The sequence below is a fragment of the Furipterus horrens genome, unplaced genomic scaffold, assembly GCF_987537825.1.
Source record: "Furipterus horrens unplaced genomic scaffold, mFurHor1.1.pri manual_scaffold_1, whole genome shotgun sequence".
Lineage (NCBI taxonomy): Eukaryota > Metazoa > Chordata > Mammalia > Chiroptera > Furipteridae > Furipterus > Furipterus horrens.
The window spans coordinates 75865972-76010150 of record NW_028327171.1 but is presented as its reverse complement, the minus strand read 5'-3'; the positions used below and the strand labels follow the sequence as shown (position 1 = coordinate 76010150).

Genomic DNA, 144179 nt, shown 5'->3' with positions numbered 1-144179 from the left:
TGAGCCTGGCTAAAGGCTTGTCGATTTTGTTTATTTTTTCAAAGAACCAGCTCCTAGTTTTGTTGATTTTTTGAATTGTTTGTTTAGACTCTATGTCGTTTAATTCTGCTTTGATCTTGATGATTTCCTTTCTTCTTCTTGAGCTAGGCTTTGTTTGTTGTTGTTCTAGTTCTTGTAGCTTTAGGATTAGATTTTTTATTTGAGCTTCTTCTGTCCTTTTCAGATATGCCTGTATTGCTATGAACTTCCCTCTTAGGACTGCTTTTGCTGTGTCCCATAGGTTTTGGACTGTTGTGTGTTCATTGTCATTAGTTTCTAGAAATTTCTTGATTTCCTCTTTGATGTCATTGTTAACCCATTCATTATTTAATAGCGTGTCATTCATTCTCCATGAGTTTGGGTGTCTTTGATTTTTTTCCCTGAGGTTGATTTTTAGTTTCAAGGCATTGTGGTCTGAAAAGATGCTTGATATAATTTCAATTTTCTTGAATTTGTTGAGGCTTGTTTTGTGTCCGATTATGTGGTCTATCTTTGAAAATGTCCCATGTGCCTTTGAAAAATATGTATATTTTGCTTCTTTGGGGTGAAAAGTTCTATATATATCAGTTAAGTCCATGTGGTTTAGTGTGTTGTTCAATGCCTGTATATCCTTGGTGTTTCTTTGCTTTGATGATCTGTCTATTGTTGATAATGGAGTGTTGAAGTCCCCTACTATGAGTGTGTTGTTGTTAATATCCTTCTTGTGGTCTTCTAGCATTTGCTTTATGTATTTCGGTGCTCCTATGTTGGGTGCATATATGTTTATCAGTGTTATATCTTCTTGATGGATTGTTCCTTTAAGTATTATGAAATGTTCATCTTTGTCTCTTTTTATTGCCCTTGCCTTGAAATCCATCTTGTCTGATATGAGGACTGCTACCACAGCTTTCTTTTCAGGTCCGTTTGCTTGGAATATTTTTTTATATCCTTTTACTTTCAGTCTATGTAAATCTTTTGTTTTGAGGTGTGTTTCTTGTAGACAGCAAATATGTGGGTCCTGTTTCCTTATCCATTCCGTTACCCTACGTCTTTTAATTGGAGCACTTAATCCATTTACATTTAAGGTTATTATTGACATGTATTTATTCATTTCCCTTTGTACCTCTGTTCTTCTACTCTTTTTTTTGTTTTCTCTCTCTCTCTCTTTTTTTTTTTCTTAGAATATTCCCTTTAGCATCTCTTGCAATGCTGGTTTGGTGGAGATGTATTCTTTTAGTCTTCCTTTGTCTGAGAAACTCCTTATTTCACCTTCTATTTTGAATGAGAGCCTTGCTTGGTAGAGTATTCTTGGTTGTAGGCCTTTGTTTTTCATTGCTTGAAATATTTTTGACCATTCCCTTCTGGCTTGTAGTGTTTCTGTTGAGAAATTGGTCGATAGCCTTATTGGAGCTCCCTTGTATGTTATTTGCTGTTTTTCTCTTGCTGCTTTTAGGATTCTCTCTTTGTCTTGGAATGTTGCCATTTTAACTATGATGTGCCTTGGAGTGGGTTTTGGGGGGTTCCTCTTCATTGGAACTCTCTGTGCTTCTTGGACCTGCATAACTTTTTCTCTCATCAGGTTGGGAAATTTTTCTTTCACTATTTCTCCTATCAGTTTATCTATTCCTTGTTCTTCTGATCCCTCTTTAACTCCAATTACTCTTATATTGTTCTTCCTTATGCTATCCTGGAATTCCCTTACCTCTTCTTCATACTTTTTCAATCTTTTTTCATTTTGTTGTATCATCTGAGAATCTTTTTCTACATTATCTTCTAACTCACTAATCTGATCCTCTGCTTCATTTAGTCTGCTTTTGACTGATTCTACTGTGTTGTTCAGTTCAGAGATTGCATTCTTCATTTCTTCCTGGTTTTTGTTGATAGTTTCTATGTCTCTTTTTATGCTGGTGTAGTTCTCTACAAGTTCCCTGTAATTTTCTTGGAGCTGTTGGTAGCTTCCTTGTAGGTTGTCATAGTTGTTTTTAAGGTTGTCAAGTATATTGAGCTTCGTCACCACCATTGTTTTGAATTCCATGTCTGACACTTGGGCTATGTCTATTCTATCTACCTCTCTTTCTGGGGATTCCTCTTTTCTTTTCATTGAGAGGTTATTTCTGCATCTTACCATGTTGGATTCTTCTTGTTTGTTTTTGTTATTTGGATTTATCTGCTCTGCCTTCCCACCTTTGTGGTATGAGATTCTATATTGGAGATCTGGGGGTTTCAGTGGTGCAGTCTCTTTGATCTCCTGAGCCTGATGTTCTTGGGGTACCCTTTATGTCATTTGTTTATGCTGTCTGGTTATGTTTCATATGCTCTTTGTTAGGATCTCCCTTCTGGCTAGTTGATTGAGAGCCACTCTATCCACTTTGTCTTGAGTTCTTTTGTGGAGAAGCTGTTAAAAACATAAACACACAGCCCTGGCAGGAGACCCGCACCCTCAAAAATATCCCCCACCCTCTATCCTGCTATCATCAGCCAATGAGCCAGTATAAATATAAATGTAGAGAGATTAGAGCTTTTACACTATGGGGAGAATAGATAAGAGTTGTTTTAGGGGAGGAAAAATATGATTTTTGAAAGAGGGGATAATAGATTAATAATAGTTGAGACTGTGCAAGACAGTAGGTAATATTTACATTGTATGTTAATAACTATAGAAGAAAAAAAAGGGAAGAGTGCAGAATATAGTAAGAAAGTGTAATTGTATAGTATTGGGTTCATATAGTAGTTACATTCTATTGATTTAGAGTTAAAAGGAGGCTAAACTAGACCCACAAACAAATAAACAACAATTAAAGAAGAAGGATAAGAAGAAAAGATTATATAAAACAAATTAAAAGACATAGTTTTTTTTTGTTGTTGTTTTTTTCCCCTTCCTTCCCCTCCTCGCTCCTCCTCTCCTCTTTCAGGAAGAAAAGAAAGAGGAAAAAGAGAAAAAAAAAAAAAAAGGAATGTTTTTACTCAGTTCAGCCTTTGTGTGTTGTCTTCTTTTTCTGCATCCACAGCTGGTCTAATGTGGTGGGTCAGAGGTTCCTATTCCTTGCAGCAGCGGTGTGCGCGAGGTGGCCGGCATGGCACAATGCAAGGCGCCCAAGAGCCCACCTCAGGCCTGCCGTGCCGCGCTCAGGGAAAGCAGGCCACGCAGTGCTCTGGGAAAGCAGGCTGTGCCGCGCTCTGGGGAAACCGGCGAGGTGTTTTTTTGCTTGAGCGCTAGTGCATGCCCAAGGCGGCTGGGGAGCTAAGCTCAGGCCTGCAGCACCACGTTCCAGGAGTTGGTCTCTTACCTCTTAGGGCAGGGCCCCAGACACTTGCGCTCAGTAGAAGTGTGTGTCTATGAGTCTCTGCTGCCCACTATTCCCACACCGCAGCCGCCCACCATTCCTGCACTGCCTGGGCGGGCACATGCAGAGCCTGAGAAGTGCTCTGCGTTCCAGCCTGGTACTTTGTCCTGGCGCCCACTGGGCTGGCCAGGGGCGATTGTGCACAGTCTTCTGCGTGTCCAGTGGGCCCTCCCTGCGCCTGTTGGGTCACTGATTTTATGTCTGTTGGTGTGTGTCCAAGGAACACCTGGACGCACAGCCCTGCGCACCTGGGCCAGTGAATGAGGGCACTTCCCTATGCGTGCTGGCGTGACCCAAGGGGAGGGTTGGGGAGTGGGCAAGTGCACTTCTGCGCCTGCACTCCTCAAGAATGTCCTATCACCCCCAAACTTTTCCCCCCTCTCCACAGTTCACAAGAGAAAAATACAAAGGAAAAATTACGTTTTCACTTGTACAGCAGTACGCTGTCTCCCGTCTTCCAGCGTCAATGCCACGTGGTCGAGTCCCATCTCTGCCCACGGGCAGAGATCCACTTTCCTCCTGACTTCCCTCTGGGGAAGCCTGTGGTCACCAAAAAGCCTTTGTGTCCTTCTAGCTGCAGCTCAGTCAGGAATCTCGTTTCGTCCCTTTTTCTTCTGCTATCCTCACTAAACAGGTTGTTCCCAGATGGTTTTTCTCTAATCCAGTAATGCAAAGGCTCCTGCCAGTGTCCAGCTGCTCACTGAGATGATCTGTCTGCAATTAGTCGAAACTACAGATGGGTCTCGGGAGCCTGAGAGCGCAGCCTCCCCTCACTCCTCTGCCATCTTCCTTCTTAGATTTATCTTTACTATACACTACAAGTTGTCCCTTGGCAAGGCCCTTATCATGTTCATTACTTTATTGTTAACATTTATAACCATCTCTGTTGTATTGGTAATTACCCAGGAAATGTTGTGAATGAATGAACTGGATTATGAACATCCTTCATGACATTATGTGGTTCTATACCTTCCACAGATTTTCCCTGACTACTCTAAGTCATAACCACTTCTTTCTTTTGTGAAATCTTATTAGTCTGAATCACATATGTACTCATGAATATAGAATTTGCTTTCATATTTTGTTCTAATTATTTTGTTATGTTTCTCTTTTCTACCAACTAAATTGTTAGATCCTTATGGAACGGGACTATGTCATAATTGTATTGGCTGTTAGTTGGTTGAAACTCTAATTGGGAAAATACAGTAAATTTTATCTCTTTTGTTTAACCTTTCCTAATTTCCCCATGCTAAGCAGGATAAAATGATTGCCTACTAGTCACCAAAATCCCTTAGTCTACAGTTATGTTTCTGTCTTTTTTGGCTGGCTTTTCACTTCTTTGAGGGTGGATATTTTTAAGAGCACCTCATTGGTTATCAGAGGCAAAAACAAACTAGAAGTTGTTTCAGAAAAAGAGAGAGAGAGAGAGAGAGAGAGAGAGAATACATTATAAGAATGTTTAAATATCTCACATGGTCCAAGGGCAGAAATGAGGCTGGGCTTTAAGAATAACTGGAATTAAAGCTGCTAAATGCCTACAGAAAAACAAACAAACAAACCCCGCCCCCCCCCCCCCAAAAAAACCCAAAGAAAAACCTCTTCAAATGTCAATTACCTTATCCCGGATGCCCTCTGAAAGTCTTTCTCTCATTAAATTGCCTTTGTCCAGTACTCTAATCTACATGGTAGAAATCTGGCTCTGGGTCTTTATTTGTATTTAAAGGATTTTATTTATTTATTTTTGGCTCTGCAGCTTTAAATTCTCTTACACTAATAACAATAACTTTCATTTTAGTAACAAAATGTTTCATTTGGTAGAAATTTGTCTCTGGAGCTTTAACTTCTCTGATTCTGGTAACAAAAACTTTCATTTTCATTTCATTCAAAAAGTACCTAATCTCCAACCCAAAATTCCCAAGGAAAGGATTTGACTAGAGACAGGATCAGACTGTGACTCTGGAAGTTTTCTCCTGAAGCAGGGAGCATTGCTGAGCTTAAGAGAGAATAAAAGATTAAGCTACATTTTTTTCCTTAACTGAATTTGCTATAGAGTCCAAAACATTGTCTCACTGGCACTCATAAAAGTCAGTAGCCTAAGAGAGGTATCTTAGTTCTTTCTGGTTCATTTTAGTTTATCCGACTCCTTCTATTTTTTAATGTTTTAAATTACTCAGTTTCTTAACAGTGTAAGAAATATGTACTACTGATTAAATTCCTTTATTTACATTTCTATTAATGATTTCTAAATGTGTAGTAAATCTTACAGTAAAAATATTTGTAGATCAGTGCATAGAAATTACTCAACAACAGTTGTACCAATGTCTAAATTTGAAAAATTAACACGTTAATTTTTAAAACTAAGAAGAATTCCCCCAATTTTTTCACAAAACTTTCAGCAATTAATATACTCAATGTAATTCCATCTATTGATAAGGACATATTTCCTATTGAATTTCTGTATAATGAAAATTCTCTGATTGTTCAAATGGATTCAACCTAATATAACCCCAAAAACAAAAAAACTAGAATTTGACATCTTAATTGTCTCTTTTCTATTTACATATGTATTTTGAATAATTGAACTGATATTTGCATTCAATCTGAATTCTAGAAAGAATAAATGATAAGCCAAAATAAAGCAACATGGGAGGGGGAAGAAAAAAACAAAACAGAGGCTTTTATGAAAAAGGAAGTACATTATAAAAATAACCAGCAGCTGAACAGCTGAAGGAAGTGAGACATGCTGAGGTGGCAAAATCAATCCCTGGCACAATTCACTCATCTTTATTTTGTCCTTGCCTTTTCACATATTAATTGGTTCTGACTCACCTACCAGCTGAGACTGCAAGGAAGCAAGGAGAAATCTCTTATTCTTTTCACAAACCAAAATGTCATTATTTGGGTGGAGGAGGAAATACATTTTGACCTACTGATAAACTTTAATTATGAAGCATAATAATCACAGTGATATAAACATGAAGAAAAGTATCTAACACTTCCCCCTGCTTTGGCTTTGGTTGCTAGTTAATTATCAAAAGAAGGAAGCAAATGGAATCAGACATTAAGCCTGATTAACTAGTTCCATCTTCCACCAGAAGGACTTAATCCTGCTGGGATGAAGAACCAGCTTTCCAATCTCCTGTTGAGGACAACAGGTCCCTTCCCACAGATAATGGAGGGAGTGGGGTAGGAGAACCAGTAAAGGGGAAATTCCTCTGCTAAGGCATTCATAGTAGAAGCCAAGATGGCAGGCGGGTGTTTCGGGGTGGGGGATGCTCACGGATAGGGGGTGGGGGTGGGCATGCACAATACCTGCCAAAATAAATCCCAAAGATCTAGGAAAAGAATTGGTTAGGGGTAGCACCTAACACAAGCCCTTAAAGAATTAGAAAGAAGGTTGATTAGTTTGAGAGGAAGCTTACTCATTCCCAAATCCAAGGAGATATAATCAAAGCTTAACAAAGGCCCAGGGCTCATTGGGGCACCCCCTCTCTTTGTCACAGCCAAGTAGGCTGGCAGTAGCACAGGCCCAAGCAAAGGCTGGTCATGGCCAGGGCCCCATCCAGACTTGGCAGTGGAGGCGCAGATTGGGAAATGAGACACACAGCAATTGTGCATCTCTGGGTGTTGGCCCTTCTGGGCCTGACAGGCACTGGTGTAGGTCTAAGGCTCCAGAGGGGGCACTTGGCAGGGAGAAGGAGCTGAGCCACCTGATTGTGGATGAGACACTGGACACCTGGGGGCAGTCCTTTGTTTTTGCTCCAATAAATCTTGCCCCTATACTTCACATCCTCCTGTGGGTGGGTCCCCAAAATGCATTTCTCTCCATTCAGTGGAAAAGTCCTGTTTCTGCTGACATTCCCACACACAGGTAATGACTTTTCATTTTATTTCACTGAGAAAATAGAAGCAATTCAGAGGAAGGAACCCAAAAGCTCCTACCATTCCAATATTCAACCAACAGCTAGTGACGCCATGTACTCTACCTCTACTCCTGGTGCAATGGATTGAATGAAATCTCTACATTTTAAATAAACCAAACTCTACTTAAGTATTAACTGCTGTCCCCTCTAGCTCTCTCAAGGACATTGCTCTGGTAACTATTTTATCTCTCCTACATCATCAGTTTTTCTTGCTATGTAGCCATTCCTCTTGGCATTCAAATGCATATTTAAATACCTTTTCCTGTAACTCACATCTTCCTTTAGCTCCTGCTTTCTTTTTCTGCTTCTATTAAATAATAGTAATTCACAATATTAACTGTGTCAGACACAGCTATAAAAGTTTTATGTATTGTAACTTATTTAATTCATTTGATTCCTCAATAATCTTATAAAAATGGTTATTTTACAGATGAGAAAACCAAGGTGCAGATAAACGAATAACTTATACATCATATAGCTAGCAGGTGGTGGAGGCGGGATTTAAATCCAGGCATCCTGACTCCAAGCCCACTCATTTTTATTTTACTCTACTTTCAAGGAAACCTTCCAGAAAAAGCCTATACAGGTGATGTTCAACTTCTCTCCTCAGCTCTCTTGAGCCACTCCAATCAAGCTTTGTCCCTGTCACGCCAATTAATGTTTTTTGTCATCAATGATCTAAATGTTCTAAAATCCACTCATAAATTCTCAATTTGTATCTTCCATGATGCCTCGACAGTATTTTTCAAACCTTTTAACTCCATTCTTAGGAAATTCCTTTCCACTTGTTTTCTAGAACTTCTCATTCACCCAATCTTATTTCTGTCACTGGCTGCTCCCCCTACCCTTTGTGAGCTGCAACTCTTCTCTCACCTCTGAAGCTCTGTAACAGAACCCTTGGGCTGCTCCGATTGAAACAGAACCCACGGGCTGTTTAGTTAGGGGCCCAATTGCCCGCCGTCAGAATTATAACTCTTAATACCAGAGTTTGGTGAAAAGAAAAAGAATTGTTTATTTGCACATAGTCCTGCCTCCCCCTCCCAGACCTGGCCAGTCTTAGGAAAGTCAGAAACACCGTTTCCCTACTTCTTAGACACAGTTCAGCTTTACCAGTAGCTGCCAATCACTCAGTTCTGATTGGGGAGGTCCTTTCTGTGCTGTGGTGCCCTCCAGCTCTCAATGCAGGACCGTCTTGATTCTCAGCCTCCTTGCAAATTGTCTTCTTCCTGTAAACCGCGTGGATCTCCTCTCCTTCTCAAAACTGCCTGGCGAGAGCTTCTTCTTAAAGTAACCTGGAGACCCCTTCTCCAAGCCACATGGAGGGAGCACCCGAGAGCCAAAGAGTGAGGGTGTGAGGGCCAGAGAGAGCCTGAGAGAGAGAGCCTCCTAGAGCCAGAGCCAGCCCAAAATGTCTGCAGCTGCTTCTCTCTTCCTCCCTGCCTCCTCTCTCTCCCCCTGCGTCCTCTGACTCAGTGGGTGTTGCAAACCGTCCTGACCATTCATGGAACCCTACGTAGGCTCTGTCTGCTTCTTCTGTACCAGCCCACAGTCCAAGATCCCTCCCATCTTCCTGAGTCTTGGAAGTAAAGTGGATCTTTGCAACAATGTTTCCAGCCACTAGCTCCAGGCATGCAAGGGCATCCTGAAAGCTGCTTCCTGCTCCCTAGCTCCCAGCCACAAACTCTGGGGTTTGTTTTTGGACTCCCCTGTTTCTGTAACAGCTCCAGTGCCCAATGGCTTTCTCCTTTCATCTCCTCTTTATCTCAGTGCATCCTCAGGGACCACATTCTGTGCCTTGGCTTCAAATACTTTCTATTTGTAAACTGATGACTCCCAAATTTACATCCTTGTCTCAGGTCTTTTTCACCAAGATTATTTAGTAGTATGTATGTTAGGTTCTATGGTTCATGTTTTCAAAGATTTTACAAAATAATGATTTCTGAAAGTTACTTTATAATTGAATATTATTTATTTTTGTTTCATCTAGAAAATATATACTAGTGTAATATAGAGATAGACCTAGACATGTAATCCTTTAATGAGTGGTCAGGCCTACTTTGATCTTATATACTCAAATTTATAAAGAAATATTCATATTCTTTATTAAAACAGATCAGAAATTGGGATTAATCAAAAACACTATTTTGTATCACATACAAGGTCTGTTCAGAAAGTATCCAGCCACAAATATGAAAAATAGATATTTATTGAAGAAGATTCAGATATAAGAACATTGTATATAGGACAACGGGACCTCAGTCCCCTTCAGCGTAGGCACGTTGGGATCTCACACAGTTCTGCCAGTCACCATCAATTGCCCCATTGTATTTTCCTGAATCTCATTGATGGTCTGAAATCTTTTCCCTTTTGTTACAGAAACAGGGGAGTCCAAAAACAAACCCCAGAGTTTGCGGCTGGGAGATAGAGAAAAGGAAGCAGCTTTCAGGATGCCTTTGCATGCCTGGAGCTAGTGGCTGGAAACATAGTTGCACAAAGATCCACTTTACTTCCAAGGCTCAGGAAGATGGGAGGGATCTTGGACTCTGAGATGGTACGGAAGAAGCCTAGAGAGCCTGTGTAAGGCTCTGTGAATAGTCAGAACTGTTTGCAACACCCACTGAGTCAGAGGACGCAGTCAGGGAGAGATAAGAAGCTGTGGACATTTTAGCTGGCTCTCTGGTTCTCTGGGGCTCGCTCTCTTTCTGGCTCTGGCTCTGGTGTGCTCCCTCCATGTGGCTTGGAGGAGAAGGGGTCTCCAGGCTGCTTTAAGAAGAAGCTCTCGCCATGCGGTTTTGAGAAAGAGAGGAGATCCAAGCGGTTTGCAGGAAGAAGGCAGTTTACAAGGAGGCTGAGAATCCAGGCGGTCCTGCATTGAGAGCTGGAGGGCACCACAGCACAGAGAGGACCTCCCCAATCAGAATTGAGTGATTGGCAGCTACTGGTAAAGCTGAACTGTGTCTAGGAAGTAGGGAAACGATGTTTCTGACTTTCCTAAGACGGGCCAGGTCTGGGAGGGTAGGCAGGACTATGTGCAAATAAACAATTCTTTTTCTTTTCACCAAACTCTGATATTGAGAGTTATAATTCTGGCGGCGGGCAATTGGGCCCCTAACTAAACAGCCCGTGGGTTCTGTTTCAATCGGAGTAGCCCAGGGGGTCTGTTACACTCTCACAGGTGATTTTAGTTTCAGGAAAAGTCAAAAGTTGCAGGGTGTCAAATCTGGGTTGTAAGGGGGCTGAGTTAACTGAGTGATTTGATGTTTTGCCAAAAAACACTGTGCTAGATGTGATGCATGAGTGGGCATATTATTGTGATGAAGCTACCAATCACCAGTTGCCCAGAGCTGTAGCCTTCTAAATCATCTGAACAGTTTCTGTGAAGGAGTGTTCAAGCTTAATGCAAAGTTTGATGCAGATTTGTTGCTCTACTCACTCACTCATTTTCAATGTGATGGCCACACAGTATATATGTTCACTCAGTGGCATCTATAGCCCCCACTGACTAGTACAATGGAGCCATCATTGTTCACACATGCGCATTCCAATCCACTCTCCTTGACTGCCAGGTTACATCCATGTCACACATATAGCTCTCTCTATATTAACAATGGCTGGACTTTTTCTGGACACAGGGTAAGATATACAAATAAGTAATCATTAGTTATATATCATAATGTCAATGTTATTAAAATCCAAAAACCCAAAAGAATAAATCAAGCAACTATAACTAAAAGATCGCAGAACAAAAGACAAACTTTTGCAAATAGAAATCATACTTCCACACCTGCATAGAATAACTAAAGATAAGAAAGTAAAGATAACATTGAATATATCAATGTACAATATAAATTACCCTAATAAAAAATTCTTAAGGCATTTTTGGAAAAATGTAAAACTTTTTAATACATTAGTTAAAACTGGAAGAGCATTATCTGAGTGTCAAGACCATTTTTAAAAACAGAAGAAAGATGCTTAGATATATTGCATATACATAATATTTAAGACATTTTAGGATAGTCACAGAATAAAAAAATTTAAAAATGAATATAGAGCCTAGAAACAAAGCAATGGATAAAAGTGATAAATTTCATTATCAATCAATGGACAAAGAGTATGTTGCTTAGTAAATGATGTTAGGAAATTTTACTCACTATGTGAAGGAAAATAAAGTTGGATCCAAAACTCACATCAAAAATAAATTAACAAAAATTAAGTGGATTAAAAATCGAAATTTTAAAGTTAAACTTACATAAATAGAAAAAAATAAATATACAAATATTTTGTGGCTTGTGATATAGTTGATTTCTTAATACTGATAAAGCCCAAATATAAGATAAAGTATTGCTATATGGGGTGGGGCAAACGTAGGTTTACAGTTGTAAGTACATGAAGCACAAAGGTTATTCTTGTATTATTATTTATTAATTATTGTATCATTTTACATATGAACAGTTGTAAACCTATTTTTTCCCACCCCTATATATGTTACATTAGAATTGATTATTTATGTTCAGTGGAAGACAACATGGAAAAAGGTGACAGATATCTATATTTTTTATCTTTTTTATAGGTAATGCATTTTTTCACAAGTTGTTTTTAAGATTTAGTTCTTTATTTCTGGATTTCAGCAGTTGGACTTAAGGGCCTACTTATGGTTTCATTTGTATTTACTCTTTCTATAATTAGCTGAGTTTTCTGCATGTATATCTTTCAGGTACTCCTTTCTTTCTCATTGTGTCCCTTTTCTTCTAAGCTTCCAATTATGTGTGTTAGATTTCTTGGCAAGCTTTCTCAGGTCATTGAGGTTCTCTATACATTTTTTTGTCAACCTTTTTTGCTCTCAGTGCTTCAATATGGTAATTGATTGACATGTCTTCAGGACCACTGGTCCTTTTTTTCTATTGAATCCAATATGTTATAAAAATGATTTCCATTTAGTCCTTTTTTATAGTTTCCAAAAATCCTGAAATCACCCATCTTGTCACCCATTATATCTATTTTGTCTTTTTGAAATCTTTAAATATTTTTATAGTTATTTTGGTGACTATAGATTTTTGAGGTAATTATCAGATCTTTGGCTTCAGGAAGATTGATTGATGGCTCTGCCTACTGTATGCTAAATCCTATTGCCTTGTTCACATTAAAGGCACAGTTCCCATGGGATATGCCCTGTAAGAGAAAGCTAAAGAGGAGAAAAAAAATACCAAACTTGATTTATAGATGTTAGATTGTACAAGGTTCCAAGGCTAAAACAGACATGTGTATCATAGCCACATTCAGGAGCATCTGTAAAATATGGTAGTTAAGGAAAACCTTCCTAAAGAGTAGGGTTCTAAGTGTACACCTAGTTATACACTTCAGGTAAAGGAGAAGTGGCCCAATGCAGACTACATACAGGTTCCTGGTTAGGGTCTTTAAAGGAAAAGAACTGGAACATTGTAGATAACATCTAAAGTCATTTGAATGAACACACGCAGTGGTCATGAAAAGTGAAGATTTTTGGCATCACATGTTAATATCTGCCAAAATGCATCTACCACTGAAGAAGCACTGAACAATGATATAAATCAGCTGATGTAAGCCAGCCTTTATCATTGGTCCAAACTGGAATGATGGGTACAAAAATGTAGTGCCATGGTAGCAGACACAGAAGCTATTATAAGCCCAACATCATACATTCTCCTTAAGGGCTTCTAACTACTTCTGCCTATAAATGTCCAATATGTCAGCAACAGAGACTGACACTGTACCCCAAATATGGCATAATTTCTCAAGGACACCAAGTGGCCACTGAGTGGCAATTCAAATGCATCAATCCTCTTCATTCCTGAAAGGACCAGCAGTTAATCCTCAAAGGAATAGGTACCTGTATTCCAGATACAAGTTGTCCTTTTCTTCCCCTGGGAGTTCATCCAGTCTCTAGAGGGACTTTTCATAATTCACACAGCATAACATATGACCTGGGGACCCACTTCAAAGTGAAAGAGATACAGAGTGGATCCACAACCATGAGATCCACTGATTAAAACACATCTAAGTTCATCTTGGTGTTTGATTCTTAGAGGACCTAGACAAACATGAATTTATAGCCAAATACACATTTTATATCAAATACACATTTGCTAATTCTCAAATGTGTATTTGGGCATTTTAAAAATTTACTGACTTTTCCTTTAATTATGGGTCATACTTATTTTTACACATAAGTAAGTTTTACTGTATACTAAGCATTGTTGATGAGTTGTGAACACTCTAGATTCTGATACTTTGCCTCTGGAGAAAGCTGAATTTTATTCAGCTGACTGTGAAATAACTGGTGAATTGCCTTGAACTTATGAAGGTGTGATTTTATTTTATTGCAAGGGAAAGTCAAGTTTGGTTTTATTCTTAGGGTGAATATTTTCATCCTGAGAAATAATCTTAAAGTGTATCTTTTTTGGAGTATTATTGGGAAATGAGGTATTGACTGGGTCTCTCTAATTTGGAAGGGCTTGAACTCCAAACTCTGTCACTCTTGTGGTGGGAAGTAACTAAAATTCTCTCCTCATCTCTGTCAGTGTTAGAGCTATAGTTTCCTACTGGGTTCCCTGGAGTCCTCTGTGCACAAGCAGGAAAGTTCTAAGGTTTGCAACGAATTTGAACAACTTTTATATGCAGATTTTGGGACTCTTCCTATATGATTCTCCCTCCCCCCACTCTTTAGGATGTTAGTCATTTTGTCACTAGATTCTATACTCCATATAATTAGATCAATAAAAGTGAAGGTTGTCTGCTTAGGCTTTATCATCTGATACTGGTGAGAATAATTGGATAAATTGTGTTTCCCTCATTTCAAATATTATATTCTCTCCAGTTGCTGCCTAATTTTTATTGCTCTTTAGTGTTTTAAGTTCTTCTTTATATAATTTCCATAGTTAAATATTGTTATTTGTGGGAGGGTTAGTGCAATAACAGGAATTCCACAATTATTGGAAACCAAAATTCCCAAACAGCTTTTGAACATCATAATCCTATGGTAGCACTTAAAAAAAAAAAATCACTATCTTGTAGAAGTAGAATAGAATGGCTTGGCACATAGTAAGTACTAAATAAATATTTGTTGAATTAGTAAATACTTTTGGATATTCAAAGATCATGACACTTTTTTTTTAAATCTCAAACATGCAAAATATAAAAACAAAGACAAAAAGAACCAGCAGAAACAATACAGGATCCCAAATTATATGAAGACATATTGTATATATGAAATGAGAAAAGCTATAAACATGGAATTAACAGATAATAAAATAGAACTCTTGGAAATTTCAAATAGTACAGATAAAATATTTCATCATTATTGTTAAAAATAAACTAAAAATTTTTTTTAAAGAATAAAAGAAAGATTTTTTAAAAAGAAAATAAAGATGAATTATTTAAGTGATTATTTCAGGACATCAAACAGCTCACTAAGTGGCAGGTAAAGAACAAATGTAAAGTCAAATAAGGACAGAGAACATGGAGGAGAAATAATTAAAAATAAGAATGCTGCCTAGTACTAAATGACACAAGACTATATTTATTGAGTTAGCTGATGCTTAAAATGAAAAAAAGGGATAAAATATACATAAACCAAGGAAAGTCATGTAATAGTTTAGAATACAAGGATTTAAAAAGTAATCTTACATCTTCTAATGAAAAAAAAATAGGTCATACATGACATCAATAGTCCAAATAACAATGGATGTCTCAGGCCAAAGTGAAAGCTAGAATACAATAGAGAAGTTATTTCAAAGTCTGAGTGAAATTATTTTCAACTTAGAATTCTATACCTGTCAAACAATCAAGTATAAAGATAGAGTAAAGCTAATTACAGGCATTTGATGACTCAAAAATTCTTATTTTTTTTAATGTTTCCTTTATTAAGAGTCTATTGAACAGTGTGGAATATAAAATGAGGGTATAAAATTTGGCAGGACTTTTGAGACTTGAAAAATTAATAATGGGTATATAAAAATTGTCAAATAAAAAAAAATGAAACAATCATTAACTCCAGGAAAAAAACAAAGAAATTCACAAAAAGGAAGCATAGACATATTTATGCCTTGCCTCCAGAATAGGAAAACTACATTGGGGAAGAAAGGAGAGTGAAGTTAGTCACCTACCAAGATGGGAAATTGGAAGATAATGCCTAAAATAATTTTGCTGGAGGGGTATCAATATAAACATTTAAAAAGTGTTTGTAAATGAAAGAGAAAGTAGCCATATGAGTTCAGGAGGGTTGATGCCGATAAGTAATAGTTGGGATAGTGTAGAAAAGTGCAAGATATTGTTATTTTTGCATACGTTATTAGCAATATTTTATTTTAATATTATTACCTTAATAATCTTTTATTTTCAACTAAAATTTGAAGAGTTGAAGGAAAGAGTAAATGCTATGCATTTAAATATGGGAAAGAGACCATTTTGAAAGGTGGTGAGCAAACAAGCCTGGTAGGAGCTGTGGATTTTTACTGTGAAATAGTGGATTGCATTGTTGCATGAGCTATAAGGGCTTTCCTTGCCCTGATGAACTTCATCCTGTAATGTTTGGGTACAGTAACCATTTCTGATTGGGAAAGTTGTTTAGTGAATTTCATTGGGCATCACTGTGAAACAAGAATGAACTGTTGGCAATTAAGTAAAAGGTCCTGAATGTAAGGATGAAATCTGGGTGTGGAAAGGAAGAAATAAGTCTCAGAAGGTCTGGAGTAATAACCATCAGGTAGATTTGGACCATTGGTTGATGAGCCAAAGAAGATTCAGAAATCTAAGTCTGAAACAAAAATACATATATGAATGCACATATCACACATAAAAAGTAGGTTTAGTTTTTCATTTTCAGAGTTTGAGGTAAGTTGACAGAGAAACATTCAAAGAGGCATTTGTTTAAATAGCTATGCATATACTTAAAGCGATGAGGTGATTTTTAATATAACAACTTCATTGGAAATTATATTTTAAAATAACTAAAAAGTAGCAAGTGGATCTAATTTTCACAGCTTACAACTTCCCTTGTCTTCATATTTACTGATGTAAAGTATTTTTTATTTTCTTATTAAAAACATGGAGAAGAGCTGTACACAAATATAAAAGAATCCCCTTGGAAAAAAAAGATTATCCTAAAGTCATTTCATTGCTAAGAAAATAGTTTACTTCTAAAGAAATAAGAAATGAGCTAAATTCACCCACTAAGAGAATTTGTAAATATGAGATCTTCAAAAACAGAGCAACTAATGCTCCATGACTGTGGTAGGCCCATCAAGCCCTATTATGGCAGATAAACCCTGTGCTATCAGAGCACAGAAATGATCCATTTCTTTCTTTCTTTTTTTTTAATGAGTTAAGAGAATATTTGATTGTTTAAGAGGAGATCAGGAGCACTGTGTAATCTGATATGCTTTTAAAAAATTTAGACAGATTAATCTACTTAAATTCCAAAAGGGTATTCTAAAATAAAATGGCAAAGCATGGAGTTAGGCAACTCTAGTTGTTTGTCCTCTAAAGGGAAGGCATATCTGAAAAGTGAACAATGCATGACAAATAGCAAATGAAAGTATTTTAAAAAGATGTAGAGCAAATTGAAATTGGGGTTTTCAATAATTCCCTGGGAAAACACTGAAAGTGGAAATAACATGTAACATTGAAGTCAGACTTGCTGAAGGGCCAGGATAAAATTATCCTGCATTCCTGAGTTACTTGAAGATATGCAATGATTTTCAGGAAGAAAACAAAAGCAATAGCTCTGTAAGAGACCTCAGTACTATTAGTAGTCTTTACACAAGCTAATGAAAATAATTTTTTGAAAAAGAGGAGAAGGCTATAAACAAAATATAAAGAAGAATTTTCCTTTGGCTGCTGAACCATTTCACAGAGTAGTCATTCCACCATTTTCATTAAATGACTACTCTCTGCCGAGTCCTACGTCATTTTTAAGGGCACAGTCATTGCTAAGGTCTTTTTTTTTTCTGGTCACAATAACAGATGTTACCATCTGTGAGTGTATGCAGCTTAAAGGAGCCTTATGTTAAAGAATTAAACTTAAATCTCTGATTAAGTTTTGTAGAATTTCATACTAGCCTTATATCTGAAATCCAAGAAAATATTGTTTGACATTTTTCAAACTGTAACTGAGACAATATATTTAAAAAGACTAGTGAAATAGTTAACATAAATTCCTCAAAAAAAATAAAGCACATATATACTTTTTTTATATTGACTTTATTATCTGTAACAGAGCTAATTATCTAAGTGTTAATACCCAAGGCAATAAATAATGCTGTGAAAAAAAATTTTAATTACAAAGTACTATTCAAATAGAAGATGCTAATAATCTACAAACCTATAAGTAACATGATTTCAAAAATTATCCAGCAATTTTCTGTACTATTTTATCTATTTTAACTGCTATGACATAGAAGGAGAAAACTGGGCCAATTTTGAAAGGGTCTCTTCTACTGATCATCACACAAAAGTGTGATCACTGCCAAGGAGGTTTATTAAAAAAACTCAATTCTATCAGTTGAAAAACTCAGTTCCTTTTGTTGACCTGCATACATTTAAAACAACTGTCAGCTATAATGCTTGTGTTCAGAATATAGAGATGAGAATCATGCAATATAAAGGGCAAGGGAGCAGAAAGTCTGACTCCAGCAAATCATTTAATGTCAGGAGCATGAAAGATCAGAATCAAGAGGGCCAAAGAAAATCACTCAGGCTTGGTTTAGTTTATTGATTCTCAATACCATTGAATACTTTGGCAATACAAGACCAAGGCTTGTAAGTATTTTTTTTTTTTAAAGCCACTGAAGGATTTAAGGCAAGGAAGGGTGATTTATAGGGTGACTTACAAAGAAACTCACTCTTGCTGCTTTGAGGAATATTGATTGGAAGAGAAGAGAGTTTGGAAATGTGAAAAAAAAATGCCATCCAGATGAAATAGATAATGGTGTTCCCCCTCCAATGGCTGTTCCTTCTCATTCACTTTTCCTGGTGACTGCATTTTGTTGTCCCTCTTAATTTTAGAGGCTTTCATAGCTTAGCCCTTCTCTTTTCTATCTATGCTCTTTTGATGATTGCATCAAGCCTCAAGGCTTTATCAAATGTTTTCCAATAATTTCCAAATGTATACCTCTAACTCAGACCTTTCACCCAAACTTCAGGCTTGTATATCCAAATCTGTACTTGACATTTTTTCTTAGAGATCTAATGGATGTCTCATATCCAAATGTTTAAAAGTCAACTTCTGAACTATTTTTCATGTGTGTTCTACTGGCATCTCAATAAATGGCAATTCTATGTGTTCAATTGCTCAAGTGAAACTGTGAAATCATCTTTTTTTCAACCCATACTGAGTCTGTTTGAAAATCCTATTGACTTTACTTTTAAATATATCCTAAATCGTAACATTTCTCATAACATTCACTGTTAATACCCTAGTCCAAGCCACTACCATCTACATTGGGATTATTGCAATGATTTCCTATTATGTCTCCATTTTAGTGCCCTATACCCTATTCTTGTCCTAGTAACCAGAGTAGTAGTTTTAAACGTAGATCAGATCATGTCACTATTCTGACTATTCTGCTCTAAACTTCATAATAGCTTTTATTTCACTCCAAGTAAAAGTGGAAGTACTTTCAGTGACTCATAAGATCATGCTATGCAATCTAACCTTCCACCTACCTGTACAAGCCAGAGAAGGAATGCAACAAAGTTCCAACCCCTGGTGAATGTAAATTGAGTTAATTTTAATATTGGTTAGCATTAGTTGTCTGTTTCTACATAATAAAGTAACCAAATTAGAAGATTTAAACAACAAACATTAATATCTCACAGTTTCAGTTTTTCAGGGATCTGGAGACAGCTTAGCTCAGACATCCTGGCTAAAAGTCTCTCTTGGGATTTGTTGTGGAACTATTCCAGTCAATTCAAATTCAACCTCGATTTGGGCAATCTAGAAAAATAGACATGGTAACAAGGGGATGTCTGACACTCCTTTATTGCGGGTACTGGAACATTCAGCATTTACGTTTGTTCACTCACTCCCGACCATGCCACATGCATGCACTCCCATGGAGATTCCACCCCTCCTATATACTATGCATAGGCAAAGCCAGCTGCTTGCCAAAATATGACATCAATGCTTATATAACTGTGAGTGCACTGCACATGCGAATCTAATCATTATATCTAAGTGGCCCACACCTGGGGAGTCCAGGCGAGGGAGGCTGACAGACTCTATTGTCCCCACAGGGTTGCAGAATTGTTGTTAAGCTATCAGCACTGGCTGCAGTCTCATCTGAAGAGCCAACCAAAGAGGGGCCTATTTTCAAGATCACACAAGTCTTGGTTGGGAGGACTCAATTCTTTGGGAGCCATTGGCCAGATTCTTCAGTTCCTCTCCACATGGGCTTCCAATAAGTGTCCTGGTAAGATGGCACCTGGTTTCCTAAGAGCAAGTGATCACAGAGAGAAGAAATATATAAGAGTTTGTAAGACTGAAACTTCAGTCTTTCTATAACCTATTTTTAGCAGTGACATAATATTATTTCTGTTGTGATATATACTAGAAGCAAGTCTCTAAATCCAGCTCACATCAAAGCAGAAGAGAATTAAGCTCAATTTTTTTAAGGGAGGAGTACCAAATTGGTCAGATGGCAGTCTCAAACACAATGGAATCATTGTGGTATTCACTGGTGGAAGCATTTCTCAGCCTGAAGTGGCAAGGACAGAAAACAAATTGTTACTAGTGAATCACCAAGGGTAACAGTGAGAAGAATCAGTTCCATTGCCACATTTTGAATATTTGCTATGAAGACAGGTCGTAACAGACAGCTTCCCACCATGAACTTGGTATTAATCTTTGCCAATAATCCAACCAGTAAATTGCATGAGAAAGTAGCTCAAATACCGTTAGCCCCTTATCCAGGTACACACATTAACCTATCTCTCTCAATTTGATCCTATCACCTCATAAAGATTTCTTGGTAACAAACGACTGAGAAAGGAATAGCAAGCTCAGTTTACAGAGGCTTTATACAATGTGCCAAAACCATCTAGAAATGGACAACTATAGCACTACAGTCCCTCTCTGAGTTGGCCTTGAAGAATAAAAGGAAAATCCTCACTGGGAAAAGTTTTGAGAAAAGCATCAGGTTGTTTATTATGCTGGGAAGGAGATATGACCAGAGATATAAATCTACATTGAATAATGAACGGTGGTTAATCTTCCTGGGAAGTCAGGGACTTGGATGAAGGTAGAGGAAAAATATATGTGAATAAACCTCTCAGAATGACAGTGAGCATGAAGATTTTGTGTTTCTTATGACTTTTCACCACAGGGTACTTCAACAAAGGAGGATTTTACTTAGGTGGATAGGATGGTTCAATCTGCACACATTAATCATCATTGATCCCAGCTACTGCTGTCACTGACCAGTAGACTCATGAACAAAAGAGCCACCATGGCAGAGCTAAAGGACATGTATGAGATCAGCAACCTGGACTTTCACTCCACAAGTCAGTTCTGATTACAGAGATATAATCTGCATTGAATTATGTACTGTGGTTAATAATCTTTTTGGAAAGTCAAGGGCTTGGAAGAAGGCATAGGAAAAATACATGTGAATAAATGTATCAGAATACCTATTACTGCTGCATACCTAATCTACTAACATCAGAGACTAACACTGAATTTCTAGTAAGGCACCATTTACCAGACGCATGAGCATTCATGGGTTCAGGAGTCAAGGCATTGAAATGGGAATCTCTCCTTTTACTATTACTGTTAGTAATCCCCTAGCAACAGTTTTGCTTTCCATCATACATATTATATAATAATTATATGTAATGATTATATATGATTATAAACCTGTATATATATGTATAAAATTACTAAATACTATATATATCCTGTAAAAAATTCAATAACCCCAAAGACTTCAGAGTCTCTTGATTCCTGGAAAGGGGTGGAAGTGATTTCTAGCCCCTGTGAGTATATTGAATATAGAATATTTTTCATGTACTTTGGCCAATGTATTTACAGGGATTGACCAGGTTGGTTTGAGTCTTACATTTTCCTCAGGTTAATTTCCAGTCAAAACTATGAAGATGGTCACTACTATATCCAGGCTCTACTGCACTTCCTTTTATTAGGTAAGATATCATCAGTGTCACAATATACTGCGGCTGATCAGAGTCTTGTGTCTCCCTTCAAGACAACACAGAAATATTACGGCAGTTACAAAGAATAAGTTAATATACCTTTGAGATCATAACATGAATGTGTATTTAATCTTTTTTTCATTGTCATTTTGTTCTTGGCTCATTGCATTCCTATTTACCAGCATAGGAAGAAGCACTGGCTCACTCAGTTACTCTGTAGCCTGCCTTCTTGGGACTGATAATGTCAAGAACTGTGAGCCCAACAAGGGCAACCTTGGTTAATGCTCTGTTTGCTATGTTTTTCACATTGAGGGATTCTGCCTACAGCCCTTCACTTGGACCATAATCAAGTGCATAAATTGTTCATTCTCTTTGTTCATATGTTTACAAAATTAGGATTCCAAGTACAGCCTCTCAACTTCTCTCATTAGCTGTATCTTTTCCTCCTTGCCTTGTCCAACACTCTTGGGGTAATATTGGCTCTGGGGGATGGTTACTTTTCTGCCTTTATTATTTCCTCTGGCTTTAGGCTTAGACTACCTGAAAGGGCTCTGTGTTTGTTGTTATCCGTGGATAACTGGTATTAGGCCACTCTGACATTCAAGATCTCATACTTATGCTTTTTTTAAAAGATTTTATTTATTTATTTTCAGAAAGAGAGGAAGGGAGGGATAAAGAGAAAGAGGTAAATATCAGTGTGTGGTTTCCTCTCACATTCCCCCAACTGGGAACCTGGCCCACAACCCAGGCATGTGATCTGACTGGGAATTGAACTGGTGACCCTTTGGTTTGCAGGCTGGAGCTCAATCCACTGAACCACACCAGCCAAGGCTTATACTTACACTTTTTAATTTGAGACCTCTTATGTCAATTTTTATAACCCATTTTTGCTAATATCTTTTTTGTGACACCATGTAAATGAGACCCACAGATGACCGTGTGGAGACCAAACATAATAAGCATTCCAATTCACAGAGGTTATTTAAGTTGCATCCTTATATGAGCAATACTTTTAAAGGAGTCATATTTCAAAAAAGGATAAAAATAATATTGGCTAATAAATGCTTAGTGAGTGAAATTCTAGCAGCTCAAAGAAAAGCCCTTATAATCTACCCATACCATTCAGAAATTCCACCATGATCAATCACTTTGTATGGCCTGCAAACACTGTTTTGTTGAGTCATATTACCCAGCTCTAACTTCTTGATTCTAAGCATTTTTCTTATTTCATCACCAGTGTCATATTGCTGGTTATCTGTTAGTCGTATAGCAATTTTCATCACAAATAGTTGCTAGATTGAAACCGTAGATTATCTCTCCTTGTACAGTTATCTATCTACTGAGCTTAGCACAAGGCACAGGTGTTGTAGCTTTGACCCACCACAGCATGTATACACTCAGATTTGATTTTCTGCTACCTAAAGGCAGATATCACCAAAATGTTAATAGAAGTTATTTTTTCAGTATTAGATAAAGTCACTTCCTTCCTTAAAAAAAAAGATGCTTGTGGCACTTTTTTTTTTTCATTCAACAAACATGTGATGAGTGCTTTCCAAGTACCAGGCACTGTGTTAGACGCAGGAGTAGAGGAGTGAGGGGGCAGTTAAGTCATGGGTAAGATAGCCAGTCTCAACCTCCATAAACTTTGGTTTCACTGAGAAGAAAAGAAGCAAATATGTAAACTACAGTGATAAATGATGATTACAAAATCTTGGCTTCCTGCCACCAACCAGGAGCACATTTGTAGCCACAACTCCTTGTCTCCCTTGAAAATAATAACCGCATATAAATGTAGCTCGTTTTTTCAAGATATATGAAGATAGAACATATTTGAGGTAATAATGAAGGAAAATACAAGTGGCATAATGACTTAGACATCAGGAGAGTGTATTCCACACACACACAAAAATTCTCTTAATCTCATTTAGTCTTATTTTTATTTCTAAAATGTTAAAACATGATTTTAACTTTTTGAAATTTCCTTTCTGATGAAATGTTGTATCTATGACAGTATGGAGAAATAAATTAGTAATAAACCAGATTCATAAATTATATTTGTATTCTAGTGGTGCCATTTAAATTACCACAGTAATTTGGACTTTACACAGTACAAATATATTGTATTATCTTACATGTCTATAAGTCTAACACAGGTATTACAGGGCTAAAATCAGACTATTAGCACAGCTGCATTCTCTTCTACAGGCTTTTTAAGGGAGAATCTCTTTCCCTGCCTTTCCCAGCCTTAAAGGCCTCTCTCTGGTCCTTGCACATAACCTTCTCCCTTTCAGAACCAGCAATGAGATAGCAAATTCTTTGATTACAGCTGGGAAGGTCCCTCACTTTTAAGAATTCATGTGATTAGACTGAGTCCACTCAGATATTCTATGACCATCTCTTCATTTCAAGATCTTTAACTTTAATCATATCTGTGAAGTCTCTTTTACCTATTTACAATTTCCAAGAATTAGAGTCTGGACATCTTTGTGGAAATTATTTCCTCTCATAAATATATTTTTTAAATCAAATTTTGGATCAATTCATCAATGTGTAAAGAAATATGGCACATTTAAAATCAGTTCTTTCCAGAATGTATAGTACCTATGATAGGCTAATAACAGACTCCAAAATATGTCCACATCCTAATGTCAATTCCAATTTGGACACAGACTCCAAATTTGGCCTGATGTCTATTCCTAATAGGATTCTAATACCATAGTGTGCAAATAGAAACAATATTAATATTTAATACTTATTAATATTAATATTTTAGACATTAGAAGTATTGTTTGAATTGGATTGGTCTGTAATACTCTATTCCATGAAGTTGACACATCTGCCACTTCATTCTGTGAGACTATTAAATACCTTTAGAACTCTAAGATATCTAGACCATAGATGTGTGTTAAGATAGGAGTACATTTAAATACTCAGGCCATCTGACCACATGAAATAGATCAAATTTCAGTGATGGTAATTGATGTAAGTATGATATATCAAAACTTCAATATGAGGGAAGTGATAAAATGTATCAATCTATTCCCTTATAAACCTTAACACAAGTTGGTGAGATGCCACTAATTGGGAAAAAGTGATATTTCATCCTCAAAAGCACTGATATATTTATAGTCTAAAGAGTTAATAAATGGAAGAAAATCAGTCTGACTCATTAAAAAATTTTTTTGAAAATATGTTTTATTGATTATGCTGTTACAGTTGTCCCAATTTCTTTTCTCTATATATAGCGGTTCACTTATCATGGCCTCAATGTATTATGGGATTTTAAAAAATATCATATTTAACTATCACGGATTTTTTTGTAATATCACGGGATTTTGCGGTACTGTATATGGATGTTGTTAAAGTTACGTAGGTTTAAGAATGTAGAATATGTTTAAGAACATAAGTAGTATTTATAAAAGTGTGGGAAAGGTTGATAAGGGAGTGGGAAAGGTTAATAAAGGACTGGGAATGGTTTATAAGTGTGTGGGAAGGGTTTATACAGCCTTAAAATATATATAAATACGAAAATAAATGTAAGGTTCCTACTTCATGGATTTTCATCTATTGCGGGGGAGTCTAGAATGTAATACCCACAACAAGTGAGGGAATATTGTACATCAAACTAAAAAGTTTCTTCTCAGTGAAAGAAAACATCAGCAAGATGAAAAGAGATCCAACCATATAGGAAAACATATTTGCCAATGATACCTTGGACAAGGGTTTGATCTCCAAAATATATAAAGAACTTATAAGACTCAACACCAAGAAGACAGATAACCAATTAAAAAATGGGCAAAGGACCTGAACAGACACTTCACCGAGGAGGACATACAGAGGGCCCGTAGGCACATGAAAGAATGCTCAACATCACTAGCCATCAGAGATGCAAATAAAAATCACAATGAGACACCACTTCACACCACTCGGGATGGCCATCATTAACAAATCAACAAACAACAAGTGCTGGTGAGGATGTGGAGAAATGGGAACCCTACTGCAGTGTTGGTGGGAATGCAGGTTGGTGCAGCCACTATGGAAAACAGTATGGAATTTCCTCAAAAAGCTAAAAATGGAACTGCCTTTTGATCCATCAATTCCACTTCTAGGATTGTACACAAAGAATCCTAAAACACCAAATCAAAAGAACCTATGCCCTCCTATGTTCATAGCAGCGCTGTTCACAATAGCTAAGTGCTGGAAACAGCCTAAGTGCCCATCAGTAAAAGAGTGGCTCAAAAAACTTTGATACATTTGCACAATGGAGTACTATGCAGCAGAAAGGAAGAAGAAACTCCGACCTTTCACAACAATATGGATGGAACTAGAGAGAATTATGCTTAGTGAAATAGGCCAGGTGGCAAAAGACAAATACCATGCGATCTTGCCTAATATAAGAACCTAATGAACAAAACAAACAAACCAGCCAAATAGAACCAGAGGCACATAAACAAGGAACAGGCAGACAGTGAACAGATGGGCAGGCAGAGGGGGGGGAAAGGGGGGAAAGGAGGGGAAGGGTCTAGCCGAGAAACTAGTACAAATGACCCATGGACATGGACAACAGTGTGGAGATTGACTGTGGGAAATGGGGGAGGTGGGCAAGGCAGGGGAGAACAATGGGAAAAAAATGGGACATCTGTAATAGAACAACAAAAACAACAATTTGGTTGTACTTGATACATAGTTGTCTGTAATTCTGAGTAAAGTGGGTGCTATCTGTGAGGTTAATTTGAGTAAGAAAACCATGGATGAATGACCTGAGTTTCCTTTGTTTCTAGATCCTAATGACTTGCAGGATGATGTCATCATGAGGCCCTGTTTTTTACATAGAATGGGAAAAATGCAGAAGAGCACATTTCTTTCATCTTCTTCCACTCACCTAGACCCACTTTTTAGTATAGCTCCACATCTTATATATATTTTGGTCAGAACAAAATGTCAATGCGAAATAAAATCTACCTTTCCGTAAGCAGTATGGCCATGAAATAATCTTCCATGTGCTTTCTAGTTTCATGGTAAGTCTTCTCTGTCATGAAAAAGGTAAAATTCAGGTGCAAGGCCACTGTACCCCGGAGGCTTACAAGGCTGTGGCCACTGTAACTTTTAGTCTCTTAAGGTCTCTGCTTTAGAAATAATCCTTAAATGTTTTCAATTCAATGCTTATAAGATTTTCAACTAAGAAATGGATATTTTGCAGTGGATGATAAAATTGGAGCTGATTTTTCTTAATATTCAAACTGCTCTAATATGTTGTTCCAGGAAATGAAAAGAAATAGGAATATTAAATTGTGAAGCGTTGCTTGTTTGGGGCTTAATTTTTTCTATCTGGCAGCAAGTCAATTGTCCTGAGGTAGAAATTTAATTCTAAATATAAAAGTTCTTCAGAGAACTATCTTGAAGATAATTGTTGAGGTCTATGTTTAAGTAAGATAAACCTTATCCTTTCTTGTGAAGCTGATTTCTGGCACACTCTGTCCTTTCTAAAGAAAGACTTTTAAAATACAAAGTATACTTTAAGAAGAACTTAAAAATCCAGTTTCAAACTGCCTAATTAATTATTTTTAGAATTATTTTAAAATAAATATTAAAAAAATTTTATTCAACATTTATATCGTCGTCGGCAGCCGTTCGTCTCGAGAGACGATGGTGTAGCTTCTTAAGAGTCCATCTGCACCGCCGAGAATGGCTGTGCAGTCCGACTCGGGAGTGACATGGTATCTGTCTCCTCCCGTGTTGAATCGACATCTTGCGATGACGCTGAAGCTACAGAGCCTGGGCAGGGTAATATGGAGGGTCTGCTGTTGCCCATGCATTTATATATCACCTTTGGAATTTAACTTTTCATTGCTATTTTTAAAGACAGTTTAGGAGAATCTTTAAGCAGAAAATAAATGAATTATTTAGGCTTGACAAAAATACTGTATTAGGAAAAGTGTTTTGACATGTGACAAACTGCAAAAGCTAAGAAGACTAGCAAACAAAAGAGACATGAAAAAATAGTTAAATGACATAATTATAATTAAGAAATGAACTTTAGTAAACTATTCACAACTTGAACTGACTTGATATTTTGGAACCCAAGCTTTTAAAACTTCAGTAAAAAAGCAGTCAATTTGTAATCTAAAAAACACTCTTTTTTATTAAATATATTCAAGTTTCTAACTCTCGACTTTCCATTTTATATATATATATATATAATATATATAAAAGTATATATATAAAAACTTTTCTGTGATTTTTTTGATATTCTAGTGCAGTTCTTTAGTATGGGACATATGAATCATGTTAGACTACATACTAAAATATGTAAATAATTCTGTGTTGCTTATGGGTTTCTACACTAAATGTATTCAAACAGGGAAGGTGGGATGTATGTGGCTTAGTTCTACACTGGTGCTGGACCTTTGTCCCTGGAATCATTCCCCACACTTCTGTTCTGCTGGTTTCTACATCCTTCCCCACTGCCACTGCATAGAAAGCATTTCCTAGACTCCTAAAGTCTGCTGCTTTCTGGCAGTGGTTATTCTATAGAAAGCATTGGTGGGATCTCCTGGCAAGGGTAGATTCTATTGCAAAGGCTTCATCATTTTTTAGTTTCACATCCCACAGAACAGGTTTATCTAGGTGTAAATTCTCCTTGGAGTGTTGGTAACTTGGCACCAGTAATATTACCTTCTCCCTTTTTCCTTCATCCCATTGTCCAAGAGGTGGTCATAGCTTCCAGAAAATTCACCTTTCCTGGTTAGGCTTTGATGGACCCAAGATTCCTACATGTTCTGTAACTAGAACTGCCCCTTGTTTATACATTGAAATGCTGGATTTTGAAGAACTCTTTTGGATGATATAAGGGGTTCTGAATCAATATAAAATATTTGACACTCCCAATCTAGGTGCAAAATCCAAATTCCTGTAGAATTTAACACCTAGTCTCTACCCATGACCTGAGTTGTCACTCTACTTCCTAGTTTTTGCCCAAAGTGAACTCCAGGAACTCTAGTCATATACTTTCCCATGATCATATCTTTGCTGATACCATTGGCTCTTACTGAATACCTTTCTTTCTTAATTATTCACTTTAAAATCCCCACTCAAAGTTCATGGCCCTGAACAAATACAGGAGCTTCTCATTATCTGTGGATTTCATATTTGCAAATTTGCCTACCTGCTGATATCTATTTGTAATATCCAAATCAATACTTATGGCTGCTGCTTAACAACCTCCCTGGGTGACTCCCCTGATGAGATATGAAACCAGTCCCCATAGACAGAGGGCAGGGAAAGACCAAATTAAAAAAGCAAACCAGATTGGTAGATGGCAGTTTTAATAAGCAAGGGAACTCTAAGTGGTTTGTCTTGGGCAACCATGAATAGATTTCCATGCCTGCCTACCAAATCTTACAAGTTTATATAGAAGCTCGCATTGAGTTCAATTGCTCACACAAAAACTTCACCTGGGTTCAGTCACCCTTCCTAGTATAGATGGTCTCATCACCACATTACTGTCTCAAGGCTGTGTCCTTGGGCTAGCTCAGGGAAGAGCCAAGAAGAGTACATATTTCAAGGACAGGGGAGGGAATGGGGAGCTTCCAATTGCCTGGGTCTAGCTTAAGGGTCAAACCAGAAGTCACATCTTCTTGATGAGCTTTTCCAGGAATGGCATTCAGTCATTTATAGACAATGGAGAAATGCTGAAAGATTTCCTCTCGAGTCTCCCAATACCAGTGTACCTAGCTGAGGTAGAACAAAGGTGGTGTTCTGCCTTCTTATTTCAGCCTTCTTACTGTAAACAAATGTCCTTTCCACAGTCTACTTAGTGCTACTTTTCCCCCCACATTTTTTATGCTTTTTGTTGGTGATTTCATTGTTTAAATGGTTAAGTGTAGTGCTGAAGTGCTGTTCCGTGTTTCTGCAAGTAAGAAGGCTGGGATGTGACTTTGGTAGAAAATTTGTGTGTTAGATAAGGTTTGTTTAGACATGAATTATATGCAGTTGGCCATGAGTTTAATGTTGATGAGTCAACAGTATGTATTAAATAAGGTGCCTTTAAACAGAAATACACATAACATAAGGTTATGCATTGAACGAATGATGAAAATGTGACCAGATGCTGGAACTCAGTATTATCCTAGAAACAGTGGTTTATTTAGTATTTGCAAATGTAATGTTCACAAACAACTTTATAGTAATAATTAAATGACGAATAAAGAGATTCTACTGTACTCCCTTTTCTAGGAAACTTCCTCTGATATTTTTTTGCTTTCAATTACCCCTGTTTTTATTTCCCAAAACCCTTTACCTGAAACTCCTTCCCTTCTTTGGAGCCATGCTTAAATATTCAGGGTAAGCAACAGAAATATCTTAAGAGAATTTTCACAGAGAGCAAATTCAAAGATGCAAAGTAAGTCAAGAATAGTGGGTTGCTACAGTCAGTAAGCCAGAAAAGGAAGGATAAGTAGTGAGTCAAACCATGGAGCCACAATGGAATATTGACAACCTGTATGTGCAACCAGAAAAAGAGGAAACCTCATAGCTAAATCCAAACAGGTAGATTCTAGGAAAGGTCTCTATTGGTATTGTTGTGTGTGATCAACTTTTATGAGCTCACTATAAGATAGTATTGACGGAGACTGGACGCATTGCAAATGTCATGAATTAGGCAGACACCTGCCATCATTCTGTGCCTTCTATGAAGGTCCTTTATATCGATAGCATATCCTATATTCTAGAATATAAGCTCAGAATCTGAATATGACTCATTTATGTTAATGTCTAACAATTTCCAACACATAATCACTACAAATATTTCTTGAATAAATATTGAATACATGCAAGAACAAATCCTATTTTATACTGCATTACTGCAAAAACTGCAACTTTTACTAATTCACAATCTGAATCTCAAGGAAAGCTTTTTATTGCTTAAGTTTCAGTTATATGGCTTATAATATTTTTCTTTTAATTTTTGAGGAACTACACAAACTGTAATTTAATATAAATCAAGTGTAATACCAGTGTAATACCATTAGTATGGTTATCAAATAATTTGTGGTTACTATGTTATCAGTGTTTGCATTATTGTTTTGCAAAAAGTTTAGTAAATATAATCTTATTAAATTAGTTATTTTAGTAAGTCATGTTTTTCATAGAAATTATGACTTTAACATTTATGAAATGGACTTCAACTAACATGTTTATAAGAAAATGATACCTTTCTGTAGATCAGTGCCATTACTTTATGACGTTTCTTCAAAAGTCTTTTTGGTTTTAGAGAATGTGAAATAATAGATATAGATTGAATTTTAATCCAAAGGCAATCATTACTAAAAAGGTTATTGCCTTGGTTTTAGATATTATGTATGTCCCATGTAATATAATGGTAAGGTATAATTAATCAAAGTCTACTTTTGGTAAATTTTTTTCAAAAATTTTAAATAACTTGTCCTGGAAGTTTGGACCAATAAATCATTGATTATCTCTTAGACATTTTCTGAGGGAAATAAAGATGCAAAATTGATCTGAAAACAGAAATTCTCATAGAGCGATATGGCATTGACAGAGCCAAATGCTGTTTTCTCATTCATTCTTTACTTTGGATAATTAACTCCTAATAAAAACTGGTTATGTAACTCCATCTGCTCATTTTAGTTCTAATTGTATTGCTAGAAACTAAATGTTGGAAATTGACCATCTTACAAATCAATATCTTTATATCTATCTAGTTACCATTTTCTTGGTCTAAATGAAAAGGGTCTCCAAAATAAAAATGTATAAGCAATTCTCAAAAGGCTTATTCTAGCATCGTTCTGGTTTCAGAAATTATGATTGGACCTTTTTTTTCCCCCAATTCCAATGTCAATAGGCCTTTTTCATGAAATTTCTGTGCTTAACAGCCTAGAAAGAAAAAGCTTGATCAAGGGGATCTTTTGATGTTCAATCACTGAAAAGCTACATTGTGTCTTATTGCTACTTAAATTTGCTGAGGAATGAAGTGGATTGTGAGGTAATGATCTGGAGAAATGATGGAACTTAAAATAGTTCTTTCCTTTTATAGACTAGCAGGACATGAATTTATTTGGCATTTCTACAAAGACAAACTATATGCAATTTTACTTCTAGCACCCATACTTGTTTTAGCAATTTTAACCATATTCTGCTCCACTGTAAATTATTGTCGAATATTTTCTTGAATCATAACCCTTAATTCTGGATATGTGTCAAAATGGTCTAAAGAAATGCTTGTGTTTATTGCATAGCACAGATAATATCGTCGTCGTCATCGTCGTCGGCAGCCGTCCGTCTCGAGAGACGATGGTGTAGCTTCTTAAGAGTCTATCTGCACCGCCGAGAATGGCTGTGCAGTCCGACTCGGGAGTGACACGGTATCTGTCTCCTCCCGTGTTGAATCGACATCTTGCAATGACGCTGGAGTGTCCTCTCCAGTGAAGCTGAAGCTACAAAGCCTGGGCAGGGTGATATGGAGGGTCTGCTGTTGCCCATGCAGCAGACCCACAGATAATATAAGTTGGATTTTAGAGATCCAAAATTCATTTTATAACAGATTCAACTACAATTGCTCATAACTCTCTTTCTCTCTCTGTCTCTGTCTGTCTGTCTCTCTCTCTCTCTCACACACACACACACACACAAAATCTTGGGCTCTTTGTTCTCTCTCTCTCTCTCACACACACACAATCTTGGGCTCTCTGTTCTTAATCTCTCTCTCTAAAGATCCTAGTGAATAGTAACTTTTTGTGGAACAGGAAGCTAACAATGACTTGCATGCCTTTTTCCCCACATCCCACCTAAGAACTTAGAAACAAGAGGATCATAGGTGATCTTTGAGGAGTGAAGAACAAAATCTTCAACTCATAACATCAGACTCAAACCATGGAACTATAACATCACTCTAACCCTAGATCAGCCAGTGATGTATAGGAAACCAGAAAGAAACAGCAGGTTTAGCATGATAAACTATGATGATATAGATCAAACAATGGCCACAGGGGCACTGAACCTTTGAGGACACAACAACTAGATCAGAAAGGACATCCATGTTGATGAAAAAGGATATTTCATCAGATCCTTGATACATAGCCCACAGGTCAATTCATTTACTTTTACTTTCATTTTATGCTTATTATGACTGAGCGAACTTCTGATCAGTGAAGCAGATTCTCAGGCATCTTGGAGAAGAAAAGAAGAAATGTGTCTAGACAATACATGTGAGCAGTCCAGTGCCTGGAAATCTGTAGCCTCCATTATAAATCAATGAAGACATAAGTAGGTGTTAATTCTACACTGGTATCAGGTGAATATAATTATTATTAACTTTTCTCCTTAATAATCACATTATTTCTAGCCATAGTGATAAAATTTATATTTATTACCAAAAAAAGATAATTACCATAAACTAATCCTTGTTAAATTTAGCATCATAATGCCATTGTTTGAGTCCTACCAACTTCAATAAATTGTAGTGTAACTGCATGACTCTCTGTCAGAATTAATGACAAAAATATTATCTAAGAGTAAATTATAGAAATTAGTTCTTAATATGTGCACTGATTTTGTAGTTATTTTCTTAAATTAAAATGAGAAAACTGTTCTTAGTTTTAACTCTATGGCTTCCAATATTAGATATTTCTGACCTAAAAATTTGATAATTTCATATGATTTAACTTAGCCTCATCATGTTTCTCTTTATTAAACTCACTCCACTAATTTCACAATGACCACATTATATCTTTTCCTGGCTCCTAAACATCCCACTTCTCCTCATTTCTCCTTCTACTCAGTACATACAACTAAGACCATTTTACATTTGTGGGTGCCTGAACCTTTTTTACTTTCACCTGTATCGTCTTCATAATTCCACTATAGTGGAAAATAAATTAATTTTTGAAGCCTAATTTTCCTCAGCCCCCTTCTCACCTGGTTTACTGCTGGGTTTGCCAGTGGGGAGGGGCTGGTGGAAGTGTGTAAAAGCAAGAAGGAGGAAGTCAATGCTATCCTTCTCTTCCCGTCTCTGTTTTTTTGGGTGTCTCTGGCAGTAGTTTCATCCCCTCCTACTCCCATTGCACAGGCCTCCTCTGTTTCCTGCTTCTGTGGTGTGACGTTCCAACATGGGGGTAATAGTGAGACCCTACCTTTCCTAATCTCTGTGTTACCTGAGAATCCTTATGTGGATGTTCTGCTATGTGTAACCAATTCCCATCCTAGTGTTATTTCTTGTAAACCTTTGAAGTGACTTCTCTTTTCTTCAGTAAATCCTGACTGACACAATACCTAAAGAAGTACAAACTGCTAAATTTGAGTCCCATTTTATTCCCATCTCCAAATCTAAAAACTAGTTATGTCAATTCATCTACCGCTCTCTCATTATAATAAAGGAATTGTTCACCTGTCAATGGCAGACTCCTCCACATACCTTTTGTATCGTATCTCCTCTGCTTTTGACAATTACTTATTCTTCAGTCTTAGCTTTTTAATTATGTAAACAGATCATAAATACAATCAGACTCTACAAGTATTATCCTTCAAAAACTACTACTATATCTTGGTGACTGTAAATAACACTGTAATAAATATAGGAGTACTGTGCTCTTTTGAATTAGTGTTTTGGTTTTCTTCAGATATATTCCCGGAAGTGGGATTACTGGGTCAAAAGGCATATCGATTTTTAATTTTTTGAGTATCTCCATACTGCTTTTCATAGTGGCAACACCAATCTGCATTCCCATCAACAGGGCAAACGGGTTCTCCTTTCTCTACATCCTTGCCAACATTTGTTTGTTGATTTATTGATGATAGCCATTTCTTGACACCATTTATTGAATAAACTATCTTTAGCCCATTGTATGTGCTTGCTTCCTCTGATGAATATTAATTGACTATTTAGGTGTGGGTTTATTTCTGGGCTCTCTATTCTGTTCCATTGACCTATGTGTCTTTTTATGCCAGTACCATGCTGTTTTGATTACTGTTCTTCTTTCTCAGGATCACTGTTGTTATGTGGGGCCTTTTGTAATTCCATATTAATTTTCTAAGTGTCTATCAGTCAATGAGTGGATGAAACAACTCTGGGACATTTACTCAATGTAATACTACTTGGCTGTAAAAAAAAAAAAAAAGTTTACCCTTTGCGACAGTGTGGATGGACCTGGAGAACATTATGCTAAGTGAAATAAGTCAGAGAAAGACAAATACTGTATGATGTCACTCATATGTGGAATCTAATGAATAAACTGAACTGACTAGCAAAGTAAAGACAGACTCATAGATAGAGAATAGGATGAGTGCTAAGTGGGGAGGAGGGATTGAGCAAAAAGGAAAAAGGACTCACAGACATCGACAACAGTGTAGTGATTGCTGGGGTGGTGTGGAGGGAAGAGCGGGTATAAGGGGACTAAATGGTAATGAAAAAATACAATTAAAAAAAAAGAAGTGTTTCCTTGGCTCTGAATTCCTATACAGCGACTGCTTCAATCTCTTTGCCTTCTTTCTTAGCAAATCTAATCAAAATGCTGTCTAAACTGATTGCCCATTTCCTTGCCTTCTAGTCAATTTCAAACTAAGTTGCATCCTCATCCCTCCCTCTTCCTGAAATCTGTTGTCATTTTGGATCAACCTTTAAATTATGAAACCCAGTGAACATTTTTATGTCCTCATTTCTGTGTCTGCATAGTAGCTTTTGACAAATAGCTAGTTTCTTCCTAAAAGGTCTGGTCTCTCCCAGACTTAATATTCCATGCAATTATGGTTTTCTTGTTTATTTCTTTATTTACTCTTTTTATTTTCTCTGTCTAATTTACTGGCTGTTTCTCCTCAACCTAACCTCAAACTTCATGATTTATTAAGGGTCTATAATAGGTTCCCCAAACCTCACTGACCTCGTTAACTCACTAGGTGATTTCACCTTCTTTTTTTTGGTTATGGCTTAAGAATCGTCTCTACAGCGATGGCGCCAAAATTTTAAATTTAGTTAAGTCCACTTTCCTGACATTCGTACCTAATTCCTATGTCTCAAGGACAGCTTATATTTGACCTGTAACAATTTACAAGAGAAGACCAAAAAAAAAACCCCGAAATTTATTTATTAAAAATTGTGTATTTATTCTTACACGTTGAAACTCCAGTCACCTTCAAAGTACTCTCCATTTGATGCAATATATCTATTGAGATCTTTTTTCCCCTGCTCAAAACAAATTTTGAACTCATCAATTTTGATGCCTTTTAGTGCTTCTGCCATTTTTTGTTTTACCTCTTCCACATCAGCAAAACTTTTCACTTTGAGGACTTTTTTCATCTGGTGGAACAAACAAACAAAAAAATCACTCAGGGTGAGATCGCATGAATAGGGAGGTTGGGGCATTGGGGGGAGGGGTCCTCAGCATGGTGTGGGCAGATGCACTACTAAGTCACCCATCATGAAATGGGCAAATGCATTGAAAGAACCTTCAAAAAAATTCACTGACGCTGAAAACAGCCTCTCACAGCAACACCATCTGGCACACTGATACAGATGGGTTCCTAGAGCACTCACCTAACGGAGAAAGCCTGTACTACTAGGGGCCTGTCCTCCAAACGGTAATTCTGGTAAATCTGCATTTCCCCAGTCTTATCCTGTCTTACTTACCTCATGAAATGAGATAAATTATAAACCTGGTAGCCCTTGTCAAAATGATATCAGACATGTTTAAGAGCCTTTTAATCCCAACCCATTAGCACTATTAAGTAACTTTTATTAAATGCATATTATGTTCTATTTACCATGCTATACTCATCACAAACATTATTTAATCCTTATAATGCACGTATGGAGTATATACTATTATTTACTCCTTTTTTATGGATGAGGAAATTTCAGGAGTGAAAGCGTAAGTGACGTACTGAAGGAAAGAGAAATTTATGTAGCCAGGATTCAGGACAGACTGCTCCGTTTCAGAGTTCATGCTTATAGCTATTACACTATGTCTCAAATTAAAACAACACCATAGTTAATACATTTATAGCAGTTATTATGGGCCAGGCATAGTTGTAAGTGCTTTAAACATATTAAATCATTTATGAGGAATGCATTGGTATTATAATGACTATTGTGTAGATTAGTAAATGCACAGAGAGGTTAAATAGTTGCCCAAAGCCAGTAAAGTATAGAGATAGAATTTAAATCTGGATACTCTGGCTCCAGAGGCTGTGCTCTTAATAATCATGATACTTTCCCTCAGGTGTCTCACTGCTCCTACCTGCAAAACATTTTAAAGTTTTTTTCCCCCCTTAATGATTAGAGAACAAAAAAAAAAACGCTAAAATTCTTAGTGAGGAAGAAACCAACATGTATGTTATTAGGGAGCTGGGATAGCAATCAGAATATCCTGAGCTGGATGAGCCCAGGCTACAGAGTTCAGGGCATGTTTAGGGTTGTTATTAAGATGTTTGGGTCCAGGCAGTTGAGAAATGCAGGCCTCACAGGAGGAAAAACTACCACTAATTCCTCCAGCAAGATAGCTAACACTTAGGCAGGAAGCAAGCAGAATGCTTCTTTTAGTCATTTAGCGTGATATTGACATGCAGGCAGAAATACCCATAATTTGTAGCCTCATTTTAAAGGAGAGTTTAAAGGAGGCATCTATATTGTCAAATTAATTTGCAAATGATATAGAATTTAGACATAGGTTACTGATTCATAATCAGGTGATCTTATTATTATATCATGTAGACTTCCCCCTGGTTCCTATTTAGGTTTTCATAACAAGCCAAAAAATAAAGCATTAGGTTTGAGAACAACAGAAGATACATGAGAAAGCAATGCCAGGTGTCAGGAAACAAGGGAATTAATATCTGGTGGCCATCTTACCAGAGAGGAATTTTAAAAACTTCAGTACTGATACATTTTTTTGTGAAATACTCTTTCAGAGTAAGTTTATATAATTTGGGTGGGAAGAGGAAAGAAGTAGTGACAGGTTTATCTGATACTTTTAAAATTCTATCTTTATGTCCTATTTAGCTGATATATTTTCAACTAGGTACTGATGAGCTACCAAAGATATTTCTACAATTATACAAATATGTAATATGTGGGAACAGCTTATTTATATATAATTTAAATATGTCATGAGAGATGAGCAGAGAACTTCAAATAGGAGTATCACTCACTTGGGAACCTAATTACAAAATTAAGATTTAAACAGAAAACTTAAGATGTATTCTTTTACATACAACGCATTTTGTAACCAGTTAAATTTTAGCAAAAGGTACATAAATTCTCAAAGTTTAATTTTTACATTGCCATTTATTGTGAATGTTAAAAGAATACAGTTCATGGCACCAGAATTAGATGTAGAGGTCATGTGCAAAAGTGAGGGGATTGGAGCTATTATAGATGTATAGAGTACAATTTAATGAATGCTTTTATTATCATTATCATTATCATTATCATTATCATTACTATACTTCCTGAAAAATAACAAGGAGCATGCTGATACTGGACAAGAGTCATTTATCAAAAACTCTTGGACCAAGACAGAGAAAGACAGATACTGTATGGTATCACTTATATGAGTATATGGAATCTAAAAAAAATTTCTGATTTCATAGAATTGAAGAATAGCATGGTGGTTGCCAGGGACTGAGGGGAGGAAAAAATGGGGAGATGTAGGTCAAAAAGTACGAACTTTAAATTATAAATAAGTTCTGAAGACCAAATGTACAGCATGATGACTATAGTTAATCATACAGTATTGTTTACTTGACATTTTCTCAGAGTAAAACTTAGTGTTCTCACCAAACACAGAAAAAAAAGAATTAATTATATAAGATAATGGGTGTGATATATATGTATGTATGGTGTGTGTGTGTGTGTATATATATATATATATATATATATATATCCAATTATTCCTCAATAAGCTGGGGAAAAATAAGATGATATTAAAAACAAATTCTTGGGCCAAAAGTATTTCAAACATTTCATAACCTTCTCCAAGGGTTTGGGTAGCATCTTGTAGTCAACCATATTAATATTTACACCAACCGGGAAAAGAAGACTATGGTAGTCTGTCAGAGAAAGTCAGATTTTTGCTGAAAAGTAAGTTAAGGTCAGGTCAGGTCTTATTTTGCCCTTCCAGAATATGTTATGATAACTTATTGTTTTCTGAGCTTTGGATTTCAAAATTTTATACATATAAGGCTTTGTAGATTTATCCAAATCAACATGGCGATTAAGAGTGACATCTAGTGGTGAATATATTGATCTGCATAGACATAAAATTTGTTAATGATTGTAAACCTGGTAAAACTTAAATTTAATTAAGCAACGACTCAAGTATTTTGTGTCTGGAGATATAAAAAATAGATAAGAAAAAATCCTCTATGTATAGATGAATTTTATTCTACTGTGGGTGGAGTCAAGACATAGTCTGCAATACAATATAATCAGTATTATAAAGAGAGTAGTGAAGCATAGGGATAAGATTGTTTCTACTAAGAAAACGCAGAGGAAATTGCTAGCAAGAAATCAAAATTTATACAGGTATGGTATTAATATAAAATAATGTTAAGTAAGGCAAAAGGATGACTCATGCTTCATATATAATAATATCCTGAATGCCAAATAGTAAACATGTTTGCTTATTTCTGTTTGTGAAATTCTATTTAGCTTAATTCTATTGCCCTTTATTATCAATCTTTAATAGGAAATAAAGTTAAAGCCACATATTAGGTCCTATATCTATAAAACAACATCAGACTTTTTGAAAATATAAAGCTATTTAGAAAAAATAAAAATGACAGAAAGCAATATTTTCATATTTAATTATTTGCAACCAATAAGTTAAACTTTAAAATATGGTCAATAATTCAGGCATGAGAGTAAAATCAGAATTGATAAAACAGGTAACCATATTATTGCATCATAACAATTTATCATGAAGACATTCACTCTACTGCTGAAGTATTATAAATTCTTATTTCATAATTTGTCTTATAGCTGCACCTTTCTTTCATTATATTGGCTGCCACTCTTACTGAAATTTATTTTACTCACAAGTATAGTATATTGAAACGTTGTTATCATGTTTATACATTCCGGCCTATGTTTCCCTAATTATAGTTTCATTTTGTATTTCTAAATGTAATATATTTTTATTTTCTTATTTGATTTAGAATCTCTCAGGTCATCAATCACAGAATTCTGGTTTCTTTAATTAGGTCTTTGTTGGGATCAACCCAGAATGACTCAGAGCTACTGCAATTCAATGGGTTATTATTTTTTAAATGTATTTTATTGATTATGCTATTACAGTTGTCTCAATTTTCCCCCCTCCACCCAGTACCTCCATCCCCTCCAGTAATCTCCCCCCTAGTTCATGTCCATGGGTCATGCATATTTGGCTTTTCCATTTCCTATACTATTCTTAACAACTCCTGTCTATTTTGTGCCTATCAATTATGCTTCTTAATCCCTGCACCTTTCCCCCATTCTCCCCCTTCCCCCTTCCAGATGATAACTCTCCAAATAATCTCCATATCCATGATTCTGTTCCTCTTCTGGTTGTTTGCTTAGTTGGTGTTTTAGATTCAGTTTTTAGTAGTTGTGAATTTGTTCCCATTTTAATGTTCATAGTTTTGATCTTTTTCTTAAAGAAGTTCCTTTAATATTTCATGTAATAGTGACTTGGTGATAATGAACTCCTTTAGCTTTACTTTGCCTGGGAAGCTCTTTATCTGCCCTTCCATTCTAAATGATAGCTTTGCTGGATAGAGCATTCTAGGTTGTAGGTTCTTGCTTTTCATCACTCTGAATGCTTCTTGCCAGTCCCTTCTTGACTACAAAGTCTCTTTTGAGAAATCAGTTGATAGTCTTATGGGAACGCCTTTGTAGGTAATTCTCTGTTTTTCTCATGCTGCTTTTAAGATGATCTCTTTATATTTAACCTTTGGCATTTCAATTATGATGTGTTTTGGTGTGGTTCTCTTTGGATCCAACTTGTTTTGGACTCTCAGTACTTCCTGGACTTGTATGTCTATTTCCTTCATCAAATTAAGGAATTTTCTTTCATTATTTTTTCAAATAAGTTTTCAATTTCTTGCTCTTTCTCTTCTACATTTGGTATTCCTATGATTTGGATGTTGGTATGTTTGGGGGTGTACCAGAGACTCCTTATACTACCTTCATTTAAAAAATGTTTGTTTCTTCATTCTGTTCTGGTTGAATGTTTATTTCTCCCTTATGTTCTAAATCACTGATGAGTTCTGGCTTCACCCTCCCAGCTCTTAGTTCCCTTTAGATTTTTCTTTATTTCACATAGTGTAACTGAAACCAGAAAAGTTGGTATTCATGCTGCCAGTCATCTACCAGAGAAAGGAATTGAATAAGCAGAGAAAAGGATTGAATCTTTATGGGTGCTTTATTCAGATTGTCTGCAATCTGAGAAGACAGCAGGCTTGTACCCTAGCAGACTGTCTTAAATTCCATTATAAACCAACCCTTTTTATAAGAAGAAAAAAATTATAGGTAAAGGATTTGGAATTCAGGGGGAAAGTTAATCAGATAAAAGCTGCATCATTCTTTCATCTATATCCTGGGTGGTAGTCTTTGTGTCCTGGGTGTGATCATCACAACTTGGAGTACAATGGCTCAGATACCATCTTCATTGCTTGCAATCCTCCTAAGTCACAAAGGTAGAACTACTTATGGTTTTCTAGAGTTAAGTGGGGTCATACCTTCAATTCCTGAAACAATAGCTTTTTACATATGTTGATTAAAAAGCTTATTAGCTGTTACCTGAAACTAAAATTTTGTAACATTTGAGTCCCCTGTCATAACCTTCATTTCTTCCTGGGTCTTTTTTATCTTGTTGCTTTACTCAATTAGTTCTTTGAGCATCCTGATCATCAGTATTTTGAACTTTGCATTTGATAGGTTGTTTAGTTCTTTTTCTGGGGTTTTGTTCTGTTCCTTCATTTGGGCCATATTTCTTCATCTGCTCAATTTGACAGCCTCCCTGTGTTTGTTTCTGTGTATTAAGTAGAGGTGCTTTGACTCCCTGTCTTAGTAGCATGGCCTATTGTAGAAAAGGCACCTGTAAATTGTGTGGGTGCAGAGCCTTAAGTAATCACCAGCATGGGGCAACCCACTTCACTACTTTGTGGCTCTGTGGGGGGAGAAGTCTGGGAGAGGGAACAATGCTGCTGCCTGGCTTCAGAAGATTTTCCCAGCCCCTTCCTTGTTTCTAATCATTTCACTTAGTCCTCTTTGTGACTGGTGCTCTTCCAGCTGTTGCCCTGGTACTGAATTCCTGAGGCGCTGGGTTTCTGTACATTCTAAGTCCATATGGGACCTTTAAGTGGAGTTTCTTGAAAATCTGATAGTTTCTTCCACCACCCGAACTCTCACTGGGTTTTACAGCTAGAGGTTATGGGGATTTATCTTCCTTGCACTGGCATTGTGGGCTGTGCAGTCTGGCCTGGGTCTGGGATTGCTCACTCCCAAGGTATCCACCCCAATTTTTATCTACCACACAGCTGCCTCTCTGTGCCATACCACATCCCCATGCTGTTCTGCCCATCTCTGTATCTCTGCTGCTCCTACCCATGTGGATGAATGTGGCTTCTTTAAATCCTTGCTTGTTGGGCTTCCATACAGCCTCATTTTCTGATTGTTCTGGGTGTTGTTTTGAGGTCTAGTTGTAATTCTTTCTATGGTTGCACAAGGAGATGAGTGTGTTTACCTACACCTCTATCTTAACTGAAAATCCCTCAATGGGTTGGGTTCTTATTACAATAGAAAAGACAGGCCTAAGCTGCTGCCACCAGGGAGCTCATCCCCAGGACATGCCTTAGAGCAAAAGCCTGCCATGTGATATCCTGGTGCCCATCCCTTTGGGCTTCATCATTGTGATTTTGTTTATTTTTCTAGTAAACACAAAAGTCACACATTTATAAAACAATTTGCCATGTTCCATTCTCTACTGGTCACACTACCTATATGTGTGTACACACACACACACACACCACAAACAAAGGCAACTTTAATTTGATCAAACAATATTCACACTTACTAGACGCACTAAAGTCTGATATTTTCTAGTTGTGCCTTTTTCTTTTTGGTTTTTCTTTCTTTTGCTTTTAATTTTACTTGGTTGCCTAAGCTAGTCACAGCCCTCTCCGTTGATTTCATGATCCACTAATAGACCTTGATATGTAAAATATTGGTCTAGAAAAAATATTAATTTTCTTGGAAAAATCATACATACAAATAACATATTTGAATAATAGAACAAAACTATGTATGCCATATAGATAGTTACTCTTTGGGGTTAAAAATGGACAGGTCAAAAAGAGTATACTCCAAAAGAGGGGGAAGAAGTCAATTGCATTTCACTCTATTTACTGACAGACCATTAAAATTTTATGAATTATTTCCAATGGCCTTGAGGAAAAAATTCTTTTCAAATATGGATATTTTTATCTCTTGGCATAAGAATTTTTTGGATCCCTAAAATTTTGGCTAAAAAATGCAGCTTTGATCCCTAGTTTTCACTGCCCTTACCAATAATGAATTCAAGATGACAATGAGATTTAAAATTTGATTGATTTTGATGTCCACTATGGAAACAGAACCTTATTTTTTTCTGGTCACAGCAGTATATCAAATTGAAAATGACTGATAATTTCTCAAAATTCCGGCCTAGATCTCTTGCTTCTGCTTCTGCCATATTCAAGTTAAATAATTGTTCTTTGAATTGAAACATTCCATTCGTTTTGTGAACATATTTCCCCCACTTCTTTGCCTATTGAAATTTTAATATAATTGTGCCTCATGAACATAATAAAAGGTGTTTATGAAGGTATTTTTGGATGTCATCAACAGCTTTCAAACTTATCTTCTTTCCAAATTCTTCTTCCACTCAAATATGTTCTCCTCAAAGTCATTATCATGTGTTATCTAGAGAGTAAGAGTTTGAAAAAGAACCTTGAGGAATATTCAGTTAAAAGTCAGAAAGAGAAGAGGGGAAGCCAGGGTCATGAGATAAGCAGCCATCTGAAAGGAAACCAAGGATTGATAAATAATCCAGAAAGGAAGGCATTTCTATAGCATGTGATACCCAAATTTCATGCATCTTGGATGAGCAAAGAGCATTAAATTCAATAGAAAAGTGGGGATTAGAGCCAGACTGCAAAGAAACAGGAAATGTCTCTTCATTCCCACCATACATCCTTAGTACTGGTCTTCTTACCCTTCTATGTTTTATTACAATGATCTTTTCACAAGTTTCTTTGCATGAGTCTATGAAAACTTTATGAAAATTTCACCTGTTATTTATTTTCACATACCTGGTGTGTCACATAATACCTATGCATTTCATTTATTGGGATTTATATAAATTTCAGATTATTTCTTTTTTACTTTTCTCAGACTCGTATTCACTTTGTCCCAATAAATGACCCTCACAACAAGGACATAGGGGCTTCAGCACAGCTCAGAGGCTGCAGCAACTCTAACAGAGGTCTCATTCTTATTTCTTTTTTCCCTGTCCTGATATATTTTTTTCCCCACTGAGATCACGTGCCTCATTGTAAATTCAGTGAAATATAAAGAAATATTTTTATTACATCTTCTAGTGCTCATTGGTTTTGATTAAAAATTACTTCATTTGTGTAACTGCCAAAACTATAAAGTTAGCCAACATTTTTAAACGTTATTAATGTTTTTATTTTTTAATTTCAATGAAGCAGTGAAATAATACAATGTTATTCAACAGTTCTGTAACTAAGATAATTCTTTATAATAATTTTAATTGGTAAAACTAAATATAAATTGGCTAAAATCATAATGAGGAAGGCAGTGAAATATTCTACAAAGTGTCCATTTTGGAGTCAAAGTAATAAAGCATAATTATCCAAAGTCATGAGTTCAAAAGAAGAAAAAAGAAGGGAAGGAAATTAAAGTTAAGCCAGACTGAGAGAGAAATAATTTTAGATGAAAGAATCTTTTCCAATAACTTTGGTGTATAATTTTGTAAAGTGTGATGCAGGCTTCACACGTTTTCCTTCTCAACTTATCATGACTTAGAAAAATTCTTAAAATATTTTTCTTTTAGATACTTAGATTTTCTTCTTTTTCTTTCACAAATGAGCTTCTTTGGAAATGCTTATTAATAGAACAGATATGCAATTTTATTAGACTTTTGACTTCTGTTTGTTTCTCTTCTTGATGAAAAGTGGGATGTGATTCACTCCCTGATCAGCTTCTCTTACATCCACTAATTATCAGCATCGTGTCATTCCTTTGGCTCTTGGGTCTTGGGATCCTGATGCCTTTTACTTCTCAGCTTGCCACTTGTAGTTTATATTCTTTGCCAAGTGGAAATCATAAGGCTTGCATTTATCCTTCTCATTTTCTTTGGATTGGCACCCTTTCATCCTACTTTATATTGATTTACAGTATCTTTCATTTTTGTTGTCCTTATAGCTTTCATTTTTTATTTTAAACATGTAATATATAACTGAACTCACCTTTATTATGTTGTGGCAGTTCATTCAATAATTCAGCAAATCATCTTATGACTTCTTGAACATGGCCTTTATAATTCAACAAATCTTGTATCTTCTAAGTGTGTTTCTTCATCATTTCATTTTAGATTCTATTAATTGTGTTTCTATTCCTTTTTTTACATTTTAAGATTTTAAAGAAAGAGCTATTTTTTTTACCAGTATTAGAATCTATGTGTATTCAATAATCTTGTTCTTTCTTAGTACGTTCTTATTAAATTCTAAAACACACAAATTATATATTCATGTAAAAATCATGGTCTTCCTTCCTCCAGTGGAAAATATATTAGATATGTTTATTTCATAACATCATAAAAATCTCTAAAATTATAAAATCTTTCAGTGGATATTAGATAGCTAATATACAGATGGATATATGACCGCAAGTCAATTTTTGAGAATAGAAAAATATAGAAATTCATAAAAATAAATATTTATCCATACTCTCTTTTAAAAATTATGTAAGGAAATGAAACCCTTCTTTTATTTTTTCAGTTACATTTTCCAAGATAACAACTAATAAAAGTTGTACATCCTTCTTCACTTTCTCTTCTTACACAGATATAGCAATATGTATATCAGTATGCATATCTATGTTTACGAATCTCTCTACTTATATGTATACATATGTATATGTTTTATTATGTATCAGTGTGTAATCTGCTTTTTCACTTAAAAGAGTTTATTAAAAAGATGAATAACATTATGATACTTTAGATTGTTTCAAGTTTTGCACATATAAACAAAGCTGCAATAAAATCCAGATGTATACCAATTCTGTCTGGAAAAAGTCCAGCTATTATTAATATAATGAGAACAGTTTGTATGACATCAATGTAACCTGGCAGCCAAGGAGAGTAGACTGGAATGCGCATGTATGAACACTGATGATTTTTACTTCACTATACTAGTCAGTGGGGTGGTAGACACTGCTTAGTGAGGATATGTACTGTGTGGCCATTGCATTCAAAATGACTGAGTGAGTAGAGAAATGAATTTGAATCAAATTTTGTGTTAAGCTTGAATATTTTTCCACAGGAACTATTCAGATGATTCAGAAGCCATAGCAACTGGTGATTGGCAGCTTCATCATGGCAACATGCCCACTCATGCATCACATCTTGTGCAATTTTTTTTTTTTTTTTTTGGAAAACATCAGATCACCCAGATTTGGTACCCTGCAACTTCTGGCTTTTCCCAAAACTAAAATCACCTTTAAAGGAAGGGATTTCAGACCATTGATGAGATTCAGGAAAATACTATGACTGGGCAGCTGATGGTGTTTGGAAAAATTGTGTGAAGTCCAAAGATGCCTACTTTGAAGGGAACTGAGGCATCATTGTCCTATGCAGAATGTTTCTTGTATCTTCAATAAATATCTCCATTTTTCACATGTATCTATTCATATTCTATTTTTATGTGGGATAGATTATTACAAGGGGAATTGTTGGACCATGGGATATGCGTTTTCTACTTTTTAGTTCCAATATTTTCTGATTTTACAAGTAAATATAAATGTAACTTTGCTTTTCTTATATTTTTGTTTCCCAATTTATTTTCTCATTCTCAAAACTCTTAAAGCAAATAAAGAATTCTCACCAACATCAGTCCCATATTAATTTATGCTAACTCCTCTCTCTTTCTAGAAGAATTTTAATAGCATGCCATGCTTTATTGATTCTTGTGACAATTGTCTTGGCATAGTCCCTGCATATTAAAATCCAATCTTTGCTTCTTCTTTCCTTCTCTTACTGTTAATATGATATTGTCAATGAAGGACATTCCTAACCTCAGTTTATCAATCCCTATCCTCCCCTTTTCATGTTTATCCTTTATTTTACTCTTATATATTTACTCAAGAATGATTCTCATTCAGTTAAGAGTTACATAAATAGACTAGTTCCATTCATTTCTTTCATCTGTCTGTGCAGAGACTACAGTCATCTGGCAGGCTGTGTCCATGTTTGATCAACCATTTAGTGAAGGTGGCATTTGGAAAATGAGAGTTATAATTAAATGTTTTACTTTACCTGCAGTGGCTTCAATTACACTGGGCCTTTAGCCAAATCACTTCCATGATCTTGTTCTTGGCAGTAGTAAGAAGGTAGTACCCATTGTACAGAAATGAAACTGTTGCTTTTCCTAAGCACCCTTACAAATTCAGACCTATAGACCACTCAAATGAAGCTTAATGTCCTGCTAAAGAAAAGAAAAGATAACTGTAGGTGAAGCTGGATAATATTCAAGTCAACACATATCATTCTTTTATTTTTAACTGAACATGTTATTTCCTAACAACTTTGAATTTTATATCTTATAAATAAACAAACCAAAAACATTTCTCATGGGTTCACCTTGAGGAATTTTAGCTCCAGTGGTTGGATAGCAAGGATTTACTTTCTAAGTCCATGTTTTTACTCTCTGCATTATTATCATTTTCTCTTAGTACAGGCACCATTTTGCCAGAAGTTGATATGTGGAAGTACCTTCTACTTGGGCAAAAATGCAAATAAGGTTCTCTAATTCCTTTATAATGTGAATATTAGCTGGCATTTGAAGCATGACTCTCACTTTAATCAAGAACACAAAATATTTGAGCACCAAATACTTATTGAAAGATTAAACTGTGTTATTTAATAATGCTGGGAGCCATCAATTTAAGAGCAAGTTGGAGCCAAGTTTATTTTTTACAAAGATAAACCAATGCTTGTCGACCAGCTCTTTCATTAATTTTCTAAGCTTTATATTTATGTTAATTACAAAGTTATAAACCAAGACCATTCATTTTTATTACTCTAAGAATAACTTCCATAAATTATAATTTAAATAATGTCATATTAAGAAGCAGTTATTTAAGAAAATGTTTCTGCATCACCTATCAAAAAACTTTTGTTTCTTTCTGACACATTGCTTTACCTTGCTAAGACACAAATTTCTAGGGGACAAAATTAAAGCCTTTAGATAACATTATCTTTTGACGTTCTAATGTTCACCTTCTATAATTCCATAAAGGTACATATTAAAGAAGCTCCTGACTTTAAAAAAAAAAAAAAAAAAGGCGGGGGAGGGAAGAAATTTGTCTTTTCCAAAGAACTGATATGCTTCATTTCATCAGACAATAGATAGAAAAATCACCCATTGTGTTTTTTATCTCTCTTGGCTGCGAGAAAAATCTCGACTAAATTTTATGTTCATTTGCTCTGGTTTTCTTATCATAGTTTCCTGGCATAATATCTACCATCTTTATAATTGGCTAAATTTTTATTTCTTAAAATTAATTTTGCCTACAGCATATATATTTTACTCAAATCCACTATAAATCTTTTGGAAGGAACTTAGATGTGTTATAAATATGTATAAACATATTTTCACTTGGACCATCCAGCTGTATTGTTTGATTTTTAAAATTTTTTTTGCATATTTTCTTACATTGTTAAAATGGAAATTTATTTTGCTTTAATATAAAAATCCTATATTTGTAATATAAAAATCTTGGACAATTTAACTAAGTATACAAAAAAATATATAAATTATCCATTGTTCTTTCATGAATTGTTTGACTGTAAGAAACATAAATCTAAACAATCTAAAACCAGAGGAACACTGTGGATAGGTATGGAGACTTGAGGAAACCCACAGCCAGGGAGATTGAAGAAGTTTAAACAAGTGATGCTGGAAATCAAGACTTCTGATGTGAGGTATGTTTACATGCCTCTTGGTCCAGGTGTTTAATGATCCAAGCAGCGAGCTGGACTCGCTGGTGCCGACAGTCTCTGATGGCTCAGGCCTCAGAATCTTAAAGACATCCCGTGACTTAAAAAGAATCTTGCTTAGTACTCCATCTTCCCTGATGTTGATAAGGAAATCAAACAAAACTAAGCACAAATGGTGTTTAACCTTGCTTGCTTTTTGTTAATGTTTAAGGAACAGCGCATCCGTTCCATAGTCTTAAAAGAATAGATGATTGGATTTCTGTTTTTCTGTTTTTGAACTTATAAAGGATATCGTCGGCAGCCGTCCGTCTCGAGAGACGATGGTGTAGCTTCTTAAGAGTCTATCTGCACCGCCGAGAATGGCTGTGCAGTCCGACTCGGGAGTGACATGGTATCTGTCTCCTCCCATGTTGAATCGACATCTTGTGATGACGCTGAAGCTACAGAGCCTGGGCAGGGTAATATGGAGGGTCTGCTGTTGCCCATGCAGCAGACCCCCCCTCTCTTCGCAGCTGAAGGGTCCAAGGGAAAGACGGAGTCGATACAGCTTGGCTTCAGGTGCGCCGCAGGAGTTGCCGGTGTTGACTACAACGTCAAACCGCCTTAGGGACTCCGGCTCCGGATTTTCTGTCGGGGTTTACTCCCTTAGCCTTTCCCCTGAAGAGGTATGCCGCAAGGCAGCGGAGGTTTTTTGGAGTCAGAGTTTTCCTTCTCTGATGTGCCCTGACTGGAAGATCGAACCAGCGACACTTAGCTCGCAGGCCGACGCTCAATCCACTGAGCTAAACCAGCCAGGGTCTTATAAAGGATATATAGACTTGTTTATCAGGAAGCTTTCTCTTCAGTTAATCCTTTAAGCTTCCTCTGTTGTAAATTTCAAGTACATTGTAATCATTCTTGGAATGTGCCTGTGAGCTCATTCCTGGACCCTCCCTGTTGATTAGCATTTCTGCAAAATCCAATAAAAGGAAGGTGCTTGCACTGCTCAGTGCTGACCTGCCTGAGCGAGTGGCAGCCCTCCATCTGTCCAATTCTGTCTGCTGGAATTACTTGCAAGCCCTCGACCACAAAGTACTGCAACAAACAGGGAAAAGTCAGGCATTATAAGAATGTTGTTTTCCCTTTCTGTTTGTCAAGTTTTTTCCCTTTCTTTCTGAATTTGTTCATACTGCTTTAGCACAGAACCTATAAATGCATGTAGTAGAAAATGACTGTCCTAGTCTTAGTTTTACCAGGTTCCAGTTTCAGATTTCTAATGATGGAGGGTTTGATTAGGTTAGCTTGGGTCAGATACCTACTAGCAGATACATCTAAAACCAACTCTTCAACAGCTTCTGTCCATAAAGGTAGTTTTTAAAGAAGATGTGGGAGGCCCAAGAGATAACTATAAGTGCCACTTTCTTACTATTCAGTATATAAAATACTATATTTTTATATTTTTGAAAATGTATTTCTTTCCTAGAGTCATTTTATGACCATAAATGATATGTGTGCTCTGGATCCTATAATTTCCACTTAACTATAGCACATTTTCTTTTCTTATTAAAAACTTTTTAAAAACACATTTTAGTCTCCAAAGTCTTGTATTGCTGCATAACAAAGTACCACAAATATGGCAGCTTAAAGCAACTCAAGATTACCAGCTGGTAATTTTTCAGGTCAGGAGCCAAGACGGACCCCATTGAGGTTTCTGCTTAGGGTCTCAGGAAGCTGAAAGCTCAAGGCATTTTATCCAGAGGCAGACGGGGGAATCCTTCTGAGTTCATTTATGTTGTCGGTGGAACTGAGCTCCATGCAGGGCTGTGGTTCCCATTCCTAGTTGTTATCACCTAGGGGGTCTTTTCCCAGAACATTTAAGCCAGTCCCATTTCTTCTCATTTAACGTGCTCTGTCAACAAAGCCAGGATGTGAATTCCTCTGTTTCTGGAACCTTTCTCACTTCCTCTACTGCTATAGTAGAAAGTATTTAGAAAACTGCTTTTAAAAGGCTCATGTGATGAGATAAAGCTCACTTGGAAAGTACCCCTATTTTAAGGTCACTGGGTCATATAACACAACATAATTATGGGAGTGAGATCTCATTTTATTCAGTTTCCAGGATTAGGTGTGAAATCTTGAGGACCTACCACAAAATAAACAAACAGGAAAACAAACAAATTAATTAATTAGTAGTGTTGTTCCAAAACACTAATCAATAGCTTCAAAACCATTTATTTACTACTCGTTGGTTCCTCATAATTTGTAATTTCATATTTGCAAATCATTAAGTTATATAAATATTAATAAAATAGGTTCTATTTATGAACTATTTGTTCCATTACAGTTTTCTCATGCTTGTTGATACATTTTATACCTTTAATAAATGTACTTTCATAATATAATGCCTAGAGAGGCAAATTTTCCTTGAGATTTTTTGTTTTCTAAATTATTTTACCTATATATTCTTATATACCATGCTAGACATTTTTATGTATTTCTTTTTATAAAATAATTTTGACATTTGGTTGAAATTGTATTAAACTATCATTATATTTGAGAGAACTTTAAATCCAATCTAGTAATGTAGGCAAAGTCCATACTTGACTTTCAATGTAACTGTAGACAGCCAATCTATATTTCGCATATTATATTCTCAAAAATATATTCAAAAGCTTATATGAAGACAAACAGCAAATCCATAAGTTAAAATAAAATTCTGTTTCAAGAAAGCTAAAATGTTACCATGCAAGTTCTGTTTTTAGTTTAAAAACATTATTCCCTAAAGGTTAAAACTAATAATGTAACAGTAGAAAATTATAACAGTTGAGAATTGTAACCCACCCACAATTCTTTTGATGTTGTTTCTACAAGTGCTGACTCTGACTAATTTGTAGCTTGTAGATAAACAGCGTGTTTGTAAAAGAATCCTAGGAACTAATTTCAAAACATACACACTATGACCTTCAGGTATCCCAGCTCTGAGAGCTTTGGTGACCTTCAACCATGGAACAAGGATGACATGAAGCCAGGATGACCAAACCAGGATGGTACACGCAGGACTGTCACTTGCCTTATCGGAATGGACGGTGGTCATCTTCATGTAGAGAACTCTTCAACCCCTCCCTCGATCTCTTTGTTCTGGTCCCCTCTCTCACCTTATAAAAAACCCTTTGCTTCCACTGAGAGGCAGAGAAGGGCTTTGAAAAGTGAGTCCCCCATCTTCCAGGTGGCTTGCATCTGCAAATAAAGCACTTTCTTTTACAGCAGCACCTACCTCTCGAGTTTTGGCTTTCACAGAGACAGGGAGCCAGACCTGTGTTTGGTTACAATCACAGGATTATTTTAGGGAATGCCACTTTTAACAATAATACTATCTTTTATCAGGTAAAATGTAAGAATTCTTAAAACAATGTTAATTATTTTAATTATAACTTAGAACTTTAACTAGAAGATCTTAGTCTATAATGAAACTACAAAAGTTAAAACATAAAATATATGGGATAGAGATAGTCTAATACAACAACAGAATAAAAAAGTGTCCAGGATTAGATACAAAGATATATCAGAGTTTAATAAAACACAAAAATTATTTCTGATCCATAGGTAAAAAACATTTTTCAATAAACAGTTTTCTGAAAACTGACTAAACATTTGAAATATTGAATGAATGAAGCTGTGTCCCTACCTCACTTCTTGCTTCCAAATAAATCATAAATCAATTTATTAATTTATTGAACACGTGTTTTTGATCAATGTGATTATATGGGACCTACCTAAATGATCCAGGACAACCTCTCGTCTCATGATTTTTTATCACATCTGCAAAGTCCTTTTTGTAATGTAAGGTACCATATTCACGGGTTCTGGGCATTAGGACATGGGCATCTTTGGGGAACCATTATTCTCCCTACTATGTTGGTATCACCCAGAATTGGCAAAGTCGTGAGAAAAATGAAGAAACTGATACAATTTCTAATAGATTCATTTCATAGCCTTCAAATTAAAATTCTATATAGTCTTTAACCCAGTAGTGAAGCATATGCCCTCCTAGCAGTAAGTTATATATCTATACTCTAAGAGGTTTAATAAAGCACTGTTTTTACTAGCAAAAACTTGTAATAATTAAATATTCAGTAATCAGGGATTGATTCAGTACATTAGGATGTATTCATACATTTGTATAAAATATTAACGGATATCTTGATGTCCTAACATAAAAAAAATGCTTAAGCTAACAGAACTGATTGTAAAAGGTAAGAAAAAGATTCTGTTTGTATAATTTTCTAAGGTGTAATTTTATTCCATGAAAAAAATTTACTTCTATTACAAAACACAGTTATAACTCAATGTTATGAGTTTCTTACGTTTCTTCACATTTGTAAACAGAGGCACTGACAACATTTTATGTCAGGCTATTCTTTCAAGACAGTTTATATAGTGAACAGCCTGCAAAGTCAGAAAGTGTCCTTCCAGAGCAGAGGACAGATTTACTTACTGTCTGTACAAGAAAGAGAATGTCTCCCTCTGGTGCAACAATCTGGGCCAATTAGCTTGCAGTCTTTTTATAAAAGATGGAGGTTTCCTAAACTCTGAATTCTCCAGTGTGACACAAACTCACTGCATGTTTAGGACCCATCTATGCTCTCCTACATCTCACCCCCATGGGACTCGGGGGCGGGGAGGGATGGTGATAGGAACAAGCATTGATGGGAACATAAATCTCATACTGTCACTGGACAGGGGACCTGGCAATGAGCAGGTCTGCCTTGGGCCAGCTGGTAGTATATGAGTTCTTGACTTCATGTAGGAAAAATTTCACAACATGAAGGGTACATTTATTAAAGCTGGGGACAGTAAAACAAGTATCAACATAAGAAACATTCAAACCTATACAGAATTTTTATGAGTTTATTTGAGCCAAACTGACAACAGTTACCAGGTATCCAAATCTCAACAGATTGAGAAAATGCTCCAGAAAATGGCAGTTTTGTACCTTATTTTATATATTACAATAAAAAATGGAGGCATAATGGCATTATATGAAATTCATTGCTGATAATTTAGGGAGGTGGGAGAAAGCAAAGTGGGGGCAGGGCAAGGACCTCTGGGGTTGGATACAAAGTAAATTGATAGACACATATTGATACTTCTTTTACATAGGCGGGCACAGGATAGCTAAGAGTCAGCAATGAACTCAATAACAATAACAATGAGGGGATCTGTGGATTCCCCCCGGTGCACTGCCTGTGTTTTGAGGGGTCCAGAATAAAGGTTATTACTCTGACTTTCCAAAGGTATGTTATGATAGATACAACGAGACAATACACAGGCTCATTTAAGGTAAAAATTTACTTTTGTCAGGGAAGATTTTGGCCTAGGACCATGACTTGCTTTTAGTTAAAAAGTTTTTCATTTCAGACCATCCTATGTGGTTATTTAAGGTCTCTAAGTTTTTAAGGCCACCATGCAGGCCTCCCCTGAGCTTGTGAGATTTATTATGTTCCCCCTTTTCATCCACAGATAGCTGAACACACTGGTAGAGCAATTTCCTGCCAAATACAGAAGGTCATCTCCCTAAAGATAACATCTAGCCTCAATTGTGTTTCAGCTCCAGGCCCAGAACAGCAGTAAAACCAGGTGAGCAATGTCAGGACCAACTGCAATGACAAGTGACCCTCTTCCCTGTCACTGAACAATCAGTAGAGACCACAACCCTGAAAGAGTACACTTGGAAAACTGATGAATGTTCTGTTGGAACCCTCCTCTGAGACTTTCCCCAGGATTCCCACCTGTGAGAGAGAGATAAAAACTCAAGACAGAAGACCCATTGCATACTCTCCTTCTGGGGAGCAGCCCACGCTATTCTCTTCCCCCTCTTCTTCCCTCTCACCCCTCACAGGCATGCATCTCCTAGACACTGAGGCTCCCCATGAGACTTGCAACCAGGGGAACAATGGACAGCAGAAGCTCATTCCAGATTCCAGGCCTCTGAACCTGTCCCTTGGGCCCCCTTTTCTCTGACTTCCCAGTGAGCTAAGGCAGCCCAGCCTGGGCTCTACTGTTGCTTCTTCTATGTTAAGCCGTCACCCCTCAACCACCACCTCCCCACCCCACTTTGCTTTTGCTTTCTTCCACCTCCCTAATCTATCTAATGGATTTCATGTAACCTCCTTATGCCTTTATGACTCCACTTTTGATTGTAATGTGTAAAATAAGATGCAAAACTGTCATTTTCTGGAGCTTTTTCTCAATCCCTTGTGGCTTTGCCACCCGGCAATTGTCTTTGATTTCATCATTGTTCTCTAGCCAAAACACTGTTCCATTGTTCTGAGGTAGGACATAATGAACAGTAACTGCATTGCAGTGACCTTGAGAAAGTGATTATCCCCAAGTAAGTCCCTAAACAACTTTTTCTAGCCTTCTACTAACAGCATCTAGAATAAAAATTTTAAGCAAAATTGTTTTCTTTAACGTCATTTACAACTATTTCTCTCTCCCCACCCCAAAGCAACAATTCATAGCCTAGTCTAGACCAGTGATGACAAACTCTAATTCTTTATGGGATCAAATAGGTGTCAGAAAAATTCTTCAAAAATTAAAAATAAGCAAAAAAGATTACTGGAAGTTCTTTCAGTGCACTTTTGGACTTGACATTCTATTTATTGCCTATTTTACCCCTATATAAGGAAAAACATTAACTTGTAAATTTTGTTCAATATGAATGCAAAAACATTCTCACTGGAGGATGAAAAACCCTAAAGATTTATTGCCCTAGAAAACATTAGCCAGTGTTAGATCAAGCCCAAATACTAGTTATCCTCACTTATCATTGGATTATGTCTCAATAAACCCAATGGAAGTCGAAAATGCATTTGAGAGAGATGGCTTTGAAAAACCCCAAAGTAAGATTCTGGCTACCTGAGGTCACTGCTGTGTTGAGATCCCCGTGAAGCCACCATCATCATGTCCCACCAGAGGGCAAACCTTCAACCAAAGACTTGGGGGTAAGAAGGAAGGAGAATACATTGAACTCAAAGGCATTAGACAGGATAACAGTGAGTCACTTCAAAGTGAAAATGACAATACATCTCAAGAAACTCAAACAATCATATAGTCAAAGACAGGGAGTTCCAATGAGTTCACTCAGGTTATATTTCGAATATCAGAGAATTACTCATAATCACACTAAAAGAACTGGGAATAGAGCAAGATGTGATTGAAGTTTATCAGGAACAAACAGGGGGTCATTCAATGGATTCAAGATTCTTTTTATTTTATTTTCCTTCAGTCTTTTTTTTTTAATAGTTCGTTTGTAATGTGGTGTTCAAAATGCAATTGAAAACTGAACCTTCTCCCATGTTTTAAAACATCTGGCAATTGAAATCCTAGTGTCCATTTCATTATTGCTTGTTTTCATTGTGCTTATTTTTGGTGATTAGACCTCAGCCCCCTTCATTTTTCTATGTCCTTTTTAAATAGTACATGTGTGCACAGGGAGGTCATCTTTTTCAGGATTGTGCATTTTTAGGTTTGTGATGAATAACATCGACTGATGCAAGTGTTCATAATGACTTTCTAATTGTCCCTGAAGTTCTAGCATATGATTGCTTCACTTTTGAATTATAATTTTCAATGGGAGATGGAAGTTTTTCGGAGAACTAAACTGTGGACAATGACTTTTCCTTAACCTCAAGCTACTTTTAAACCCTGAAGTTCTGGACTATTAAAAGGGGAATATCAGGTAAGGTAAGATTAAGGACTAACTCCAAAGATGGCTTCACTGAAGAGAAAGCACTTTAAGAGTAAAGTAAAAGCTTGTCAGAAGATCCCAGAAGAGTTCTAATTTTCATTAGTAATTAATATAGTTGTTCACGCAGAAGTGTTTACAACAGAACACTGTTCTTTTTTACCTTATTTGTACATTTTGGCCTGTAATACGGGTTTTAAATGGACATTGTCTGTACCAGCTTCATTCAAATAAACAAATATTTGTAAAAATTTTTAAAAAGAAAATGCATTTAAGATGCCTACCCTACGGAACATCATAACTGAGCTTAGCCAACCTTAAACATGCTCAGAGCACAGTACCCCCCAAATGCTGGCAACACAGTACACTGGAGAGTATTAGTTCATCCTCACGACCACAGGGTTGACGGGGAGTTGTAGCTCACTGCCACTGTCCACAGTCACAGGAGAATACCTTACTGCATGTCGCTAGCCTGGGGAGAGACTAAAATTCAAAATTCAAAGTATGTTTTCTATTGGACATGTATCATTTTCACATCAAATAAAAAAACTGGAAGTTGAAACATCATAAGTCAGAAACCATCTGTGTGTGTATGGGTGTGTGCATGCATACACACACATATATATATTTCAAATGCTTTTTGAATCATTACACCTCCTTTGACATGTTTCTTTCATATTTACTAAATATAATTTCACCATTTTAAATAGTATACTTAACTGTAACACAGTTAATATAAATTCTTTTTTTTTCAGCTCAATTGAATTAGGTTTCTTTAACTTTCAATTAAAAATCACAACACATAGAAGGTTATTCATTTTTCCTAATTTTTAATTTTCCATAGGAACTGAGATACAACTTGCAAGTTGTTGAATGAATTAAAATATGTCCTGATAATTTTTTACAGAATAAAGACAAAACTGAATTTTCATAAGTGAAAAATAATTTATATTCATACATATAATTTCACTCCTGATGGTGAAATTAAATGGTTCATATATAAGAAACAATTGGCAAAATGAGCATTTGAAGAAATATTCCTGTATCATAATGTTAACACTGGCCAGTGAGGTGAGGTATTATTGAACTATTTGTAATTGCTAAGACAGTTTTCATCCTCTCTTAACATCACAACAAAAAGTTTCAGGGATTTTAAAGTAGAAGCAAATATGCAGAACAGCATTAGTTAATTCAAGTTAATTTGATTTCCAAAATATTATTGATTACATTGAAAATTAATATTATTTCTCATTGCCTTAAAATAATTTATTGATTTTTAGAAAGAAAAAGGAAGGAGAGAAAGAGAAAGGGAGAGACATTGATTTCTTGTTCCACTTACTTATGCACTCATTGGTTGCTTCTTCTGTGTGCCCTGACTGGAGATCAAACCTGCAACCTTGGTGTATGGGACAATGCTGTAACCAACTGAGCTACCTGGCCAGGGCTTCATTTTTTTTTTAACAAAGGAAATGGAGTAATATTTTGTATTTCATCTGAAAGAAGGGATCCATTGTGAACTTTTCCCAATTAAATGGCTTTTTATGAATGCTTTCTTATCCTATTAGTCTCTGTCTTTATGTTGCATTTTGAAGAAATGTATGAAGTATGAACTGAAGTGGCTGACAAAGCAGATGCAATAAACAATACTAGAGGGACATCAAGAATTCCTAGAAAAATTGTCACACTGAGTGTTAAAATGCAAATTTTATGAATGTTCAGGGCAGATGAATGTTCCAGGAATTGGTGGCAATGACAGATGGAAACAATAGGTTATTAAGGATTTCTACACATTGTCATATATTATAAAGAGAATCATAAAAAATACTGTAGTTTAGGTAGAAGCGAGTAACAAGCATGAGTGGCAGCTGAATAAAACTGTGGCTAAGGGCCAAACCTCAACCTCTGAAGTGTTGAGGAGAAGCACATCTCCATATGGTCGACAGTCTTAAAGATACTGCACAGCTCATTTTGAGGGTAACAACCCCCTTTGATGAACATCATCTACCCATAGTTTTAACATTATTATGTGGTGTAAGAAAAGTTTAAGTCGCTTTGAGTGTTATTTTCTCCTTAGAGAGGGAAACACATTGAGCTAGTTTGCCTTCACTATAACTATGAATTGCACTTCACTTAAAGAGTCATCTCTCTATATATTGATAAGCACAACCATAGAATTTTATTTTAGTTATGAATAAGTTTAACTTCCAGTGTAGATTCAGTAAGCTGAGTAAATATGCTTTACAAGGCACCCAAAAGGGTCCAAAGAAGAAATACTAATAGTATCAGGTAATTGAATGAACAACATCTTAAAGGAAGCTTAAGATATTCTATAACATATTCTATAGATATCTGTTAGAGTTTATTTAACACATTTTAGTTACAATGAAAATACTATATTTTGGTAAAGAAAAGAACATTGTGTGAAAAAATAATGTAAATAATGGCATTAATATAAATATTAAAACATTCTAACCACATAAATTATAGTAATATTAAAACTACTTTGCAATAATTTATTTTGTTCCATCTTCATTTCTATGCAAGAATAAATTGTAAAGATTACACTGTAGAGAGATAACTCATGCAGAAATAACTGTTTTGTAATGTCTCATCAACTAAAATGCTTTTAATCATAACAATATAGTTATTTTTAAAATAAGTATATAGATGATTTTTAAATGTTAAATAGTTGTCTTAACAAAAACAAAAACATGCAAATATGTGGAACAACATACCGCCAATTCCACTAATCTCACCCAAAGATTTGAACAACAACAAGAACAACATAGGATATGTACAAAGGAACAAAAATCATGTTGACTTCAAAATGTATCCATGTAACATCAAACAACAGAATAAAACAAAAAAATGTCTATATAACTTTGGAGTGAAAAATGAGTGTTCAGTCAGCAAAGTTTTATAGTTAAAAGATACAGAGATGGAAATCATCTTTAATGATTAATGCAAAAAGACCTGCTAAAAACTGAGAAATGAATAAAAATAAAGAGCTGATTATCCAGGTGATTTTGACAAACAAGGACTTAACTGTGCATTAACTCAAACAAATATGCAGAGCTAAACAAATTCATTGTAAATTTGCATACAAAGTTAAGTAATGAAAAGAGAAAATTGGATAATGATTATATCCTGAGTTAAATTAATGAAATTATGTAAAAGGATAGGAAAGAAGGGGTACTGTTATTCCCAAAGGAGAAACAAAGATGTTACATTCTTAATCTTTGTTATAAGAGTTTCAAAATTATTATTATAATTTCTCACTTACAAGGAAAATGGGAACATAAATTTTTAAAGCTTTTTATATGGAAATATTAAAACCTTTTGACAGCAGAAAAGAGCTCTTAAAATTTTATCATTAAAAATTAATGCTATATGCAAAAAATAAAGTGTACTAAGATCTTTAGTACTATATTATTTTTAATAGCAGAAACTTGGAGACAATCTCTTTAATACTAGGGAAAGTGTTACATAAATATATTTATTCATAATCTGGTTTAATAAATAGCTCTTATGTGTGTTGGTAAGAAATAATTCATAATAATATGGGGAAATAAAATTTTGGATGAAAAATTCATGTGTATGCAAAGTACATAGAAAGTCAGCTATGTAAACTCTGTAAAATATGTTGAAATAGACAAAAATTGGCTCCTGTTTCTATAATGGTTGTGGTAATGTTTCCTTTCCTTAATACACAGACATACAAACACATGCACACATATCATATTAGTTATGCTTTACAAAGCCATCATGAATGTTCAGTTAGTGGTTACTGAACCATTACTCCTGGGGAAAATGCAAGGTTAGGTGCTATAAGCCCCTGGCAACAACATTTTCATCAAAACATCAATACATAACCTTGTTTTATGTGCTTTTAAATTTAGAGACACAGTATTTGATATATATTTCTTAGAAATAATTATGTACAGCATTTAATTATAATAAAACACTAGCCATGAAAGGTTTAACTTTTTTCTGATTCTGGGTATGTGACTGTAAATTTCTTTGGCTTTCAGTTTTACAATAGTGATATCCAAGATACTTTAAAAATATATATATATTTGACATATAACATTGTGCAAATTTAAGGTGTACAACAGTTAATTTGATACATTTATATATTTTAATATGATTGCCATTGTAGTAATAATTAGCACCTCTATCACATTATATAAACACCCTTTCCTTTTAGTGGCTGAAATCATTAAGTTCTAGTGTCTTAGCAAGTTTGATGATTATAATATGATACTGTTGTTTATATTTACTATACTCTGTATTAGCTTTCTAGGGCTTATTTACTATTTCTTGCAACTTCATACCCTTAAACAATGTCTGTCCCTTTCCCTGGGTAACCACTATTCTACTTCTGTTTTTATGACTTCAGCTTTTTTAGATAAATTCAAGTGATATCATATAGTACTTGTAGGACACGTTTTTATTGATTGTCATCTCATGAATTCACAGATTTGCCCATTTTCTATTTTTCCATAGCTTTATACAAGTCAATAACTTTTTTCTTCTTTTCCTGGGTATACCATATTGTTGATTTACTAACATTGGACTCAAGGAGTACACCACTATAACTCATGCCCTAATGAGGCTTATCCAACACATGTATTATTCTCAAATAACACTTTAGCACTATGCTTGGGACCCATTTTATACAACAAATCTCCAACAAAAGGCACAAAAATGCAAAACATGTGGCCCTAAATGAGCTGTGTATAGGGTACTTATTTGCAGTATAAGAGCTGATACAAGGTCACCTTGTTGACCTCTGCTGGGAATGTGTGTTGTAGGGTTAATCAAATTTTTGCTGCTCTTGTACAAGTCCGCAAATACTATGAATGACCTTGAACGTACCAGAAGTATTGATGTAGGTGTTACTAATAAATTTAAACGAGTAAATGATGTCCTGTTGACAGTGCATTTTTCCATAAAGCTGATGGGATTCAGTCCCTGGATCCACCACACAGGGATAAAACAGGTACCGCCTGAGGAAGATGCAGACCCTGCTGTTGTGGTTGACCCTGAAAAGGAAAGCTGGCCCTGCACTCCAGAAGGAGATCTGAAATTCCTCTTCTGGAAAAGGACAGTGAACTCCAAGACAAAGTGACAATGTTTCTTTTGCTTTGTACATGTGCTTGTAAAGCTAGGGACTTTTAGCTGCCAGATAATGCAGCTAAAAGTATGGTCCTCCCCAGTGTGGAAAGGAACAGGGATTGAAAGTGGATTATGGTTAAATCTGAACGAGTAAAGATATTATAGAAAAGTTGTGAAAGTTTTAAACCTGGAGGAAAGGAAACCCTAGATCTTGGGTGTGGTTATTCTTTATTTGTTTGTTTTCTGATCTTATGGGGATATTGTTTGAACTTTGCTGTTTTTGGTACATCAGGAATCCACTGTCTTTTCTTTTTGCTCAGTGAGCCCTAGGAGAGGTCACCTGTAAAACTGATTAGAGAGAATGCCTTCCATGTGGGATCTAGGAAAGGTCATGTGGTGCCAGTGGAATCCAGCCTGTGACAAGAGAGCATTTCTCTGTCAAGAGACCCAGGAGGTGAAAGGTCTTGTCTCTGCCAGGAGACCAGTGGAGGAGCTGACAGGTGAAAGTGCCTCTACCAGTAAGGCTTTGGGCCACTTGGAACCTAGGAAATGTCACCTCTGCGACTGGTTATTGGAACTGGTAAGAAATTAGACAAGAGCCTCAAGCTGGTTCTAGTCCTTCTTTTAGAACTCTGTCTTTACTTTGGCTCTTGCTTTACTTCTGTGCTGGAAGGAAGCCAAGGTTTCCAAAGAAGAGTTAAAACTTCACACTATGTAGGAAAGTGAACAGGGAAAGTGTAAGGCGTGGAGGTATAATTTTAGTGAACACTAGAAGGACAGGGATTTTCCTTCATGCTTTATATTTTTCTCCCTACCTGATCCCTCCAGAATTTGGCATTCTGAAGGAGTGAGTGATGACATAAAGATTTCTTTGCATAAAACCAAAAAGACCAGTTGCCAATGGTGGTTCTATTAACCAAGACTTTGACTGGAATGCCATGCCTGAAGGAGGCATGCCTGGGCTCTGGTTGTTACCAGAAGATCTTGAGGAAATGAGATTGAGTTTTGAAGCTAGTGAAAATCCACAAGAAAAAAGCCTGGTACCTTGGTTGGTTGTGTGGTTCATGGCAGTCTTTCCAGGGAGGGAATGAAGGTTGCTTTCCTGAAAGATGGCAAGGAGGAAACTTAAGGCACAATGGAAACCTCAAGGTCATGAGAGAAGCAGGTGCTATAGGTGAAGCCAGGTGGCAAATGTGTGGTTTAGCTTCTGTTCACTGAAGGGAGGACTAAAGGGTCAATCTAAAGTTTCCTTGCATGAGTTCCAGCAAAGCAGACTTAAAAATCATGTTGATCAATTGTTGCTCTTGTTATATTTACACAAATGAACAGGGAAAATTAAAACTTGACTTAATGAAGTCCCTTTAATGACAATGAGGGTGATCTTAAGGAGAAAAATTGTGATTCAAGGAAAATCACAATGTTCAGTGGTGGACATTAGACTAGGGCAGCTAACTGTCTTCACAGTTTGCTTTCATTTGGAAGTTGAAACTGGATTTGTACAATCATCAAAGATGCTCAATGTACAGGCAAGTTGGATCTGTCAAATTGTCACTGTTAAATGTCATGCAGCAAAAGCCTTGCAACTGTTATCTTCCCAAGAGACAATCTCGCGGACTCAGAGATTGGTTTGTGGCTTGTTGTATGAATTAACATGTGTGTCCTTCCCCCTGTTTTTATAGGGCAAAGGCCTATAATCTCTTTACCTAGGTGGTGGTTTACACAATTTAGGCCTCACTTAAGGAGCCCATCTGCACTGCTGCCTCCTGAGATTCAACGGTCTGGCTGAACTAAGTGGTTGGGTTAGTGAAGTATGTGGTGGTCTGTGGGCTTCACTTTAAAACTGGTTTCCTTTTCTGCCCTAATGGCTTGGACAGAAATGACCCAAAGATATTAAAAAGGGAGGCAATCATAGAATAGTCCCCTCAGCCCAAGCTTAGTAGGCAAAAGGGCTTCGGATAGGTATGACACGCCTTGCATACCTTCCCCCAGAGAAGTCACTCTTTTCCTAATGTGGGATTATTATAGAATTGGTCCCTGCCTTCATCATTTTGTGGTTATTGTTATAACTGCACCGTCTAACCTTCTTGCCAAATTTGTTGCCTCCAGAATATGACAAGGATGACAGCTTGTCCAGCAGTGCCAACCTTTGGACATCAAGCATGCTGCTCTTCAAGGACAACCAACTGACCTGGACTCTGCAAGCTCCTTCCCCATATGTGAAGGCCACCCACTGCTCCATACCCTTACTTTGTTAGGGATCTCTGGACCCAGGGGTAGGTAGGACTATGACCATGGCCAGCAGGTAGTAGCTCCAGATTACAAAACCTTTGCCCATTGTCCTTTGTAAGATTACAAAGGGTCCAGAAATCTAGAAGTGGAGATTATAATTGGGTATAGAGCCTAAGTCCCCTGAAAATAGGAGAATAACCCCCGTAACCCTTCACTGGGGGAAGGAGAGAGTGGATGGTATGGCATTTAAGATGCATTGCATAATAATGGCAAATAATAGCCACGCCTTTCTAAAGGGAAGAGGGCTGCTGCCCAGGGTGAATTGTATACATGACTCTGAAGTGCTCAGAGACTAGTGACATAGCTGGGTGGGGGCTCGTATAGCACCCTTATATAGCACCTGCACGAGAGGCAGGGGGCAGATGCTCCAGATGCTCACCCTGGATGTCTGCGCTACTGGGAACTCTTGCCCTGACTAATGATGGCAGCCAAAAGAAGGTGAAAGATACTGAGGACCTGGTAGACACTAACATCATAGGAAGGGCCGGGTATGAGGTCATGCAGGAAGTTCCTGGCTGAGCATTTAAATGAAAGCAGGCTGAAAGAGAAGAGAGGAGAGCTACGTGGTCTGCAGTGAGGGAGGAGGTCTAAAAGTCAGAAGCCCAGTGAGCCTCCAGAGCTCGTGGTGCCATGGGAGACCTGCCCAACCACCCAGATTTGAGTCTGACTGGAGAAGACACCAGCAGCACTGGCAGAGCTGCAGGGACCTACCTAGCCACCCTGATTTGCGAGAGATGCTTGGAGCTGAACTGGGACTGGGAATGCTGAGTGAAAGACTTCCGTTTTTCTGAAAGATGGTACCTCTCAATGGCGTATTTTGAAACTAGCCTGGTTTGGCAAAGGGAGGCAGGACTGTGTATTTTGGGGCCTTTTTAAAGGGAGCAGGACTTAGTGGCAGAAATCTGCTATTACTCTAAAATCAGTATAACTTTAAATAAATAACCCCTTTCCTCTTTCCACCAAACTCTTGCATTGGTAGTCACTCTTCTTGGTGGCAGGAATTGAACCCCACCAATGCTGTCCTGGGACAGCTGTGGGGTTCTGTAACAACACTACAAACAAAATAACTAATCTGTAGTATGTTAGCAGAGGTAAGTAATTTAGGGAAATACGAAGCAGAAAATCTCTATAGAAAATGTAGGGACAGTTCAATTTTAAGTAGAATGATCAGGGGAGCAAAGCTAAGAGGATAAAATTTGTGTAAAGACTGAAGGGAACAATGGTCAGCAGCATGGGTGGGAGGAAGAGCCTGTAAAAAGTGGCCCACCGGGGAGCCTGTCTGGATGTTCAACCACTAACAAGAAAGTCTGTGTGAGCAAAGGCCGAGTACAGGAGATGAGGACACAGAGCTATGGCCAAATTGCAAAGAATATTTTAAGTCATTGTAAGGATTTTGGTTTTTATTTTAGTGAAATTAAAAGCCACTCAAGTGTCATGAGCAGCAGATGGACCCGGCTTAGAATTTAAAAGCAACTCTCTAGCAACTATGCTGAAAACAGCATGATGAAGGACCCGTTAGTGAGGAGGCTGCACTGATCCATGTGAGAGAGGTGGTGACTTAAACCAGGATGGTAACAATGGAGGGAATAGAAGCAGATACTGCCTACAGCATTTTCTGGCAATTGCATGAGAAGAAAAAGGGATCAGAGATAACTAGTATTTTTGGCCTGAGTAACTGGAAGTATGACATTGCCATTACCTGAAAGAGAGTTGCAGATAAGAGAGGGAGAAGGCAGTATTTTGAGTTCAACTCACTGTGAACTCTACAAGGACAGTTCAATGGAGTTTTAGGCTGCATATAGTAAACTTGAAAATGAAGGGAAGGGAGGAATTAGTGAGTTTATGCAATTCTTTCAAAGAGTTCTACTGTAAAAAAAAAAAGGAATGAAACAATAGTTGGGGTGCAAAGTAGTGTCAAAATTTTTTATTTATGGACTATATAAGGTCATGTTTGTTTGATGAAGGGAAAAACCTCAGGCAGAGAAATTTTTGATGAAGAAGAGAGAGTACAAAATTGCTGATAAGAATATGCAGCTGACTATAAGGCTAATGAAATGAATCTACAGGAATTCTCACTTACTTTTTCCTGGGAGGTGCTCTAGCAATAGATTGATATGCTTTTTGGATTTTTATTTGTAAAATTTTTAAATGCAAAGTACTTTAAACATAAAAGATTAAGATCAGTATTGCTACCCATGTTAACTTCCTTTTCATTCACATACCCATCAGATTAGGGGGGTAGTGTCAAAGTGACCACAGATATTTTGGAAATCAGGCAAAAATGAAATAGAATTGGAGGATACATTCATTTTGGGTATTTGGAGGCATATTTTGGTAGTTCACAGTCATTTCTACATGATTTCATGTAGAAATGGCTTCCAGCATTCTATCTCATCCCTTATCACAGTGCTAACTCACATAACATCCTGACAACAAGGCACAGAATCAGAGGTCACATCTCAATTATGAAAGAGACTTACAATTTGCAGCACCAGAGTTCTGTTAGTAGCAGGTGAGTAAAACATTTATAATGTGTGGAACCAGAAGCTAGTCTGTGGAAAAGTCTTCAAGTCATCAGATATGTAAAATTGGAGGTGGGGGATTTGCTTCTCATTGATAACTAGTAATAACACAAGTTGATCTGACTGGGATACACTCATTGTATATAAAATCATAATTGTACTATCTAATGAAATATTTTTTCATATGTTTCTACATTAAAACAATATAAGTTATTCCTGAAAATCCAAACATCAAAATTTCTAATCACAAAAAATAAAAATTCATTAAGAACATCTCTGAAACCTAGCACTAGGTGCAAGAGTGACGATCAACTCCATAAGGTAAGGATACGCCAACCCCTGGGCCGCGGACCGCCTGTTAGGAACAAGGGCAGGAGCAAAGCTTGCCTGGGCTCTGCCTCCTGTTCCCATAACTCCCCTCCCCATCTTCCACGAAATCAGTCTCTGGTGCCTCAAAGGTTGGAGACTGCTGCCATAAGCATCCTTCATTGGCTCCCCTTCTTTTATTCCACTCTGCTGGTCCCCCTCCCTTGCTCCTGGGCATAATCTCCAAATAAACTACCTGTCTACAGTCCTTTTCCTCAGGCTCTGCTTTTGGAGGATGCCCAGCAAAACACATGATTATAATATTCTGTGTCCAGTCTATATATGTGTGTATAGATAGGAGTAGGTCTTATGATCAGTCTTGTTGTGAAGATTTGTGTGCAATTTGTGTACCTTTATAAGTGTCAAACACTTAAGAGAACATGGTATTCGTCATGTGGTTTCAAATGAATATTTAGAATAATTTGATTAAATATGTTTGAGTTATTAGAAAAATATATTAGATACTAAGCCAGATCATGACATTTTTTCTGCACAAAATACCTCCCAGATATTAAAGATAGTTCAACAATTCTAACCATTTTTTTTAAGGGGCAGATAGAAATTCTAGAATTCTATATTTTTTCCCTTGTACCCCTGGAGATAAGCAATCCAGGAAGCTGTGGATGATGGGCCCCTGGTCTCAGAGCAGCATCACCAAGGCCTCAGGAATCCTGCAGAGTGGGATATGCTTCTTTTATGGCCCCTAGTCATTGTATGTTAAACTTGATCTGGGGTCCCCCATAGCATATGCACTTCACTGATTCCTACCCCTTTCTTAGTGTTTTGAAAGTCTGACGTCTCCACTTCCCTGAAGCTTACTGTAAATACCCAACTTTAATAGCATCATGTTGCCTATTTTCTCCCAAAGCCTGGATGTTTCTCTTTATTCAACTTGCTCTCTTTTATGCAAGGAAGCTCAGAACAAAGATTCCAAAATCTGAAAATGCCTTCTGAGTGAGAAGAAACGATTATTATTTGCTTATTAATTCACAATGGCAAAATAATCAATAAAGCGGGGACTCACTAATCAATTAGTGAACATGTCACTCTCCTTTTTTGAATTATGGCTTTCGGAAAGATTCCCAGAAATATAATACTGAAACAAAGTTATTTTTAAAAAGTGCACTGTGTTTGCTACACACTAGCGAATTGAACCCCTTATGGTACTCACAGGAACCAATAAACCCACCATTTTGCCATTATAACTGGCATTTTTTAAGAATTTGCTGGCTTAATAGTGAATATAAAAACTGACCACACAATAACTAGCATTCTTTATTACATTGCCATTTTTATTATGATATTCTGTAATTTTTGTAGTTATTTTATCAACAAACAAGTGGAAGCAGCCCATTATTTCTGTACAGTTCTCAGTTGAAACAGGAATTACTGTTTAATTACATCATAATCCATTGATATTACTCATCTGAGCAATTTACAGCCAGGAAGTCCTTGTTATCTGTAAAAGGTAAGTGTAATCAATTAAGTTAAATGCTTCACTGAAGCTGAAAGAACTGCTCTCTAAATATTTATTCTGATAACCTACCAAGAGTATAATGTATGTACAGCCAAGCCATGAGCTGAAGAACAATCCTAAACAAATTGGTCTCTCTAAATATTATTAGCATTAAGTAGTTATCCAAGACCTCAAATTTTCATTAGCATCTGCTGATATTGACTAATAATATGAACAATAGATTTAAATGATTAAACAGGTTGGGTAATTAGTCGTAGAAGGTTTACTCTCCCTCCAAATCACCAATAGTATCAGACTTGGGCAAAGTTAAGTTCATAGGAATTATAGCTGAAACCACTTTCCCTGTGAATTTAATATTTAAATAGTAATTTTTTGATGAGTGTTCCTGTTTGTCTTCATCTGGATAGGACATAATTGGGAGACATTCTTCCCACTATTTCCAAAGTTTAAGCCATTTCAAGGGCGCAGCCTGGAGAGAGTACAGTGTTGTTGAGACCACCTTGTCTGCATATGTGACTGAACCCTGTTCAAGCCTTTCATAAGCTTTTAAGATTTTGGCAGGTAGGTACAGAGATTTACCTATCTGACAAGTCTCATAGGTGAGTTCCCTTGCTTATGAAACCTGCCAATTACCAACCCAGAGTGGTCTGCCTCTTTCTTTGGTCTCTCCTTGCCCTCTGCCTCTGAGGGCCAGTTTCAAATTTTACCAGCGAACTCCCAAGGCTGAGAATCAACAGTGACATAACTCAGTGTTCTAAAAAATTTAAGTGCCACATGTTTCACTCCAATAATAATTCATTATACATTTTATCAACCTCTTGAATGTTCTTAACAATTGTGACCCTTGAAACAAAAACACATAAATTAAATTGAAATATATACTACTGTACTCTTTTTATTAACAAACTATTCCCTTGAATTTTTTTCTCATAATATCCTTAGATAAAACACAGTTGTGCCTACTTTAAAAACTAGGTTAAATTGCATGACAAGTCTACTAATATTACTTAAATTATATTTCACTGAAATGAAAAGGTATTCTTTTTTGGAGGGGAAAGAGGTTTTTATAGACAACATGCAGTCATTGCTTTTCTATAAAATATAATATTTTTGCAGAAATTGTCCTTTATAAATTGGACAGAAATTTCCATTGTAAATTAAAATACTAACAAATGCCCCCAAACTAAAGAATATATTATCATATTCATAGTAAAACTATAAAAAATACTCCAAAGATATGTACCCACATTGAAATCATTCAAGCTATCCCCCTTGTCTGGAATGTTCTTTCATCATCTTGTCTGTTGTGTGTTGGTTTGTAATGATTTCAGATCCTCTTGTTTAAGATTTAAGTGAACTTGTTTACATTGAGGAGGCCGTGCCAGGATGTTGTCATAAACATCTATTGCTGTCCATAAGCACTCAGTAGCTCAGCAGTTGAAGGGTGATTTTGGGAACTTATCAACAGGAACATGAGGAGGAGCAATTTAAATTTTAAATATCAAGTATTTGTGAGGACTCACTAAACATGCTTGTTCTGGCCAAGGCTACCCTTTGCTAATCTAAATGGCTCTCCCAAGATCTTGAAGGTCTTGAGGCACTTGCTGCTGCTGTGGTCAGGCTGTTCTTGACGGGTGGTGTTAAATGGAGAAGCTTCAGAAAAAGAAGGGATGTCTGTTTCCTGCCTCAGTGAAGCTACTCCTGGTAGGCAGTGGCACAAGCATGTTTTAGTTCCTGCAGGAATTTCCGCCGAGCAGCCCGTCTTGCCTGTGAACACTGGAGCTGTTGCTTGCTACATAAGTGGGGGACCTAAGCCAGGAGCTGATACCCAGCCAATAGTTGGAAGGACTGACTCCACCAAAAACCAACTCTTAGAAAGGTACATCTAACTAAATTTGGACTTTATTTATTTTATCTCCCTGTGCCTGGAACAATAGTGTGATTAATCTATCATTACTTTGAAATATATTTTTAAATTGGCTCATTAAAAGACATTATGCCATATGCTATTGGTTTGTGAAATTATTATACATCATCATTCCCGCAGTAAATCTATGTTAAATATATTATTCGCAAAGACAATCTCAGTTTCTGAGAGTAATCTACCCCAGAAAAAAACAAAACAAAAAGAAACAAAAACACATTGCCAAATTTGTGAATCCTATTAGCTATGAACAAGTTAATTGTCTGCCTTTGAAAGTGTTACTGATAATATACTCTCTACATTTAATTACCTTAAATAACAATCTCTCCTTTCCCTAAATTCTTAGAACATTTATTAACGATGTATCCTCCTTGGAATTTAGCTTAAAATGGTTTGTATTAGTTAATCTTTCATAAGTTTATATGGTCTTGGATCTGAAAAACTAAGTCTTAAAATTGTTTATATCCTCTGAACATCATGTATTACTCTTTTGTTATTATTGGAAGTCAGAGGAATTCTGTACTCACTAATGAATTTTGAAGCTTCATTAAATTACTTGTAAGAAGTAATTATTTGTATGATGATTGCTAGGGAGAAATCACAAATATTACAAATACATACATAAATATATTGCCATTGTACTTTTGTTCGTGTCATTTCTTCATGTAATTTGAGGGGAAGATAAAACTTGTATTTTAGAGCTATGTTAGCAAATTGTCTTGTAAAGGGGCAGATAATAAATATTTTGGATTTTGTAGTCTATCTCAATTCTGTCATAAATGTTCAACTCAACTGTTACATAGTTGTGAGAACATCCACAGTGAGTACACAAAAAATTGAGCATAGCTAGTTATAATATACTGTATTTACCAAAAGAAGGGACAGACCAAATCCAGTTGCCCAAATCTAGAGGGATTTTCTAATGTACTGTTCTAGAGTGTTAACCAGGATACATCAAACTAAAAAACATATATCTTATTTCATTTGTACTGAGGGATACAAATTGAATAAACAAATAATCAGTCAGTAAAGATTATTTTTCTCACATACTCCCTGATATTCAGCAGACTTAATGTAGGTTTTGTTTAGCAAATTTTGAAAATATTTTGTAGTACAAGCATAACTTCTTTGTTTTGCCATTAGTATATTCTTACATGCATCTGTGTTTTCAGCAGTAAGATAAAATAATAAAATAAATGGGATTACAGTTTTCCTTGATAATGCAAATAATTATTTAAGACTCAGAGTTCATTTTTAAAGTTTTATTTTTCATCAGTCAATACATTGACTTGGGAATCTTGTAAACAAATGCCACTTTAAGGGTTGTTCCAGGTACCACAGAAAACTGCACAACATCTACCCTCATCCCATTTGTCCTAGAAACACATTTCATGCCCATTCTTGGTGCTTCTATTTTGTGTAACTCCAGATTCTCTGAAAAAACAATTATAAATAGATAGAAAAAATTCTCTGTATAATTTATAAAAGTACTCAGAAGTCAAAGTCAACCTTTGAATTTTTACTTTATTCATTATTTTGCTGAAAATAATCAATAGTCCCAGATGTTAATTCGTTCTCTCTGCTCTAGGTGTGTGGTAGTGCCACCTGCTGGTGTACTTGGAGCAAATGTCAGTATCATGAGGAAAAGCAACCTACATGTTGGACATAGTATAACAATGGATTGCGAAGAACTAGAAAATTAAATAATGTTGAACATTATTTGAGGTGTAAAAAGTTACTTCACCTATTTTAAATTTCATTTTATTTAAAAAATATTTTTATTTCTTTATTTTTAGAGCAAGGGGAAGGAAGGGAGAAAGAGAAGGAGAGAAACATTGACTTGTGAGAGAGACATGGATCGGTTGCCTCTCCCACGCCCCCAGCCAGGGACCGGGCCCACAACCCAGGTATGTGCCCTGACCAGGACCTGAACCAGCAATCTTTTGGTTTGCAGGCAAGCATTCAATCCACTGAGCCACACCAGCCAGGGCAATTTTTTAAGATTCCTTTTTAAAATGCAATACAATGGTTCATTTCAGACCTTTAGTGAACTTTTTTTTGTAGCAGTAAAATGTTTAAAACTTTCTAATGAGGAGTTTACAACTTTAGGTAGCAACATTGTTTTTGGTCAACTATTTTGTTTACACTTTTTTCTAAAATTTCTTTACACTTTTCAGTTTTCTCAAACACAACGTTCAGAACACAATTTATCTGAATGCATACTCATTTGATAGATAGTAAATATGCCTTCAACCAACTTTCCACTCTATTATCCAAGTTAGCTGATGAGCCATTATTATATGTTATAGTCAGAGTATTTCACATACTAGTCTTTCTATGCCCTTCTAAATTTATTTTTCCAACTTCATGTATGCAAGAAAACCACCTAAACGATTCTTAAAAATTAAGGCTGCTTTTAAAATAATCAGAATGGAATTAAAGTGTCAGCTTACAAAAAGGCCTGTAATTTAAAGCTATCATGTATGCAGGGGAAAAGAAAAGAAAGATCTCTCTGCCTTACAAAGTTCTTTTTTTCTCTTTTAATGAATGAATCAACCAAAAGTTTTAACGTCATGTGTTAAGTCTAAGTAACTGACTCTAAACTTCATTCACTAAATTCCTCTAATGTATTTCAGATAAGTTAGTCCATAATTTGTCTATTGCCCTCTTTTTCTGGGACAAAAATAAGTAGACGAGCCATGGCAAAGCGAATGTACTCTGAAGGTGAAATTGTGTAGTAGCCCAAGTTTATATCAATACAGTAGTTCCTTCACATCAACTTTCTGAGCATGTCTAGAATCCCCTCTGGCAACCATCCACCATTTAGTATTGATATCTTCATGCAGCTCTCTCGCTATACAGTAACTGCCATTAAAATATTGAATACTTGGGATATTTACTATTTCCGTTAGTGCAGTCATCCACATACCTTCCCTGGACAAAAAAACCATAGTATCACCCTCTGCCTCTCTTCTGCTATGTAGCTTTCGATATTTCTATGTTACTGCATTTTTTATTGTCTAATTTTAAGTGCTTTTGTCATAAACAACCTCAATTTTTAGAAAATAGTCTCAATATAAAGAATAAACACACTTAGTCCTGGCTGGGTGGCTCAGTTGGTTGGAGCATCATTCTGTACACCAAAAGGTTGCGGGTCTGATCCCCGGTCAGGGCACATAACTTAGGTTGGGGGTTCAATCCCAGGTTGGTGTGCATACAAGAGGCAACCCATCCATGTTTCTCTCTCACATCAGTGTTTCTCTCTCCCTCTCTCTCTCTTCCTCTTTAAAATCAGTAATAATAAAACAATTCCTCGGGTGAGGATTTAGAAAAAAAAAATTTAATTTTTTGTAATCTTCATCCGAGGACACTTTTTTTTTTTCACTTTCTTTTTTAAAGAGAGGAAGGAAGAGAGGGAAGGAGAGAGAGAAACATCAGTGTGAGAGAGCAGCGTCCGTCGATTGCCTCAGAACGCACGCAGACCAGGGATCTGCCTCATATGGGAATCATACACATCCAGACCAGGTGTCAAACTACAACCCAAGTAGGTGCCCTTACAAGAAATCGAATCCACAACCTTTTGGGTATGCGATGACACTCCAACTAACTGAGTCACACTGGCCAGGGCAAGAATAAACACATGTAATAAATAAATAATTGTTGTAGGCTTTTTTCCTTTTGAAGACTTTTCTTCTGAAGAATTATCAGTAGAACTAGTGGCTTAATGAATTCTTGGTTATGACTTTGGCTTTGCATTACTAACCCTTTAAAAAACTTTGCTTAAACCAAAAATGTCAGCATTTTATCTACCATATATATTAGTGCTAGGTTATGGAGAAGATGCAAGGTCTGTGGGCCCCTGAAAGTCCAAAATTTGAATAACACTTTTTCTACCTAAAATCAAAGCTGACCAAATGGGAATTTAATAGTGAAGGTGCCAGTACAACTCTCTTCTTACTTCCTATTAGCATCACAGGCCATTTTGACAAAACAAAGAAATAAAGAGAATTTCTAAAACTTTTGTGAGCTTGCTAATGTAAAAGAAATCTAATGTGACTTCTATAGCAAAAATATTTAATGCCTTACAATGCTTATATATTCTACCAAAATGCAGCAAGCCATATATTATCACCTATCTCTGTGGAAACACATTACTTGACCTGAGTAGACAATGCTGTATATTGATTCAAAGCATTAATCTTTTGAGGATGAAATTTATTTTGTTTCCATTTCTTGCTTTATCATTAAATTGTGGTTAATATTGGCCATCTGCTTGAATGAGCAACAGGAAAGTGACTCATTTTGGTGCTAATTTGTTGAGGATTTGAGGTGGCATGTCATTGAGGAAGCCTCCTTTTATTTCCTTAGACAACTTATCTTTTATGTAAATTTGGTAAAAGTACCTTTATTGTCTCTGAAGAATTGTTTTAAGAGATAGTTTCAGTCTGAATAAAAAACTTCAATTTATCCCATTACACTTAAAATTCTCAGACTATTTGGAGACTGCCCAGCCCATCTTTGACAACTCACAATGTAGACTCTCGTAGTGGATAAATCTCTCTGTAGGAGTAAATTGGATATCTTTTGAAGATGTGTGGATTATGAAAAGCTAGGAAAATGAGATTTAGTAAAAATTGATACTAACTTAGTGAAAAGTGCCTGTTTATATGATAGAAGATTATTTACTACAAGAAAATAACACATTTTCTGCTTGTGTGTTATTAATGCTCACGAGTGCTTACAGACTAATTCAAACACAGAAAATCATGGTTGTGATTTGTTTAAGTGCAATGTGCCCACAGTAGTAGTGTATGTGAATGTACATTAAATGTTCTGCTGACCAAAGGCCCAAACTTGAGACCTTGGAAAGCATTTCCCAAGTTGTGAAGATCCAGTGCTAGGAAATACAGTAACTCAAGTGTTGGTCCATTTAGCTACTTAAGCTGAGATCAGTATGTAAAGTTTTAACACCTACCTATATTACTTGCTATTGATACTATTGCTAAAAAGTATTAAATAGTTGAAAGGCCAAAAAATAAATAAATAAAACATAAACATCCTGACTTGTTATGAAAAAGAATCAAATTAAAAAGCAATAATCAGATACATATTCTTCCTATGTAATGTGCCATACTTCAAAGGTATGTTGAGAACTTTGTACTCATAAATAGCTAGTAAGGATATAAATTTTAAAATCTTTTTAGAACATAATTTGGCAATATGCATCTCAATTTTGAAAATGTTTCTGTCCTTTTTATTTCATCTGTATTGTATTTTTTCCACTATCATTTAGTCTCCTGGTAACCCCATTTTCCAGCAATCACCATACTGCTTCTATCTTTAGAGCAACTTATTTTCACTTTTGTAACAATTCACTTTTAGTAGTCTAAGGAGGTAATCATAGATGTTAGGAAATAGTTATAATCAAAGATTTCATTGGAGCATTATGTGTAATTAGTTAAATACTGAAATTTTCTTAAATATTTGAAAATTAGTTTAAATTAACAATACAATAATATACATAATAAAATATTATATGACATTTAAAATATCTTTATTAGATTATTTAAGCATGAAAAATGCTCATGCTATTAAATAAAGATGATATACATATAAATTGACAGAAATTATTAACCAAATTATATTTATTTGACTAATTAAATACATGTTGCCAAATGGTTTTTTTTAATTTTATTGATTATGTTGTTACAATAGTTCCAATTTTTCCCCATTTGCTTCCCTCCACCCAGTACCCCCCATTCCCCCAGCAATCCCACCCCCCTTAGTTCATGTCCATGGGTCATGCATATAAGTTCTTTGGCTTCACCCTTTCTTATATTCTTCTTTTATTTTTAATTAATTAATTAATTAATTTTTATAACAGTAGAAAATAACAATTCCCCCCTCTCAGACTTAAGACCCTTTATAATCTTATAAAGGACAATAGTAGAATGTCTTATGCTCCTCTAGCTGCTTCAAGCTGGACATGGTCATCGTCCTACCTACCCTTGGGCCCAGAAATCCCTAATAAAAGTGGGGGTGTGGAGGGGATGGTGACCTTCCCACATGGGGAAGAATCGTGCAGACTCCAGGTCAGTTGGCTGTCCCCAGACCACAGCACGCTTGGTTTACCAGGCTGGCATCCTTGTGGTATTCTGAGGGCAATAAATTTGGCAACAGGGTAAAAAGGCATCATTCAATCCATAATCACTAGGTAACAAAAGGCAGGGATTAATTTTTCAATGTCCCATATTGGGGGAAAAAAAAGGCTCTTTGGAGGAATGTGTGCAAGGCACGTCACACCTGTCCAAAACCCTTTTGCCCACTACAAATGTTTTTTGATGTCTTTTCTGTCTTGGTCTTTTATTTTTTTGCATGGGAAAATGTCATTTTGGGCAAATAAAATAGGATATAATTAAAAATTGATTGTAATTAAATTATAACTAAAATACTAATTCAATGAAATTTTACATAGCTATCGCAACTTAGTTTTAAAAAGGAAGAAATGCACCTGCTCATTTTCATAAATTATAATATATATATATATTTTTCTTTTTCTTTTTTTTTTCTTTAAGAAACCCTCAATACCTAAGGCACCATAGGCAAATCTGGATAATGGATTGGGGAATTTTCTTTTGTTTCCATTAATCCTTACGAGGTAAATATTATTGCCTTCCTCCAGCTCTGCATGCATTTTAGCCTCTCAGTCACAGTGTCCCACCTAGATGCCAAATGAAGAATCTCCACCATCCACTCCTAAAGTCCAAGTCAATATATGCCTATTATATGTCCACTTGGAGTTCTGTTCTATACAAATCATTCTTGCAACTTATGGTTCTGATGAGTCATAGTTTTCTTCAGCTATGCTAGAGATGCATGATATAGAGCCCTTTGTCCTGGTTTACCCTATTCACAAATGTTTTACTCAGTGTAATTGTCAGTAGTACCACTTTTCTTCTAATGACTGTCCATATTTGGATGATAAATTATATGGTCAACATGAATCACAGGAGAAGAGGACTATTTCAAGGAAGGGATAACCAGTGGTTTTCATCAAAGACTTGTCAGTGGAGATAATGATCAGGAAGTAAGAAAGGTTTGTTCAATAATATCATGTCGTCGTCGTCGGCAGCCGTCCGTCTCGAGAGACGATGGTGTAGCTTCTTAAGAGTCTATCTGCACCGCCGAGAATGGTTGTGCAGTCCAACTCGGGAGTGACACGGTATCTGTCTCCTCCCGTGTTGAATCAACATCTTGCGATGATGCTGGAGTGTCCTCTCCAGTGAAGCTGAAGCTACAGAGCCTGGGCAGGGTGATATGGAGGGTCTGCTGTTGCCCATGCAGCAGACCCCCACCTCTCTTCGCAGCTGAAGGATCCAAGGGAAAGGCGGCGTCAATATAGCTTGGCTTCAGGTGCGCCGCAGGAGTTGCCGGTGTTGACTACAACGTCAAACCGCGTTAGGGACTCCGGCTCCGGATTTTCTGTCGGGGTTTACTCCCTTAGCCTTTCCCCTGAAGAGTTATGCTGCAAGGCAGCGGAGGTTTTTTGGAATCAGAGTTTTCCTTCTCTGATGTGCCCTGACTGGAAGATCGAACCAGCAACACTTAGCTCGCAGGCCGACGCTCAATCAACTGAGCCAAACCAGCCAGGGTTAATATCATGTAGTAGAGTATAAAATAGGGCAACTAACTGTCTTAAAAGTTTCTTCTCATTTAAAATATGGTTTCACTTGAAAATTAAACCATGTCTGTGATATCATCAAAGATATTCAAGTTGCAGGCAAATAGAATTTCAAGTGCCTTGCAACTGGATGTCTTCCCAATAAGACAGTCTTACAGATTTAGAGACTTGTTTGTGGGTTATGTTACATAAATTAACACATGTTTTCTGTTTTCAAAGGACATAAGCCTATGATCGCATTACCTGAGTGACTGTCTGTACGCATAAGCCTCACTTAATCCTCTCTGCAGCGGTGCCTCCTGAGACTCAACGGTTTGGCTGAACTAAATGGCTGGGTTGGTGAAGAATGGGGTGGTCTGTAGGCTTCACTTTAAAACTGGTTTCTCTTTTCTATCCTAATGGCTTGGACAGAAAAGGCCCAGAGGTCTGAGAGGGGGAAAACTTAAACTATTTCCCTCAGCCCAAACTAAGTATAATGGGCAAAAGGGTTTTGGACAGGTGAGATGTGCCTAGCACACCTTCCTACAAAGAAGCCCCCCCCTTTTTTTTCTTTCTCCTAATATGAAACATTGAAAAATTAATCCCTGCCTTTTGTCATCTAGTAGTTATGGATTGAATGATGTCTTTTAACCCTTTTCACCAAATCTGTTGCCCCCAGAACACAACAAGGATGCCAGCCTGTTAAACCAAGCACACCGTTAACCGGAGACAGCCAACAGACCTGGAGTCTGCACGATCCTTCCCCATGTGGGAATGACACCCTCCCCTCCACACCCCCACTATTATTAGGGTTTTCTGGACCCAAGGGTAGGTAGGACGATGACCATGTCCAGCTTGAAGCAGCTAGAGGAGCTTGAGACCTTCGCCCATTGTCCTTTACAAGATTACAAAGAGTCTTAATATTTGAGAAGGGGGGGATAGTTATTTTTTACGAACCAGGGGTATGGACTTGGGGGTGATTGCTGGGGGAGGGAGATGCTGGGTGGAGGGAGCAAAGGGGAGAAAATTGGAACTGTTGTAACAATATAATCAATTAAAAACATTAAAAAAAATAAAAAACCTATTGGATAAAAAATAAAAATAAAATAATATCATGTAAACAGTTATTAAGTAGTCTTCATGTAGGACTAGTCCTGTTACTGGCTTACTATCAGAAATTGAATTACTCACTAAATTATGATTATTCCATTTTTTCCATTATTAAAATAACTTTTTGAACCTTAATTTTCTCATCTGTTACTAATGATATCTCTCATAACAGTTACCAAAAATGAATTGGGTACTTTAATAAACTGTGCATTTTAAGTTTATCACATCTACATTTTATTGCATCTCATTTATTTATACTTTCATAAAGCATTATAATTTAACCTGTATTTTCATAAGAAGCCTGAGTTACTCATAGCTAAAGGGTTACATTTGAGTTTTTTAAACATCCATTTCATTTTTAAATATAATCTTTTAGATTTTAATATTAAATATTAATTGAAGAAGGCATAAATGTTCTTTCTCCAAGTTATACTTTCAATAAATGAGATAATCACTGCATTACAAACAATCTTTAAAATGCAGTGGATGAGGCTAGGAAGTAGGTGGAAATAGACATGATTCTTACTTACCTCAAAGGTCCAATTAAGAAAATGTCATAAAAATCATTATTCTGGAAACAAGTACATATGAAGAGATTTTAGAGAGGATTATATAACTGATATTCTTTTAAGTTTTCTTTTTAATTTAGTTATCAATTTCCAGCACCCTTTCAAATCCAAATATTTATTTATTTATATAAAGGTAGATTTGGATTTTTTAAAAAGAGCTGCTTTAGAAAACAACAGTGTAATTAGGATATTGCCATAGTGACCGGGAAGACAAGTGGGAAGCAGTCCCCATTGCTCACTGCTTTTCCTCCAACAGCCTCTGCAGCTTTCCAATTTGGTCATCTAGTCCCACCAGTCCACAATGCCTGTCCTCCAGTTCAGTTACTACCCATGCTGTAAGTCTTCATTCCAGCCTCAAGCTCTCCATAAATGATTTTTATAATGACTTCATCTTCAGCAATATCTTCTTTTCAATCTACTGTACATTAGTCTTAGAATTTAGGGCAAGATACTTCTTGGAGATGTTCCTTTACATTTTCATCTTGCATTTTCTATCTTTTCTTTCTCCATCTTTCCTTTCCATCTCTTCAGGTGCTTCCATGGCTTCTGTTGCAAGACTTTCTGAATTGTTTCCAAAAGTCTAAAGACATGAGGAAAGGAAGATGTGAACCTTCAAACTGTTCTGGTCAAGAGAATAGGGTAGTGTTGGTACTTGGAAAAGAGGGGACTTGCAGGCAACTCTGGCCATACCTAAGGACCTCAGAAAGAATGGATACAAGTGCTGATGAGGTTCAATCCACACCCAGAGCTCGGCACCAAAGATTTCTGTGTGTCAGTCAGAGTAGAAACATACAGGGAAGGTGTGAGGGACCACGTAGGTCAGAACAAAATGTACCTTAACAGTAACCACTGCAACCAGGTAGATGATCATAACTCCAGGGACTTAAGACCATGAAAAAGAGTGGGGTTTGGAATCGCCAGGAATGCCTTAAGTTAAATTTCCCACCATCCTTAAGAGATGAGGTACTTGAGTTTTAAAAAATTACTTAGAAAAATTAACATGGTTAGTGGTTTTCATATAACTGAATTTGCCATTGTAAATCCAATGTTTTGAAATTATTTCATAGAGCCTCTTCGGAAGAACTTATGCCTTATCCTTTATTTTAAAGTAGAGCTGGTAGGAAGAAGTTTCTTATAAACTTCCAAGTGTTTAAACATGGATAAGCCTGAGATCTCATCATATTCCTTCACCATGATTACTTTTTACCAACCTCACCTCGGGTTGTTGATGGTGGTGGGGGAGGGAGGCCTTTTAGAACTAGTACTCATTGAAGTTATGCTCTGACAGGTGACTGTTGCTTTTTTGCGAGAACTTGCCTTGCCTTTTAGATGCTCTGTTCCTACAGTCAAATGTACTGTTGTCCTTCCCAGATGTAGTGGGGAAGTGTTTCATGGACCATGATACCTTCAAAATGCATAAGCTGGGTCCTTGCAGTGAGATAAGAGTGGCAGGAAAGAAAATATGGAACAGGGGCAGCCAAAAGGTTCAGAGGCTCCCATCCAGAATTGGCTCAATAAGGTTTGCTTCCTTTGAGTATCTCTACTCACACCAACTACAACTACCAATTTATTTACTTTCCTGTACTTCAAACCTCTTTAAAAACAAAAAACAATCAGACTGACATTTGACAGAGGGGAAGGGTAAAAGAGGTAAAGGGATTAAGAAGTACAGAAGTACAAATTGCTGGTTACAGAATGGTCAGAGAGATGTAAATTACAGCATAGAGAATATAATCAATAATATTGCAATAACTACGTATGGACCCAGGTGGCTATAGAAATACCAAGGTGATGACTCTGTAAAGTACATGATTGTCTAACTACTATGCTTTATATCTGAAACTAATACAGAATAATATTAAATGTAAATTGTAATTAAAAAGTGAAAAAATAATAAAAATAAATAAAATGAAAACAACAACAACAAAAACAGTCTGAGTTCCAGCCTCCAAGTCCTAATCTCTTTTTCATTTAATTATTGAGTAATCTGGTTTTGTACTGGATAGTTCTTGATTTTTTTCTGCCAATGTATTCTTTAATTAAACCTTAATATTTCTTTGGGTAGCTAAACCTTCAGTAAAATACAATATATAATATATATGAAATGTGTGGCCACTACACTCAAAATCCTGACTGTTACTAAGCCCAACATTCCCTTTTCCATACCCAAACCCAGATCTTGTATAGATTCACCAACATATTTATCCCTGTTTGTTTTTATTATCTGAAGACTTTTCTTTCTTTCTTTGGTCCTTTCTTTTGTGAGTATATAAACACATACACACACACACACACTTTATTTTATGCAGCATTTCTATTTGTGGCTGAAAGTTTTCTTGGTTATATAAGTGCAATTTTTCTGAAATTGAAAATATTAAAATTTGGTATTCATGGTGATTCTGATATATAGACCTTTTTCATGTGCATATATAGCCAAATGTGTATGTCTTTTCCTTAAAGAATCCTTTTCTTTTTATTTAAAAATCAATTTTCATCATAAGATCAGATAATCACCTATAAATCCTACTTGCAAGATTACATTTTTTACACAGATACTTTAATCCATGCGTACTTACTTGATATATGCTCGGAAGTGAAGCTCTTACTCCAATATGTTTTTCAAAACTAAGCCCAGTCACAGGACCATTATTAAATAACACTTTCTTTTCCTACTTGTTTTTAAAGACATTTTCATTAAAAATGAATTTATCACATTGATGCTTGTATAAATTAATGATTTTGAAATTATTACTAGAATTTGAAAAGTTATTGTAAATATGAGATACTAAAATCTATTTTGTTAGAAAACAATTTCATTATTATGTTTTCAGGTTAAAATCTTGCCTTTTCTGTTTTTTTTTTTGTTGTTGTTGTTTCAAAGCATTACAAGTGACCTTTTACAGGTGCTGGAAATTGATTTGAATATGCTGATGAAATCACTTGGCTTGCAAGATGTTTGATAGAAAAATGAAACCTTAAACTACCAACTGTGTTTGAACAGATGATGTTTTTCTGCCGAATGCACCAATATTCATTAAACAGAAGTATGTGTCCAAAGTTCAGGTATGAATAAAAATGAAATGGATTTTCTGGGTGCTTACATGTTAATCTTGATTAGGTCATCATTTCTCAATACCATTATGATTTGTACTCTGTTTTTCAATATAAAAGAAGCAATTAAAATATTATAAAGCCCTCATGAACTCAGAAGAACTTTTGTTCTCATTATTAATCATTTTTAAACTAGAATTCTGTAGTTAGCCTTACAAACTTGCGTAACTGGTTAATTCTAGGAACTTGTTCCACTCCTATTTTCATCCTTCTTATCTCCCTAAATTTTCTCCTCTGATTATGGATATCAAATAAAAGTAGAGGAAATAGTAGGAAGAATAATTTAAGAAGACAAAATTCATTATAATATTTTATATTGTGCTATCTCTATCATAATGAACTGATTAATATTATGTGATATACTTTTTATATATATCACCACAACATGACCAGCATTCCCTGCCATATTGTCCTGTTTGCCTAGCAACCATTACACTCAATTTTCAGTGGGTCTTCTAAACACATGGTACGTGATTAATCCTCTCTGGTCCCTCCATCTCTCCCCAACTTCCCCTTCTTTTACATCCCCATTTCTTCCCCCCCCCACTTCTCCAAGGTATTTGACTTCTTGGAAAATATGTAGAGTTAAAGTAACACGAGTAAGAAACATGTTTATTTCAGTGTGTATTAATTAGTCAATGTGTGTGTTATTAAAGGGAAATGTATTTTACCAAATAATTGTTTTTTATATTTTGTAAATATTGTCAATAATATAATTACTAATTATTCATGACTTCTGAGTCACAGATACATTTTTTCATTAGAAAGATAATAATCATTGGTTTAGTGGATTGAGCACCAGCCTATGTACTAACCAAAGGGTTGCCAGTTCAATTCCCAGTCAGGGCACATGCCTGGGTTGCAGTTGGGGACACACAAGAGGCAACCACACATTGATATTTCTCTCCCTCTCTTTCTCCCTCCTTTCCCCTCTCCTTAAAAGTAAATAAATAAAATATTTAAAATATGTATATAGTGATCACATTTGGTCTAATATATAATGTATTTTTATTTCATAGACTGAAGTAATTAAGTGATTTCAGTTATATTCAATTTTGTTTCATTAAATCACTCCATAAAAACTAACTTTTTAATTTTTATTTATTCATAATATCCCAAGAATATTGGTGTCACTGGTTTTATTTATTTATGTATTTAACTTTATTGTCATAGACATTTCTAGGTCAGTTCACTGTTTTACTCATATTAATTATTTATAATCTTTTAAAACTCAGGATTTAACTAATCTAGTTTTTAAAATTTTGTCAAAACACTTTGCTTACACCCTACATGTTTTCTGAGAACTGTGGGAAAAATAGCTTTAGGCTTAGAGATAGTTCCTTTTTTCAGGGTCCAATGGAGTGGTTTTCACTTGCAGAATCAATCTAGTACAAGGCAGAATTCCTTTCTTAGGGAGAAAAGTTCTAATTTTATTTATCTTTTATTGAACTCTTTAAGTTTTCTTTCTTATTTTACTTATATATTTTCCTTTATTTTTATGGTTTACCCTATTACAGATCCCCTCATTGACCCCCTTTGCCCACTTCTCTTCATCCTCGCTCCCCTTCCCTCTGGCCATCACCACACTGCTGTCTGTGTGTGTGGGTTATATCTCTATGTTCTCTGGCTAACCCCTTCACCTTCTTTCATCCAGTCCCCTCCTCTCCTCCTCTTTGACAGCTGTCAGCCTGTTCCATGTATCTCTGCCTGTTTTTATTTTGTCAGTTTATTTTTTTCATTAGATTCTACATATAAGTAAGATCATACTGTATTTGTATTTCACCAATTGGATTATTTCACTTAGCATAATAATCTCCAGGTCCATTCATGCCGTTGTAAAAGATAAGAGTTCCTTCTTTTTCACAGCCACATAGTACTCCATTGTGTAAATGTACCACAGTTTTTTAATCCACTTATCTACTGCTGGCCACTTGGGTTGGTTCCTGATCTTGGTTATTGTAAATAATGCTCCTATGAACATAGAGGTACATATATTCTTTCAAATTGGTGTTTTGGGATTCTTAGAAGTGGGATCACTAGGTCAGAAGGCAGTTCCATTTTTAATTTTTTGAGAGAATGCTATACTCTTTCCCACAGTGGCTCCACCAGTCTGCAGTCCCACTAACAGTGCACTAGGGTTCCCTTTTCTCCACATTTTCACCAGCACTTGTTTAATTAAACCTTTTGGCTTCTGTCAAAAATAATGCAATTATATTTTCTAAGGAGAACTAAGATCTAGATAGCTAATTATATGTATATATATACATGCATATGTAATATATATATACATATAAGTACACACACATACCACATATATGGTTCATTAGTATTGTACAGGTCATGAGGAAGTCTCCTATAAATTGTAGTGATCTGTTCAAGTTTCCTGGCAGAGATAAACACATTCCGCTTGCTTGGTAAAGGCAATTAAACTTGAGTTTACCTTCCAAGACTTGTTAAATTACTGCACTGAAGAATTCTAGTACTTGATGAAAATATATGTGGAGAGATTAATGTTTTTTTTAAGTACAAGAGAGAATATGTGGATATTTTCGTGATATTAACACTATAAGAAATATTAGAGAAGTATTTTCAAAGAAATGTAAATTTATATTTAATGATCCATATATCTAGCAATGTTGGAAAATATATAACAGAAATTAGCATAAAATCACTTGAATATTATTAAATTTACATAGAGCAAAGCACAAATGGGCCACACATCCAATAAACACTTACAGAATCTAAATTCGGGTTAGAAAAAAATGTCTTATTTTTTTAAATGTTCTTTCCTAATTATTAGGCACTAAATAGTGTTGTGTGCCCACATGCCAAGAACAGCTCTCAGCACTATTCTTAAATAATATCCCACAGTTTCTGAGGTATTTCAATACATTTAGTTATGCTGCCATTTAGCTTTCCCACATTCATCAAGCCATTTATTTTTCCCATTTAAATTATTAATCGAAAAAGATTTAGCCACATCTAATTCAGAATAGTATAATTTATGAAAATTTAGGTTATTGGATCTTCTGTTCCACAAATGATCACACAGAAATTTTAAAATACTTTAACTGCTTATGACATTTCTGCATAACAAGTAGAAAAAATGAAAGCAGCATACATTATACTTTTAAACATGGTAGTAAAACGGAGGTAAGCAAAAAGGGGTATAAATGCTATTGATAGTGTATTAGGATAGGTAGTCTTAAAGCAGAATGGGTATGGATGAAAATGTCTTCTAAAAGACACATAATTCTTCATTGTGATCTGTAACAAATCTTGCTTGCTTTCACTTCTATGAATTTTATTTTTACCAAACATTGTGAATTACACATAAATGACTGAATTTTTTAGTTGACATATTTCGGCTCTTCTCAAGTAAAACACTGCGGCAATCCCAAATAATCAAACACAGCCTTTGATCTCTAGCAGAGGAAATGAAACACCTTCCTTTCTCCCACTTTGCACCCCTGTTTACATTGTCTCCTTTCTACAACCCCTACATTAGATTATCTTGGGTCATGAACTAAGCCATAGCCAGATGATTATAATTAAATAATCTCATTGCAGTAACTAAGGAAAGCATTCTGCTTCTTTCATCTTCAGAGATGCTTAAATGAAAAAGGAGTCAGGCTCTTTCGGCACAATATCAATTAGGTTGCTGTGTTCTGCAGTCATTTCTTGTTACATCATATGATATCCTTGTGTCACCCAGTAAGACTACTAAGGAGCTAATCATTTTCTTTTACACCATGATATAAGGAATAAAAATATACATTTTCCAACTCAGGTTCCAATAGCAAACAACTTTTGTGAAAGATTTATACACTCCAAATGTGCCTGTATACATTATTTATGAATGCTGTCTAATAAAACTCGGAGCAAAGAGGTTTTCCAACTAAATTAAATCAGACACAGCAGTCCATTGTTTAGACAAGACTTACTCTATTTAAGTGAGTGAGTGAGGCAAATGACAAATCTCCCCATGAACGTTAGTACAATAGGGATATGGCATCATTCCTAAGTCAATGACTCACCTTGACATTTATTTTCCATAAGTGACAAGTTTACCCTTTAGACAGCACTAGGAGAGCATTCATCTTCAGCAAGGATGCAAGCCATTGCCATTATCTCTTCCTTGGGCAATAAAGAACTTTAATTTCTGAATATGAAAAACTTTAAGCAAGAATAAATTGAATAATCTGCATATCATTGCTGCTTTCATTATCAATAAAGAGTTAAACATGACATGCATGACTGACATGCACTTTAAATAATGTCGGATTCCAATGTGACTGAGTTCCTTTTCAGTCCATATGGCTGTATAATCTTTTTCTTAAAACACTGCTTTGAGTAAAATTTATTATCTTTTCAAAAGTTATGAGTTGTGGGAATACTACATTTTATTGCCACTTAGACTAACTGAATAAATTAATTTAGACTCATTTTCATATTTGGATGGAAATCTGCCCAACTTAATTCCTTCCCCCCTCTCTCTCTGTCCTCCTCTCTCTCTCCCTCTCTTTTGAGAGACAGAGAGAATAAAATAACCACACATTCTAATTAGTTTGATGTAATATGAATTGCAAGTTGGTGAAGAGTGAATTAACAGCAATTGAACATATTATTGTATAAAGTTAAATTGTTTGGCAGTGCTAGTTCATTGCCATACAAGAAATAATATTGATATCATTTATGTAATATACCTGGGTTCTACTACAGGTTTATATGGAGATCCAAATGCTGAAAACAAGAGAACATTTTGTGTTTTAGAGAATTTGGTTTTTCTAGTGTTTTCTCTCTAAAACCACGTGACAGACAAAAAGTCTATATATATAGATACATAAATAGAGATATGGAATTAGAATTAGATAAATCTCAATGTCAACATACCTTTTCCTTGTACAATGTAAAGTAGTATTATTAACTTGCTCAGGCTTTAAATGCCTTGCATTCCTATACCAGCTCTACTACTTACTGTATGGCTTTTGGTAAATCTTTAACCTCTCTATAACTCAATTTCCTAGTCTGTGAAATGGTACTTACCTCATTGGACTAATGGGAGGATCAAATAAAATAATACCCACAAAGCACATTGTCTTAATAATCACAAACATTCATTATTATAAAAATTCAATTATTAACAAATGCTAACATTTATTAACAATTTATTATATGTCAGATATTTTCTCAATGAAACAAGTATCAATATTATGTCCATTTTACAGATAAGATAAACAGACGCAGAAAGGTGAAGTTACTTGCCAATCAGTATGTAGTATTAAGGCATAAATCTTAGGTTCAAACCCAAACTGTTTGGTTGCAGAAACTAGCTACATACTAAAACATTATGCTATCGTTTTTAACTCAAACAAAAATGTAAAAACAAATTAGAAAGCATAGATTAAAAAAAGAAAAAATCTACCAATTCTATTACCTGGAGATAAATACATTTGAATATTACTTTTAAATAGCATAATAGCATTTGGTGGGTAGGGTGTGTATATATTTCTTAAAATGTAATTATTATGTTAAAACTCAGTGTATTTTTCAAAAATAATCCTTTCCTTAATTGAAGAGGAGGCATAGTAATTGAATAAGCCTAATAAATATTCCTGAGTAAGACTTTTGCTAATTTTCTTTTGTTACCTTAAATTGAAGTGGATTTTCTTCTTATTCTTCTGACAGGTTTTAGATTGTGTTACCATTTTCATTAGTATTTAAGCAATTATAAATAAACTCTAAAAACAAAGTGAATGTAGCAGCTTAAAAATTTTAAGAAGAATTCTTTAAGGCTCCAAAATAACAAAAAGCAAAACAAAAACAAAACCACTGGACGAAAGAACATTTTTAAAACGTAAAATCATTAAGAAATACACAAAATAAAATATCAACATATTTAGCTCATACATAAAATACTTTGTATGAGGGGGGACACCCCCAAAAAAAGGAATTACCTTCTGGAGGGCAGCTCCCCCTGCCCTGTAGTACAGGCTTCCCCACTAGGTGAGTGTTCTAGGAACCCATCTGTATTAGTGTACTAGCTGGTGTTGCTGGGAGAGGTTGCGTTCAGCTTCAGTGAATTTTTTTGGAAGACTCTTTCAAGGCATTTGCACATTTTATGATGGGTGATTTACGAGCTCCCCTTCCCACATTGTACTAAGCATTCAGCAGTTTTTGACTAAAAAATGACATGAACCCTGTGCTCTACCCAATCTCATCCCAAGTGACTTTTTGTGTTTGCTCAGATGCAAAAAAGTCCTCAAAGGGAAATGTTTTGCCAATATAGAAGAGGTGAAACAAAAAATGGTAGAAGCACTAAAAGGCACTAAAATCAACAAGTTCAAAAACTTTGTTTTGAGCAGTGGAAAAAAAAGTCTCAATAGGTATATTGTATCAAATGGAAGGTACGTTGAAGGTGGCTGAAGTTTAAATATATAAGAATAAATACACAATTTTTTATAAATAACTTACAGGTTTTTGGGGGGCTCTCCCTTGTATGTCAATGTCCCATATGCATTTAAATTACAAGCAATAAATTAGAAAACTTTTAATTATAAAATTATAAAAACAATGAAAATTAATATACTTAATACATTTAAAAAACACAAATTGATAATACAATGGAAGATTGTTAAATAAGAAGACAAAATACACTATCTATTAGTTAACAAAATGATGAGTACAAACAGCTAATATAGATATGAAGTATAGCATATTATCAATAAAAATGGATATTAAATTAAGAAATGTTATTGTCTTAGCAGACATAAAGTAGTTACATTTTTATTACTGACATTGAGAATGCAAAAAAAAGATCAGTTTCACTCTTCTGGTGCTATTGTAAAATGATAGAAACAGCACCAATTGCATTTTAAGGATGTCTTTCCAGAAAACAACCTCTCATTATCTACAAATGCCGAAATGCTTCCAGCGCAAACCAATTCATTTGCTAGTGTGGGCACAGGAACCATGCCGGAACACACCAATAGCTACAGCCAGTGAATAGCCATAGCCAATCAGAATGGCTCTCTCATAAATGTAGATGGAGAAGCCGCAAAGTAATCTCCTGCTTGGCTAAAAGCTTGAGGTATGATCTGGAGGTCTGCGAGGTGGCATAGATGGAGAATCAGCCAGGCTGTTTTGTAGAAAGTGTGAAAAGTGAGGAATACAGGGAAAAAGAGTAGGAAAGTCAGAGAGCTGTAGCAAATGGCTTTCCATTTCCTATTCAGACTCAGCCTAGGGCTTGACCTTTTCTGTGAGTGCTATTTTTTGCCCAGACTGTTTCTGATATTTTAGACCAAATCATAATAGAACAAATTACTTGCAAAGTCTGGAGGACAAGTAAATTGTGGGGGCAATGAGACTGAGAGAAAATGTTTGCAGAAGACATAACTGAGACTGACTTGTTGTCCAAAATATAAAAATGACCCTTTAACTTCAACAATATAAAAACTAATAACACAACTTATACGGGCAATCTGAACAGACACCTCACTAAAGAAAACACACAGATGGCAAATAAACATCTAAAGATGCTCAACATCATGTGTCATCAGATAACTGCAAACTAAGACAACAATGAGGTACCACTGCATGCTTACTAGAATGGTGAAAACCCAAAATACTGACACCACCAAATGCTGATGAGGTTGTGCAACAATAGGAACTCTCATTCATTGCTGGTTGGAATACAAAGTGGTACAGCCACTTTGGAAGAGTGCTTGGCCGTTTTTTACAAAACTAAACATACTCTTACCATATGATTCAGCGATCACACACCTTGGTATTTACCCAAAGAACTTAAAAACTTATGCCTATACAAAAATCTGTACACAGATGTTTATGGCAGCCTTATTCATAATTTCCAAGACATGAAAGCAACAATATGTTTTTTGGTAGGTGGATGAATAAATAAACTGTGGTACATACAGACAGTGGCATATTATTTAGCACTACAAAGAAATGAGCTACCAAGCCATGAAGTATTACAGAAGCTTAAATGCATGATACTACGTGAAAACAGTAAATCTGAAAAGGTTACACACTGTAAGTTTCTATGTATATAACACTCTGAAAAAGCCAAAACTATGGAGACAGTTAAAAAATCACCAGTGCCAGGGATTATGAGGAAAAAAGAATGAGTAGATGAAACACGGAATTTTAAGGGCAGTGAAACTATTCTGTATGATATTACAATGGAAGATACAGTCATTATACATTTGTTAAAACCCACCGAGTGTACATAGGGAACTGTGGACTGGGTGACAATGATGTGTCAGTGTAGAGTCTTCAGTTATAACAAATGTGCCATTCTGATAGGGAATGTTGACAATGGGGATGACTATGCATTTGTGGGAGCAAGGAATACATGGGATCTATCTGCACTTTCTGTTTAATTTTATTTTGAACATAGAACTACTCTAAAAATGTTTTTTTTTAAATTAAAAAAACAACAACTTGGAAATGGTTTCAAGAACTTCAAAAATCTCATAAAACAAATTCAGTAATCCTAGTTCTAAGAATATATCCCAAGGGAGGATATTCACAACAATCCAAAATAGTTATATGGTAAAAGTACATTGTATAAAAAATATTTTGGACAAAAATGTTAATTGCATTGTTATTTATAAAAGTGAAAAGCAGAAAAAATATAAACACTCAACAATAAAGAAATGATTAAATGTGGTAGGTTGATACAATTAAATATTATGTAAAATTATAACTGTATTATAAAAAGTTGATTTAAAATTGATAAATTAATAATTATAGTTCTGAGAAGACTATAATGGGAACTTCTATTCCTGGCTTTCCACAATTTTAACTGTAACATTCTGGTTTGTATTACACAGTACAAATAGTTACAATTTAAATATAACTAATGAAATTATGTCTACAATTGCAATTTTAGAATTTTAGTTAGCACAGTAATTCCAGGCAGGTTTTATAGTACTCTTCATTATCTATCTCTTGGTTGATATATTTTACCAACATATTCCAATGATTCTAATAGCAAAACTATTAGGGGAAATTTTAAAGTCCTATTCTCTCTCTATATCATTTGCTTAATTTAAAAAATATTCAATGCCCAATAAACTTATTCCTATTTAGTTTTATTAGCAAATTATTTTTATAAACACACTGAAAAAGTACTTTTTGTATATGTGAAGTTTGAAAATTATAAGAATTCTGCAAGAGTAAGGTAATTATTTTTGTTTACCTATAATCTCTTATTAGAGAAGACTAATAAAACTTGAAAATATAGAAAAAGTGTCATTTTAAAAGTAAATATTTCAGGAGCAATAGCTAATGATTTGGGAAACCTTACCTTTTTTATAAAATATCAACTGTTTATTAACAAAGCATTTAAGTTTTATGAAATTGCATTCTTCTCAATATTAACATTAAATTAGCACAAAACAACCAATTACAAATTACCTTGAAAAATTCCAAAATATAAAAATTAAAAAAAAAATCTGATGAAGCATGGCCCTTGCTTACATCACTAATATTTATGCCTGTCAGGTTACTTCTGTTTGTTATCTTACTCCTAGTGGTATTTTTAAAAAGTGTCATATTTGTTCTTTTACATATTGAAATCACAATCATTATAAAATCAATTGTTTGTAGCGTAGTGTTTTTTTTTTTTTCCATTCTCATATAATGTGAATATAATCTGTGTACAAAGTTTGCACCCAGTGCTACCAGGGTTACTACCAGCTCTGGAGCACAATGGCTATGAGCAGAGTCTCAGGCAGAGTCAGGTGTAGTGAGGATGGTATGGTATATAATTCACACAGGTGCTGTGAGATTTGCATAGCATACCCCTAGAAAGTGCCTAGAATCTCATTGGCATATAGTCAGAGCTCACTAAATATTAATTTTTAATGAGTAAATTAAAATCAAGGGAGACTTTCACTCATGTTCATCTTCTCTACAGATTACTGTAATTTTATTCAATATTCTTCCATTTATAATATTATAAAAATTAAATTGGTTTTCATAGATTTTCAAAAATACATCACCGAGTGTGAATTGGTAGTTATATATTCACTCTCATATTTAGTCTTCTATGCTTTCAATTTAAACTTAAATAGTTAAATATTCATGATTTCTCAAAATTATGTAGTATGTTCCCTTGCTATTTTGCAAGTTTACTGGAAAGTTATCAAAAAATAAAAAATCTCTCAAATACAAATTTGTCATTTTTCAGTAACAAAAGACACCTATTTTTCAACTTATTGGAATATTATTTCTTTAAGGGACACTTCTTTAAAGTTTTGATTTCTTTCTAAAAAGTCTGAATTACTGAAGTTGTCAAAGAAGTTTCAGATTTCCCCCTTCCTCTCAATCTATACCCCGGAACCACCTTTCCTCTCGGGCATGGATTATGTTTGAGTTAGAAGGAAAGCAGTTCAGATTGATAAAGCAATACCCCTGGGAAAAGACGATTAACATGTATAAAGGGATTTCCCGGCAGTATAAATGCCAGCACGCGCCCTCTTGGCGCTTCAGAGTTTTCCTGATGTATATATGCAGGTAGTGAGATTTGAAAGAGCCCTTTGAGACAGTAATATAATAAAACTCTGATTTGGGGAGCAACAATTCTCTTCGTTTTTCTACTCTCTCGGGGGAATGAGTTGCCAACCTTTTACTTCGGCTGATACCTTTATACCTCTGAATTCCGAGTCTTCTGCCACTTTGCCACTGATAATGCATCACAGCGCTGCCGAGTGCCTACCAGTCTCCAACCATGCCACTAATGTGGTGTCTACAGGTACTGACTCCAGTAACAATCCGTAGGTGACTGGGCCTAAAGATTTCAGAATAGGTGATTTGAATCTAGTTAGTTTAGAATCTCTTTGCTTCTTTTATTTTTTCTTTCAGTTTAGTATGTTTTAAGTTAAATATAAAGGATATTGAAGAATTCAAAGTGTATAAGGAACTTTTCAATAAGTATTAGTAAATGTAGTAATTTAGATTATTTTTGGTTTGATTGTAAAGATCTGCTTTTTACACAATTAAACAGTGAATTTGGCTATTTTTAATCCTTAAGTCATTTTAATGGAAAGTTTATGGGTAAAGAGCAAAACTAAAGAAATAATTTAAAATAAATTAGTGTTTTAAAGGTGTAACTTTTTTATCTTACAGTTTATTTGGTTTTAGATAACATTTGCTAGTATTCTAAAATCAGCCAAAATACCTCATAATAAACACAACGAAATGATTCCCAATACTAACAACAATGGATTTCAAAAAATAAACTAATTAAATAATTTTAATAAACTTACCTTTTTAGCATAATTCGAAACTCAAAAATAAAAACTAGAAGCAATATATAACATTTAGAGCCAAGGAACTGTAAAATTTTCTCAAGACTGTATTCTGAAGAGACTTCAACCTCTAACCAAGTTTTAATATTTTCTTATATAATTTTCCTAAATAAAAATTTAACTTAAGAATTCAAATATATTGTCTTAAACACAATTAAATAAGTATGTTTTGCTACAGCATAATTCATTTTTCAACTATGCAATAACAAATAGTGTTTTAAAGTATAATTATAAAAAGACTAAATTGAGTTGAGCAAATTCCTTCCATTAAATAACAATGTACTATATTCATTTTCCACTTGTTTTGAAAGCAGTTGTAATACTAAATAAATTTTATACATTTAGAAATCAAAATTTAATTCATAAATTCATATTCTTATTTAAATTATTTGAGCTTTATCTTTTATTATAATTAGGCAGTTTCCAAATATATATGTAAATTCAGCATTAATCTTTAGCTGGATTTTTAAGACTATAGAGATTACATAGTTAAGACTTTGGTAAGGTCACTAATGTTGAATTTTTTTCACCTACCTAAGGATCCTATAATTTAATTTAAAAGGTAATACTGGAAGTACACTCAAACATATTTTTAAAAAATAATAAAATATTTTTTAAAAAATATGTGTTATAAAAATTTAAACTGCATATAGCTAATTGTATATTTTTAATAATAGATCTTTCCATAAATAAGAGATGAGAATAATGCATTGCTTGTTTAATTTACTGTGCGTGAATATTGTTTCAGAATGAAAATAATATTTAGAATTGAAGTAATGATTTAGCAAGTTTAGGCTCAAAACCCCATTTACTTATTTTTAAAATGTATTTTTTAAATAAATAAATAATATATTTAGTAAATTAGCCTATCCTTTATCTATCTTCTCAAAATCAGAGAAACAAAATATGTTTAAATTTTATTAAGTAAAACAAAATTTACGAGTAAAAATGAACTATATTTTAAATGATAATAGCATTGTATTTTTATACTTTTTCCATCAAATTATAATAATTTGCCCAAATAAAGAATTAGAAATGATGGGTATAATAAGAATAATTGAGTATTTAATTTGTTTCATGTATATATTTATTTAATTTTGGAATGCATAGCAAGGTTTTTATGTGTAATCATAATATAGTGACTTTAGTTCTTTGTACATGTCAATTATAAAATGAAAATTTATGCAGGTATTTTTAAATGTTAAACATTATTCTATAGGTAGAGAAAATATGTTTTACTTTCTGAAGAGACCTCATGGTTTTAATCATTAGATCATATCTTGACATTTTCAAAGGATCCAATTCTCTACTTTCTAATATCTCTTGAATTTGTTCAAGAAGATGTAATTATATTATACTTTGAAAAACCAACACTATATTCAGTATATGAAGGAGAATAAGAAAATTAAATAAATGAGGAAATACTGGCTAGTGACTTTATTGTCACTAGCCAATTACTATGCTTTTGGTCATCTTGGTAATTCATGTTTAAAGCTTGATTTAGAAACGTTTAGTAATTTAAATTTACTTTCAAAATACACATTGGTTCCATGAGGCATGTAAACTATGAACAAGTTTATGTTTATATACTAGATACAATCTTTATAGACATTGCCACTCAACAATCAACTTATTTTTTGACCAGCTTTATCATAAGCATTGTTAAATTGTGTGCACCCAGAAACTTGCCACCCCCAGGTTTCATCATCAACATAAACATGTCATACATTGTCACAGGGTTTTCACAAACCTCCAAATTTATTGAGATTTTTATGATTGTATCCAAGAGGAGACTAGTTACTCTGCCATTTTCTCTTTAATGGAAGAAATCTTTTAGGCGAATAAGCAAAAGTAAAAACTGTTCAAGAGTCCATTTCTGTATTCTTTCATCCAGAGAAAAACCACTTTATAAATACCATGTTATATAAGAATTTTAAGAGACTATTCCTCTAGTCAGTTTGTTGCAGTGTCTATATTGAATGGAACCTATGAGAATTCTGCCAAGGTCCAAGCTGGCCAGTCATCCCCTCACAGAGTACAGGATAATCAGTGAAGGCTACTGTCCACTTTGATGATTTATGATCTCATTACTGGAGATAAACTTTAACCACTAGTTTTAACTTACTCAGAGAACTTCCCCCAAATGAGAACAACTGGCATGTAAATTTAAGAACTGCATAAATGTGTATTTTTGAAATGAAACGAATGTGTCTTGAATCCTCATACATTTTCTTACCAGTCCCGTCTGTTTTGTCTTTGATCCAAACTTCTAAATGTTTGTGTACATATTTCTCGGTGACAATGTTGGGAAACACAGCAACCGGACTTCACTATTCTGTTCCTTCTTGTCATTATGGAAACCAACCATCAACCTATGGAGTGATGGCAGGTAAGAAAAATTGTCTTTGTATATTAAATTGAGTTTGGGGAAACTTAGATGGATTTCCTGGGTTTAAGGGAATCATGACCAGAAATTTCCATACATTTTTTTTCTGGATAAATAAATCATCAGTAGATGAAGACTACTTATTTATTGATACTTCTATGAGGCATTGATAGCATACTTCTTAAGGCAGAGAAAAATATGACCAAAGGGACCCACTCATCACAAAATTCACGAAATACTATGGGTGACTATAAACTACTAAGGCTCTATGTGAGAATGTAAGTGGGTGTGTAAGTGTGTGTGCATGTGCACACTTGTGTAACACTGAGAGTGAAACTTTGGATAAAGGAATTCTATATCAGGAAAATTTTTTCTTGTGTTTTTATCATCCAGAATGAGTAATGAAAAAAGTCAAACATGGCTGTATACCTATAAATGTAGAAAAAATTAAACAAACAATTTAATTTACCAATCTTTAATTTCTCAAAATTTCTCTGTTTATAACTAAGTGAAACATTAAAAGTTTAAAAACAAAATATTCCAGAATGAATTAGCTTCTTTTACATTCTATGAAAACAGCATTCTGAATAAACTAGTACCATCACCTTTATGGAAAAGGAAGACTAATGTTCTTGATGTTTACCTGTACATTATAATGTCTCTTTTTAATGATTAGAAAATAAAGAAAGCCGTATATTCTTCTTCCCCTTTGAAAACTGATAATTTAATTTTTTCAGACACTTAGTAGTTAATCAGCATTCATGATGAACTACTTTCGTTATAAAATACTAAAATGATGTGCGTTTAGCCTCTAGAGGTGCAGGCAGAGGGCTTTTGGTGGCCTCCACCACATTTTGATTATGAAGACAGAAAACGACAAGCACAGGGCCGGGTGTTGCTCTTCTGGAGGAGAGGCCTTGCTTCTCATTCACAGTGATTCCCCGGGAGCCAGGTGCAACTTAATGCGCCCTCAAAACCCAGCAACAGGCAACAGTGGCTTGAGGTCAGCCCAAAGATCAAATCAGACACAGACCAAATACTTGAAGATGGATGGCTTTTGCTACCACCCTCCTTCCCACCTGATCAAGGCCAGAGCGGCGGGCCTACTGAGTTCCCAGCTGCCCTGAAATTCTAACGTCCTACAGTTTCCAGGATTGGAGAAAACAGGCCCAGGCAGCCCAGGTTGTGCTTTCCTGGCAGGCACTCAGCAAATGCAGAGAGGCCCTTGGAAAAGCCCTTTAAAATGATTCAAAGCCTGGGTTAGTGACATCAAAAACAAAATGTTATCCTGAGATTTGGAGGTATCCCTTAGTCTTAAAACAAGATTAATTATGTTGCTGAAAGACAAACTCACTATAGCAAGCATATAAATCGTATTTAAATATTTTTTAGAGTAATATCATTAAAATGTGAATGCCTTCTAATTTGTTAGAATGTCATTATTTTGACATATATTCAGTATTAGCATTTGTATCACAGCAGATTCAACTCAGAGAATCTGAGCTCTCCTGCCTTCATCCCCAGAGAAGCTACACAAATTGAGTTATAAAACACGAGTATTCAGAAATAAGATAGCAAAGGTATAAAATACAGGAGAGAAACCTAGTTATGCCATTTGAATTTTCTGAGTAGTCTTAAGATGTTTATCAAATCAACCACCTCCACACAATTTACAGAAGTTTCTTATCATCAACAACAAACCCAGGTTCACTGCCACATACTCCATATAAAAGTGCAGCTACAGAATGCACTATATTTCAAAGGAAGTAAAATTGTTGTATTTTACAAAATAATTTTTATTGTATTTTTGCATTGCCATTTAGTCCCCTTATACCTCTCTCCCCGCTGTAATCACCACACTGTCACGTGTCCGTGAGCCCTTTTTCCTTTTTGCTCACTCCCTCCACCCCCGCCTCTCTCCCGCCTTAGCTTTCATCCTGCTAATGTGGTTATCTTATTACCTATACTTTGATGCTTACCTTTAGTTTGAGCATTTTATTACATTAATAACCCACTGAAAAAAAAAAGCTATAAGTTATATTTTGTGAAAGTTAGTAGGGCGGACTTTAATTACAGATTACTTCACTGTACCTCATGGTCCAGGTGTGGACATAACCATAGAGATTAATTGGGAGCAATGAATTAGCCACCCCATGAACTAATTATGAACTTTGTTCAAGTCACCTAACATCTCTGAGTTTTAATCTCTTCATATTTAAGTTATGTGGGTACCACAGCTTTATTAGAATTGAGTTGTGGCTAATTTTTACCAACTCAGCCTGTCTTTCTCCTTTGATCTTCACTTGCAGCTAAATTCCTTCTTCTGTCTTCTGAGAATTTAGATAATTCAACACTACAGTATAGATAACAGAAACCAGAATCTCTTCTAGTTAATCACAAAGTAAAACAAGATAACAGCAAACACCCTCAAAACTTTGATTCTTGGGTATCTGAGATTGTTTCTATTTTCTAGTTTCTTAGGCTGCGTGAAAGTTAGGAAACAAGCTCAGTGGGCGGTCCACCCAGCCCTCCCCCTGCCGGTGGAAACAGCAAATCAGCTACATGGTAATGAATGTTTCACCTAGCAAGATTATGTTACATAATGGCCAAAGCAAGACCTAGTGTGAGAGTCCTTGTTTAAAAATTAATTTTAAGGGAAAAGCAAAATAGCTGAGGTTTGGGAATCAACCAAGAAGATGAATGTCCTTTTCTTTTTTTTAAATGAGAAGTAGATAATCAGAGAAGAAATTCCTATGGCTAAAAGTGCCCACCCGTGGACTAATGCAAAAGGCAACAGAAATCAGTTTGATAGCTGACCTAGAGAAATAGCCTATTTTGAAGCCCATCTCTTCATTCTCAAATTTTCTATTCCTTCCTTCCTTCCTTCCTTCCTTCCTTCCTTCCTTCCTTCCTTCTCTTTCTTCCTCCCTCCCTCCTTTCCCTCCTTCCTTTCTTCTTATTTCTTTCTCTCCCTCTCTCTCTCCCCTTCCCTCCCTCTTTCCTTTCCTCCCTCCCTCCCTCCCTTCCTTCCTTCTCTCCCTTCTTTTTTTAAGTCTGAAGATCTTTTGCTTCTGAATTGTGAAGGGCCTCTCAGTAGCTGTGACCTGATGTATTTTTCCTGTTTTTTAGTTAGTCTCAACTACTCAACTTGGCAACTGTAGACTCAACTTGGGGATTGTAGCAGGAAAGCAGCCGTAGGCAATATGTAAACAAATGGGCATGGCTGTGTTTTAAATGAACTTAATTTACAAAACCAGGCAGAGGACCCCTGTTGTATATGGATAGGATTTACCAGTACACAAGAGAAAATCTCACAATTCAAATTTATGACTTTCTTCACATTGTCATGTGAAAATAAATAGAAATACATAAATGCATATTCCTGGGTATGTCTACAGCAAGGCAGAGTGTTTGCTTTGTCTCTTTATTTCGCATATTTGTTCTTTTAAGGCTTCAAGCCCATAACCTCAGAGATGCTGTCAGTTAGCATCTGTTAGAGCCACATGCTGCAGAAGAGCAATTTGCCCAGTCCCATGGTCCATTGAGCCAGCGCCCTGCAAGGCAGGCCAGACCTCTGCCTCCTCATTGCCTGCTTTAAAGATTCACCTCTGTCCTACCACACAGAAATACATATAGAGCAATCCAGCAAGGCTGTAGGGAATTGTTTTGCAATGTGAAAATAGACTTTCGTCTGTGAGGAATATGCAGACACTTTCAAGCTATTTAGGTGAGTGCTTGTCTAGACTTACAGATGACTTTGGGAAGTTGAATGTGTGACACACTGCTGCACATTAGTCACAGCATCTTTTGTCTTCTCTCTTTTTCTCTTTTTCATTAATCCAGGCTTTAGAAAGATTTTTAAAATATCTTGCCAAATATACCATACCATTCACTCCCCACTCTCACCCAAACATGGGATCAGATAATAGAAACTGCAGTGTGTTTGGCTGTGCTTGTGACTGATTATGAATTTCTGTTTAGGGTTAGTTCCAGAATAACTGTGTCCCTGTGGATAATTGTGAAATCTTTCACTTAATGAAAAATAAAAACATATCACATGTGTCTTCCTTTTTGTTCTAAATAGCTAGTCTTTGAATGTGGTATTTCCTATGCACTTTTCACAGACTCATGATCAAATTTATTTTCTAAATGTCTGTTTTTACAGAGCATTTATAATGTATACTCTAAAATTTTTCTGGAAATATAGATTGCCCACTTTAATATTTTAATACATAATTATAGTACTTTTATTGTCTGAAAGTGTTTGTTTTAATATGGCCAAATATGTTTAAACAGCAGACATTTTCATAAGAAAGAATTTAATTTACCTGAGTACAGATGAGGAGATTATTTTGACGTGTTTTATTGCAATGTTCATTGGACTTCAGGTCTAGTTTCAACCGTATAGTTAATTTATTGTGGCACCCAAGGAAAGTTACTTAACTTCTTTTTACTTAAGTTTCCTAAATTTTAAGTTGTGGGTAAAAAAATCATATTCTTGTTACATCATTTGTTTATATAAAGATAGGAAAATGGCAGCAGCACAAAATGTCACAGAAAATTTGTAGCAGTGTGTGACTATGGTCAGCAACAAAAATTAAATAATCAAGATTGCTAATAAATTCAGGTCTTATAGCATCTCATGTAAACCATATGCAAAAAATTACCTACATAAAATAAACATAATTTGACATAGGTTAAATGAGTTATCTAAAGTACCTTAAAATATATTAGATGTGCAAAATCTAACAGCAGCCTGATTTTCTGTTCCTCAGAGTATTTTGTCATTAAGTGTATTAAGTTGCATTTGATATTCTGAATGATGAAAGAAGTAAAGATTGTTTTATATATAAGAACCAACTTTGAAAGCCTTAGTGAAAGAAAAGTCTTTTGATAAATGTTGAGTAGATGCTAAACTAAATGTGATCAGTTTTCTTATGTACTAGTCTTTGTTTTACTTCAACTAGTAAAAATCTAAAACTAATAGAAAGTTAAAAATGAAACCCCAAATTAATAAACATTTTCAAAAATAAACTATGTAATAAATTAAACATTGATACAATCACTTTAAATTTTTTTACCTGCTGATCAGTTGAACATCCACTAAAGCAGTAACTGATTTTTAAAAAGTAAAACTGGATAATTGTGGTTTGTAAAAAGTAGCATGAAATTTTTTAGAAATGAATGGTTTTTTTCAAATATTTTTTATATCTGTGGAACAGCTAAATTGATTTTATGCCTTTTGTTTAATCTATCACTTGTATGTTTACTTTGCTTCAGAAAAAGAATATAGTCTGTTGGATAAGGGTCTGCTTTACAATTACATATTCCTCTATAAACAAGCCAACAATTTGCTGGCTTACAGTATTTTTTACTCATTACATATTGATATATTAATGTAAGATCCATATATTCTGGCAAAACACATTATTACTTATGTCTTTGGTTTGTGAATGTATTTGTGAAGAAATTATAGATAGCATAAATGATGTATATTTTCAATGTTTCCAAGAATGATTATTGCATATATTCTGTAGTAATTTATTTGTAGTTTAAATATTTATTTATATTCATAATAAAAATGATTAATTATTAAATATTTTATTATATCAAAATGTCTTAGATACATGTATCATTTAATATAAAATGAAGTGAAATCTCTACCAATTAAAACATAATGGACTGATGAAGAAAATAAAATGTTTGTGAATTTGGCTTATATTATCTCACTCATGTCCCCCAACTGAGATAGACTCTTCTCTACTAATAAAAATGAAGTCTGAAAGCAATTAAATATTTTAGATATTTTAGTTTTTTGTGACTTTTTTATTTAACCCACTCAATCAACACAATGCTTTATTATTCATAGGTGATTACCTATCATAACTAGAATTGCCCTCTTCCATGCCTCTTTTTTTTTTTTTTGCTTTATAGCATCATTTATGGCATGAACTAGGAACATAATGTGTCTACACAAGCACAACAATTGTACAGCAGCATCTTTACAATATGAGAGGAGTTATATACTAGTCTGTAGGCATGGTGCCTGCTGGGAGCCCCAGCCACAGAGCAGTTGTCTGTGGTTTCTCCACCTGGGAAGAGCCAGCTCAGTCAAGTGCATCAAGCCTGGGGTGTCCATCTTGGGGTCCGTTGTCTAAGAGACAGCAGGCTTATACGGATTCCTTGAGGCCGTTTCTTGTGGGAATCTGGGGCAAGAGTCTCAGGTTTGCCTAGGTTTGGGTCTTACCGGCAGGCTAGTATAACAAACTTATTAAAATCCATGTGCATATTTTAAAAATTATAAAAAATGATTTCATTATACCAAATACTTTTCAAAAACCTTGTTGCTGACTTTTAACAGAACTTTAAAAATTACCTTTTGTTCATGTCTATTCACTCCTCAAATATATTGAAACTATATTTTCTCTGACTTTGTTAAATTTTAAAAATACATGATTATTTCCCCTCAAAGTTAAAGCGTTTGTTCATAAAACAATCAGACTTCTAAATATTGTAAAATCAATTTTCAATCCTAAGAAAACTTTCCAGCATAGCACTTAAACATGTGACCCGATTATAACAAACATCACAGATCATTTGTTCAATAAATTAAGAAAATAGAAATCAAAATCTACATTCTGATGAACAAACTCAACTAACAAGCAAATCACAAACAGACTCATAGATGGAGAGCAGATGACAGACAGCTAGTCGAGGGTGGGGGCAGTTAGGGGTTGGAGGGATTGAGCAGAAAGAAAAAAGGACTCATGGACATGGACAGCAGTGTGGTGGTTGCTGGGAGAGGGGTATAAGGGGACTAAATTGTAATGGAAAAAAATAAAATAAAGATTAAAAACACACACACACACACACACACACACACATTCTGCCTAGAGTTGAACCTCAGAGTCCCAGAAATGGGCATTTTTAAGAGAAAAAAATGATGGAAAACTTAAACTTCTAACAGGACTTGCTTATTTCTGTTTTAATTATATGCCATTCTTTTGGCATTATCTTTGTTTTCACTGCTCTGGGGAAGGTGAAAATAAATAATAGCATTTATACTAAGCTACTTGTATTTCAGAAGACTGAATGTCAGTTCACCTTTAGAACTGAGACTGGGGATAGCAAAAGAATGGGCTCTAATAGGCAAAAACCTTGCTTGCATGGAAATGGGGGTAATTACAAATGGCCCTTCTCTTTATTCACAGGCAGTTTAGCCCCCTGTCTCTATAAGTTTCCTGACCACACCTTGAGTCACGGCTTTCCTGCCATGCACCAGCCTCTCCTGGCAGAAGACCCCACAGCCGCTGATTTCAAGCAGGAGCTCAGGCGGAAGAGTAAATTGGTTGAAGAGCCAATAGACATGGATTCTCCGGAAATTCGAGAACTTGAAAAGTTTGCCAATGAATTTAAAGTGAGAAGAATTAAGTTAGGTATGTGCTTTTTAAGAGCAATGAGCCACACAACTTGTTCTTCAGATTCTTACAATATTACTGTTCAACCCCTTTTACTCTATTCAAAAGCCCAAGATAGTTCTCATTCCACATCTCTACTGTGGATTTAAGTTAGGCCAAGTGTGAAATCCTACACAAACTTTATTTCCTTGTAAATTTTAATAGGCTCAATACATAGATTTTTAGATTAATGGCACTCATTTTCAACTTAACCATCTCAAAATTAGTTTAAAGGTGCCTAGTTTCCTCTATATTTTATTTGAACTCTTGAATAGATGAAACATTCATATTATTCAAAAGCATAAAAGAATATAACTAAAATGTATCCCTTCTGCAAGTCTTTCCTATTAGTCAATGCTGTTAGTTTCTTGTGTAACCTTTTAGAGATATTATGCATATATAAGCAAATGCATATATTTCATGCAATTTTTTAATTTAACTATTTGGGGGAGATTTCCATATCAATTTTTAGAGAGCTTTTTAAAAAAAGCGCACCTGTTATATTTCATTTTACAATTTATTTAATCAATCTCCTACTAATGATAAATTTATGTGGACTCCATTATTATTTTGTTTAAAACAATGTTACAATAATAAACTTCATAACTGTCATTTTGTACCTATACAAATATGTGTAGGAAAATTGTTAAAAGTAAAATTGCTTCATCAAAGAGTATGCATTCTTGAAATTTTGATAGATGTCAAATGTGTGTAGACATTGTAGCAAATTTTACTGCCATCATGAGTGCCTCGTGCCACTGCTCAGAAAATAATCTCCATCGAGGCAGGAGTTTTTTATTGGTTGTTGGTTGGTTTGTTTTTGTTTTCTCCTTAAGGACATATCCTCAGCACTTAGAACAGTAACTCAGAAAGAGAATAAATAAATAGTTGAAGAAAAAACATGCAATTAATCTTTTTTATCTTTGCAAATCAAATAGGTCAAAGTCATATATCATGGTTGTTGCATTTTAAATTTCTCATCTGAGTGAAGATTCAAATGTTCTGTCATGTGTTTGACAGTCATTTGTAATTTCATTTCTGTGAATTTCATGATCATAGCCTTTGCTCACTTTCTACTGAAAAGTGTTTCAACATAAAATAACAGTAACAACTAATCTTGATTTAAATTCATGAAATAGTGAATTTTTTTAATGGATTGAAAATGATAGTTCAAACCTCTGTACTTGGAGAATGAATCGTAAATTATTTTGTAATAGTATTTATCGATGGTATCATATGTAACCACTTTATGCATACAGGTATATAGCCGTAGGCCCTAAATTAATATGTAGTTACTATATGCAATAAACATAGCAGTAGGCAATTTATAACACTCATTTGCAGTTTGGTATTTATATTGCTGGGCATGTTTCAGATTTGATATTGATGATTCCTAGCAACTTGTACTCTAAAAATGTTTGGGACAATCAATGAGGATCTTTGCCAGGAGATAGAAGCATTGCAAATGATATAATAAATATGCTTGGAGGTATAGATAAAATGTTAGGTGATCAAAGTCTCCTAATGAATATGGGAAACAAAAGAAAGTAAGCAGAAATTTTAGTTTTGTTTGGTAGCCTTCAACAATACAGTTGATTTTTTCACTCTTACAGTTGAGGTGAAAATATTTATGATATAGCACCATATATTTTATGCATTATATTTAGTATACTATAAACTTGAGTATATATAATCAGATATTTAATAATAATGACAGAGTACAAGCATTTTTAAGTATCTAATGACACATCTATTCAATTTGATTACATATTATGAATGGCAGATGTTTCTATCTGAATTATTTTGACTTCTAGAAAAAAATAATTAACTAGAAGGAATAATTTTTGAAGTACTGGACAATTTTACACTGAACCTCACAGAATAATTCTAAATTGCCACAAATATATTCTTAAAAGTGGAACTGAACAAAGGAAGATACACAGATTTATGCAATATTGGACCAAAATAAATGCTTCTTGAAAGCTGGAGATAATGATCTTTACTCTCATTTCACAGGATACACCCAAACAAATGTTGGGGAGGCCCTGGCAGCTGTTCATGGCTCTGAATTCAGTCAAACAACTATCTGCAGATTTGAAAACCTGCAGCTCAGCTTCAAAAATGCATGCAAACTAAAAGCAATATTGTCCAAATGGCTGGAAGAAGCGGAGCAAGTGGGAGGTACTAAAAGCTACATACCCCTGAAGCCTCTGTGATGTTTTAACCTAAAAGCAGTGGCTTCATTTGGTGAGATTAATGATGATAAAGCAAGAGGTTTGAGGTTTAGTTTTATTTAAAAAAAAACAAAACTGTATTGTTTCATCACACTGAAAAAAAAAAGGCTAATCCAAGTGTAGAGATAAATTTACTGAGAAGGCAAATATTGAGGGAATAAGCTGCACGAAGACAGCTTTCTAAGACAGTGTGGCATAGACATGAAATGGTGAAATTAAATTTTAACACATTCAGATTTTTTTGCTTCTGTTCTATACTGTAGTGATTATACATGCAATCATTTTTATAACCTTATACTAGCATAACCAAAACATTTGCACACACTAGTCTTCCAAGTGAATAGCATAAGCAATGGCCAAATGAGCGATTTAATGTGATAAAATTATCTACTCATACTAATATGTCAAAATGGATAAAGAGCAAGGTTTGGGAGCATTTAGAGCAAGAGACCCAACAAAAGCAAAGTAGGGGTATGACTTATAGACATTTGTCTTTGAAAAGTTAATATTTATTTTTTATTAACATTTTTATCTAGGGGTTATAATATAAAATGGCATAGGTTGCAAAAAAATTAAAAGAAAAAATGAAATGACATATGTTGCCTTGTTTTATAATGAACATTTGAAATCCAAATCCGAATCTGAGGTGTTTTTTTTTCAACCGTACTTGGCTTCAGTAATTGTCCCTCTTTTTCCCATCACAGCTTTATACAGTGAAAAAGTGGGAGTAAATGAAAGGAAAAGGAAACGGAGAACAACCATAAGGTATGCTTTTGAGATATTAAATGTTACTAGAGGAAGTAAGCATGTTTTACAAATGGAATAAGCTTTCAGTTCAGTGTAGGCAACATAACACATAAATGTAAGGTGAACATGGTCAACTGAAAACAAGATAGGAAAAAAAAGTAATTTTAATACCTTAATAGTGAAAAGCAGAGAGCTAGTAATTTTAAACATTGGTGGAATAGTTTGTATTGTTTGACTCAAGAACACTTTACTCCACAGTTTTGGATAAACAGTTATCCAAGTTTTGGATAACACAGAGTCTGAACAATCACATCTAAAAAATAGTGACTGTTTCTGCTGAACTGTTAGATTAAGTCTTGCTCTAGCAATATGGTGTCTGTGTTATTAAAAATAACAAAACTATTAATCTGTATTTTAGTATCTTCAAGTCCAAGGTAACTTCTTTCAATTTAAACCACAAAGATTGTTGTTTGATCTTTTTGTAATGTCCATGAGGCTCACAGAAGAAATGCTAACATATAGGTCTTGTTTTGGTTGGTTAGTTGTTCACTAAACATTTCATCTGTCGTACTGTAAATAAATGATTTCTGGGGGACTTTTAGAAATGCCTTTGTAAGAGTTCCTTTCCTTCTCAGGAAGTCAGTGCCCTCTTGTGGTGCAAAGTGGGATAAACAGAAAGTCTGGGTTCCTTTACTTTATTCCCGTGATTCTGGTAGTAAATGGAACCCTGCATAAAACAAGCATCTATAAGTATGATAAATCATACATTTATCTTTTTTGAAGAGTTTTAAAAATGTCTTCAGGATCTTTATGTTTTGTTTTCATGTTATTATTTAGGAAATTCAAGCTAACTTAATGTTGATCTGCCAAAAACATAATCTCACCCTCTCTACCCCCACCTCCTGCCCCACCCCACCTCTCAGTATTGCTGCAAAAGGGGCTCTGGAGAGACACTTTGGAGAGCAGAATAAACCTTCCTCTCAAGAGATCATGAGGATGGCTGAAGAACTGAATCTCGAGAAAGAAGTAGTAAGAGTTTGGTTTTGCAACCGAAGGCAGAGAGAAAAAAGGGTGAAAACAAGTCTGAATCAAAGTTTATTTACTATCTCCAAGGAAAATCTTGACTGCAGATAAGATTTCCTGTTGTATAATTGCAAATTGTTCTATTTTTTATTCCTTTCTGTTCTCCAGCAAAAATAGAAATTAGTTATTTGGTTGGCTTCAGAATTAATTTTACATCAATAACTTCTGCAGAAGTTTTCCTTTTCTACATTCTAAAAATTCAGTTTAAATTATTTCGATGAATTATTTTCTTTAAAATAACTGTTCTCAAAAGCTGCATTGTACATTTAAACCCAAAGATACTAATAGGAATAAAACAATAATTCTTGCCCTGTCTGGTGTGGCCCACAGCGGGTTGGGTCATCCTGCAAACCAAAACGTTGCCAGTTCGTCAGCACACATGCCTGGGTTGCTGGCTGATCCCGGTTGGGGGTGTGTGAGAATCAACCAATAGATATTTCTCTCGCACATCAGTGTTTCTCTCCCTCCCCTTCCCCTCTCTCTAAAAATAAACAAAATCCTAATAAAAAAGAAAAAACATAATAATTTTCTCTGTCTCTCTCATCTGTCTAAACACACACACACACACATACACACACAGACATACCAGTGTACACGAGTCTTTTACAGTTTCCTTTCTCAAAGGCTATATGTTAGCTTTCTAACCTTTTAGTCAGTAATGTCACATAGTTAAAGAGTATGACCACAGAAGACCCAATCTTAGACATTAACCAATGTCTTGCTTACCATCAGTTTTAACAGTTTGTTTGAATTCAACTTTTGCACTTAAGAGTCAAGAGGTGCCTTACTGCCTTTAGGAATAAATCTTAACCAGAAGTGACACCTCTGTAACCCAAAGAGATCTTTCAGTAGAGATTTGTAGAAACATTAATTTATGACCTTTTTATTCTTCCTAGACATGAACTTTTTTTGATGTTTAGCTATAGAAAATATGCTTTATGGGTCCATGAGCCACAAACTGCTATACTGTAAACTGCAACAGTGCAGGGAAGATGTCTGATCGTTTGTGGTTGTTTTTCCGGTGCCTTGGAAAGCATTTCCTTTTAGTGGGCATGCAATCTTTAATTTAACTTAATTGATTAATGACTTGTTCATCATTAAGTGAAGGAAGGGGTGCACTGTTAATAATGGCTACAAACTTGAAGGGTGACTAAATTTAATAATGTAATTTATTTTTAAAATCTCATAACCCATAAAATCACCTGGGGTCTTATAGAAAAAACTATCATTTTTGGTTTAATTAAATATGATTTATTATTAATAAAGTTTGATATATTGAGCTTTTGAATTCAGGGAATTGTAACTCAAAAAACATTTACTTAATTTATAAGAATGTACTTCCTTGAAACTTTCAAGTAGAAGCAAACTGTAATGTGATATCAAATAGTGACATATTTGCATTTTAAGTGTAAATCTGCTGGCAATGTTTACCTAATTGATTTTATGTAATGATAACAGGAACAATTAAACCAAATTTTATTACTGATTTGGAATGCTAATTCAATAAATTATACTGTCCAGTCTCTTGCTTTTTGTGATGTTGATAAAGACCAAGTATTATATAGCTCATATTCAATGTAGATCATACATGTTTGTGCACACATATAATCACCATATATTACATAGAAACTCTGTTTTATTAACAAACTAGAAACTTTGATATATTAACAACAAAAAGGTTTCAGTGGCCTGATCATGCTTAAGGACATATCTTGCACCCAGGAGGCATTAAGACTATACATAGGAAGGCTTTTCTTCATATATCTAGTTAAAGAATTTGTCTAGTTACATAAATATTTTCAGTGTGCGGGGATAGAAGTGTGTGCAAGCTTTTAAGTTCTTGGGAGGATGCTGGTGGTGGGGGGAGTATGTGTGGTGTTCCAGCAGTAGGATACTTGAAATTTAACTTCACAATCCTCAGACTTCCTCTAAGGCAATTTTGACTCTTTAAGGAATTAGGATTAGAAGAATAGATTAAATCCCTTTGTGGAACTCATCTACAGAGAGGAAATTGGAAAGCTGGTCTGTTTTTCTATAGCTGCAAACACATATTCATGCAGAGTAATGGCATCATAGGAGAAAGTCCTTGTAGGTCTCTTTTAAGACCTGGACACACCTTTTAACTTGGGAGTCCCTGAAACAGGAATACATATTTAAATAGCCCACAGGGATCAGGCTAGACACCTGCTTCTGCGCTAGTAAGGAATGCACACGTGGACAAGGTGAGTGCAGGCTTCCCCTAAAGGCATTCAAGTGCAAATAATAAAATACAGGTCACTGTGCATGTTAAAAAATGTAAAGCCCATTGGCTGCCAGATTCCCCCTTTAATCTAGAGTCACAATCTTGAGTACCTTGCCTCCAGGCCTTGCCATAACCAGGTACTCCCCTCAGGGTGTGGGTCTATACAATGCAATTATCTGAGAGATGGTCATTTTGTGTTTTCTAAGACTAGGTGATGTTATTAGTATTGACACTTCTGTACCACATTCTACTTCTTTGATACTATGAAATCTGCATTAATTTTCCATCCAATAACAGAATGCAACACTGGGCTGCATCCTTTTTAGCAACAGAAATTGTTATACTCTTCTGTTCTCTTTCTATTGTTAATGTCTTGTCTGCATAGAGCTGTTAAAGAAACTCTTTTGCTAAGATGGGAAGTTAGGGCAAGTTTTTTAAAAAGTCAGTATTTTCATCAAACTCAATGTATAAGAATCCTTGTTTCCTAATCTTAAGGGACCAAAAGAAAGTTTTATTTTTAGCAAAGGATATTATAGCATTAAAAATTTATAGTGATGGTGAAAAGTGCATTGAGCATTTTATAAATGTAGCCAAATCAGAATGAGTCTCCTTTTCCCTTTGGGCTTCCAAAGTCTTCTGTGGCATCCATGTTTGACTGAAATAAAAGAAATCACTAAGTCTCGCCTGTTTTTAAAATGTTTATCCCCTGAAAGTTCTAGAAAAGCAATTATAAGATCAATCTCATTTGAAACAACATAGTTCTTAGACTTACTCCATTCATAAACATCAGTCCTATACCAACTGCTAATTTTTTTTTTTTTTTAGAGCAATGGCTTTTTGTAATATGTACTTAGAAACTCGTAATTTTAAAAATTAATTAATTAATTTTAGAGAGGGGGGAGAAAGAGAGGGAGATAAACAATTTGAGACAGAAACTTTGGTCAGTTCCCCTCAAATGTGCCCCTACTGGGGACCAAACCCGCAACCCAGGCATGTGCCCTGATTAGGAATCAAACCAGCTAGCTTTCGCTTTGTGGGACGGCACCCAAACAACTGAACCACACCAGTCAGGGTTAACTGCTAATTCTTAAGAAGAGATTTTTTTTGTTGTTAAAATATAAGTAGCAGAGTTATCTATTTTTTATTTTATTTTGAAAAATTATCAGATATGCATAAAATTTTAAACTTAGCAGAAGTCAAAAATAGAATAAAAGAGATATATAAAAGCATAACAGCAATAAATCTTTATTGGGATTTTTTTTTAACAAAATAATTTTTAGAAACAAAAGCCCTCACATGTAAACAAGAAAGTAAATACAGTTAGTTGGCATTACTATATACATCCAAGAATCAAAACAGTTCTGGGTTAACATTCTATGACCCATTAATGTTCAGGGTAATTGTATTTAGTACTACTAGTAATGGGACCATATCTTTGAACATTATAAAATGAATTTTAGATTATACTGTTTAGCTTTTCATTCTTCCCACCATCCATATGCTATATGTATGCTAGTTCTAAAATGTATTTATATTGTCGATATTAGTCCAAAATGTCCCTCATCCCAAATTAATCAAATTATACCTACATAATCTCCTCCAGGAATTGTATGGTAGAATGTGCTAGAACTCATATAATACAATGTCATTTTTCAAAACTAAATTCTAAATTCTATCTCTATACTCTATTATTCCATTTCTTCTCACTTTCCATATACACATTAAATACCAAAGCAATTTTACCTTTAAAAAAACTGCTGAGATAGGCAGTAATTTCTTACAAAGTTTTAGTTTATTTACCAAGAAAAAAGTGCTAATGTTTATTTTAGAATTTAGAGTACTGCCACAGAATTGTTACTTGAGAATAATGGTTTCAGTTTGAAGGGTTCAATATACATATTAATATAGTTCAAATTTAAACATTAAATAATAATTCACATTGAAAAAATCTCCTTACCTCTTGGAAGAAAGACCAAAATACATCATTTTATTACTCCAAAATGTTCTTAATTCAGAATCTGTTTTTGCCAATATATTCAATTCACTTTCATAAGCTTTACAAAAGACAGCTGGAAAAATTTTTGTAAGAGGCCCCATTTTTAGTTTAAAATGTAATTCTTTTCGGTCAGTTAAAATAATTTAAAGATGTGCACAATATGTTTGTGCTATTTAAGGCAGGTGCCAAGCACATTTTCAAAGGTAATAAACTTATCAACTAGAATGTTCTCCCAGAAGAAAAAGAAAGAAAACAAAAGCTCATGAACAGTTTTTGTTTAAGACAGACATTTAAATAGCACTCTTCTTTTAGATCATTTAAAAATAATTTGGCAGCTAAATTGCCTATGGTCATAACACATATCACATACAAGGGACAAGCAAGAGATACAGAATTAATGATATACTTTTAATATTTTTACAAGAATCTTTAAGTTGATGCCTTGTGGCATTTAACAAGATTTTTGTACTCAGTGTAAAAAGATTTAGAACATAAACTACACTAAGTAATGAATATAATTTCTTTATGCCATGCAGAATCTTTGACAACTTTTTACACATCATCACTCCTAAATAGTTCTAATCAAAATCCAAACTGTTCCCATTTTGCATCATTATCATTCTTTGGCAAAACAGTCAAAATAGCCATGGGTTAGGAAACAACTGTTCACTTATGGTCTTCACTTTTGCAAAATAAATATGTTTTGTAAAAGGAATTGGCAATATGCCTGGTTTGTAATTATAACTAATTATAAATATGCAAAATATTATAGCTTTTCTGACTAATCTACTCCTAAAGCTTTGAGTTGTCGTTCAATCTCTTCATCGGAGATTGTAGCCTTTGAAGTAGAGGCAGATGGTAAGCTCTGGGCAGCGGATGGAGCTTTGGCCATCTATATTAACAGAGGAAGAGAAAAAAAATGTGTATCATTAAACATTTGGACTAGGACATAAAGGATGTGCTGCGAAGAGGTTTAATTTACTTTTCAAACAAATATAAAAACATGCATCTAATAGTAAAGGACAACTTAAAACATTTAAGTGACAAAAGTGGTAGAAACTACTTCCAACTGAGAAGACATTCATACCTTTCCAGAGATTTCAATTCCAATTTCATCAAGAACTTGATTCACAATATCTTGGCTTTCTTCTTCATCATCAGAGCCATCAAAGATGTCATCGAGTGTGTCATTGACTTGGAAGGATGGGGAGGAAAAAAGCATTTACTTTCAAAAAGATTTCAGGTTAGATTTACATTTTTAGAAGGCAGCCCAACTATATAGACATATATGCCTTGTATTATATTATATTACAGAAGGGCAAACTTAGGTGAACCAACAAATTACAAAAGTCATTTTCAAATGTCAGTGAAGTTCATTTGATGAATACATTTTTGAGGCACTAAATCTGGAATAACGTTTGTTTCAACACAAATTATCCCATAATAAAACAAGTCTACTCTGATTTTTTTTATTACATCTTTAATAAACAAGAACTATATAATTTTCACAGCTACAGAATTAAAGTTTAAATATGATTCCACAAATTAAATGTGTTCAGCTAGTAGCTATTAAATCCGACCATGGAAGAAAATATAAGAATCCGATATCCTGTAAACATCTGGGAGACAATTTATTCTTTTTATAGTTATAATTATATTTTCAACTTTCTTAAATTTTTATTTGAGATGTATGCAGAACATTCTAACAAAGTTTAAGATTCAACATTTTATTAAATTTGTCCAAAGAATGATGTCCAATTTAGCCCTGCAACGGTTATTATTGCTATACCCGTTCCCCCTCCCTCCCTTACCTTCCAAAATTATTATGGAAAGCCTTCTGCACAGAAGGCATCATGTTAGGAGCTATGGGGAAGGAATCTCTGAAGGCCCAGGAATATGTCTCATTTATCTTTGAAACAAGTGCCTAGCATGTAGTACAAATATTATACAATTGCCAGATGGAGAAAAATGATTTTAGGTAGTTTACATTTAAGTAGAAAAGAGAGAAAAATAATAGATTGTGATAAATAGAAAAATAAATGATTATAAAAAGGGGAGAGATTATATCCAACTGGGAGGAAGTAACATGTGAGGTGATCCTTGAAGGATGCAGAGACCAAACAGAACAGAGGGAATACAATGAACAAAGACATGGCTGAAGGCAGTAGGGATGTGTACAAGGAAAAGTAAGTTTTTTGGTTTGGTTATAATTTAAGGTGCATGAACGGAAAATGGTCGGAGAGAAATAATTAAGCAGCTAGACTATGATCCTTTTGATTACTGGGGCATACCCCTAAAGGAAAGGAGACAGGTAACCTAGTCTGATCTGCTTGTAAGCATGCTGCTAATTGTGCTCCTGGTAAACAGAAGTATATTTCCTAGTAAGAGTCCTTGTCTATGGAATGCTCTTAGCAGGCGGCCCTCAGTTTAGGACTCCTATGGCAAACAAACCTACAGTCTATGCACTTATGAGTCATGACTCTCTGGAAAATGTCACATAACGTAGGTGACCATCTGAGGTATAAATTTAGGATGTTTCTTAATTTAAATGTTCCCTTCAACATGAGAAGACAAGTAAACCTCATTACATACATCATCTTTCATTCTGGGTCAAAGACTTTGTGTCTGATTTAAAAAAAGGACCTCAGGGGTTATCTGGGATGTCCCAGCCCTCCTGTTTTCCATGTCCATTTTAATTGCTTGTATTCCTTGCCATTATTAATAAATCTTGCTATTGCTTAACAGCTGATTTGTATAAGCATGACTTGAAAATTTGACATTTTGTGCTAGCTCAGTAGTATAAAGTAAATTTGGAAAAGGCTAAAAAAATGAAATATCACCTCTAAAGAAATAAACTAAATATTAAATTCAATTCTTCCATTTAGTACTACCTACACGACTTTTGAGGAAAGCCACTTTACCTTTCTGAACCTCCATATTCCCACAGGCAAAATAAAGGGGCTTGACCTGAAAACTGTTTTTGATTCATGGATTTTATTTTGTAATCAGCAAGAAGCCACTGAAGGAATCTGATTGGCATGCTCAGCTTCCCTCTACTATAAAAATAATTTAGCAGTCGTGATACTGAAATGGTAGTGAAGTAATAAGGGGGCGGGGCAGGGGGAGTCCAGGTCAGGGTTTCTAAGAGCCTCGATGAAGAAGTAGCAGCAGAAAAAAATGAAAGAAGGGAATAGACGGAGACAAATGAGAAAGACCAGAGTTATAACCGGGGAACAACAAAGAATGCTTTCAGAAAAAGTCTAACAAAATTTATCAAGGATATAGTAAAGGTTTTGAAAGACTTTTTTCCCCTAAAACTTGAATGTAAACAAGTTTTAGAGCAACACAGCATAATATAAACTCTAATTTAAAAAATATGTCCATTTAAACTTAAAATTTATCTTTGAATGAAAATACTAATGTCAACGTACTTTGGTTATAGAAAAAACAAATAATCACTAATAACATCTATCATTTCAGAATCACTTACAAAGTACTAACATAAAAATAAGAACTGTGATAAATATGAGTTTTAATTATGAACTTATTAATTCTCTTCACTATATAGCTTAATGGAAAAGTTAATTTCTCTGATAAGCTCACACCTGTGCCATCATTGGAAATGAAATAAACATGTTACATATTGTGATCATTATATAAATGACAATTCTTATAGTCATTAAAATGCACTAAAGATGTTTTTAAAAAATCATATTATTCAAAGTAAAGATTCAAGGTAAAAACTAAAGAATTTTTTTATCAAAAATACACACAGTATCATTAAATTCTAAAAGCAAAATAGGTAATCTGAAATAGAATACTGGAACAATGGTAAGTTTAGAAACCTTGGTAATTTAATTAGATACCATTTATGCACTAAATGCTGTAAAATTAGAATGCTAGCAGTGCTAAACTAGCATATCCCTACACAGTTGTAAAACAATCAGAAAATATCTTTGCAAAAAACAATGATGCCGCTTTTAACATATCATATAAATAATAATTTAATGTTGACCAGGATGCTGTAAAGGGTCATTCATTACTGATGAAATAGAGACTGGTATAGTCTTTCTGAGAATTTGATAGTATGAACTGAAGCCTTAATTAAGTTAATACTCTAAGGAGATTTAAGAAATTTAGACAAAGATAAAATAGAAACATTTATGGAAGGATTATCATATATATTAAATATTTTAAAACCATCTTATTGACCACTGCAAGACTATTTTAATAAATTAGGGTTGATGTTATTTAATATTGATATTAAGCAAATAATGAAGCCATTTTTAAAAAAAGGCTTCAGAGAAGATTTATGGTCATGAGCACATGCTTATGTTATACTATTATATTTTTTAAAAGCTGGATAAGTTTCAAAATTAAACATATGATACGATCTAAGATATGGAAAAATATAGGAAAGAAACACACATTAGTAGTAACTATATCTGAGTAGTGTGAAGTTACTTTTAAAAAATATTTTATTCCTCTGTAGTCCCATATTTCCACTACAACATGCAATTGGTTTATATTCAAAAAAAAAAAAAAAGAAGAAGAAGAAAGAAAAGAAAAAAGAAAAGGAAGAATGAAAGAAAGGAAAGAAAACTTAAGTATTAAATAATTTTGGGAGGAAAAAAAAAGAATGAAAGAGCTCCATTATCTCTACCTCCAATACCTATAGTACGGAAGAACCAATGCAATTCTGAAATTACCCAATTTATACCAGAATGAGTTATATTATTCACAAGATGGTTTTGGTCCACTAATCAATAAGGTAGAACAGCTGGGGCCAGCATGGCATAGAAATATGGCATATTTTATATTTTTTCTTCAGTTAAACATTAATAGAATTTTTAGCAATATATATTGACAGTTTAAAAATACAAGAGTTATAATACAGGTACTTATTTAGAAGGGTACTGTATTATTTCTTTTTTCAATATTTGAGCTTTCATAGATGAGAATATGAGGTTGCTAGTAAACAGAGTTATTCAAACAAGAGAAAACTGTAAATTTCATTACAAGTTATTAAACTTACTCATTTCTTCAGTCATTTCCATTTTCATGTTTTCCTTCTGGAAATTCTGCATTGTTTGTAATGTCTTTTGTGGATCCATCTTCTTGTTAACTGCTTGCATTGTCTTTAAAATATGAAAATATCCAAGTGAGCTACACAATTATGAAAATTTTACTATGGATAACAACTCCTAAGAGAACACATCTAATAGACACATACTTTGAAAAGATATACATTCTGCCATAATCAAACATAAGAATGTTAAGTATTCTAGAAAAAAAAAAAGTCGTATGAAACCCATCTGCTTAACATCTGTATGATAAAGACTGGCATGGAAAAACCTCATCTGAACAGTAGGCAAAAGATTACATAATAATAAAAACACTGTCAATAAAATAATCCATTGCTATTCAGATGGGAAAGCTACATTTGCATATTACATTGTAAGCAGATAATGTCTGAATTAAAAATAATTTTCATTTGACCGAAGTTTAAACATGTAAGAATAAATACACAATTTTTTAATAAATAAATTTCAGATTTTTTTGGATGCCCCTTTGTACACCACTTTCTTAAAGAAGTAGTTCCTGACACCCCAGATTAGAATACATACCCCTGGTTAAATCCTACTCAGTATACATGAGATTTTATACTTACTGGTGTTTAATACTTGATTTGCAACTTACATTATTGTTGTAAATAATACTTATAACAATGATAATGAAGATAATTATAATAATAGAGCAGTTAATGCCTATATAACCTTACTGTGTGTCAGACACTGTTCTAAGCACTTTATAAATAATAATATTTAAAGTTAAATGACACAACCTGACAAATCCTTATTGGCTAGGTGAGACCATTTTCCCTATATTACAAACGGAAAATGAAGGCACAGAAAGGTGAAATAACTTGACCTGGCCACAGAGCTACTAAGTGGAAGTGAGATCTGAACCCAAGTAATCTGGCTTCAGAACTCTTCTGCCTAATCACTGCACTAAACTACGTCTTAAATGGGCTGCTTCTTAAATAGACTGTAATCTACTACTGGTGAAGCCCCTGCCTGGTTCTGCTTTCTGCATCACCCCCAATACTTGTTATAGTTCTTACCTTTAGGATCTAAACAGATATTTGCTGGATTAACACATAATTTATAAGAGATTTAAGTGAAAACTACAATTCAGACATCTGTACATGGCAGAATCACATTAGCTATCTTCAACCTATCACTTGCAGAAAATTGCAAAAGAATTATAGTTGATCCTCATTATTTTTAGGCTCCATATTTTTGAATTTGCCTCCTCATTAAAAAATTTTAAACTCAAATTCAAAACTTGCAGTGCTTTGTTGTAGGGAACCACTCCTTGTGGTTTAGGGAACTGTAGCCCCAGCCGAGCATGACCTGCTGCTGGCACTCTGGCTGTGCTTGTCTTTAAGTCTCAACGTAAGGCTGCACGTGGAATATAACCGAAAACCACTCAGAGGGTTTCCATGGGAATTGGATTTAAAGAATGCTTATTATGCTTTAGAACTTGCTCTGCTTTTCTTATCTTTCATGTAACATAAACAATCTTAGCAAGAAATGTATGAAACCTTGCACCTAATGCCAGTGTGGCATCAAGATGTTTGATAGACCCTGACACAGACTGGTCACTGTGCCCCCTGTACTGGTACGTGTAATCTGTAACTGTCAACTGTAATCCAAAATGCCTAAAAGCTATTGATAATTCATGAATTTTGACCTTGTATCTCTCATGTGTATCCTCCTCAATAAAAGGCATGAGGGACGGAGGTCTGATTGCTGTTCTCCACTAGAGAGGCAGCCACCTTCCTTCCCCCAGACATAACGAAATGTCCTCGGTAAAGTTTGTTCCACCAAGGTCATGAAGCCTCTGCTGGATAGAATAGTTTCCAACTGAGTCTAGGGTGTTGGAGGCACCTCCACCTCACTTTGTGCTCATCCGTGGACATGCGCAGAGCACCAAAAATGTTAGTCACCCAACCTGTACCTTTTCAGCTGATGTCAAGCAAGGCAACACTATGACTTCTTGTTTCAGTTCTCATTCTGTAAACAAGTGTCTTTTTTGCCATTTATTTATTGAAAATTTCTTGTGCCTTTATTGGTGATTTTGCTGTTTAAAATGGTCCCCAAGCATAGTACTGAAGTGCCAATTATTGTTCCTAAGTATAAGGCTGTGATGTGAATATGGAGAAAATACACTGTTAGATGAGATTTTTTCAGGCATGAGTTATGGTCCTGTTACCATGAGTTCAATGTTAATAAATCAACAATTAAATATGGTTTCTTTTAATAGAAACACACATAAAACAAATTTAGGTATACATTGGTTGACAAAAATGTAACCAGGGAAATACAAGGTTAGGTTCCTCACATTTCCCTTCGGAGCAATGGTTCAGCATTCACTAATTCAATGTTCCCAATGTTGTAGAACATTAACTATTGCAAATAATTAGAATCAACTATATATACCTTTTTCCTTATATGAACCTCATACTTGCTCTCCTCCATGGCTTTCTTCCCTTTGCTCTTCATATTCATACCTCTCCTTCCCTATATTTAACACCTCATGTTATTTTTAAGACCTAGGTCTTCTGCAGTCTTTCAGATCATTCTATTCAAAGATCTGTATGGTTCACTGAAGTTTAGCACAAACTGATGTATAGTGGATCATTTCCTTTTCAAACATATCTTACTACCACCTCCCAAATGAACTGTAATATCTATGAGAGGAGAGTCTCTGTCTTAAATTTCTTCTTGATCCTCACAGAACTTCATATGCATCAAGTAGCTCGCTATTTATTTTAAAAAATCAAAAGGCTCACAGTCCTTTAAAGACTATAGTAAAAGCATTTTTAATATAAAGACTTTAAGTTAAACAAAAGTTCCTATTAAAATAACTAATAAATCCTTCTAACAGTATTCATGTGCCCTTCTGATGCATACATGAAAATGGATCAAGAGGAAATTACTACTCTAAGGTAATCAAAACTTACAGCTTTAATGAAATAAGAAGCCCACAAATCTCTGACAACTTAAAAGAGAAAAAAGTAAACATCATTTTAAATCAATTTAAAAAATTCAGAAGCTACATGTGGCCATGGAACAATGGAAATGTCCTAAAACAAGAATATTTTGTTAAAACAAATCAATAAAAACCGAGAAGTGGTTATCTGGATTATCTAATATTATAACTCAATTTACTAAAAATTACATAGATTCTATACAACATATATATCAGGAAGTGCTTTTAAAATTGATCATATTTAAACATCTTAGATTAAACTCTAAGCCTATGGATATAAAGGCTTCTACTTACCTTTGCTGTAGTAGACATCGCACCTGCCATCTTCATCTGGGAGTTCATCACTTTTGTTTGTGTGGTCATAGAAGTGACTTTAGAACTTACAGCGAAAGTTCTTGTTTTCTGTTTCCGCAGTTGTACAAGCTGTTTGGCTAAAACTCTGCAGGCTTCTTTATTACCAATTTTGGCCATCTTCTTAATTTCTAATTCCTAAGACAGAACATAAAAAGGGGGGACTAAAATCACTGAGGGATAGGCCTCAAGATATATTTCAAAAGAATAGATCAAATATAAACAGAGTAAGCAAAAGTAGGTTTACAGTTTTCATACAGAAGGTAACACAATAATTAATAAATAATAATACAAGAATAAAGTTTCAATGTACTCATAACTGTAAACCTACCTTTGCCCTCCCCTGTATAATATACCCTTTCTCCCTGATCATGAAATGAACCAGAGGCCTTCATAAAGTCACAGACAGAAAAGAGTAATTTGAGAGCGCAATTGATTCCACATGCTTTCATGGGAAAGAGAGGAACCTGCACCTGCAAGTAAAAAGCTGGTCAACAAAACAGTACTTACACAGAGCCCAAAAGAAAAATAAAAAATACTCAATCCAAAGTATGCAAGAAAAAAGAAAAAAAAAATAAAGAGTTTGTTGGACATAGCAAAAAAAGAGCACAGTCATAGATTTAAAGCTAATAATATAAACATATTAAGTGAAAAAGTGTATCTGACATCTCATTAAAAGGCATGTTATCAGATAAAACAAATACATGCTATCTCAAGAAACCAACTTTAATTTAAAAAAAAAAGTTAAGTAAAAGAATAGTAAAATATAATCTAGATAAATACTTATTAAATCTGGAAATCTGGAGTGGCTACATTAACGTCAGATAAAACAAACAAAACAGAACTTGAGAATAAGGAATATTACCAGAAATAAAAAGGGGCATTTCATAATGATAAAGCAATCAATACATAAAGATGTCCAATCAACCCTAAATGTCTATGCACCTAATAACAATGCTTAAAAATACAAAAGCACAACAGAAAGAACTGAAAGTAGAAGCAGACAAATTATACAATTAGGTGAGGGACAGTAAAAACTCCTCTCAAGTATATTACTGTAATTATTAGAACAAATGGATAGAAAATCTGTAATACAGAAGATTTACAAATACACTATTACCAACTTGATATAACCAATATTTATAGAAAACTCCTTCAACAATAGCAAAATACTCATTTACAAGCATGCACTGAAAAAAAATCATCAAAATATACCATATTCTGCATTAGAAAACTAAAATAGTCAAAACAATTTTGAAAATATAAAGTTGAAGGGTTCACAATATATAACTTTAAATATAACTTTAAGACTTACTATAAAACTATACTAATTTTAAAAACCTGGTATTAGCTTAAGAATAGTCACATAGATCAATGGAATAGCAGAGTCTAGGATGAGTCCCACATGTATGTGGATAAATGATATTCTATAAAGATGACAAGGTATTTGAACAGGGAAAGATTGTCAGAAACAAATGATGTTGGAACAACTGAATTTTCATATGCAAAAGTGAACCTCTATTCTCACCTGACAACACAGTGATTTAATTCAATATGGTTCACAGTTACAAATGTAAGAACTAAACTATAATACTTCCAGAGGAAAACATAAGAGGAGATACTGGTCAGTTTGGGTTAGGCAAAGATTTCTTAGATAGGACAGTAAAAGTACTAATCATAGAAGAATAAATTGTACTTGATAAAAATAAAACTCTCTGCTTCTCAAAAAACACTATTAGGAAAATATAAGGCAAGGACAAAAATTGGGGAGAATATTTGCAGAACATATATTTAATGAAGTACTTGTATTCAGAATATATAAATAATTCTTACAACTAAATAATTAGAAAACAACTTAAAAAAATGGTAAAATATTTCAGTAGACCCTTTGGCAAAGAAGACATGTAAGTTAACACATATGTCAAAATATATCAAATTGAATGTTTTAAATATGTACAGTCTACTGCATGTCAATTAAACCTCAATCATGCTATTAAAACATTTTAAGCAACATATATTTTAAAACGTAAGATAGAATATTTAAATATAACCAATCTATTTTTTAAAGTACATTCATTATCACAGACACAATGATAGTTAAAATAGCAGGTAAGTTAAAATATAAAATAAGACAACTATGAATTATTTTCTTGTAACCTTCTCTTGTTTTCAAAGACTATGTTATCTTTGTTATTAACTGAGACTAATTTGGCTCTCTTTTGAGCAGTATTTCTTCCTAGGGACTCATGACTTTTACAAACCGAAGAATAATTTGATTTTATAATCAGCAGAATACACAGAATCCTGATAAAAGTCAGCAGAATGATACAATAAACAAAGGTAAGCAGAAATTGCAGAAAGGAGTTAAATGGCATTTCTTTGTAAAGCAAATTACTTACTACCACCTGTCATGTGTCTTCTTCCCAGCTAGCTAATTATTCCGACACTAATTTACAAATTTGTTTGAAAAGTTAAAACTGAACTTTAATGTTCTACTTACCAGCTGTTTTTCTTGTTTTTCTAAAGCTGCTCGATCTCTGCTTATAGCCCTCTGTGTACCTCGTAACTCCCGATTCTGTTCCTTTATTACATCTGAGAACCACACACACAAAAAAAACCCTAAATGTACAGGCTGTAAACTTTTTCTTAATACCATTTAAAATATTGGACTCAGAGATGTCAGTAAAAAATAAACCTTGATTTATTGGATGTTAAAATTTTTTCTTTTAATTCAATACATAATACTAAAAAAATCAGTCAAATAGTCAAACTTCAGTTATAAATACTGGTTATATACAAAAGTGAAGTGCAAGTGTGCTCTAGTCTGAGGCTTAGCCAGAAGTATATATAAATCACCATAAAACATCCCCTTAGAGAACTGATTAGTATACAATGTTTTATATAGCACATATATATGTCACACACACACATAATATCCTTTTCATCTTTTCTTATTCCAGTATTATACGGAATTCTGAAAAGAAATAAGGTCATTTGTTTATTAAATCTTTTTTCCTACACGAAGTCATCATAACAGAGTGAAGCAGCAGACCTTCCAATGAATCCTACCTCTGTCACTTGATCAACATATGCTGGAAAAGTTAGTTTAACACCCTAAGTCTCAGGTTTCTTATGAAACAGGATTGTTGTTAAGGAGTAAATAACATACACAATGTCCTGAAATACTCTAAGTGTTCATTCAATATCTAATCTATCTCAATTCTTCTGGATCCATCAGACTTATCTTTTGAGGAATTAAACTATCATAATATTCTAGGCTGATGGACAATAATCACGGTTAGCTAAACAGTGATTTCTTCAAAGGATCATAGATATGGATGGTGATTCTTACTAAAACTGATCTATCATTGTTGGGAATCTTTTAAGTATTTTACATATATTATACAATATAATGCTCATAATAATGCTAGGGAGTTGATTTTTCTATTATTTTATATAGAACAAAATTGAGTATTGGGAAGTTTAAATAACTTGTCTAAGGTCACAAGGGAGTAAGCAGCAATGGGAGATTTGGATCTAAGTCTGTCTCCAGAATCAATGACATTTATCACTTCACTAGAGTATCTTTTTTTGTAAAGAGGTAGATTTAAAAAAAAACAACAGAAAAATAGTCTCATTATCAAATCTTGCTGGGGCAACTGGATGAGAAAGAATGAAACTGGACCCCTGACACTCACTGTATATGAAATTAACTCAAAAGGATTAATGCGCCAATTATAAGAGCTATAACCAAAAAACTCTTAGGAGAACATACAGGAGTAAATCTGTATGATCTGGAATTTGGCAATGGCTTCTTAAATAAAAGCACAAGCAACAAAAATAAATAAATAAATAAATAAATGGAACTATGAAAATTAAAAACTATGCATCAAAGGGCATTATCAAGTGAAAAGACAACTTACAGAATGGGACAAAATATATGCATGTTATATACGAGTATATGGTAAGAACTTATTATTCAGAATATATAAAAACCTCTAACAACTCAAAAATAAAAGACAAACAGCCCCATTAAAACTGGGTGACATATTTGAATAGACATGTCTCTGAAAATAAACAGCCAATAAGCACATGAAAAAGACTCAATATCATTAGTCATTAGGAAAATGAGATACCAGTTCACATCCACCAGGATGTCTGTAATCAAAAACAAAAAAGGAAAATAACAAATGTTGAGGAGGATGTAGATTGGTACTCCTGTACATTGCTTGTAGGAATATAAATTATTTCAGCCACTGCAGATTCAGTTTGGTGGTTTCTTAAAAAGTTAAACATAAAATTACCATATATACCAACAATTTCACTTGTAAGTATTTACCCAAAAGTATTGAAACAGGTACTTAACCAAATACTTCTACACAAAGGTTCATAGCAGCACTATTCAAAACATCCAAAAGGTGGAAACAATCCAAATGTCCATGAACAGACAAATGAATGAACAAATTGTGGTATATAAGTATAATGGAATATAATTCAGTTATAAAAAGAAATAAAGTACTGACACTGCTGTAACATAGATAAATCTCAAAAATGTGATGCATAAGTGGAAAAAGCCAGATACAAAAGGTCACATTTTATGGTTATATCCATATAAAACATCCAGAATAGATAAATCCATAAAGACAGAGAAACAACAGATTGGTAGTTGCTAGCTGCTGGGGATTCAGGGGAATGGTGAGTCACTACCTAATGGGTGCAGGGTTTTATTCTAAGGTGATGAAAATGTTTTGGAACTAGAGGTAATGGTTACATACCAGTGTTATTGTATAATACTAAATGCCGCTGACCTGTTCACTTTAAAATGGTTAATGCTATGTGAATTTCACCTCAGCTAAAATAACAACAAAGCCAACAACCAGTATCCTTTATAATGATGGATCATCACAATTTATGTTCTACATATTTCTGTGTATAGTATACCTTTTCTCAGAATAAAAATAACTGAGTAATAGGCACTATATTAAATGCTTCACAACCCCAAGAGGTAAGTAGGTAGTATTATGGCACTTATTTCAGAGGAGGAAATTGGTATTTGGTGAGATAATCTGCCCAAGGGAAAAAAAGTGCTAGGATTCATACACAAGTGGTCTGATTTCATGACCTCTGATTTTAACTATTATGTTATGCCGCTGGGAAGCTTATTGGACAAACAAGACATAAAGTTATCAGAGACATAATCCTTTTAAATATAGACCCATATCAACAAAAAATACAGTATTTCAAACTGAATAAAAAACATTCAAGTCATTATATAAGATATAACTAATTAATTACAATGACTTTCTGAATAAGTTAAAATAAGATGTCAGAACTCATAAGTCCTATATACAAGATATCCATTCCCCCTTCTTTGCATACTGTTTTTCAGCTAAGATATACTGGTGAATATATCATGCTCAGGATTTACTAAGAATACATTCTATATGTTCCTTATATATAGAAATATAAAACCATACCATATCTTTAGGGGAGATGAAGACAGAGGGAGATGAAGAGAAATATGTCTCTCCTCCCAGCCACTTTTCCTCGGTGGGAAACGCACAATTCTTTTAACAATGAAGAGGGGCATGGTCTGTAGGCAAATACACAGGTATCTTCCCATATAACACGGTACTTCTATAACACTGTTTCACTCTAACATGCTTAGAGAATTGGGGACACCCCCCCGTATCACATGGTACATCTAACACGGTTAGAGAATTGGGGAAAATGCCCATATAACACAAAATTAGGGAAATCCCCATAAAATACTGAACATGATAAAATTCTGGGCTGTCTTAATGTAATAAGGTCATCCATCAAAGAAATAAAACCAACAACATTAAAAGCTTGTTGGAAAACTATACAGCTGGGGTCAATTCAAAGTGAAAATCTAATCGAGCCAGCAGGAAACAGGATGGATGCAATAGTAGAACTTGCTAAATCTTTAGGAGGGGAAGGTTTTGACGATATGACGATATGACTGTAGAAGATATCCAAGAATTGCTGGTGGAAGAAGAAACTGATGAAGCAGTTTTTGTGGAAATGACATCTGAAATGTGCCAAGATAACTTAGGGGATGATAGCACTGATGAAAACAAAGAAGTTAAACAATTTACTCTAAAAAGCATAAAGAAAGGCTTAGACTTAGCTGAAGAGTTAGTCACATTTCTTAAATGAAGATCCTTGCACTGAAAGGAGCACAAAGTTTAAGAGAGAACTGCAAAAGTGCTTAGCATCGTGTAACGAAATTTATAAAGATCTCAGCTAAAAGCAAGCAATCTAAAATAACAGTTCTGCAAAAAGTAGAGCATAGAAATCAAGAAAATGCTGAAGAAAGTTCAGAGGATGTGGATATCTTGTCAAAAAGAAAATGCATTTGGTTAATGAAGCTTAGTAGTGATGACAAAAATATTGCTTAAGTCATATTAATATGTAATACTTTTGATGAAAATTGCTTTAATAAAGATATTTCTCTTAATTATAAAAATATAATAGTATGTTTTTTTAATTTTTGGAAACTAACCCCCCTTTTTGTACTAGTTCTTTGTTTTGTATAACACGGATTCGCATAACACGGCATTTGTTAGGAACCTAACAACTGTGTTATATGGGAGTTACCTATATTTGAGAAATGTTGAAGTTGAAAAAAAAAATTAAACAGATCTCTTTACTTCAAGGCTTCTAAAAAATTTTCACCTATGAATATTCATTGTCAATCCTTAAGGGGAGGCTATATTATAGATTATTTCCCAAACTTATTAAGCCAAGGATCCCATTTAAGAAATCTCTATTAACATTTCCTGGATTCTAACATTCCATGGAGCGTTGGTTAAAATCCTATTCTAAAATAACACAATTTATTAGTTTGCTAGTACTGCCATTAGAAACACCACAGACCGGGTGGCTTAAACAACAGAAATTTATTTTGTCAGTTCTGGAGGCTGGAAGGCCAACATCGAGGTCTTAGCAGGTATGATTTCTCTGAGGCCTGTAGATAGCTGTCTTCTTGCTGTGTCTTCACATGGCCTTTTCTCTGCATGTGCCATCCCTAGTGTCTCCTCCTCTCATAAGGAAACCAGTTCTATTGGATTAGGGCTCAGTCTCATGACATTATTTAATCTCAATTACCTCTTTAAAAAGACCCTATATCCAGATATAGTCAAAAAGGACTGGGTTTCAACATATGAATTCTGGGGAGAGGAACACAATTCAGTTCACAACACACAGTATCTTTCCTCTGACATTACAGTGACACTAAACAAAACAGCAAAGAAAGCTCTCATTTCTCTATCTTTCAAAGAAATCATAAGCCTTTTCATCCTCAATACTCAAACAATCCTTTTTTTTTTTTTTCCTTTTGGACTTAATTCTCTATCTTGTCAAAGCCAATGGATTGGTATGAAAACATTTACCACTTATTCTACTGTTCCAATAGAAAAATATGCTCTAAATTTAAAACTGTGAAATTACAAGTGAACTTTTGAAGTATAACCCCTTTGTGTTCTAAAAACTCCCTAGTTTTTAGTATAAGATGAAGTATTGAGATAGTGATGCTGGTCTTCAAAAGTTATAAGTATTAAGCTGTAAATGAAGCCACCAGATTAATAAGTTAAATTGTGGCCAGATCACTGACACTGGCGTAAAGCAATTATTGAAGCCTTGATTGCTTAGATCTAGAATTCTATCAGAATACACTTTTTCATTACTAGGGTGGCATAATGAAAAAATATATAATTGATCTTTGTCTTGAATTCTTGGCATAGAGCTCCTAAAATCCTTGGAATTTCCTTAATGACAGGAATGACTTTTGACTCAGGAAGGGGGACCCTTAGATAGTGTCAGAACGGGGCTGGTTACCAAAAGATGAAATACTTGATTAGAAGGTGAGAACTTCCAGCTCCACCCCTCAGGAGAGTGGTGGGTGGAGAGACTGAGTTATAAAAGCTCTTGAACAAAGAGACTGATAGAGTGTCTGGGCTGGTGAGCAAGTTCACATGCTGGAAAGGTGGCATGTCCAGAGGAGGGCATGGAAGCTCTGTGTCCACCCCCACCCTCCCAATACCTTGCTTCCATTTGGCTGCTTATTCCTGAGTTTTATCCTTATAATAAATCAGTCAAGCACTTTTCTGAGTTCTGAGAGTTTTTCTAATGAATTATCAAATATGTGGAGGGAGTTGTTGTGACACCTGAATTTATAGCCAGTCGGTGGGAAGTAGTGGTGGCAACCTGGGACTTGTGATTGGCATCTTAAGTGACAAGTCTTGTGGAACTGAGCCCTTGTGGAACTGTGCTAACTCCAGAGAGTGAAGTGTTACAACTGAACTGAATTGTTGGAGACACTCAGTTAGTGTCAAGGAATCACAATAAAGAATAGATGTAGCCATTTTTGTTGAAATGTATTATAACATGAAATTTTAAGAATTTAATCAAAAAACCTGACTTCCTCTTTCTTAGTTTTATGTAATTATGTGTACCAAAACTGTCACTATATATTAGACAAAGAAAAATAAAGAAAATTAACTACTGCAAATTTCACAGCCTATTGTTAATAGACCTATTAATATTTAAACAGTCTTAAGCTATAAACTGAGCACATATAATGCTATATACTAAAATACAGTCATAATACTTTAAAACATATTATGGTAAGCAGGAAAAGGTAGTAAAATATTTTTTCACATGATAGGTATATCCTATAAAACAAACAAATTACTCTTTAATTTTTAAAAACAATTCCTAGACTAAACCCACATTTAATGATTTTGTTTTCTGGAAAATAAAGAAGGAATAATATGAGAAAGGTTCTGAGGCACTATCAATGTTTTTAAAGCCAAGCTTCTTTTCCATTATATTTATTTCTTAGCAGGTCTGATTTCTTCCCCAAATTACATCTCTTTAAGAGCAAGGAATTACATGTATTTTATTTATTTATCTATTTGTACTCCCACCTTACTTCATGCCAACTACTATCCCAATATATTAGTTAACAGCAATCTAAGGGAGTACAGACCTATATACTGAAATGTAAAAGAATTTCCTTTATGGATGTATTAAATACATTTTTTTTAAATGCATGATAAAATCTATCAGCTATCAAGATGGTTGAGATTAACAATAGTATAATCTGAACTATGATACATATCATTCTATAATGGAAAAAATAGAGCATTAAAATAATCAATTATTTCTCTTAAAATTTTCTGCTTTCCTCTTTCTTCATTATGCGTCCAGACAATGACAGAAACACATACAGGACATTGCTGACATCTAGGGGAGACAGAGCGCTTGGCTCCTGTTCATCCCCTGCTTCCCTCTCCAGGTAAAAGAGCATCCCCTGAATTCTTATAGTCTTGCACTCCATCTACCTCGTGGGGCTGTTGTGAAGCACTTCACAATAGGTGGTAATAGAAAACGTTCAAATTGAAAATGCCAAAAGGATACATATTACGTGCTCCTGTCTGTCACTATTTGGTGAGGTAAAAAGAGTCTGGGGGCTGCCCTCCACCCCCAGCCACTACCCACCCTTCCTATACCCTGCACTACACTTAGGGAAGGCCACCCAGGCCACTCTTGGCATTAAAAACTGGTCTCAAGCCTTTAAGTCTCTAAATACTGAAACAGGATAATACAGGAATGCACTAAAATAATAAGATCACAGACTTAAAGTTTTGGACTTAGGAAGATACAGATAGAAAAGGTTGTTCTACCTTCTTTGGTTCTAAGTCAATAAGATCTATCTATTTTCAGGGGGGAGAAAGTCAGAAATTAAAAATAAATCTAAAAGGGACTCCCATGCAGTCCAGCCTAGTTCACTCAAATTCTCTAGAGAGGTGTGAAGCCAAGCCCCAACCTGAATTATGGTTGTCCTTCCAGACCTTGCTCATCTACATACTATTTGCACATTTGAGGATTAAAGAAAAAAGTAATTATTAACTGTAATTATGGGTATTCATTAATCAGTGAGGAATACTGTTTTAAGTGCCTGTCCTTTGAGAGAAGGGGCTGTCTTAGGCATGTAGGGCAGTTCAGGATTACTATCTTGTGAGCACTGAGGCACAACACACAGATCTCACTACTCAGCAGGAGTCCAGCTGGTCTATTAGCATCACCCACTCCACCATGTCCTGGGTTTTGTGCTTTACTATAAGGTCATGATGGACTTTTTAATCTAATATATCATATTCCCTATCTTTAAAAAAAAAACTTAACTACTTTTAAATAGCCTCTTATGTTCTTATGCTTTCTTGCTAGATGCCTTTGGAGCAGGTGCTTTCTGGGCTGAAGCTCTGATTTGGACCCTTCTGAGCTTTTGGAGGTGCTGCCTTGTGGCCTGCAGCTTTCTGGGTGGGAACCATCTGGGCTGAAGCCTTGTTGCCTGCAGCAGTCACCTTTTTCGCTGGGACCTTTGCAGTGGCTGCTGCAGCTGCACCTTTACTTTTAGCAGCAAGTGTTTTTTTGGGAGAGCAGCTTCTAGGAAAGCTAGCTGTCTTCTGAAGCTTCCTAACTTCAAGCTTGATTACTCGGTTCTTTATTTTCTTTGCCTTTGTGACTTGCAATAATCAAAATCTGTCATCTTGGCTTTCTTTTCTCTGGCTTTAATCTTCTTGGCCCATCTCATGGCAGCCAATTTTGTATTGATATCTGCCTTCTGCCAGGCATGTCGAACTTACTTCTGGCGGGCACTGTGTGGGAACTTGAGTATGAAGTCGGTGAGCTACATGCATTTAAGAGGCATAGACTGTCTCCTTACTTGAGTGCAAGGTCTATCAACCAGAGCCCTGTTCTGATCGATAACATCTATAATCGCCATCAGCTTCCCAGCATACAGTGTAAAGGAGACACAGGCCACCAGGCCAACCTCCAAGAAGTGCCTGAACACCAGACGATACATAAGGCCCACTGGGAGCCATTCTAAAACCCTGCCCAGGTGGTGGTGGAGCTGCAGGGCCACCAGACCCACAGTCTGACAGTGACTGACAGTGACACTTACCCTCATATTTTCTGCTTTTAAATATATTTCTTTAGGAAAAAATCATGTTGATTTATGCAGCTTATTCCTGTCAATTATCTAGAATCTAACCACCACAATGCACTGAGATTGGAGCACACAATGTTCCTACATCCTGCTTTACCATCTCTGTTGACTGGTTTTAGAGATCTAGATCCCAAGAGGAGAGAGTACTCCTTTAGATTTCACCTACCAGCTCTACATCAGCTGTAATCCCTGGAAATTGTGGGCACTGTGGCACTGGAATAGTGGGATACTGGATATTAGATAAACTCTTATCATCACTATGAAAAGAAGAGCCAGGCGTGTGAGTTCAGCAAAAGCAGGCCTCGCAGAGCTCACCAATGAACAATAAAGTAGAAAGGGGTCCTGGCTATGTAGAGAGGTACAATCTTCTTGGGTTAATGAGGAAAAGAAACTGCAAAAATGCTACGAGCTCAAATGGTAAGGGGTAAGAAAGAAACATTAAAGGTCAGTACCTAGAAAATGCTGGCTTTTGGAACCAAATTTTACTCAAAGGCAGAAGGAACATAACAATCAGAAAGTGGGTAAGGAGGATCAGAATTTGATATGCAAAGTAAATTTGTTTTTCAGGCTTCGGAAATGGTATGTCAGAAATCAGGCAGAAATGGTATCAGCTTAATTAATCAGTTTTGATACATGGTAAACCAAGCAAGCAAGCAAATAAATAAATAAATAAATAAATAAATATAAAAACACTATGGAAAACAGAAAGGACAGATCTTAAAAGATCTATCAACAGCTTTACTCTACATATGGTCCAGGGAGCCAAGGATCCACTTAAGAACTAGGTTGAAGTTGATTTGCTTGGAAGGAAAATGCAGAATACTAAAGAGAAAACAAGAGAATCTAGCTCTAGGGTAGTCTAGAAGGAAGTAAAAAGAAATGTTTTATTTTTTCCTACCAGTAAACTTTCAAAAGTCACTCAAGCCCTGAGGAATTCATTGAAATGAATTCATTATTATTAAAGTATCAGTTTCTTTTTAAGAGCTGAAATTATTGAAATGGGTTATCTATCAACAGATCTTTGGGTCACATTTGGTTCTCAAAGATACAGGTTCTGGCACTATTCTCAAAGACAACTTAAGTTCAGAAAACCGTCCAAGGTCATTTTCAGCTTAAATAAGGGAATGAGAGGGAAAGCTCCTCTGAAAAACATCTTACAGACTTGAAGGTAGGCAATTGTAGCATGAAAAGAAATACCAGTCTTATGTGTCATGATGGGGATGGGGAAATACAGAGGAAGACACTATCCTAGAAATATCCATTCTAAATGTATGGAGAGTTTTGCTCAGAAAAATGTTAAGACTGTACTGTGCTCCTGAATGCTACATGAAATAATTAATATTATTTTACTGTGCTAAGAATGTAGGAGCCAAGTAGAAAGTAAAATCTGAGTTTTTAAATATTCAGAATAATAAGCACCAAGGGAATACACATCATCCTAGGAAAGATCTGGGTACTCCAGCCAGAACCACGAAAATGTTGTATTTTATGTGGGAGAAAGCAGACATTTCCGGAGGGAGTTCAGTTTATATACATAGCAGATTTTATTCCCTCTTGAGCTATTGAAAATGTGGACTCACAACTGACCTCTTGATAGATTTATCCCAACTCAGTCAAAACTCCACAGGCTCTGCACTCTGGACAACTAGCATAGGTGTATGACACTCTTATGAGGCAAAGACTAAGAAGCTCTGCTCCTGTTTGTTAGTAATGTCCTCGAATTATCTCTAAACTTGCATTAAAGTTCCAGGTGGGTGGCAATAATATGGATGTAGGCTATAGTAAGCTTTAGATACAAGAAACACTACTTTGGGTTAGTAGCTACTATTATTTTGGAATTTAGTCTCTAAATTATAAACTGCTGAAGAGATATTTTCATTTATGTTGAAGACTCTCTGTAACCTTGCAAATACGGAGTGTAGGAAAAACGTAGAATAAGCATAATACAACTTTAGAAGAACACAAGGATCTATTTTGGTTCCACTCAATGCAAGTCAGGAAGAAGATGGTTACCAACAAACAAAAGAAGGAAGAAAACAAAAAGAAAACCATAAACAGGGAGGGATTTCACATAATTTGAGAAGAATTCCTAGAGAAGTAGAAAATCTGAGATAGTTCAGGTTAGCTAGAGGAAAAGAGAAATTTTTTCCATAAAGGCATCATAAGCAAAAATGTGTCACAGTGAAAAAAAGTATGGTATATGCAGATGAACCTAAGAACAGTGCTGTTGGACAGTAAAATATCCAGAGGCATGGTCAGGGGAAGAAAAAAAAAAAAAACAGATCAAAGAGAGCCAATTTTGCCTTATTAAAGCACCCACTTGATCCTGTTGGTACCAGAGTCAATAAAGAGTAACATAGGAAGATCTGGGTTTTAGGTACATCAATCACACAAGCAGCTTTGCAGATGAACAATTTAAGGGCTGTGAAGCTATAGCAAAGAAAAGCAGAAAGGTGATTGTGATTAAGTGCAAGATAAATGGAATATAAATGACAGCAAGGATTTGAAGACATACAGAGGAGGATCACATGTGTCATATATTTAAGAAGCAAAAGCAGCAGGACTTGGTAATTAACTGAAGATAGAGGGTAAAAATCAAGAACTCACAACGCTGGAGGCAGAGAACCCAGGAAAGGAACTGACTTAAAGGAGTTGGTGATGAATTCTGTTTGAGATCTCTTTAATTTGACATCCTTTGGGACTTCTAGGTAGAAATACTCAGCGAACTACTGGATGTACTGATCTAACTCTCAGAAAAATATTCCTAGAGATACAAATGTGGGATCCACCAAAATTCAGGTTATCGTTAAAATAATAAAGAGTCTGAATAAGATCATGCAGATATAGAATATACAATTATGCATTGGAAGTGAAGAGAGTTTTAAGGAAGAAATTATTACCAGAGTCAAATGTAAAACATAGACCCAAGAGATGATCACCCACAAATGGGCATTGGATTTGGTGCTCTGGAAGTCACTGATGATCTCAGCAAAATCTCATTACATGAGCTGTAAAGCAAACTGCTGTAGAATGGGATATCTGTGAAATAAAGAGGTGGAGATAGAAGACGTCACCACTTCTGCCAGCGGTTGATATGAAGAGCAAAAAGAGATAGGACAAAATCACCTAAGAAATACTGGGTCAACAGAGAGTAAGGAAAAGGAGAGTTCTACCACCATTAGATATTAAAGTTCTATTATGAATTCTGAGAGGGAAAGAGTCTGAGTCACAAACATAAGGTAACATAGTACCTACCAAAAGTTGAGAATTCCAAATACTTAGCAAAAATAGCAAAATTAAACTGTGCCATAGTATTATCTAATAAAAAAATAACAAAGGTACTATTCAAAGAGCTTAGGCCCTGGCTCTGCCGCTTAGTAGTTGTGTGATCTTGGGCAAGTTACTCAGTCCTTTGCCTCTCAATTTCCTCAGCTATAAAGTGGAGATAATAACAGTACTTACAGGTGTTGTGAGAATTATAATAAGACTCTGCATACAAAATGCTAACTTTGTGCTGTCTTAGACTAGACCCTCAAATTTGTCTTTATTTAGGATAACAGACAACAATTACACAGTGCATAAAGAACTTCACTTTTTAAGAGGCATATTTAGTTGTGCATTTATGACAAGCTCTCATGGCATCCTGATTTACAGGTTCATAATTAGCTCCAATAAACAGGTCACCATTTGTCCACTTAAGGGGAAAAAAACAAAACAAAACAAACCACCACTGTAAACCCTTTACCCTAATATATATGTGTATATCTTATAAAGCAGTAAAAGGAAAAACAAGGACTCAACTGTAATTTCAAATTCAAAAGAATCTTTCTCTTCTATGGCACTGAGGTACAGTTCTCATTAATTTCTGTAACAAAGTATACAGTGCAGAGACTTGTTCATCTCTGTGTCAAAAATGAATTAAACATAATTCTGAATAGTAATAAGTGCAGTAATGTTGTCTCCCTTTGTAATTTACATGTGCAGTAGTCTTTATGATACAGTATGCAACTCTTCCAGCCAATCCAGAGACAAAAAGATTCAATTATTCTCCAGATGTATAGTTACATGCTTCCCTTATATATCAGAATTTCATTACTGCTGAAACAGATAAAAAGACAGCATATAGTAAAAGATATTATGATCAATAACCAACGAGTCCAAAGATCTGGAAGAAATACATACAATGCATTACATTTCATGATATATAGCCTCATTACTGCTAAGAATGCTGTAATCTTTTAAACAAACAAAACAACTTCTTTTTAATAAAAAAGGAGTAAAGCTTTATATCAAAATAACAAAAGTAGAGTTCTAAAATTAAGATGTCATTAAGTGATTTGAATTTACATGATAATTTAAGAAAATATCAAGTATGCAGTTTGGTAGTTACAGTCAATGTACATGGTAGTAAAATTTATATTCAGGGATTTTATATACAGATCTTTAAATCAGTAGCTTAGTTCCTAGTAAAAGTCTTTAATACTTCCCCGCCCCCCCAAATAAGTCTATTTAGCAAAAACATTATTTCTTGGATGAATTAACCCAACTGCAAATGAGTATACATTTAAACACACGCACTGCATATCTTCATTGTCTTTATTTTTATTCAGCTGTATATTTCAAACACAATAATCACCAGATTGCAAAAAGCACCAGGAAGCACAACCATGAGACTATAAACTGATATTTATGTTTTTAAAAATATTTAACAAATATTAAGCAAAGATAGGATGTTTAGCTTTTAAGGTTAAATTTTTTAAAAATTCAATTTGTAACATCACAGTAAGAAAGGTATAACCCTTTCCCTCTGTTTAGTAAAATTATCACTATATAAAACTGAAACAAAGAAAGAAACCTTTTTTCCTCTGTGGAGTATTTTACAATAACTGAAGTACCAGGTTAAATATTAAATAAAGAGCACTGTCAGGAATAATACACCTAAAACTCACTTCACAACATTGTATCACATGCTATAACAACTTGGTAGTTATTCTGGTATTTTAAATAGTTAAAAAAAAAACCCAGTTAATAAAAAGTCAAAAAATTTTAAAAAATCTTTTCACCTAGAGTAAGCAAAAATATATTATTAGGGGTAAGATGACATTCTGTGTTAAAGTAAAGGGCAGAGTGGCAGAGTAAAAATGATGTCTTTGTTATCCTCTCCAAAATAATTTTACTGGCATAGGAATAGTCAGTAAAAAGAATGAAGGAATTACCCTTCATTCTTTTGAAGGGTATTGAGCACTCTGTACCAATCACTGTCAAGCTATCCACTGCTCCTTTTGTTGAGTTAAACCCTTACAAAGAAGTGATTCTTGGTTGAACCAGCAGCAACCTAGACTCTACATGTAATGGGAAACACTACTTTTAAATAACTTGCATAAATTTGATTCCTGGTAGCAGTCAACGAAAATACCGACTATCAAGACTAATCAAGTGTTATATGTACAACACAATTATTGCTTATAAACATCAATTTGCATATTTCTGTATTCACTTTTTTTTCCTCTTAAGATGACACTGAGTTAAGTGTCCAAAACAATAAAAGTACCTTAAAACCTAAACTTCTATGTAGATAATACACACCATATATTATTTTTGATAATCACAAAGGAAAAAAATCCAGTATGAAACTAAATCCGGGCACTTCCCTTGGGTTTCTTTTATTTTTCTACTGGAGTCATTCAAGAAGAATTGTTTCACATCTCTTGCTGACAGAGTGTTCTTAAGACAAGACCAACTCAGACCCAAGTTCATTTTGATAACTGGAGCCTGTTTTCCCCCACCTCCACTGCCACCCCTTTCCTCTCACTGCAGGGACAGGTTTCCGGTTCGCATGCCTCGTAGTACAAACCAAAGAAACAAACCAAGCAGACAAAACTAACAAATTCATTAGATCATCAAGACTAATGACACTCAAGGGCCAGCGGCATCCTGCCTCTTCGAAATGCTCAGGATTCCGCAAAAGGAAAAAACAGAGCGGGGGTTGTGTTGTAAGAGGGAAGAAGCCAGACCATCCCGGTGGTGGTGTCCAGGTGGGCCAGCGAGAGGAGATGGGAAGCAGAAAGTGACACACGAGGGCGATCACCTGTGGGGCCAGCCCCGCCTCCAGGGACATCAGCCAAGAATCGCAGCCTGAAGCCCCCCAAACACGCCTGGGAAACACAGAGCTGGGCCCTTTCGGCCAAGCCTGGAACTTACCATCCACGGTTTTCTTCTTAAAGAGGGACGCCATGGTCAAGAACCCCGCCCAGGCGGCCCGACTCGGCCCGGCTCGGCCCGGTCCGGTGCGCTAACAGGAAAGGACAGGTGGGAAGGGAGAGGCCCTTGGAGGGTTAGGGGTGGCGAAGCCAAAAGACAAGAACGGAGGGCCAGGTCTCCAGGTAGGACTGGCAGAAGTCGGTATCCCTGAAGCCTACGGCAGCCGAATCTCCCGGAGCTCAGGTGACTGCGAAGTAAGACACTTTTTGGAGAAGTCACTTGTAGGCGGCGCCTGCGCGTTGTGAGCTGGCGCCTGCGCACTGAGGCTCCTGAAGCCGCCGCCGCTGCCCTCACCTCTGCTGCGGCCGGGTATCCCACGTTCCGAGTCTGGGCGCAGCGATCCGCAGGGGCTTGCGGCAGTGGCTGATCTCCGGAGGCCTCCCTGTGAGCAGGTGCGGTGCTGAGTGCTGATAGAGATGAGCGCTGCTTAGCCCTTTCCCCTTTGCCCCGGGGGAAGCTGGAAGTAGGGGTCCCCACCTTCCCAGGACAATTATGGGCGGTCCGGAACCAGTTGAATTACGATCATACAGTTGCTGTCAGCATCCATACTATTTTAAGTGCAGGGGCTAGTTGTAATGCTGAGGTGGCTGTCCCTGGAGTTCACGCTCTTTTCCTCCCCAATTCGTTCAGCGACCTCCTCGGCGCCCACCGCACAGCCCCCTGCGGTACCGAAGCGCTTACTTACAGCCCTGGACTCAGGGCTCTTACTACCCGGTGTCGGTCTTCCGTGATCCGGTTTCTAGGCTTTGGGATGACGGTGGAGGAAGGAAATGGGCAACTTTCTTAAAGCAACACTTTAATGTTCTTCGCTGGAAACATGAACAAAAAAAGCCATGCGTATTTGTATGTCTCCAACCCTATTATTTTTAAATCTCGATTTCTTGTAATTGCTCAAGAAAAATTCATGGCTATACTGTGAACCTATTAAAATTCTACGTAACTGTATATCGGTTTTATTGTGAAAAATAAAAATAAAACATCGTATCATGTTAAAGGAAAAGCATAGGGAATAAAGAATCCTTGTGCATATAGGCATAAATATGGAAAACAATTTTGGATCAGAACTTTTAAGTTCATTGTTTTACTTCATTGTGTGTGTTCGTGTGTACACAGATTTCAGTTAAATGTATTATTTCACTATTTAGAATCTTAAGTTTACTTTGAACGTTTTCTCCCCAATCGATTAGTGCTTTGAGCAACACTGCCTTCCACAGGATAAAAATAATAATGGCCTTTTTTTTTTTTTTTTCCTATAGATGTGTTTTCTGAGAGGGAGGACACTTCAATAATAGTGTCAATATTATCAGTCACCTTTGGGTTTATGAATCATGTCTCAAGGATTTTTAAGTATTTGTGGTATTCAGACCTTCCCCCCACAAGATATGAAAGCCCTCAGGGCCACTGACAATCCTGCAGTGCTACTAAAATTTAGTTGAGAGTTTGCTCATGAAAACTTTCTCAGAATGACATGGTAATAGGCAAGATAAACTGGTATTACTCCTTGAGTTATTCTAGATGTTAGGGAAGGTGAAGAAGTGAGGAAACAAGAAACAATGTAAATGAGGAGACAGTCCGAGCATCCAAGGCCTGGTCTTTCCTCGAGTAAATTCTGGCAAAAAGGAGGTTCGCCCTCACTGCCTGTTTTAATGAATGGCATTGAGCTGTGCTTGAATGCTTGGCTGGCAGTAAACTGTTATGTGTGTAGTAATGGTACTCCTGCCCGCTGCAGTCACCCTTACTTTATTACTCCTACAGATCCCCCCCCCACTGACCCAATTGTAACAGTTGGGAAAATGCCAAAATGCTTAGCAGCAACCATATGGAAGACCCTCCAAAAGTGCACAGCAGGAGCTAAAGACAGGGCTTGTTCATTACAATAAAGACAAAATAGAAATATGTGGTATTTAAACTCAACACTAATAGCTTGATTCTCCCATAGTTTGAAGCAGGCTACCATTTAGCTGATACGCACCAGACTGTCTGGCATCCATTCTGATTAGTTGGTGGCCAGACGGCAGTGGTGTATATATGGTATGTATATCACTTTTTATTTAAAGAGTTTGTGCACTTAAATATAGCTGAGATTTAGGACACTAAGAAGCCATAAACTACAAAAAACATGGTATTTTTCATGTGTTTAAAACTGCTGTCATCCATACAAACTGAGTCAACAAGACATATAAGCATAGTATACCGGAAACATTTTAATTTTACTCTTTTTAAATCTCATTAGGAAATAATGTGTTCACATCATTATGATCCAATACTCTTTTTCCAAATTGCTTAGACAATAAAAAATATTTATTGCATACCTAATGACACATACCATGCTATGTGCTGGGGACATACCAGTGAAAAAACAAATACAGTTTCTCCTCCCTTTTTTCTCTTAGCCACCTTCCTACCAAGTTTTTCATTTTTCTCATTCACTTGTTACAATTCTGACACCAATTCTAATGTGTTTTTTTTTTTTTCCCCACACACCAAATAATCTCAGACACCATTGAGGTGTTCTGTACTTCAACTCAATTTTGACACTATGTGCAGATGGTATCAGATTCCACAGGTTAAAGGTTAAGTCCCAAAAGACTCCCCCGAGTTCAATGCCAATAGCAAGTCCAGGTTGTTACCTGTGCATCTGACAGATGAGCTATAAATCAGAGGTCCCCATGCCCCCCTCCTTGGGTTCCATTAAATTGCTAGATCAGTTCACAGAACCCTATTTTCTCACTAGATAACTGGTTTATTACAAAAGATATTAAAGGATAAAAACTGCCAGAAAAAAAGATACATAGGGCAAGGTCTGAATGCAGGAGCTTCTGTCCCACTGGATTTTGAGGCCCATGGCACATGGAAACATTATGTTTTACCAAATGGAAAGTTCCCCAAACCCTGTTCTTTTGGGTTTTCATGGAGGCTTCATTAAATTGGCATACTTGATTAAATCATTAGCCAGTGGGGACTAGACTGAACTGCAGCCTCTCTCCCTTTTCCAGAGACTGGGAAGATAGAACTGAGAGTTCCAACCCTCTAATAATATGGTTGGCTTCCCTGGTGACCAGCCCCCAACCCGAGTTACTTTCCAAAAGTCACTTCATTAACATAAATTCAGGTATGATTGAAAGGGGGTTGTAATAAATTTCAAGGCTCCTTTATAGCTCTTATGGCTTAAGAAATTCCAAGGGTTTTAGGAGCTCTGTCAGGGACAAAGACCAAATGTATATTCCTTATTATAAATCACAATATTACACTTGTCCATCATAGAGAAGGCAGCTTTGGCTTCATATAAAAAAAAGAGCTTTAGTTATAAAATAACTAAGTCATATGGATGTAATGTACAACATGGGGACTATAGTCAATAATATTATATTAACCCTGTATGGTGACAGATGGTAATTAGACTTATTGTGGTGATTTTTTCACAATGTATACAAATATTGAATCATTTTGTTGTACACCTATAGGGGAAATCATTCAGAGATGCAGTATGGCTCCAGCAGTAAAGGTGTCTGGAAAATGTTGGACTCTGTTTTTCTGTGATTGTTTAACTCTCTGTAGCTTCAGGTTTACCTAACTACCCAGAAAGCTAGAATGCCGCCCAAAGATAAACATCAGGCCCCAGGAAAAAGGTTAATGAATCTAGAGTGTGGATAACTGGTGTTATCTGTTAAGTTAGAAATGCATTGTTCTTTCTGGTGGTGTACGTGACTATCCACCATATGGTTTTACTATTAACCCCCTATAAAAAGTGGACCCTGTCCTGGAAGGGGGGTGGATTTATTCCTGGTTGGCCACTGCTAGGAACAAGCAGCAGCTTTGCGCTCTGTACATATGAGTGTCTCCTATTGAAGCTCTTATGAATTTGAACGAGGCTAGGTGTCAGTACTTCAGAAACGAACCTGAATTTAGAAATTTAGGGCTTTCTCCAAGCAACACCTGAAGCTAATATAATATTGTATTAAAAAATGATAATATTGTTAATATAACCATAATTTTTAAAAGACAAGAAGCTTTCAAAACCCGAGCTGTTCTTAAATGGGATGTGTGCTATGTGAGATAGTGAGCTCCTTGGCAAGAAAGTGTTCAAGCAGGAGCAAGTTGTTGTAGACAGGATTCCTTTAAAGGGTCAAAGGCTTTATTGGAAGATTCCTAAGGTTCCTTTAAAATTTGGAATTTTATTATGAATAATATATATCTCAGGCCCAATACCTCGGTGTACAGTATTTCACACTGTACAGGAAATACTCTCAAATGTTGTTGGCTTCACCTTTAAAGATGTGATAAAGCCAAAAAGATTTAGCATTTCACCATTTTGAATCATCCTGGTTTTGGTAACCTTCATCTCCCATCTGGATCATTACTACCAGTCTTATTTCCCTGCTTCCATTCTTTCCTCACTCCACTCTTGTGAGAAGAGTGGTCCTGCTAAATGTGAGTCAGATCATGCTATTCTGTTACTCAAAAAAAGACCAACATATTGTCCACACTTAACGTATGGACCACACACACCTGTGTGCACATTCAGACACACATCTGTTCTCCAGATTAAACTTCTGCTGTTCATCCATTAAATGGCCAAATTTTTACCAACCAGGTTGCTCACCTAATTATGTCCCTTCATTATGTGTCTCAGGTGGAACATATCTGTTTAGATATCATAGAATTAGGCCCTTTATTATCTCTTTTGTTCTGTACACTCTATTTCTGATAGCACTCTCTTTGATTGCATTAACATCTTTCACTATCATATTCTTTGAATCTCCTCAAACTTGTAGTCAAGTAAAACTTTTAGTACATTTAAAAATATATAAATTTCTACTTAGTGCTCCAGATTCTTTATTTGATTAATAAGTAATTTTTACCCAAACCCAGAACTTTTCATGCATCACTAGAGACATCCATTCATTTTTGCATTAAGTACTTTTGAGGGGTTGTAGCTCTCTGTGAATCATCAAGGACAGTGAAGAGTATGGAACACCTAAGGGTGCCACTTCCAACATTCACTCACAGAGGAATCCAAGGTTTGACTTTAGGCAATGGTAAGTTAGAGAAAGATCTCCCATTTTACCTCTTGTTCCTGGTTCCCAGCTCTTCTGAGTGTGCTACATCTACAGCTCTCCATGCTTTCAACTTCTCCAAATTCAGAGAAAATAGGCAGCACTCCCTCTTCCTGACTAAAGGACAACACTCAAATGAGATGATCTCAAACACATGGGCAACTTCTGTACATTTCAAGCCAAATTATGTACACAACATTTTCCCCCATGTTTTACCATGCTCACCATATTATAGTGTTAAAATTTAGAGTTTTTACTATAATTTCTGAATTCATAATTTAATAGTTCCAGAAATTCAGCTCATTTCTCTCTTTGTCAAATCTTGCTTTTAAAAATATATGCCATGAAGCTTGAGTCAGACATTTAGTCCATAAAAATGCTAAATGAATACCCTAAATGTGTGTGGCTGCACATCATTGGTTTTATAGTCTAGAAGACTTCATGTGTTATTTGGAGTATGTAACAATATGATCCCTTTTGAAAAATAAACTAAACTTTGCCCTGAATTCCTCATAGTGTTAATAGTAGTTGCACATGAGTAAATTAAGAGCGAATCTGTGCCCCCTGGCACAACAGAACATATGTATATATTTGCCTTTTATTCCAATAAGGGCTTCAGAGTGCAGAACTACTACCATACAAAATACAAATAAACTTCACTATGTAGGCAATGGATTTGATTCTTCAATAAAAGAAACCTTAATAGCTCTCTTACTTCCTATTTCAAATGAAAAGCAATCAAGATAGGCTCTGCATGTTAGATTTTAGTAAATTACTAAGTATGAATAATTTGCTAAAATAATGGCGTTGCAATTTCTATACAAATAAGGGGTCTCATAATAATATCCATTTCAAGCTACATTTAAGTGGTCTTCTCCTCATTGCTTTATTAAGTAATGCAACAAATACTTGTAAAAAACCTACTATGTGAAATATACGATACTAGTTAGTAATTTTGTGGGATAAAAAAATAAACGACATGAATTTTATCCTAAAGAAGTTAAAAGTCAGGTAAAGGTATTGGAGGATTCAATAACAAGGCACAGTATATGGCAGTAAAACTTGGGGTCACTCACAAATTTACATAATTAATTGACTTTATGACTCTAAATTTGATGCTTGGAAATACTTAGGTAATTGGACTCTAAGTAATATATTGTATTTAGAAATATTCTCATTTTTTAAATGTCTCCTTTTAAGTTTTTTTCTCTTATGTGCAAGGAATTGATTCAAAAGCTTAGATACCTAAGAACAGATGAAAAATTTAAACAATCTTGAAAACAATTTTAGATATTTTTGATGAAAAAAAATACAAATCTCCAAAGTGTA

General features: G+C 35.3%; 2 protein-coding genes and 2 pseudogenes across 4 annotated transcripts; 2 read left to right on the top strand and 2 right to left on the bottom strand.

Annotated features, from left to right (window-relative positions):
* Positions 1-51744: 51744 nt before the first annotated feature.
* Positions 51745-56016, top strand: LOC150021312 (small ubiquitin-related modifier 1 pseudogene; annotated as a pseudogene).
* A 37226-nt stretch (positions 56017-93242) lies between these two features.
* On the top strand, positions 93243-107898 carry POU1F1 (POU class 1 homeobox 1). Of its 2 annotated transcripts, none has more exons than XM_090291110.1 (6): positions 93243-93384; positions 96258-96329; positions 103538-103762; positions 105800-105964; positions 106722-106782; positions 107688-107898. In XM_090291110.1, exons 1-6 carry the CDS (start codon positions 93243-93245, stop codon positions 107896-107898), a joined length of 876 nt encoding a protein of 291 aa, XP_090147236.1. The 2 variants fall into 2 exon arrangements, with proteins under 2 accessions (XP_090147236.1, XP_090147173.1); XM_090291047.1 differs by having other exon boundaries at positions 96180-96329.
* Positions 107899-111555: 3657 nt separating this feature from the next.
* On the bottom strand, positions 111556-138058 carry CHMP2B (charged multivesicular body protein 2B). Of its 2 annotated transcripts, XM_090290864.1 has the most exons (6): positions 137734-138058; positions 122995-123086; positions 120438-120632; positions 117121-117223; positions 113173-113279; positions 111556-112977 (listed from the first exon to the last, which is right to left on the bottom strand). In XM_090290864.1, exons 1-6 carry the CDS (start codon positions 137765-137767, stop codon positions 112867-112869), a joined length of 642 nt encoding a protein of 213 aa, XP_090146990.1. In that variant the 5' UTR covers positions 137768-138058; the 3' UTR covers positions 111556-112866. The 2 variants fall into 2 exon arrangements, with proteins under 2 accessions (XP_090146990.1, XP_090147063.1); XM_090290937.1 differs by lacking the exon at positions 122995-123086.
* Positions 130732-131493, bottom strand: LOC150021310 (large ribosomal subunit protein eL14 pseudogene; annotated as a pseudogene).
* Positions 138059-144179: the final 6121 nt, after the last annotated feature.

Excerpts from the sequence above, each read along its gene's own strand:
- CHMP2B (XM_090290864.1), bottom strand. The coding sequence starts at position 137,767 with ATGGCGTCCCTCTTTAAGAAGAAAACCGTGGATG. Across the intron at positions 120,633-122,994 it reads AAAAACAAGAAAAACAGCTG|GAATTAGAAATTAAGAAGAT; the intron begins GTAAGTAGAACA and ends GTTCTGTCTTAG. Across the intron at positions 113,280-117,120 it reads GGAAATGACTGAAGAAATGA|TCAATGACACACTCGATGAC; the intron begins GTAAGTTTAATA and ends CATCCTTCCAAG.
- POU1F1 (XM_090291047.1), top strand. The coding sequence starts at position 93,243 with ATGAGTTGCCAACCTTTTACTTCGGCTGATACCTTTATACCTCTGAAT. Across the intron at positions 93,385-96,179 it reads CACTAATGTGGTGTCTACAG|TCCCGTCTGTTTTGTCTTTG; the intron begins GTACTGACTCCA and ends TTTTCTTACCAG. Across the intron at positions 105,965-106,721 it reads AGAAGCGGAGCAAGTGGGAG|CTTTATACAGTGAAAAAGTG; the intron begins GTACTAAAAGCT and ends TTCCCATCACAG.